This window comes from Mesoplodon bidens, assembly GCF_964165515.1.
Source record: "Mesoplodon bidens genome assembly, contig: HAP1_SCAFFOLD_35, whole genome shotgun sequence".
In the NCBI taxonomy this organism is placed as follows: domain Eukaryota; kingdom Metazoa; phylum Chordata; class Mammalia; order Artiodactyla; family Ziphiidae; genus Mesoplodon; species Mesoplodon bidens.
The window spans coordinates 1,025,494-1,169,672 of NW_027672525.1; positions in this window are offsets into that span (position 1 = coordinate 1,025,494).

Here is a 144,179-nt window from a genome sequence, read left to right on the forward strand (position 1 = left end):
TCACAATACTCCATGCCCTTTTCATCACAATGCTCCACGACCTTTCTCATCCCAATTCTCAATACACTTGTCATCACAATGCTCCCTGACACTTGTCGTCAGAATGTTCCTTGAACCCTGTCACGAAAAGGCTCCATGCCTTTTTCTTCACAATGTCCCATGCCGTTTTCATCACAATGTTCCATGCTTTTGTCATCAAAATACTCCACAAGCTTGTCATCAGAGTGCTCCATGACCCTTGTCATCACAATTCTCCATGCACTTGTCAGCACAATGCTCCCTGACCCTTGTCATCACAGTGTCCAAAGCCATTGTCATCACTACGCTCCATTACCTTTGTCATCAGAATCCTCCATGACACTTGGCATCACAATGCTGCATGCCATTGTCATCACAGTGGGCCATTACATATGTCATCACAATGCTCCCTGACACCAGTCTTCACAATACTGCATGACCTGGTTATCACAATGCTCCATGTCCTTGTCATCACAATGCGCCATTCCAACTGTCATCGCAATAATCCATGAAACATATTAGACCAATGCTCCATGCCCTTTTCATCACAATGTGCCATTCCAACTGTCATCGCAATAATCCATGAAACTAATTAAACCAATGCTCCATGCCCTTGTCAACACAATGCTCCATGACCTTGTTATCACAGTGCTCCATGACCCCTGTCATCACAATGCTCCATGACTCCAGTCATAACAATGCTTCATGAACTTTGTCATCACAATGGTCCATGCCCTCGTCATCAACAGTCTCTGTGACCATTTTGACAACAATGCTCCATGAACTTTTCATCACAATGCTCTTGACCCTTGTCATCACAATGCTACATGCGCTTGTCAACACAGTGCTCCATGACACATGTCATCACAATGCACCATGCGCTTGTCATCACAGTGCTCCACAATCTTGTCTTCACAATGCTCCATAAATCTTGTTATCACAATGCTCCCTGCCCTTCTCATCAAAATGCTCTCTCACTACTGATATCACAATGTTACATCACTATTCGTCACAATACTCCCTCACCCCTGTCATCAAAATATTCCATGACTCCTGTCATCACAATGGTACATGCACTTATCATCACAATGTTCTATGACCCCTGACATCCAAATGTTCCATAATCCCGTCATCAAAATGCTCCATGACCCTTTTCATCAAAATGCTCCATGACCCCTGACATCACAATGTTCCATAACCACTGTCATCAAAATATTCCATGACCCTTTTCTTCAAATTGCTCCATGACCCTGTCATCACAATGCTCCCTGCCCTTCTCATCACAATGCACAACGCCCTTGTCTTCAAAATGCTCCATGACCTTTTTCATCACAAAGATCCATGACACTTGTCATCACAATGCTCCATGTCCATGTCATCACAGTGCTCAATGAACGCTCTCATCACATTGCTCCATGCCCTTGTCATCACAAAGCTCCATAACACATGTCATCAGAATGCTCCATGGGATTCTCATCAAAATGATCCATGCCCTTGCCATCACAATGCTCCATTACACCTGTCATAACAATGCTCCATGACCCCTGCCATCAAGATGTTCCTTGGCCTTGTCATCACAAGGATCCGTGACCCTTCTCATCACAATGCTCCAAGACCCCTGTAATCACAATGCTCCATGCCCATTTTCATATCAATGATCCATGAACCCTGTCATCACAATGCACCATGCCCATCATCATAAAGCTTCATGCTATTGTCATCACAATGATATCAAAATGCTCCATGAACTCTGCCATAAAAATGCTGCATACCCTTGTGATCACAATATTCCATAACACTTGTCATCACAATGCCCCTTGAAACTCGTCATCACAATTATCCATGGTCTTCTCATCACAATGCTCCATGACCTTTGTCATCACAATGCTCAATACCCTTGTCATCAAAATGTTCCCTCACACTTGTTGTCTGTATGCTCCTTGAACCCTGTCATGAGAAGGCTCCATGCCTTTCTCATCACAATGATCCATGCCCTTTTCATCACAATGCTCCAAGACCACTCTAATCACAATTCTCCATGCCCTTGTTATCACAAAGCTCAATGACGCATGTCATTAGAATGCTCCATCCCTTCTCCTCACAATGCTCCATGACCCCTGACATCACTATGTTCCATGGACTTGTCATCACAAGGCTCCATGACCCTTCTCATCAGAATGCTCCATGCCCTTGTCAGAACAGTGCTCCAAGACCCCTGTAATCACAGTGCTCCATGCCCTTTTTCATTCCAAGGATCCATGAACACTCTCATCAAATTGCACCATGCCCATCATCATAATGCTTCATGCTATTGTCATCGCAATGAAATCAAGATGCTCCATGACCTCTCTCATAACAATGCTCCAAACCCGTGTGATCCCAATATTCTATAAACCTTGTCCTCACAATGCCCATGACACTCGTCATCACAATTATCCATGGTCTTCTCATCACAATGCTCCATGACCTTTGTCATCACAATGCTCAATACACTTGTCATCAAAATGCTCCCTGACACTTGCTGTCTGTATGCTCCTTGAACCCTGTCATGACAAGGCTCCATACCATTTTCATCACAATGATCCATTCCCTTTTTATCACAATGCTCCAAGACCCGTGTAATCACACTGCTCCATGCCCTTGTTATCACAGAGCTCCATGACGCATGTCATCAGAATGCTCCATGGACTTCTCATCACAATGATCCATGCCGTTGCCATCACAATGCTCCATTACCCCTGTCATTACTATGCTCCTTGACCCCTGCCATCACGATGTTCCATGGACTTGTCATAACAAGGCTCCATGACCCTTCTCATCACACTGCTCCAAGACCCCTGTAATCACAGTGCTCCATGCCCCTTTTCATCAGTATGCTCCATGAGACTTGTCATTACAAGGCTCCATGATTTTCTCATCACAATGCTCCAGGACCTTGTCATCACAATGCTTCATGCCCTTGTCATGAAAATTCTCAATGGCCATTCTCATCATAATGCTGCAAACCGTAGTCATCACAATGCTCCATTATATTTGTCATCACAACCCTCCATTACATTTGGCATCTCAATGCTCCCTGCCAATGTCATCGCAATGGACCATGACATATGTCATCACAGTGCTCCCTGAAAGCTGTCTTCACATTACTCCATGACCTTCTCTTCACAATGCTCCTTGCCCTTGTCATCACAATGCACCATGCCCACTGTCATCACAATAATCTATGAAACTGGTCAGACCAATGTTTCATGCCCCTGTCATCACAATGCTCGATGCCCTAGTCATCACAATGCTCCATGACCCCTGTCATCACAATGCTCCGTGACTCCATTCATCACAATGCTACATAATTTTGCCATCACAATGGTCCATGCCCGCGTCATCACAAGGCTCTGTGACATTTGGAACCACAATGCTCCATGAACTTTTCATCACAATGCTCCATGACCATTGTCATCACAATGCTCCATGCCTTTGGCAGAAAAATATTCCATGTCCCTTTTCATCACAATGTGCCACGCACTTTTCCTCACAACCGTCCACAAACATTTCTTTTCAATGCTCCATAAACCTTCTAATCACAATGCTCCATGCATTTCTCATCAAAATGCTCTCTCACAAGAGATATCACATTGTTACATCACCAGTCGTCACAATACTCCCTGACACTTGTCGTCAGAATGCTTCTTGAACACTGTCATGAAAACGCTCCATGCCTTTTTCATCACAATGTCCCATGCTGTTTTCATTACAATGCTCCATGCCTTTGTTATCAAAATACTCCACAAGCTTGTCATCAGAAAGCTCCATGACCCGTTTCATCACAATTCTCCATGCACTTGTCAGCACAATGCTCCCTGACCCTTGTCTTTACAGTGCCCCAAGCCATTGTCATCACTATGCTCCATTACCTTTGTCATCAGAATCATCCATGACACTTGGCATCACAATGTTCCATGCCATTGTCATCACAATGGGCCATTACATATGTCATCACAATGCTCCCTGACACCTGTCTTCACAATACTGCATGACATGGTTTTCACAATGCTCCATGCCCTTGTCATCACAGTGCGCCATTCCAACTGTCATCGCAATAATCCATGAAACTTATTAGACCATTGCTCCATGCCCTTTTCATGACAATGTGCCATTCCAAATGTCATCGAAATAATCCATGAAACTGATTAAACCAATGCTCCATGCCCTTGTCAACACAATGCTCCATGCCCTTGTTATCACAGTGCTCCATGACCCCTGTCATCACATTGCTCTGTGACTCCAGTCATCACAGTGCTTCATGAACTTTGTCATCACAATGGTCCATGCTCTCGTCATCAAGAGTCTCTGTGACCTTATTGACAACAATGCTCCATGAACTTTTAATCACAATGCTCTTTTACCCTTGTCATCACAATGCTCTATGCCTTTCTCAGCAAAATGCTCCATGACCATTGTCATCACAATGCTCCATGTGCTTGTCAACGCAGTGCCCCATGACACATGTCATCACAATGCACCATGCGCTTGCATCACATTGCTCCACAATCTTGTCTTCACAATGCTCCATAAACCTTGTCATCACAATGCTCCATGCACTTCTCATCAAAATGCTCTCTCACTACTGATAACACAATGTTACATCTCTATTCGTCACAATACTCCCTCACCCCTGTCATCAGAATGTTCCATGACACCTGTCATCACAATGGTACATGCACTTATCATCACAATGTTCGATGACACCAGACATCACAATGTTCCATAACCCATTATCAAAATGCTCCATAACCCGTTTCATCAAAATGCTCCATGACCCCTGACATCACAATGTTCTATAACACCTGTCATTAAAATGTTCCATGACCCTTTTCATCAAATTGCTCCATAGACCTGTCATCAAAATGATCCCTGCCCTTCTCATCACAATGCACAACGCCCTTGTCATCAAAATGCTCCATTACTTTTGTCATCACAAAACTCCATGACCCTTGGCATCACAATGCTCCATGTCATTGTCATCACGATGCTCCATGAAAGCTCTCATCACATTATTCCATGCCCTTGTCATCACAAAGCTCCATGGCACATGTCATCAGAATGCTCCATGGCCTTGTCTTCACAAGGCTCCATGACCCTTCTCATCACAATGCTCCAAGACCCCTGTAATCACAATGCTCCATGCCCCTTTTCATCTCAATGATCCATGAACCCTGTCATCACAATGCTACATGCCCTTATCATCACAATGTTCCATGACCCCTGACATCACAATGTTCCATAACCCCTGTCATCAAAATGCTCCATGACCCTTTTCATCCCAAAGCTCCATGACCCCTGACATCACAATGTTCTATAACCCCTGTCATCAAAATGTTCCATTATACTTTTCATCAAATTGCTGCATGACACTGTCATCAAAATGCTCCCTGCCTTTCTCATCACAGTGCACCACGCCCTTGTCATAAAAATGTTCCATGACCTTTGTCATCCCAAATCTCCATGATACTTGGCATCACAATGCTCCATGTCATTGCGATCACAATTCTCCATGAACCCTCTCATCACATTTCTCCATGCATTTGTCATCACAAAGCTCCATGACACTTGTCATCACAATGCTCGATGCCCTTCTCATCACAATGCTCCATGCCCTTGCCATCACAATGCTCCATTACCCCTGTCATGACAATGTTCCATGACCCCTGCCATCACGATGTTCCATGGCCTTGTCATCACAAGGCTCCATGACCCTTCTCATCACAATGCTCCATTACCTCTGTCATAACAATGCTCCATGACCCCTGCCATCACAATGTTTCACGGCCTTGTCATCACAAGACTCCATGACCCTTGCCATTACAATGATCCAAGACCCTGGTAATCACAATGCTCCATGCCCTTGGCATCACAAAGCTCCATGACGCATGTCATCAGAATGTTCCATGGACTTTTTATCACAATGCTCCATGCCCTTGTCATCACAATGCTCCAAGACGCCTGTAATTACAATGCTCCATGCCCCTTTTCATCTCAATGCTCCATGAACCCTGTCATCACAATGCACCATGCCCATCATCTTAATGCTTCATGCTATTGTCATCACAATGAAATCAATATGCTCCATGACCTCAGTCATCATAATGCTCCAAACCATTGTGATCATAATGTTCCATAACACTTATCATCACATCACCCCCTGACGCTCATCATCATAAAAATCCATGGTCTTCTCATCACAATGCTCCATGAAATTTGTCATCACAATGCTCAATACACTTGTCATCACAATGCTCCCTGACACTTGTTATCTGTATGCTCCATGAACCCTGTCATGAAAAGGCTCCATGCATTTTCATGACTATGATACATGCCCTTTTCATCACAATGCTCCAAGACCCCTTTAATCAAAATGCTCCATGCTCTTGTCATCACAAAGCTCCATGACGCATGTCAGCAGAGTGCTCCATGGCATTTTCCTCACAGTGCTCCAAGCCCTTGTTATCACAGTGCTCCAACAGCCCTGTAATCACAATGCTCCATGCCCCATTTCATCAGAAATCTCCATGAGACTTGTCATCACAAATCTCCATGTTCTTCTCATCACAATGCTCCAGGACCTTGTCATCACTATGCTCCATTCCCTTGTCATCACAATGCTCCATGACCCCTGCCTTCACAATACTCCATGAACATTTTCAGCCCAATGTTCCATGACCTTCTCATCACATTGCTCAATGACCAATATCATCACAATACTCCATGACCACTGTCATGACAAAACTCCATGACACCTGACAACACAATGATCCGAGACTCTTGTCATCACAATACTCCATTCCCTAGTCATCACAATGCTCCTTGACCCCTCTCATCACAATACTCCTTGAATATTTTCAGCCCAATGCTCCATGACGCTTGTCATCACAATGATCCATGCCCTTGTCATCTCAATGATCCATGACCCCTGTATTCATAATGCTCCGTGACGCTTGTCATCACAGTGCTCCAAGACCCCTGTAATCACAATGCTCCATGCCCTTGTCATCACAAAGCTCAATGACACATGTCATGAGAATGCTCCTTGGCCTTCTCTTCACAATGCTCCATGCCCTTGTCATCACAATGTTCCAAGAGCCCTGTAATCACAATGCTCCATGCCCCTTTTCATCTGTATGCTCCATGAGACTTGTCATCACAAGGCTCCATGGTTTTGCCATCACAGTTCTCCAGGACCTTGTCATCCCAATGCTTCACGACCTTGTCATGAAAATTCTCAATGGCCCTTGTCATCATAATGCTCCAAGCTCAAGTCATCACAAAGCTTCTTGACACATGTCATCAGAATGTTCCATGGAATTCTTATCAAAATGCTACATGCCCTTGTCATCAATATGCATCATGCCCATCATAATAATCCTTCCGGCTATTGTCAGTACAATGAAATCAAAATTCTCCATGACCTCTGTCATCACAGTGCTCCATGACCCCTGTCATCACAAAACTCAATGAACATTTTCAGCCCTATGCTCCATGACATTTGTCATTACAATGATCCATGCCCTTGTCATCCCAATGCTCCATGACACCTGTATTCACAATGCTCTGTGACGCTTGTCATCACAGTGCTCCATGACACCTGTCATCGCAATGCTCCATGCCTTTGTCAGCAAAATACTATATGATCTTGTCATTGCAATGCTCTATGCGCTTGTCATCACAATACTCCATTACCATTGTCATCACAATCCTACTTGAACCTTGGGATCACATTGCATCATGCCCTTGTCATCACAATGCTCCATGCTCCTTGAAATCAAAATGATCCATGACCTCTGTCATCGCAATGCTCTAAACCCTTGTGATCACAATGTTCCATAACACTTCTCATCACAACGCTCCATGATGCCTGTCATCACAATACTCCATGCTCTTTTCATCACAATGCTCCATGACCTTTGTCATCACAATTCTCAATACACTTGTCATCAAAATGCTCCCTGACAATTGTCGTCAGAATTCTCCTTGAAACCTGTCACGAAAAGGCCCCATGCCTTTTTCATCACAATGCCCCATGCCATTTTCATCACAATGCTCCATGCCATTGTTATCAAAATACTCCACAAGCTTGTCATCAGAAAGCTCCATGACACTTGTCATCACAATTCTCCATGCACTTGTCAGCACAATGCTCCCTGACCCTTGTCATCACAATGCTCCAAGCCATTGTCATCACAATGCTCCATTATATTTGTCATCATAATCCTCCATTACATTTGGCATCACAATGCTCCCTGCCATTGTCATCGCAATGGATCATGACATATGTCATCACAATGCTCCCTGACACCTGTCTTCACAATACTCCATAACCTTCTCATCACAACGCTCCATGCCCTTGTCATCAAAATGCACCATGTCCACTGTCATCACAATAATCTATGAAACTTGTCAGACCAATGCTCCATGCCCCTCTCATCACAGTGCTCCAAGCCCTTGTCATCACAATGCTACATGACGCCTGTCATCACAATGCTCCCTGACTCCAGTCATCACAATTCTTCATAACATTTGTCATCACAATGGTCCATGCCCGCATCATCACAAGGCTCTGTGACCTTTGTAACCACAATGTTCCATGAAATTTTCATCACAATGCCCCGTGACCTTGTCAGCACAATTCTCCATGCCTTTCTCAGGAAAATGCCTCATGACCCTTTCATTACAATGCTCTATGTGCTTATCATCACAATACTCCATTACCATTGTCATCACAACCCTCCATGAACATTGGGATCACATTGCTTCATGCCCTTGTCATCACAGGGCTCCATGCTCCTTGAAATCAAAATGATCCATGACCTCTGTCATCACAACGCTCCAAACCCTTGTCATCACAGTTTTCCATAACACATTTCATCACAAAACTCCATGATGCCTCTCATCAAAATACTCCATGCCCTTTTAATCACAATGCTCCATGAACTTTCTCATCACAACTCACTATACACATGGCATCACAATGCTCCCTGACACTTGTCAGAATGCTCCTTGAACCCTGTCACGAAATGGCTCCATGCCTTTTTCTTCACAATGCCCCATGCCGTTTTCATCACAATGCTCCATGCCCCTTTTCATCAGTATGCTCCATGAGACTTGTCATCACAAGGCTCCATGGTTTTCTCATCACAATGCTCCAGGACATTGTCATCACAATGCTTCACGACCTTGTCATGCAAATTCTCAAAGGCCCTTGTCATCATAATGCTCCAAGCCCTAGTCATCACAATGCTCCTTTATATTTGTCATCACAATCCTCCTTTACATTTGGCATCACAATGCTCCCTGCCATTGTCATCGCAATGGACAATGACATATATCATCACAATGCTCCATGACACCTGTCTTCACAATACTCCATGACCTTCTCATCACAATGCTCCATGTGCTTGTCACCACAAAGCACCATGTCCACTGTCATCACAATAATCTATGAAAATTGTAAGACCAATGTTCCATGCTCCTGTCATCACAATGATCCATGCCCTTCTCATCACAATGCTCCATGACCCCTGTCATCACAATGCTCCGTGACTCCAGTCATCACAATGATTCATAACGTTTGTCATCAAAATGGTCCATACCCGTGTCATCGCAAGGCTCTGTGACCTTTGTAACCACAATGCTCCATGAAATTTTCATCAGAATGCTCCGTGACCCTTGTCATCACAATGCTCCATGTCTTTGTCAGAACAATGCTCCATGACACTTGTCATCACAATGTGCCAAACTATTTTCATCACAACGTTCCACAACCTTGTCATTGCAATGCTCCATAAACCCTGTAATCACAATGCTCCATGCACTTCTCATCAAAATTATCTCTCACCAGAGATATCACAGTGTTCCATCACTAGTCATCAGAATACTCCCTCACCCTTGTAAACACAATGTGCCATGACTCCTGTCATCACAGTGCTACATCCCTTTATCATCACAATGTTCCATGACCATTGACATCACAATATTCCATAACCCCTGTCATCAAAATGCTCCATGACCATATTCATCCCAAAGCTCCATGACCCCTGACATCACAATGTTCTATAACCACAGTCATCAAAATATTCCATTACACTTTTCATCAAATTGCTGCATGACCCAGTCATCAAAATGTTCCCTGCCCTACTCATCACAATGCACCACAACCTAGTCATCAAAATGCTCCATGACCTTTGTCATCACAAAGCTCCATGACACTTTGCATCACAGTGCTCCATGTCATTGTCATCACAATGCTCCATGAACCCTCTCATCACATTGCTCCATGCCCTTGTCATTACAATGCTCCATGAACTTTGTCATCACAATGCTCAATACACTTGTCATCACAATGCTCCCTGACACTTGTCGTCAGTATGCTCCTTGAACCCTGTCATGACAAGGCTCCACGCCTTTTTCATCAAAATGATCCATGCCGTTTGCAGGATATGGCTCCAAGACGCCTGTAATCAAAATGCTCCATGCCGTTTTCAACACAAAGCTCCATGACTCATGTCATCAGAATGCTCCATGGTCTTCTCATCACAATGCTCCATGCCCTTGTCATTACAATGCTCCAAGACCCCAGTAATCACAATGGTCCATGCACATTTTCATCAGAATTCTCCATGATACTGGTCATCACAAGTCTTCATGGTCTTCTCATCACAATACTCCAGGACATTGTCATCAAAATGCTCCATTTCCTTGTCATCACAATGCTCCATGATCCCTGTCATCACAATATTCCATGAACATTATCAGCCCAGTCTTCCATGACCTTCTCATCAAAATGCTCCATGACCAATATCATCACAATGCTCCATGACCACTGTCATCAAAACACTCCATGACACCTGACAACACAATGATCCATGACTTGTCAACACAATTCTCCATTCCCTAGTCATCACAATGCTCCATGACACCTGTCATCACAATGATCCTTGCCTTTGTCAGCAAAATGCTAAATGACATTTTCATTACAATGCTCTACGTGCTTGTCATAACAACACTGCATTTCCATTGTCATCACAATCCTCCATGAATCTTTGGATCACATTGCTTCATGCACTTGTCATCACAATGCTCCCTGCCCTTCTCATCACAATGCACAACGCCCTTGTCATCAAAATGCTCCATGACTTTGTCATCACAAAGATCCATGATCCTTGACATCACAATGCTCCATGTCATTGTCATCACAATGCTCCATAAATGCTCTCATCACATTGCTCCATGCCCTTGTCATCAAAAAGCTCCATGACGCATATCATCAGAAAGTTCCATGGCCTTCTCATCACAATGCTCCTTGCCCTTGCCATCACAATGTTCCATTACCACTGTCATCACAATGCTCCATGACCCCTGACATCACGATGTTCCATGGCCTTTTCATCACAAGGCTCCATGACCCTTCTCATCACAATGCTCCAAGACCTCTAAAATCACAATACTCCATGCCCCTTTTCATCTCAATAAACTATGAACACTCTCATCACAATATACCATACCCATCATCATAATGCTTCATGCTATTGTCATCACAATGACATAAATATGTTCCATGACCTCTGTCATAACCATGATCCAAACCCTTGTGATCACAATATTCCATAACTCTTGTCATCACAATGTCCCATGACGCCCGTCATCACAATTATCCATGGTCTTCTCATCACAATGCTCTATGACACATGTCATCACAATGCGCCATGCGCTTGTCTTCACAGCGCTCCACAAACTTGTTATCACAATGCTCCATTAACATTGTCATCACAAAGCTCCATGCACTTCTCATCAAAATGCTCTCTCAACACTGATATCATAATACTACATCACTATTCATCACAATACTCCCTCACCCCTGTCATCACAATGTTCCATGACTCCTGTCATCACAATGCTATATGCAATTATTATCACAATGTTCGATTACCCCTGACATCACAATGTTCCATAACCCCTGTCATCAAAATGTTCCATGACCCTTTGCATCAAATAGCTCTATGACCCTGTCATCACAATGCTCCCTGCCCTTCTCATCAGAATGCACAATGCCCTTGATATCAAAATGCTCCATGACCTTTTCAACACAAAGATCCATGACACTTGGCATCACAATGCTCCATGTCTTTGTCATCACAATGCTCCATGAAAGCTCTCATCACATTGCTCCATGCCTGTGTCATCACAAAGCTCCATGACGCATGTCATCAGAATGTTCCATCCCTTCTCCTCACAATGCTCCATGACCCCTGACATCACGATGTTCCATGGACTTGTCATCACAAGGCTCCATGACCCTTCTCATCACAATGCTCCATGTCCTTGTCAGAACAATGCTCCAAGACCCCTGTAATCACAGTGCTCCAAGCCCTTTTTCATCTCAAGGATCCATGAACCCTCTCATCAAATTGCACCATGCCCATCATCATAATGCTTCATGCTATTGTCATCACAATGAAATCAAAATGCTCCATGACCTCTGTCATAACAATGCTCCAAACCCATGTGATCCCAATATTCTATAAAACTTGTCCTCACAATGCCCATGACGCTCGTCATCACAATTATCCATGGTCTTCTCATCACAATGCTCCATGACCTTTGTCATCACAATGCTCAATACACTTGTCATCAAAATGCTCCCTGACACTTGTTGTCTGTATGCTCCTTGAACCCAGTCTTGACAAGGCTCCATACAGTTTTCATCACAATGATCCATTCCCTTTTCATCACAATGCTCCAAGAACCCTGTAATCACACTGCTCCATGCCCTTGTCATCACAAAGCTCCATGACGCATGTCATCAGAATGCTCTATGGCCTTCTCATCACAATGATCCATGCCCTTGCCATCACAATGCTCAATTACCCCTGTCATTACAATGCCCCTTGACCCCTGCCATCACGATGTTCCATGGACTTCTCAAAACAAGGCTCCATGACCCTTCTCATCACAATGCTCCAAGACCCCTGTAATCACAGTGTTCCATGCCCCTTTTCATCAATATGCTCCATGAGACTTGTCATTACAAGGCTCCATGATTTTCTCATCACAATGCTCCAGGACCTTGTCATCACATCGCTTCATGCCCTTGTCATAAAAATTCTCAAGGGCCATTCTCATCATAATGCTGCAAGCCCTAGTCATCAAAATTCCCCATTATATTTGTCATCACAATCCTCCATTACATTTGGCATCAAAGTGCTCCCTTCCAATGTCATCGCAATGGACCATGACATATGTCATCACAGTGCTCCCTGACAGCTGTCTTCACAATACTCCATGACCTTCTCATCACAAAGCTCCATGACCTTCTCATCACAAAGCTCCATGCCCTTGTCATCACAATGCACCATGCCCACTGTCATCACAATAATCTATGAAACTGGTCAGACCAATGTTTCATGCCTCTGTCATCACAATGCTCCATGCCCTACTCATCACAATGCTACATGACCCCAGTCATCACAATGCTCCATTACTCCAGTCATCACAATGCTACAGAATGTTTGCCATCACAATGGTCCTTCCCGCGTCATCACAAGGCTCTGTGACATTTGGAACCACAATGCTCCATGAACTTTTCATCACAATGCTCCATGACCTTTGTCTTCACAATGCTCCATGCCTTTGGCAGAAAAATATTCCATGTCCCTTGTCATCACAATGTGCCACGCGCTTTTCCTCACAATGGTCCACAAACATTTCTTTGCAATGCTCCATAAACCTTGTAATCACAATGCTCCATGCATTTCTCATCAAAATGCTCTCTCACAAGAGATATCACAGTGTTACATAACTAGTCGTCACAATACTCCCTCACCCCAGTAATCACAATATTCCATGACCCCTGTCATCACAATGCTACATCCCCTTATAATCACAATGTTCCATGACCCCTGACATCACAATGTTCCATAACCCCTGGCATCAAAATGCTCCATGATCCTTTTCATCCCAAAGCTCAATGACCCCTGACATCACAATGTTCTATAACCCCTGTCTTCAAAATGTTCCATTACACTTTTCATAAAATTCCTGCATAACCTTGTCACCAAAATACTCCCTGCCCTTCTCATCACAATGCACCACACCCTTGTCATCAAAAGGCTCCATGACCTTTGTCATCAAAAAGCTCGATCACCGTTGCATCACAATGCTCCATGTCATTGTCATCACAAAGCTCCATGTACTTGTCATTACAAACCTCATTGACTCATGTATCACAGTGTTCCGTGCCCTTGTCATCACAATGCTCCATGCCCACTCTCATCACAATAATCCATGAAACATTTCAGACCAATGCTCCATGTCCTTCTTATCAAAATGCTCCATTACCCCTGTCATAACAATGCTCCATGACTCCTGCCATCACAATGTTCCACGGCCTTGTCATTCACAAGGGTCCATGACACTTGTCATCTCAGTGCTCCAAGACCCCTGTAATCAAAATTCTCCATGCCCTTGTCATCACAAAGATCCATGACGCATGCCATCAGAATGTTCGATGCCCTTGTCATCACAACGCTCCTTGCCCTTCTCATCACAATGCTCCAAGACCCTTGTAATCACAAGGCTCCATGCCACTTTTCATCTCAATGCTCCATGAAGTCTGTCAACACAATGTACCATGCCCATCATCATAATGCTTCAGGCTATTGTCATCAAAATGAAATCAAAATGCTCGATGACCTCTGTCATCACAATGCTCCAAACTCTTTTGATCACAATGTTCCATAACACTTATCGTCACAACACCCCATGACGCTCATCATCACAATTATCCATGGTTTTCTCATCACTATGCTCCATAACCCTTGTCATCACAATGCTCTATACACTTGTCATCACAATGCTCCTTGACACTTGTCGTCAGTATGCTCCTTGAACCCTATCATGACAAGGTTCCATGCCCTTTTCATCACAATTCTCAAAGAACCCTGTAATCGCAGTGCTCCATGCATTTGTCATCACAAAGTTCCATGACGCATGTCATCAGAATACTCCATGGCCTCCTCACAATGCTCCATGCCCTTGTCATAACAATGTTCCAAGACTCCTGTAATCACAATTCTCCATGCCCCTTTTCATCAAAATGCTCCATGAGACTTGTCATCACAAGTCTCCATGGTCTTCTATTCACAATGCTACATTTCCTTGTCATCAAAATGTTCCATGACCCCTGGAATCACAAAACTCCATGAATATTTTCAGCCCAATGCTCAATGACCTTCACATCACAATGCTCCATGACCAGTATCATCACAATGCTCCATAACCACTGTCATCACAACACTCCATGACCGCTGACAACCCTGTGATACGGGACTCTTGTCATCACAATGCTCAATTCCCTACTCATCACAATGCTCCATGATCCCTGTCATCATTATACTCAATGAACATTTTCAGCCCAATGCTCCATGACGCTTATCATCACAATGATCCATGCCCTTGTCATCCCAATGCTCAATGACCCCTTTATTCACAATGTTCAGTGACGCATGTCACCAAAGTGCTCCATGACACCTGTCATCACAATGCTCCATGCCTTTGTTCAGCAAAATGCTACATGACCTTGTCATTACAATGCTCTATGCGCTTGTCATCACAAAACTGCATTACCATTGTCATCACAATCCTCCATGAATCTTGGGATCACATTGCTTCATGCCCTTGTCATCACAATGCTCCATGCTCCTTGAAATCAAAATGATCCATGACTCTGTCATCACAATGCTCCAAAACCTTGTGATCACAATGTTCCATAACACTTGTCATCACAATGCTCCCTGACTCTTGTCGTCAGAATGCTCCTTGAACCCTGTCACTAAAAGGCTCCATGCATTTTTCATCACAAAGCCCATGCCATTTTCATCACAATGCTCCATGCCATTGTCATCAGAATACTCCAAAATTTTGTCATCAAAATGCTCCATGACCCGTGTCAGCACAATTCTCCATGCACTTGCCAGCACAATGCTCCTTGACCCTTGTCATCACAATGCTACAAACCATTGTCATCAAAAAGTTTCACTACCTTTGTCATCAGAATCCTCCATGACACTTGGCATCACAATGCTCCATGCCATTGTCATCACAATGGGCCATTACATATGTCATCACAATGCTCCCTGACACCTGTCTTCACAATACAGCATGACATGGTCTTCACAATGCTCCATGACCTTGTCATCACAATGCGCCATTCCAACTGTCATTGCAATAATCCATGAAACATATTAGACCAATGATCCATGACCTTTTCATCACAATGGTCCATGGCCTTCTTATCAAAATGCTACGTGACTCCAGTCATCACAATGCTTCATGACCTTTGTCATCAAAATGGTCCATGCCCTCGTCATCAACAGTCTCTGTGACCTTTTTAACCTCTATGCTCCATGAAATTTTCATCACAATGTTCTTTGACACTTGTCATCACAATACTCTATGCCTTTCTCAGCACAATGCTCCATGACCGTTGTCATCACAATGCTCCATGCACTTGTCAGCACAGTGCTCCATGACACGTCATCACAATGCACCATGCGCTTGTCATCACAGTGCTCCACAATCTTGTCATCACAATGCTCAATGCACATCTCATCAATATGTTCTCTCACCACTGATATCACAATGTTACATCACTATTCATCACAATACTCCCTAACCCCTCTCATCACAATGTTCAATGACTCCTGTCATCACAATGCTACATGCACTTATCATCACAATATTCGATGACCTATGACATCACAATGTTCCATAACCCCTGTCATCACAATGCTCCATGACCCTTTTCATCAAAATGCTCCATGTCCCCAGACATCACAATGCTCCATAGCCCTTGTCATTACAGTGCTCCATGGTGCTCGTCATCTCAATTATCCATGTTTTTCTCATCACAATGCTCCACGGTCTTGCCATCACAATGCTCCATGCCCTGATCATCATAATGCTCCATGTCCCTTTTCATCACATTTATCCATGTCCTTGTCATCACAAAGCTCCATGACAGTTCTCATCACAATGTTACGTTTTTGTCATCACAATTCTCCATGCACATGTCTTCGCAATGCCCCATGACCCCTGTCATAGCAAGCTCCATGCCTCTATCATCACAATGCTTCACGATATTATCATCAAAATTCTGAATGGCCGTTGTCATCAAAATGCTCCATGACCCTTGTCATCACAATGCTCCAAGCCCTTGTCATCACAATGCCCAATTACCTTTGTCATCACAATCCTCCAAATCACTTGGCATTACAATGCTCCATGCCATTGTCATCACAATGGAACATGAAATATGTCATCACAATGCTCCCTGACACCTGTCTTCACAATAATCCATGACATTGTCATCACAATGTGCCATGTCCAATGTCAACACTGTTATCCATGAAACTTGTCAAACCAATGCTCCATGCCCCTGTCATCACAATGCTCCATGCCCTTGTCATCACAATGCTCCATTACCCCAGTTCTCACAATGCTCCGTGACTCCAGTCATCACAAGGCATCATGACCTGTGTCAATACAATGATCCATGCCCTCATCATCACAAGGTTCTGTGAACTTTGTCACCAAAATGCTCCATGAACTTTTCATCACAATGCTCCGTGACAATTATTATCACAATGCTCCGTCCCTTTGTCAACTCAATGCTCCATGACCCTTGTAATCACAATGTTCCATGCGCTTGTCAGCGCAGTGCTCCATGACCCATGTCATCACAATATTCCATAAACCTTGTCATCACAATGCTCCTTGCACGTCTTATCAAAATGCTCTCTCACCACTGATATCAAAATGTTCCCTCACTAGTCATCACAATACACCCACTCCCCTGTCATCACATTGGTCCATAACCCCTGTCATGATAATGTTCCATGACCCCTGACATCACAGTGTTCCATAACCCCTGTCATCAAAATGTTCCATGTCCCTTTTCATCAAATTGCTCCATGACCCTGTCATCACAATGCTCCCTGCCCTTCTCATCACAATTCACAACGCCCTTGTCATCAAAATGCTCAATGATTTTGTCATCACAAAGATCCATGACCCTTGGCATCACAATGCTCCATGTCATTGTCATCACAATGCGCCATGATCGCTCTCATCATATTGATCCATGCCCTTGTCGTCACAAAGCTCCATGACGCATGTCAACAGAATGCTCCATGGCCTTCTCACCACAGTGCTCCATGCCCTTGCCATCACAATGCTCCATTACACCTGTCATCACAATGCTCCAAGACCACTGTAATCAAAATGCTCCATGCCCCTTTTCATCTCAATGCTCCATGAATCCTGTCATCACAATGCATCATGCCCACCATCATAATGCTTCATGCTATTGTCATCACAATGAAATCATGATGCTCCATGACCTCTCTCATCACAATGCTCGAAATCCTTGTGATCTAAATGTTCCATAATACTTATCATCACAACGCCCCATGACGCTCGTCATCACAATTATCCATGGTCTTCTCTTCACAATGCTCCATGACATTTGTCACCACAATGCTCAATACCCTTGTCATCACAATGCTCCCTGACACTTGTCATCAGTATGCTCCTTGAACCCTGTGATGACAAGGCTCCATGGTCTTCTCATCCCAATGCTCCATGCCCTTGTTATCACAATGCTCCGTGACACCAGTCATCACAATGCTTCATGACCTATGTCATCACAATGGTCCATGACCTCGTTATCAACAATCTCTGTGACCTATTAATCCTCAGTGCTCCATGAAATTTTCATCACAATGCTCTTTGACCCTTGTCATCAGAATATTCTATGCCTTTCTGAGAACAATGCTCCATGACCGTTGTCATCAGAATGCTCAATGCGCTTGTCATCACAGTGCTCCACAATCTTATCATCACAATGCTCCATTAATCTTGTCATCACAATGCTCCATGCACTTCTCATCAATATGCTCTCTCACCACTGATATCACACTGTTACATCACTATTCATCACAATGCACGCCCACCCCTGTCATCACAATGTTCCATGACTCCTGTCATCACAATGCTACATGCACTTATCATCACAATGTTCAATGACTTATGACATCACAATGTTCCATAAGCCCTGTCATCTAAATGCTCCATGACCCTTTTCATTAAAATGTTCCATGTCCCCTGACGTCACAATGCTCCATACCCCTTGTCATTACACTGCTCCATGACGCTCTTCATCACAATTATCCATGGCCTTCTCATCACAGTGTTCAACGGTCTTGCCATCACAATGCTCCATGCCTTGGTCACCATATTTCTCCAAGTTCTTGGCATCACTATGTTCCATGACACTTCTCATAACAGTGTTACATGCTTTGTCAGCACAATACTCCACAAACTTGTCATCAGAATGCTCCATGACCCTTCTCATCACAATTCTCCATGCCCCTGTCATCACAAACCTCCATGCCCTTGTCATCACAATGCTCCATGAACCCTGTCATCACAATACTCCATGAACATTTTCAGCCCAATGCTCCATGACTTTCTCATCACAATGCTCCATGACCAATATCATCACAATGCTCTATGACCACTCTCATCACAACACTCCATGACACCTGACAAAACAATGATCCGGGACTCTTGTCACCACAATGCCCCATTACCTAGTCATCACAATGCTCCAGGACCCCTGTCATCACAATACTCCAAGAATATATTCAGCCCTAACTCCATGACACTTGTCATCAAAATGATCCATGCCCTAGTCATCCCAGTGCTCCATGACCACTGTATTCACAATGCTCTGTGACACTTTTCATCACAGTGCTCCATGACACCTGTCATCACAATGGTCCATGCCTTTGTCAGCAAAATGCTACATGACCTTGTCATTACAATGCTCTATGCGCTTGTCATCACAATACTCCATGAACCTTGGGATCACATTGCTTCATGCCCTTGTCATCACAATGTTCCATGCTCCTTGAAATCAAAATGATCCATGACCTCTGTCATCGCAATGCTCCAAACACTTGTGATCACAATGTTCCATAACACTTGTCATCACTACGCTCCATGATGCCTGTCATCACAATACTCCATGCCCTTTTCATCACAATGTTCCAAGACCTTTGTCATCACAATTCTCAATACACATGTCATCACAATGCTCCCTGACTCTTGTCGTCAGAATGATCCTGGAAACCTGTCAAGAAAAGGCTCCATGCTTTTTTCATCACAATGCCCCATGCCATTTTCCTCACAATAATCCATGTCATTGTCATCAAAATACTCCACAAGCTTGTCATCCAAATGCTCCATGACCCATGTCATCACAATTCACCATGCACTGGCCCGCACAATGCTCCCTGACCCTTGTCATCACAATGCTCCAAGCCATTGTCATCACAATGCTCCATTACCTTTGTCATCAGAATCCTCCATGACACTTGGCATCACAATGCTCCATACCATTGTCATCACTGTGGGCCATTACATATGTCATCACATTGCTACCTGACACCAGTCTTCTCAATAATGCATGACCTGGTCTTCACAATGCTCCATGCCCTTGTCATCACAATGTGCCATTCCAACTGTCATTGCAATAATCCATGAAACTTATTAGACCAATGTTCCATGCCCTTGTTATCACAATGCTCCGTGACTCCAGTCATCAGAATGCTTCATGACCTTTGTCATCACAATGGTCCATGCCTTCGTCATCAACAGTATCTGTGACCTTTTTAACCTCAATGCTCCATGACCTTCTCATCACAATGCTCCATGACCCCTGTCATTACAATGCTCCCTGACCCTGTCATCACAAAAATCCATGTCCATTGTCATCACAATATTCCATGAACATTTTCATCCCAATGCTCCATGACCCTTGTCATCACAATGCTCCGTGAGTCCTGTCATCACAATGCTTCATGACCTTTGTCATCACAATGGTCCATGCCCTCGTCATCAACAGTCTCTGGGACCTTTTTAACCTCAAAGCTCCATGAGATTTTCATCACAATGCTCTTTGACCCTTGTCATCACAATACTCTCTGCCTTTCTCAGCACAATGCTCCATGACCGTTGTCACCACAATGCTCCATGCACTTGTCAGCACAGTGGTCCACAATCTTGTCATCACAATGCTCCATTAACATTGTCATCACAATGCTCCATGCACTTCTCATCAATATGCTCTCTCACCACTGATAGCACAATGTTACATCACTATTCATTACAATACTCCCTCTCCCCTGTAATCATAAGGTTCCATGACTGCTTTCATCACCATGCTACATGCACTTTTCATCAGAATGTTCGATGACCTATGACATTACAATGTTCCATAACCCCTGTCATCAAAACGCTCCATGACCCTTTTCATCAAAATGTTCCATGTCCCCTGACATCACAATGCTCCATAGCCCTGGTCATTACAGTGCTCCATGATGCTCGTCATCACAATTATCCATGGTCTTCTCATCACAATGCTCTACGGTCTTGCCATCACAATGCTCCATGCCCTGGTCATCACAATGCTCCATGTCCTTTGTCATCACGATTCTCCACGTCCTTATCACAATGCTCCATGAGAGTTGTCATCACAATGTTACATGTTTTTGTCATCACAATTCTCCATGCACATATCATCGCAATGCCCCATGACTCCTGTCATAGCAAGCTCCATGCCCCTGTCATCACAATGCTTCACGACCTTTTCATCAAAATTCTCAATGGCCGTTGTCATCAAAATGCTCCATGACCCTTGTCATCAAAATGTTCCAAGCCCTTGTCATCACAATGCTCCATTACCTTTGTCATCACAATCCTCAAAAACACTTGGCATCACAATGCTCCATACCATAGTCATCACAATGGAACATGAAATATGTCATCACAATGCTCCCTGACACCTGTCTTCACAATACTCCATGACCTTGTCATCACAATGTGCCATGCCCACTGTCAACAAAATTATCCATGAAACTTGTCAGACCAATGCTCCATGCCCCTGTCATCACAATGCTCCATGCCCTGGTCATCACAATGCTCCATGTCCCTTGTCATCACAGATCTCCACGTCCTTGTCATCACAATGCTCCATGACAGTTCTCATCACAATGTTACATGTTTTTGTCATCACAATTCTCCATGCACATGTCATCGCAATGCCCCATGACACCTGTCATAGCAAGCTCCATGCCTCTCTCATCACAATGCTTCACGACATTTTCATCAAAATTCTCAATGGCCGTTGTCATCAAAATGCTCCATGACCCTTGTCATCACAATGCTCCAAGCCCTTGTCCTCACAATGCTCCATTACATTTGTCATCACAATCCTTAAAAACACTTGGCATCACAATGCTCCATACCATTGTCATCACAATGGAATATGAAATATGTCATCACAATGCTCCCTGACACCTGTCTTCACAATAATCCATGACCTTGTCATCACAATGTGCCATGCCCACTGTCAAGACAATTATCCATGAAACTTGTCAGAACAATGCTCCATGCCCCTGTAATCACAATGTTCCATGCCATTGTTATCACAATGCTCCATGACCCCAGTTCTCACAATGCTCTGTGACGCCAGTCATCACAAGGCTTCATGACCTGTGTCATCACAATGATCCATGCCCTCATCATCACAAGGCTCTGTGAACTTTGTCACCACAATGTTCCATGAACATTTCATCACAATGCTCCGTGACACTTATTATCACAATGCTCCGTCCCTTTGTCAACTCAATGCTCCATGAGCCTTGTCATCACAATGTTCCATGCGCTTGTCAGCGCAGTTCTCCATGACCCATGTCATCACAATGCTCCATAAAAGTTGTCATCACAATGCTCCTTGCATGTCTTATCAAAATGCTCTCTCACCACTGATATCAAAATGTTCCCTCAATAGTCATCACAATACATCCACACCCCTGTCATCACAATGGTCCATTACCCCTGTCATGAAAATGTTCGATGACCCCTGACATCACAATGTTCCATAACACCTGTGATCAAAATGTTCCATAACCCTTTTCATCAAATTGCTCCATGACCCTGTCATCACAATTCTCCCTGTCCTTCTCATCACAATGCACAACACCCTTGTCATCAAAATGCTCCATGACTTAGTCATCACAAAGATCCTTGACCCTTGACATCACAATGCTCCATGTCATTGTCATCACAATGCTCCATGATCGCTCTGATCACATTGCTTCATGCCCTTGTCGTCACAAAGCTCCATGATGCATGTCATCAGAATGTTCCATGGCCTTCTCATCACAGTGTTCCATGCCCTTGCCATCACAATGCTCCATTACACCTGCCATCACAATGCTCCAAGTCCCCTGTAATCACAATGCTCCATGCCCCTTTTCATCTCAATTCTCCATGAACCCTGTCATCACAATGCACCATGACCACCATCATAATGCTTCATGCTATTGTCATCACAATGAAATCATAATGTTCCATGACCTCTCTCATCACAATGCTCCAAATCCTTGTGATAAAAATGTTCCATAAGACTTATCATCACAACGCCCCATGACGCTCGTCATCACAATTATCCATGGTCTTCTCATCACAATGCTCCATGACTTTTGACACCACAGTGCTCAAAACCATTGTCATCACAATGCTCCCTGACACTTGTCGTCAGTATGCTTCTTGAACCCTGTGATGACAAGGCTCCATGGACTTCTCATCCCAATGCTCCATGCCCTTGTCATCACAGTGCTCCAAGAAACATGTAATCACAAGGCTCCATGCCCCTTTTCCTCAGAATGTTCCATGAGACATATCATCACAAGGCTCCATGGTCTTCTCATCACAATGCTCCATACGTTTGTCAGCAAAATGTTACATGACCTTGTCATTACAATGCTCTATGCACTTGTCATCACAATACTCCATTACCATTGTCATCACAATCCTCCATGACCCTTGGGATCACATTGTTTCATGAGCTTGTCATCACAATGCTCCATGCTCCTTGAAATCAAAATGATCCATGACCTCTGTCATCACAAATCTCCAAACACTTGTGATCACCATGTTCCATAACACTTGTCATCACAACGCTTCATGATGCCTGTCATCACAATACTCCATGCCCTTTTCCTCACAATGCTCCATGACTTTTGTCATCACAATTCTCAATCCACTTGTCATCACAATGATTCCTGACTCTTCTCATCAGAATGCTCCTTGAACCCTGTCAGGAAAAGGCTACATGCCTTTTCATCACAATGCCCCATGTCATTTTCATCACAATGCTCCATGCCATTGTCATCACAATGGACTATTACATATGTCATCACAATGCTCCCTGACACCAGTCTTCCCAATACTGCATGACCTGGTCTTCACAGTGTTCCAACCCTTGTTATCACAATGCTCTATGACCCATGTCATCACAATGCTCCGTGAGTCCTGTCATCACAATGCTTCAGGATCTTTGTCATCACAATGGTCCATGCCCTCGTCACCAACCGTCTCCTTGACCTTTTTAACCTCAATGCTCCATGAAATTTTCATCACAATGCTCTTTGACCATTGTCATCACAATACTCTATGCCTTTCTCAGCACAATGCTCCATGACCGTTGTCATCACAAAGTTCCATGCACTTATCAGCACAATGCTCCTTGACACATGTCATCAGAATGCACCATGTGCTTGTCATCACAGTGCTCCACAATCTGGTCATCACAATGTTCCATTAACCTTGTCATCACAATGCTCCATGCACTTCTCATCAATATGCTCTCTCACCACTGATATCACAATGTTACATCACTATTCATCACAATACTCCCTCACCCCTGTCATCACAATGTTCCATGACTCCTGTCCTCACAATGCTGCATGCACTTATCATCACAATGTTCAATTCACTATGACATCACAATGTTCCATAAGCCCTGTCATCAAAATGCTCCATGACCCTTTTCATCAAAATGCTCCATGTCACCTGACATCACAATGCTCCATACCCTTTGTGATTACAGTGCTCCATGACGTTCTTCATCACAATTTTCCATTGTCTTCTCATCACAATGCTCCACGGTCTTGCCATCACAATGCTACATGCCCTGGTAATCACAGTTCTCCAAGTTCTTGGCATCCCTATGTTCCACGACACTTCTCATCACAGTGTTGCATGCGTTGTCAGCACAATACTCCACAAAATTGTTATCAGAATGCTCCATGACCCTTGTCATCACAATTATCCATGCCCCTGTCATCACAAACCTCCATTCCCTTGTCATCACAATGCTCCATGACCCCTGTCATCACAATACTCCATGAACATTTTCAGCCCAATGCTCCATGACTTTCTCATCACAATGCTCCATGACCAATATCATCACAATGCTCCATGACCACTGTCATCACAACACTCCATGACACCAGACAACACAATGATCCGGGACTCTTGTCATCACAATGCCCCATTACCTAGTCATCACAATGCTCCATGACCCCTGTCATCACAATACTCCATGAATATATTCAGCCGAAACTCCATGACCACTGTCATCAAAATGATCCGTGCCCTAGTCATCCCAATGCTCCATTACATCTGTATTCACAATGCTCTGTGACACTTGTCATCACAGTGCTCCATTACACCTGTCATAACAATGCTCCATGAACCCTGCCATCCCAATGTTACAGTGTCTTGTCATCACAAGGCTCCATGACACTTGTCATCACTATGCTCCAAGACCACTGTAATCACATTGCTCGCTGCCTTTGTCATCACAAAGCTCCATGACACATGTCATCAGAATGCTCCATGGCCTTCTCATCACAATGCCCCATGCCCTTGTCATCACAATGCTCCAAGACCCCTGTAATCACAATGCTCCATGCACCTTTTCATCACAATTCTCCATGAGACTGGTCATCACAAGTCTCCATGGTCTTCGCATCACAATGCTCCAGGACATTGTTATCAAAATGCTCCATTTCCTTGTCATCACAATGCTCCATGATCCCTGTCATCACAATACTCCATGAACATTTTCAGCCCAGTCTTCCATGACCTTCTCATCAAAATGCTCCATGACCAATATCATCACAATGCTCCATGACCACTGTCATCAAAACACTCCATGACACCTGACAACACAATGATCCAGGACTCTTGTCATCACAATGCTCCATTCCCTAGTCATCACAATGCTCCATGACACCTGCCATCAAAATGATCCATGCCTTTGTCAGCAAAATGCTAAATGACATTTTCATTACAATGCTCTATGTGCTTGTCATCAAAACACTGCATTTCCATTGTCATCACAATCCTCCATGAATCTTTGGATCACATTGCTTCATGCACTTGTCATCACAATGCTCCCTGCCCTTCTCATCACAATGCACAACGCCCTTGTCATCACAATGCTCCATAAACGCTCTCATCATATTGATCCATGCCCTTGTCATCAAAAAGCTCCATGACGCATATCATCAGAAAGTTCCATGGCCGTCTCATCACAATGCTCCTTGCCCTTGCCATCACAATGTTCCATTACACCTGTCATCACATTGCTCCATGACCCCTGACATCACGATGTTCCATGGCCTTTTCATCACAAGGCTCCATGACCCTTCTCATCACAATGCTCCAAGACCTCTAAAATCACAATACTCCATGCCCCTTTTCATCTCAATAATCCATGAACCCTCTCATCACAATGTACCATACCCATCATCATAATGATTCATGCTATTGTCATCACAATGACATCAAAATGCTCCATGACCTCTGTCATAACCATGATCCAAACCCTTGTGATCACAATAATCCATAACACTTGTCATCACAATGCCCCATGAAGCCCGTCATCACAATTATCCATGGTCTTCTCATCACAATGCTCCATGACACATGTCATCACAATGCGCCATGCACTTGTTTTCACAGCGCTCCACAAACTTGTCATCACAGTGTTCCATAAACCCTGTCATCACAAAGCTCCATGCACTTCTCATCAAAATGCTCTCTCACCACTGATATCAGAATGTTTCATCATTATTCATCACAATACTCCCTCACCCCTGTCATCACAATGTTCCATGACTCCTGTCATCACAATGCTACATGCAATTATTATCACAATGTTCGATGACCCCTGATATCACAATGTTCCATAACCCCTGTCATCAAAATGCTCCATGACCAATTTCATCTAATTGATCCATGACCCCTGACATCACAATGTTCCATAAACCCGTCATCAAAATGTTCCCCAACACTTTGCATCAAATTGATCCATGACCCTGTCATCAAAATGCTCCCTGCCCTTATCATCTGAATGAACAACACCCTTGTCATCAAAATGCTCCATGTCCTTTTCAACACAAAGATCCATGACCCTTGTTATCACAGTGATCCATGTCTTTGTCACCACAATGCTCCATGAAAGCTCTCATCACATTGCTCCATGCCCGTGTCATCACAAAGCTCCATGACCCATGTCATCAGAATGCTCCATCCCTTCTCCTCAAAATGCTCCATAACCCCTGCCATCACGATGTTCCATGGACTTGTCATCACAAGGCTCCATGACCCTTCTCATCACAATGCTCCATGACTTTTGTCATCACAATGCTCAATACCCTTGTCATCAAAGTGCTCCTTGACAATTGTCGTCAGTATGCTCCTTGAAACCTGTCAGGACAAGGCTCCATGCGTTTTTCATCCCAATGATCCTTGCCGTTTGCATGACAATGCTCCAATACCCCTGTAATCAAAATGCTCCATGCCATTGTTATCACAAAGCTCCATGACTCATGTCATCAGAATGCTCCATGGCCTTCTCATCACAATGTTCCATGCCCTTGTCATCACAATGCTCCAAGACCCCTGTAATCACAGTGCTACATGACTCTTTTCATCCCAGGATCCATGAACCCTCTCATCAAATTGCACAATGCCCATCATCATAATGCTTCATTCGATTGTCATCACAATGAAATCAAAATGCTCCATGTCCTCTGTCATAACAATGCTCCAAACCCATGTGATACCAATATACCATAAAACTTGTCCTCACAATGCCCATGACGCTCGTCATCACAATTATCCATGGTCCTCTCATCACAATGCTCCATGACCTTTGTCATCACAATGCTCAATACACTTGGCATCAAAATGCTCCCTGACACTTTTTGTCTCTACGCTCCTTGAAACCTGCCATGACAAGGCTCCATACCGTTTTTATCAAAATGATCCATTCCCTTTTCATCACAATGCTCCAAGACCCCTGTAATCACACTGCTCCATGCCCTTGTCATCACAAAACTACATGACGCATGTCATTAGAATGCTCCATGTCCTTCTCATCACAATGATCCATGCCCTTGCCATCACAATGCTCCATTACCCCTGTCATTACAATGCTCCTTGACCCCTGCCATCATGATGTTCCATGGCCTTGTCATAACAAGGCTCCATGACCCTTCTCATCACAATGCTCCAAGACCCCTGTAATCACAGTGCTCCATGCCCCTTTTCTTCAGTATGCTCCATGAGATTTGTCATTACAAGGCTCCATGATTTTCTCATCACAATGCTCCAGGACCTTGTCATCACAATGCTTCATGCCCTTGTCATGAAAATTCTCATTGGCCCTTGTCATCATAATGCTCCAAGCCCTAGTCATCACAATGCTCCATTATATTTGTCATCACAATCCTCCATTACATTTGGAATCACAGTGCTCCCTGACATTGTCATCGCAATGGACCATGACATATGTCATCACAGTGCTCCCTGACAGCTGGCTTCACAATAATCCATGCCCTTGTCATCACAATGCTCCATGCCCTTGTCATCACAATGCACCATGCCGACTGTCATCACAATAATCTATGAAACTTGTCAGACCAATGTTTCATGCCCCTGTCATCACAATGCTCCATGCCCTAGTCATCACAATGCTCCATGACCCCTGTCATCACAATGCTCCGTGACTCCAGTCATCACAATGCTGCATAACGTTTGCCATCACAATGGTCCATGCCCACGTCATCACAAGGCTCTGTGACATTTGGAACCCCAATGTTCCATGAACTTTTCATCACAATGCTCCATGAGATTTGTCATCACAAAGCTCCATGGTTTTCTCATCACAATGCTCCAGGATTCTGACATCACAGTGCTTCACGACCTTGTCATGAAAATTCTCAATGGCCCTTGTCATCATAATGCTCCAAGCCCTAGTCATCACAATGCTCCATTATATTTGTCATCACAATCCTCCATTACATTTGGCATCACCGTGCTCCCTGCCATTGTCATCGCAATGGACCATGACATATGTCATCACAATGCTCCCTGACACCTGTCTTCACAATACACCATGACCTTCTCATCACAAGGATCCATGCCCTTGGCATCACAATGCACCATGTCCACTGTCATCACAATAATCTATGAAACTAGTCAGACCAATGCTCCATGCCCCTGACCTCACAATGCTCCATGCCCTTGTCATCACAATGCTCCGTGACTCCAGGCATCAAATTGCTTCATAACATTTGTCATCACAATGGTCCATGCCCGCGTCATCACAAGGCTCTGTGACCTTTGTAACCACAATGCTCCATGAAATTTCCATCACAATGCTCTGTGACACTTGTCATCACAATACTCCATGCCTTTTTCAGAAAATTGCTCCATGACCATTGTCATCACAATGTGCCACGCGTTTTCATTACAACTGTCCACAAATTTCTCATGGCAATGCTCCATAAACCTTTTAATCACAATGCTCCATACCCTTCTCATCACTATGCTCAATTACCCCTGTCATAACAATGCTCCATGGACCCTGCCATCACAATGTTCCACGGTCTTGTCATCACAAGGCTCCATGACACTTGTCATCTCTATGCTCCAAGACCACTGTAATCACATTGCTCGCTGCCCTTGTCATCAGAAAGCTCCATGACACATGTCTTCAGAATGTTCCATGGCTTTCTCATCAAACTGCTCCATGACCCTTTTCATCCCAGAACTCCATGACCCCTGACATCACAATGATCAATAACCCCTGTCAGCAAAATGTTCCATTACACTTTTCATCAAATTCCTGCATGACGCTGTCATCAATATACTCCCTGCCATTCTCATCACAATGCACCACACCCTTGTCATCAAAATGCTCCATAAATTTGTCATCACAAACCTCCATGACCCTTGTCATCACAATGCTCCATGTCATTGTCATCACAAGGCTCCATGAAACATCTCACCACATTGCTCCATGCACATGTCATCACAAAGCTCCATGACACTTGCCATCACAATGCTCGATGCCCTTGTCATTATAATCCTCCTTGACTCATGTATCACAGTGTTTGGAGCACTTGTTATGACAGTGCTCCATGCCCGCTCTCATCACAATAATCCATGAAATATTTCAGACCAATGCTCCATGTCCTTCTCATCACAATGCTCCAGTACCACTGTCATAACAATGCTCCATGACCCCTGCCATCACAATGTTCTGCGGCCTTGTCATTCACAAGGCTCCATGACACTTCTCATCACAATGCTCCAAGATCCCTGTAATCAAAATGCTCCATGCCCTTGTCATCACAAAGCTCCATGACACATGTGATCAGAATGTTCCATATCCTTGTCATCACAATGCTCCGTGCCCTTGGCCTCACAATGCTCCAAGACCCTTGCGATTACAATGCTCCATGCTCCTTTTCATCTCAATGCTCCATGAAACCTGTCATCACAATGCACCATGCCCATCATCATAATGCTTCAGGCTATTGTCATCACAATGAAATCAAAATGCTCCATGACCTCTGTCATCACAATGCAACAAAACCTTTTGATCACAGTGTTCCATAAAACTTATCATCACAACACCCCATGACACTCATCATCACAATTATCCATGGTCTTATCATCACTATGCTCCATAACCTTTGTCATCAGAATGCTCAATACACTTGTCAATACAATTCTCCCTGACACTTTTCGTCAGTATGCTCCTTAAAACCTGTCATGACAAGGCTCCATGCCTTTTTCATCACAATGATGCATTCCCATTTCATCACAATGCTCCAAGTCCTCTGTAATCACAATGCTCCATGCACTTGTCATCACAATGCTCCATGACGCATGTCATCAGAATGCTCCATGGCCTTCTTTTCACAATGCTCCATGCCCTTGTCATAACAATGCTCCAAGACACCTGTAATCACAATGCTACATGCCCCTTTTCATCAGAATGCTCCATGAGACTTGTCATCACAAGTCTCCATGGTCTTCTAATCACAATGCTACATTTCCTTTTCATCACAATGTTCCATGACCCCTGTAATCACAATACTCCATGAATATTTTCAGCCCAATGCTCCATGACCTACTCATGACAATGCTCCATGATAAACAGGATCACAATGGTCCATGACCACTGTCATCACAACATTCCATGACCCCTGACAACACAGTGATCCGGGATTCTTGTCATCACAATGCTCCATTCCCTATTCATCACAAAGCTCCATGACCACTGTCATCACAATACTCCATGAATATTTTCAGCCCATTGCTCCATGACACTTGTCATCACAATGCTCCCTGACTATTCTCGTCAGAATGCTCTTTGAACCCTGGCACAAAAAGGCTCCATGCATTTTTCATCACAATGTCCCATGCCGTTTTCATCAAAATACTCCATGCCATTGTCATCAAAATACTCAAAAAGCTTGTCATCAAAATGCTCCATGACCCGTGTCATCACAATTCTCAATGCACTTGCCAGCACAATGCTCCCTGACCCTTGTCATCACAATGCTCCAAGCCATTGTCATCACAATGCTCCATTACCTTTGTCATCAGAATCCTCCATGACACTTAGCATCACAGTGCTCATGCCATTGTCATCACAATGGGCCATTACGTATGTCATCACAATTCTCCCTGACACCTGTCTTCACAATACTGCATGACCTGGTCTTCACAATGCTCCATGCCCTTGTCATCACAATGCGCCATTCCAACTGTCATTGAAATAATCCATGAAACTTATTAGACCAATACTTCATGCCCTTGTCATCACAATGCTCCATGACCCTGTTATCACAATGCTCCACGACCCGTGTCATCACAATGTTCATTGACACCAGTAATCACAATGCATCATGACCTTTGTCAAAACAATGGTACATGCCCTCGTCATCAACAGTCTCTGTGACTTTTTTAACCTAAGTGCTCCATGAAGTTTTCATCACAAAGCTCTTTGACCCTTGTCATCACAATACTCTATGCCTTTCTCAGCACAATGCTCCATGACCGTTGTCATCACAATGCTCCATGCGCTTGTCAGCACAATGCTCCATGACACATTTCATCACAAAGCACCATGCGTTGTCATGACAGTGCTCCACAATCTTTTCATCACAATGCTCCATTAACTTTGTCATCGCAATGCTCCATGCACTTCTCATCAATATGCTCTCTCACCACTGATATCACAATGTTACATCACTGTTCATCACAGTACTCCTTCATCCCTGTCATCACAATGTTCCATGACTCCTGTCATCACAATGCTACACGGATTATCATCACAATTTTCGATGACTTATGACATCACAATGTTCCATAACCCCTGTCATCAAAATTCTCCATGACACATTTCATCAAAAGACTCCATGTCCCCTGACATCACAATGCTCCATACCCCTTGTCGTTACAGTGCTCCATGATGCTCGTCATCACAATTATCCATGGTCTTCTCATCACAATGCTCCACAGTCTTGCCATCGCAATGTTCCTTGCCCTGGTCATCACAATGCTCCATGTTCCCTGTCATCACAATTCTCCACGTTCTTGGCATCACTATGTTCCATGACACTACTCATCACACTCTTAAATGCTTTGTCAGCACAATACTCCACAAGCTTGTCATCAGAATGCTACATGACCCTTGTCTTCACAATTATCCAGGAACCCTGTCATCAAAGTTCTCCATGACACCTGTCATCACAATGCTCCATGTCCCTTGTTATCACAGTTCTCCACGTGCCTTTAATCATAATGCTCCATGACACTTCTCATCACAATGTTACATGCTTTTGTCATCACAATTCTCCATGCACATGTCATCGCAATGCCCCATGACCCCTGTCATAGCAAGCTCAATGTCTTTGTCATCACAATGCTTCACGAACTTTTCATCAAAATTCTCATTGGCCGTTGTCATCACAATGCTCCAAGCCCTTGTCATCAAAATGCTCCATGACCCTTGTCATCACAATGATCCAAGCCCTTGTCATCACAATGCTCCATTACTTTGTCATCACAATCCTCTAAAACACTTGGCATCACAATGCTCCATGCCAGTGTCATCACAATGGGCCATTACATATGTTATCACAATGCTCCCTGACACCAGTCTTCACAATACTGCATGTCCTTTTCATCACAATGCTCCATGACCTTTGGCATCACAATTCTCAATACAGTTGTCATCACAATGTTCCCTGACACTTGTCGTCAGAATGCTCCTTGAACCCTGTCACAAAAAGGCTCCTTGCCTTTTTCATCACAATGTCCCACGACGTTTTCATCACAATGCTCCATGCCATTGTCATCAAAATACTCCACAAGTTAGTCATCAGAATGCTCCATGACCTTTGTCATCAGAATTCTCCATGCGCTTGGCAGCACAGTGCTCCAAGCCATTGTCATCAAAATGCTCCATTACCTTGTCATCAGAATCCTCCATGAAACTTGGCATCACAATGCTCCATGCCATTGTCATCACAATGGGCCATTACATATGTCATCACAATTCTCCCTGACACCAGTCTTCACAATACTGCGTGACCTGGTCTTCACAATGCTCCATGCACTTGTCATCAAAATGCACCATTCCAACTGTCATTGCAATAATCCATGAAACTTATTAGACCAATGCTCCTTGCACTTGTCATCACAATGTTCCATGCCCTTGTTATCCCAGTGCTCCATGACCCATGTCATCACAATTCTCCGTGACTCCAGTCATCTCAATGCTTCATGACCTTTTTCATCACAATGGTCATTGCCCTCATCATCAACATTTTCTGTGACCTTTTAACCTCAAAGCTCCATGAAATTTTCATCACAATGCTCTTTGACACTTGTCATCACAATACTCTATGCCTTTCTCAGCACAATGCTCCATGACCGTTGTCATCACAATGCTCCATGCGCTTGTCAGCACAATGCTCCATGACCTTTGTCATCACAATTCTCAATACACTTGTCATCACAATGCTCCCTAACTCTTGTCGTGAGAATGCTCCTAGAACACTGTCACGAAAAGGCTCCATGCCGTTTTCATCACAATGCCCCATGTCATTTTCATCACAATAATCCATGCAATTGTCATCAAAATACTCCACAAGCTTGTCATCCAAAAGCTCCATGAACCTTGTCATCACAATTCTCCATGCACTTGCCAGCACAATGCTCCCTGACCCATGTAATCACAATGCTCCAAGTCATTGTCATCACAATGCTCCATTACCTTTGTCATCAGAATCCTCCATGACACTTGGCATCACAATGCTCCATGCCATTGTCATCACAATGGGCCATTACATATGGCATCACAATGCTCCCTGACACCAGTCTTCACAATACTGCATGACCAGGTCTTCACAATGCTCCATGCCTTTGTCATCATAATGCGCCATTCCAACTGTCACTGGAATAATCCATGAAACTTATAGACCAATGTTCCATGCCCTTGTTATCACAATGCTCCGTGACTCCAGTCATCACTATGCTTCATGACCTTTGTCATCACAATGGACCATGCCCTCGTCATCAACAGTCTCCGTGACCTTTTTAACCTCAATGATCCATGAAATTTTCATCACACTGCTCATTGACCCTTGTCATCACAATACTCTATGTCTTTCTCAGCACAATGCTCCATGACCGTTGTCATCACAATGCTCCATGCTCTTGTCAGCACAATGCTCCATGACACATGTCATCACAATGCACCATGTGCTTGTCATCACAGTGCTCCACAATCTTGTCATCACAATGCTCCATTAACATTGTCATCACAATGCTCCATGCACTTCTCATCAATATGCTGTCTCACCACTGTTATCACAATGTTACATCACTATTCATCACAATACTCCCTCACCCCTGTCATCACAATATTCCATGACTCCTGTCATCACAATGCTACATGCACTTATCATCACAATGTTCGATGACCTATGACATCACAAAGTTCCATCAACACTGTCATCAAAATGCTCCATTACCTTTTTCATCAAAATGCTCCATGTCCCCTGACATCACAATGCTCCATAGCCCTTGTCATTACAGTGCTCCATGACGCTCGTCATCATAATTATACATGGTCATCTCATTACAATGCTCCACGGTCTTGCCATCACAATGCTCCATGTCCCTTGTCATCACAATTCTCCACATCCTTGTCATCACAATGCTCCATGACACTTCTCATCACAATGTTACATGCTTTTGTCATCACAATTCTCCATGCACATGTCATCGCAATGCCCCATGACCCCTGTCATAGCAAGATCCATGCCTTTGTCATCACAATGCTTCACGACATTTTCATCAAAATTCTCAATGGCAGTTGTTATCACAATGCTCCATTACCCTTGTCATCACAATGCTCCAAGCACTTGCCCTCACAATGCTCCATTACCTTTGTCATCACAATCCTCCAAAACACTTGACATCACAATGCTCCATGCCATTGTCATCACAATGGAACATGAAATACGTCATCACAATGCTCCCTGACACCTGTCTTCACAATACTGCATGACCTTGTCATCACAAAGTGCCATGCCCGCTGTCAACACAATTATCCATGAAACTTGTCAGACCAGTGCTCCTTGCCCCTGTCATCACAATGCTCCATGCCCTTGTCATCACAATGCTCCATGACGTCAGTTCTCACAATGCTTCGTGACTCCAGTCATCACAAGGATTCATGACCTGTGTCATCACAATGATCCATGTCCTCATCATCACAAGGCTCTGTGAAATTTGTCACCAAAATGCTCCATGATCTTTTCATCACAATGCTCCGTGACACTTGTTATCACAATGCTCCGTCCCTTTGTCAACTCAATGCTCCATGACCCTTGTCATCACAATGTTCCATGCCCTTGTCAGCGCAGTGCTCCATGACCCATGTCATCACAATGCTCCATAAAACTTGTCATCACAATGCTCCTTGCACGTCTTATCAAAGTGCTCTCTCACCACTGATATCAAAATTTTCCCTCACTAGTCATCATAGTACACCCCGTCCCCTGTCATCACAATGGTCCATAAGCCTTGTCATGAAAATGTTCCATGACCCCTGACATCACAATGTTCCATAACCCCTGTCATCATAATGTTCCATGTCCCTTTTCATCAAATTGCTCCATGAATCTGTTATCACAATGCTCCTTGTCCTTCACATCACAATGCACAACGCCCTTGTAATCAAAATGCTCCATGACTTTGTGATCACAAAGATCCATGATCCTTGGCATGACAAGGCTCCATGTCATTGTCAACACAATGCTCCATGATCGCTCTCATCACATTGCTCCATTCCCTTGTCATCCCAAAGCTCCATGACCCATGTCATCAGAATGCTCCATGACCTTCTCTTCACAGTGCTCCATGCCCTTGCCATCACAATGCTCCATTACACCTATCACCGCAATGCTCCAAAACAACTGCAATCATAATGCTCCATGCCCCTTTTCATCTCAATGCTCCATGAACCCTGTCATCACAATGCACCATGCCCACCATCATAATGCTTCATGCTATTGTCATCACAATGAAATCATAATGCTCCATGACCTCTATCATCACAATGCTCCAAATCCTTGTGATCAAAATATTCCATAACACTTATCATCACAATGCCCCATTACGCTCCTCATCACAATTATCCATGGTCTTCTCATCGCAATGCTCCATGACATCTGTCACCACATTGCTCAATAACCTTGTCATCACAATGCTCCCTTACACTTGTCATCAGTATGCTCCTTGAACCCTGGGATGACAAGGCTCCATGGCCTTCTCATCCCAATGCCCCTTGCCCTTGTCATCACAGTGCTCCACGACCCCTGTAATCACAATGCTCCATGCCTTTGTCAGCAAAATGCTACATGACCTTTTCATAACAATGCTCTATGCACTTGCCATCACAATACTCCATTACCATTGTCATCACAATCCTCCATGAACATTGGGATCACACTGTTTCATGCCCTTGTCATCACAATGCTCCATGCTCCTTGAAATCAAAATGATCGATGACCTCTGTCATCACAATGCTCCAAACCCTTTTTATCACAATGTACCATAACACTTGTCATCACAACGCTCCTTGATGCCTGTCAACACAATACTTCATGCCCTTTTCAACACAATGCTCCATGACCTTTGTCATTACAATTCTCAATACACTTGTCATCACAATGCTCCCTGACACTTGTCAACACAATGTACCATGTCTTTGGCAGAACAATGCTCCATGACCATTGTCATCACAAAGTGCCACGCACATTTCATCACAACGGTCCACAAACTTGTCATTGAAATGCTCCATAAACCTTTTAATCACAATGCTCCATGCACGTCTCATCAAAATGCTCTCTCACCAGTGATATCACAATGTTCCATCACTAGTCATCACAATACACCCTCACCCCTGTAATCAAAATGTTCCATGATCGTGTCATCACAATGCTACATCCCCTTATTATCACAATGTTCCATGACACCTGACATCACAATGTTCCATAACACCTGTCATCAAAATGCTCCATGACCCTTTTTATCCCAATGATCCAGGATTCCTGATATCACAATGTTCTATAACCCCTGCCATCAAAATGTTCCATTACACTTTTTATCAAATTGCTACATGACCCGGTCATCAAAAGGCTCCCTGCCCTTCTCATCACAATGCACCATGCCCTTGTCATCAAAATGCTCCATGACTTGTCATCACAAAGCTCCATGACCCTTGGCATCACAAGGCTCCAAGTCATTGTCATCACAATGCTCTATGAACCGTCTCATCACATTGCTCCATGCTCTTGTCATCACAAAGCTCCATGACACTTGTCATCACAATGCTCGATGCCCTTCTCGTCACAATGTTCCATGCCCTTGTCATTACGATCCTGCATGACCCATGTATCACAGTGTACCCTGCCCTTGTCATCACAATGCTCCATGCCCACTCTCATCATAATAATTCATGAAACATTTCAGACCAATGTTCCATGCCCTTCTCATCATAATGCTCCATTACGCCTGTCATAACAATGCGCCATGACCCCTGCCATCACAATGTTCCACTGCCTAGTCATCACAAGGTTCCAAGACACTTGTCATAAGAAAGTTCCGTGGACTTCTCATCAAAATGCTCCATGCCCTTGCATCACAATGCTCCAAGACCCTTGTAATCACAATGACCCATGCCCCTTTTAATCTCAATGCTCCATGAACCCTGTCATCACAGTGCACCATGCCCATCATCATAATGCTTCAGGCTATTGTCATCACAATGAAATCAATATTCTCCATGACCTCTGTAATCATAATGCTCCAAACCCTTGTTATCACAATGTTCCATGACACTTATCATCACAACACCCCATGACGCTCATCATCACAATTATCCATGGTCTTCTCATCACAATGCTCCATGATCTTTGTCATCACAATGCTCAATACACTTGTTATCACAATGCTCCCTGACACTTGTCATCAGTATGCTCCTTGAACCCTGTTACGACAAGGCTCCATGCCTTTGTCAAAACAATGATCCATGCCCTTTTCATCACAATGCTCCATGATCCCTGTAATCACAATGCTCCATGCCCTTGTCATCACAAAGCTCCATGACACACGTCATCAGTATGCTCCATGGCCTTCTCATCAAAATGCTCCATGCCCTAGTCATCAGAAAGATCCAAGACCCCTGTAATCACAATGCTCCATGCCCCTTTTCATCAGAATGCTCCAGGAGACTTGTCATCACAAGTCTCCATGGTCTTCACATCACAATGCTCCAGGACCTTGTCATCACCATGCTCCATTCCCTTGTCATCCCAATGTTCCATGATCCCTGTCATCACAATAATCCATGAACATTTTCAGCCCATTGCTCCACGACCTACTCATCACAATGCTCCATGGCCAATATCATCACAAGGCTCCACGTCCCCTGTCATCACAACACTCCATGAACATTTTCAGCCCAGTGCTCCAGGAAACTTGTCATCACAATGATCCATGCCCTTGTCATCCCAATGCTCCATGACCCCTGCATTCACAATGCTCCGTGACGCTTGTTATAATAGTGCTCCATCACACATGTCCTCACAATGCTCTATGCCTTTGTCAGCAAAATGCTACATGACCTTTTCATTACAATGCTCTATGCGCTTGTCATCACAATACGCCATTTCCATTGTCATCACAATCTTCCGTGAGCCTTGGGATCACATTGTTTCATGCCCTTGTCATCACAATGCTCCATGCTCCTTGAAATCAAAATGAGCCATGACCTCTATCATCACAATGCTCCAAACCCTTGTAACCACAATGTCCCATAACACTTGTCATCACAACGCTCCATGACGCATGTCATCACAATACTCCATGCCCTTTTCATCACAATGCTCCATGACCTTGTAATCACAAGGTTCCAAACCCCTGTAATCCCAATGGTCCATGCCCCTTTTCATCAGTATGCTCCATGAGACTTGTCATCACAAGGCTCCATAGTTTTCTCATCACAATGCTCCAGGACCTTGTCATCACAATGCTCAATACACTTGTCATCAAAATGCTCCCTGACACTTGTTGTCTGTATGCTCCTTGAATCCTGTCATGACAAGGCTCCATGCCATTTTCATCAAGGTGATCCATGCCCTTTTCATCACAATGCTCCAAGACCACTGTAATCACAATGTTCCATGCCCTTGTCATCACAAAGCTCAATGACGCATGTCATTAGAATGCTCCTTGGCCTTCTCCTCACAGTGCTCCATGCCCTTGTCCTCACAATGTTCCACGACCCCTGTAATCACAATGCTCTATGCCCCTTTTCATCAGTATGCTCCATGAGACTTGTCATCACAAGGCTCCATGGTTTTCTCATCACAATGTTCCATGACCTTGTCATCACAATGCTTCATGACCTTGTCATGAAAATTCTCAGTGGCCCTTGTCATCATAATTCTCCAAGCCCTAGTCATCACAATGCTCCATTATATTTGTCATCACAATCCTCCATTACATTTGGCATCACAATGCTCCATGCCATTGTCATCGCAATGGACCATGACATATGTCATCACAGTGTACCCTGACACCTGTCTTCACAATACTCCATGACCTTCTCATCACCATGCTCCGTGCCTTTGTCAACACAATGCACCATGCCCACTCTCATCACAATAATCTGTGAAACTTGTCAGACCAATGCTCCATGCCCCTGACATCACAATGCCCCATGCCCTTGTCATCACAAAGCTCCATGACACATCTCATCAGAATATTCCATGGACTTCTCATCAAAATGCTCAATGACCTTGTCCTAACAATGCTCCAGGACCCCTGTAATCACAATGCAACATGTCCCTTTTCATCTCAGTGCTCCATGAACCCTGTCATCACAATGCATCATGCCCATCATCAACATGGTTCCGGCTATTGTCAGTACGATGAAATCTAAATTCTCCATAACCTCTGTCATAACAATGCTCCATGTCCCCTGTCTTCACAATGCTCCGTGACTCCAGTCATCACAATGGTTCATGACCTTTGTCATCACAATGGTACAGGCCCTCGTCATCAACAGTCTCTGTAACCTTTTTAACCACAATGCTCCATGAACTTTAAATCATAATGCTCTTTGACCCATGTCATCACAATGCTCTATGCCTTTCTCAGCACAATGCTCCATGACCCTTGTCATCACAATTCTCCATGCGCTTGTCAGCACAATGCTCCATGACACATGTCATCTCAATGCACCATGTACTTGTCATCACAGTGCTCCACAATCTTGTCATCACAATGCTGCATAAACCTTGTCATCACAATTCTTCATGCCATTGTTATCACAATGGGTCATTACATATGTCATCACAGTGCTCCCTGACACCTGTCTTCACAATATGGCATGGACTGGTGATCACAATGCTCCATGCCCTTGTCATCACAATGCTCCATGACGCTTGTCATCAGAATGCTCCATGGCCTTTTCTTCAAAATGCTCCAAGTCCTTGTCATAACAATGATCCAAGACACCTGTAATCACAATGCTCCATGCCCCATTTCATCAGAATGCTCCATGAGACTTGTCATCACAAGTATCCATGGTCTTCTAATCACAATGCTACATTTCCTTGTCATCACAATGTTTCATGACCCTTGTCATCACAATACTCCATGAATACTTTCAGCCCAATGCTCCATGACCTTCTCATCACAATGCTCCATGAACAGTATCATCACAATGGTCCAGGAACACTGTCATCACAACACTCCATGACCCCTGACAACACAGTGATCCGGGATTCTTGTCATCACAATACTCCATTCCCTAGTCATCACAATGCTCCATGACCCCGACCATCAAAATACTCCATGAACATTTTCAGCCCAATGCTCCATGACACTTGCCATCACAATCCACCTGACTCTTGTCATCAGAATGCTCTTTGAACCCGGTCAAAAAAGGCTCCATGCATTTTTCATCACAATGCCCCATGCCGTTTTCATCACAATGCTCCATGCCATTGTCATCGAAATACTCCACAAGCTTGTCAACAAAATGCTCCATGACCCGTGTCATCACAATTCTCCATGCACTTGCCAGCACAATGCTCCCTGACACTTGTCATCAGAATGCTCCAAGCCATTGTCATCACAATGCTCCATTACCTTTGTCATCAGAATCCTCCATGACACATGGCATCACAATGCTCCATGCCATTGTCATCACAGTGGGCCATTACATATGTCATCACAATGCTCCCTGACACAGGTCTTCACAATACTGCATGACCTGGTTTTCACAATGCTCCATGCCCTTGTCATCACAATGCGCCATTCCAACTGTCATCGCAATAATCCATGAAACTTATTAGATCATTGCTCCATGCCCTTTTCATCACAATGTGCCATTCCAACTGTCATTGCAATAATCCATGAAACTAATTAAACCAATGCTCCATGCCCTTGTCAACACAATGCTCCATGCCCTTGTTATCACAGTGCTCCATGACCCCTGTCATCACATTGCTCTGTGACTCCAGTCATCACAGTGCTTCATGAAATTTGTCATCACAATGGTCCATGCCCTCGTCATCAAGTGTCTCTGTGACCTTATTGTCAACAATGCTCCATGAACTTTTAATCAAAATGCTCTTTTACCCTTGTCATCACAAAGCTCTATGCCTTTCTCAGCAAAATGCTCCATGACCCTTGTCATCACAATGCTCCATGTGCTTGTCAACACAGTGCTCCATGACACATGTCATCACAGTGCACCATGCGCTTGCATCACAGTGCTCCACAATCTTGTCTTCACAATGCTCCATAAACCTTGTCATCACAATGCTCCATGCACTTCTCATCAAAATGCTCTCTCACTACTGATAACACAATGTTACATCACTATTCGTCACAATACTCCCTCACCCCTGTCATCAGAATGTTCCATGACTCCTGTCTTCACAATGGTACATGCACTTATCATCACAATGTTCGATGACACCTGACATCACAATGTTCCATAACCCATCATCAAAATGATCCATGACCCGTTTCATCAAAATGCTCCATGACCCCTGACATCACAATGTTCTATAACACCTGTCATTAAAATGTTCCATGACCCTTTTCATCAAATTGCTCCATAGACCTGTCATCAAAATGATCCCTGCCCTTCTCATCACAATGCACAACGCCCTTGTCATCAAAATGCTCCATTACTTTTGTCATCACAAAGCTCCATGACCCTTGGCATCACAATGCTCCATGTCATTGTCATCACAATGCTCCATGAAAGCTCTCATCACATTACTCCATGCCCTTGTCATCACAAAGCTCCATGACACATGTCATCAGAATGCTCCATGGTCTTGTCTTCACAAGGCTCCATGACCCTTCTCATAACAATGCTCCAAGACCCCTGTAATCACAATGCTCCATGCCCCTTTTCATCTCAATGATCCATGAACACTGTCATCACAATGCTACATGCCCTTATCATCACAATGTTCCATGACCCTTGATATCACAATGTTCCATAACCCCTGTCATCAAAATGCTCCATGACCCTTTTCATCCCAAAACTCCATGACCCCTGAGATCACAATGTTCTATAACCCCTCTCATCAAAATGTTCCATTATACTTTTCATCAAATTGCTGAATGACCCTGTCATCAAAATGCTCCCTACCTTTCTCATCACAATGCACCACGCCCTTGTCATAAAAATGTTCCATGACCTTTGTCATCACAAAGCTCCATGATACTTGGCATCACAATGCTCCATGTCATTGCCATCACAATTCTCCATGAACCCTCTCATCACATTTCTCCATGCATTTGTCATCACAAAGCTCCATGACACTTGTCATCACAATGCTCGATGCCCTTCTCATCACAATGCTCCATGCCCTTGCCATCACAATGCTCCATTACCCCTGTCATGACAATGCTCCATGACCCCTGCCATCACGATGTTCCATGGCCTTGTCATCACAAGGCTCCATGACCCTTCTCATCACAATGCTCCATTACCTCTGTCATAACAATGCTCCATGACCCCTGCCATCACAATGTTTCACGGCCTTGTCATCACAAGACTCCATGACCCTTGCCATTACAATGATCCAAGACCCTGGTAATCACAATGCTCCATGCCCTTGGCATCACAATGCTCCAAGAGGCCTGTAATTACAATGCTCCATGCCCCTTTTCATCTCAATGGTCCATGAACCCTGTCATCACAATGCACCATGCCCATCATCTTAATGCTTCATGCTATTGTCATCACAATGAAATCAATATGCTCCATGACCTCAGTCATCATAATGCTCCAAACCATTGTGATCACAATGTTCCATAACACTTATCATCACATCACCACCTGACGCTCATCATCAAAAAATCCATGGTCTTCTCATCACAATGCTCCATGAAATTTGTCATCACAATGCTCAATACACTTGTCATCACAATGCTCCCTGACACTTGTTGTCTGTATGCTCCTTGAACCCTGTCATGAAAAGGCTCCATGCATTTTCATCACTATGATACATGCCCTTTTCATCACAATGCTCCAAGACCCCTTTAATCAAAATGCTCCATGCCCTTGTCATCACAAAGCTCCATGACGCATGTCAGCAGAGTGCTCCATGGCATTTTCCTCACAATGCTCCAAGCCCTTGTTATCACAATGCTCCAACAGCCCTGTAATCACAATGCTCCATGCCCCATTTCATCAGAAATCTCCATGAGACTTGTCATCACAAATCTCCATGTTCTTCTCATCACAATGCTCCAGGACCTTGTCATCACTATGCTCCATTCCCTTGTCATCACAATGCTCCATGACCCCTGCCTTCACAATACTCCATGAACATTTTCAGCCCAATGCTCCATGACCTTCTCATCACATTGCTCAATGACCAATATCATCACAATACTCCATGACCACTGTCATCACAAAACTCCATGACACCTGACAACACAATGATCCGAGACTCTTGTCATCACAATGCTCCATTCCCTAGTCATCACAATGCTCCTTGACCCCTCTCATCACAATACTCCTTGAACATTTTCAGCCCAGTGCTCCATGACACTTGCCATCACAATGATCCATGCCCTTGTCATCTCAATGATCCATGAACCCTGTATTCACAATGCTCCGTGACGCTTGTCATCACAGTGCTCAAAGACCCATGTAATCACAATGCTCCATGCCCTTGTCATCACAAAGCTCAATGACACAAGTCATGAGAATGCTCCTTGGCCTTCTCTTCACAATGGTCCATGCCCTTGTCATCACAATATTCCAAGACCCCTGTAATCACAATGCTCCATGCCCCTTTTCATCTGTATGCTCCATGAGCCTTGTCATCACAAGGCTCCATGGCTTTGTCATCACAATGCTCCAGGACCTTGTCATCCCAATGCTTCACGACCTTGTCATGAAAATTCTCAATGGCCCTTGTCATCATAATGCTCCTTGCCCAAGTCATCACAAAGCTTCTTGACATATGTCATCAGAATGTTCCATGGAATTCTTATCAAAATGCTCCATGCCCTTGTCATCACAATGCTCCAAGTACCCTGTAATCACAATGCTCCATGCCCTTTTTCATCTCAATGCTCCATGGACCATGTCATCACAATGCATCATGCCCATCATAATAATCCTTCCGGCTATTGTCAGCACAATGAAATCAAAATTCTCCATGACCTCTGTCATCACAGTGATCCATGATCCCTGTCATCACAAAACTCAATGAACATTTTCAGCCCAATGCTCCATGACATTTGTCATTACAATGATCCATGCCCTTGTCATCCCAATGCTCCATGACACCTGTATTCACAATGCTCTGTGACGCTTGTCATCACAGTGCTCCATGAAACCTGTCATCGCAATGCTCCATGCCTTTGTCAGCAAAATACTATATGATCTTGTCATTGCAATGCTCTATCCGCTTGTCATCACAATACTCCATTACCATTGTCATCACAATCCTCCGTGAACCTTGGGATCACATTGCTTCATGCCCTTGTCATCACAATGCTCCATGCTCCTTGAAATAAAAATGATCCATGACCTCTGTCATCGCAATGCTCTAAACCCTTGTGATCCCAATGTTCCATAACACTTGTCATCACAACGCTCCATGATGCCTGTCATCACAATACTCCATGCGCTTTTCATCACAATGCTCCATGACCTTTGTCATCACAATTCTCAATACACTTGTCATCAAAATGCTCCCTGACAATTGTCGTCAGAATGCTCCTTGAACCCTGTCACGAAAAGGCTACATGGATTTTTCATCACAATGTCCCATGCCGTTTTCATCACAATGCTCCATCTCATTGTTTTCAAAATACTCCACAAGCTTGTCATCAGAAAGCTCCATGATCGTTGTCATCACAATTCTCCATGCACTTGTCAGCACAATGCTCCCTGACCCTTGTCATCACAATGCTCCAAGCCATTGTCATCACAATGCTCCATTTTATTTGTCATCACAATCCTCCAATACATTTGGCATCACAATGCTCCCTGCCATTGTCATCGCAATGGATCATGACATGTCATCACAATGCTCCCTGACACCTGTCTTCACAATACTCCATGACCTTCTCATCACAACGTTCCATGCCCTTGTCATCACAATTCACCATGTCCACTGTCATCACAATAATCTATGAAACTTGTCAGACCAATGCTCCATGCCCCTCTCATCACAGTGCTCCAAGCCCTTGTCATCACAATGCTACATGACGCCTGTCATCACAATGCTCCCTGACTCCAGTCATCACAATTCTTCATAACATTTGTCATCACAATGGTCCATGCCCGCATCATCACAAGGCTCTGTGACCTTTGTAACCACAATGCTCCATGAAATTTTCATCACAATGCCCCGTGACACTTGTCATCACAATGCTCCATGCCTTTGTCAGCATAATGCCTCATGACCCTTTCATTACAATGCTCTATGTGCTTGTTATCACAATACTCCATTACCATTGTCATCACAACCCTCCATGAACCTTGGGATCACATTGCTTCATGCCCTTGTCATCACAATGCTCCATGCTCCTTGAAATCAAAATGATCCATGACCTCTGTCATCACAACGCTCCAAACCCTTGTGATCACAATGTTCCATAACACATGTCATCACAAAGCTCCATGATGCCTGTCATCAAAATACTCCATGCCCTTTTAATCACAATGCTCCTTGAACTTTCTTATCACAACTCACTATACACATGGCATCACAATGCTCCCTGACACTTGTCAGAATGCTCCTTGAACCCTGTCACGAAATGGCTCCATGCATTTTTCATCACAATGCCCCATGCCGTTTTCATCACAATGCTCCATGCCCCTTTTCATCAGTATGCTCCATGATACTTGTCATCGCAAGCTCCATGGTTTTCTCATCACAATGCTCCAGGACATTGTCATCACAATGCTTCACGACCTTGTCATGAAAATTCTCAAAGGCCCTTGTCATCATAATGCTCCAAGCCCTAGTCATCACAATGCTCCTTTATATTTGTCATCACAATCCTCCATTATATTTGGCATCACAATGCTCCCTGCCATTGTCATCGCAATGGACCATGACATATATCATCACAATGCTCCATGACACCTGTCTTCACAATACTCCATGACCTTCTCATCACAATGCTCCATGTGCTTGTCACCACAATGCACCATGTCCACTGTCATCACAATAATCTATGAAACTTGTAAGACCAATATTCCATGCTCCTGTCATCACAATGATCCATGCCCTTCTCATCAAAATGCTCCATGACCCCTGTCATCACAATGCTCCGTGACCCCAGTCAACACAATGATTCATAACGTTTGTCATCAAAATTGTCCATACCAGCCTCATCGCAAGGCTCTGTGACCTTTTAAACCACAATGCTCCATGAAATTTTCATCAGAATGCTCCGTGACCCTTGTCATCACAATGCTCCATGTCTTTGTCAGAACAATGCTCCATGACACTTGTCATCACAATGTGCCAAACAATTTTCATCGCAACGTTCCACAACCTTGTCATTGCAATGCTCCATAAACCCTGTAATCACAATGCTAGATGCACTTCTCATCAAAATTATCTCTCACCAGAGATATCACAGTGTTCCATCACTAGTCATCAGAATACTCCCTCACCCTTGTAAACACAATGTGCCATGACTCCTGTCATCACAGTGCTACATCCCTTTATCATCACAATGTTCCATGACCCTTGACATCACAATATTCCATAACCCCTGTCATCAAAATGCTCCATGACCATATTCATCCCAAAGCTCCATGACCCCTGACATCCCAATGTTCTATAACCACAGTCATCAAAATATTCCATTACACTTTTCATCAAATTGCTGCATGACCCTGTCATCAAAATGCTCCCTGCCCTACTCATCACAATGCACCACCACCTAGTCATCAAAATGCTCCATGACCTTTGTCATCACAAAGCTCCATGACACTTTGCATCACAGTGCTCCATGTCATTGTCATCACAATGCTCCATGAACCCTCTCATCACATTGCTCCATGCCCTTGTCATCACAATGCTCCATGAACTTTGTCATCACAATGCTCAATACACTTGTCATCACAATGCTCCCTGACACTTGTCGTCAGTATGCTCCTTGAACCCTGTCATGACAAGGCTCCATGCATTTTTCATCACAATGATCCATGCCGTTTGCAGGATAAGGCTCCAAGACGCCTGTAATCAAAATGCTCCATGCCCTTCTCAACACAAAGCTCCATGACTCATGTCATCAGAAAGCTCCATGGCCTTCTCATCACAATGCTCCATGCCCTTGTCATCACAATGCCCCAAGACCCCTGTAATCACAATGGTCCATGCACCTTTTCATCAGAATTCTCCATGAGACTGGTCATCACAAGTCTCCATGGTCTTCTCATCACAATGCTCCAGGACATTGTCATCAAAATGTTCCATTTCCTTCTCATCACAATGCTCCATTATCCCTGTCATCACAATACTCCATGAACATTTTCAGCACAGTCTTCCATGACCTTCTCATCAAAATGCTCCATGACCAATATCATCACAATGCTCCATGACCACTGTCATCAAAACACTCCATGACACCTGACAACACAATGATCCAGGACTCTTTTCATCACAATGCTGCATTCCCTAGTCATCACAATGCTCCATGACACCTGTCATCACTATGATCCATGCCTTTGTCAGCAAAATGCTAAATGACATTTTCATTACAATGCTCTATGTGCTTGTCATCACAACAATGCATTTCCATTGTCATCACAATCCTCCATGAATCTTTGGATCACATTGCTTCATGCACTTGTCATCACAATGCTCCCTGCCCTTCTCATCACAATGCACAACGCCCTTGTCATCAAAATGCTCCATGACTTTGTCATCACAAAGTTCCATGACCCTTGACATCACAATGCTCCATGTCATTGTCATCACAATGCCCCATAAACGCTCTCATCACATTGCTCCATGCCCTTGTCATCAAAAAGCTCCATGACGCATATCATCAGAAAGTTCCATGGCCGTCTCATCACAATGCTCCTTGCCCTTGCCATCACAATGTTCCATTACCACTGTCATCACAATGCCCCATGACCCCTGACATCACGATGTTCCATGGCCTTTTCATCACAAGGCTCCATGACCCTTCTCATCACAATGCTCCAAGACCTCTAAAATCACAATACACCATGCCCCTTTTCATCTCAATAATCTATGAACACTCTCATCACAATGTACCATACCCATCATCATAATGCTTCATGCTATTGTCATCACAATGACATAAATATGTTCCATGACCTCTTTCATAACCATGATCCAAACCGTTGTGATCACAACATTCCATAACACTTGTCATCACAATGTCCCATGACGCCCGTCATCACAATTATCCATGGTCTTCTCATCACAATGCTCCATGTCACATGTCATCACAATGCACCATGCGCTTGTCTTCACAGCGCTCCACAAACTTGTCATCACAATGTTCCATAAACATTGTCATCACAAAGCTCCATGCACTTCTCATCAAAATGCTCTCTCAACACTGATATCACAATATTACATCACTATTCATCACAATACTCCCTCACCCCTGTCATCACAATGTTCCATGACTCCTGTCATCACAATGCTACATTCAATTATTATCACAATGTTCGATGACCCCTGACATCACAATGTTCCATAACCACTGTCATCAAAATGCACCATGATCATTTTCATCAAATTGATACATGACCCCTGACATCACAATGTTCCATAACCCCTGTCATCAAAATGTTCCATGACCCTTTGCATCAAATTGCTCCATGACCCTGTCATCACAATGCTCCCTGCCCTTCTCATCAGAATGCACAACGCCCTTGATATCAAAATGCTCCATGACCTTTTCAACACAAAGATCCATGACCCTTGGCATCACAGTGCTCCATGACCCCTGTCATCACAATGCTCCGTGACTCCAGTCATCACAATGCTTCATAACGTTTGTCATCACAATGGTCCATGCCTGCGTCATCACAAGTCTCTGTGACCTTTGTAACCACAATGCTCCATGAACTTTTCATCACAATTCTCTGGGACACTTGTCATCACAATGCACCATGTCTTTGTCATAACAATGCTCCATGACCATTGTTATCACAAAGTGCCACGCACATTTCATCACAACGGTCCACAACCTTGTCATTGAAATGCTCCATAAACCGTGTAATCTCAATGCTCCAAGCACTTCTCATCAAAATACTCTCTCACAAGCGATGTCACAATGTTCCATAACTAGTCATCACAATACTCCCTCACCACTGTAATCACAATGTTCAATGACCCTGTCATCACAATGCTACATGACCTTTGTCATAACAATGGTCCATGCCCTCGACAGTCTCTGTGACCTTTTTAATCACAATGCTCCATGAACTTTTCATCACAATGCTCTTTGACACTTGTCATCACAATGATCTATGCCATTCTCAGCACAGTGCTCCATGCCCTTGTCATCACAATGCTCCATGAACCCTGTCATCACAATGTTCCGTGACTCCAGTCGTCAAAATGCTTCATAACATTTGTCATCACAATGGTCCATGCCCGCATCATCACAAGGCTCTGTTACCTTTGTTACCACAATGCTCCATGAACTTTTCATCACAATGCTCCGTGACCCTTGTCATCACAATGTGCCATGCGCTTCTCATCACAGTGTTCCACAATGTTGTCATCACAAGGCTCCATAAAACTTGTCTTCACAATGCTCCATGCACTTCTCACCAAAATGCTCTCCCACCACTGATATCACAATGTTACATCACTATTCATCACAATACACCCTCAACCCTGTCATCACAATGTTCCATGACTCCTGTCATCACCATGCTACATGCACTTATCATCACAATGTTCGATGACCCCTGACATCACAATGTTCCATAACACCTGTCATCAAAATGCTCCATGACCCTTTTCATCAAAATGCTCCATGACCACTGACATCACAGTGCTCCATGACCCCTGCCATCACAATGCTCCATGCTCCTTGAAATCAAAAAGATCCATGACCTCTGTCATCACAATGCTCCAAATCCTTGTGATCACAATTTTACATAACACTTGTCATCACAATGCTCCATGACGCCTGTCATCACAATACTGCATGCCCTTGTCGTCACAATGCTCCATCATCTTTTTCATCACAATTCTCAATACACTTGTCATCACAATGCTCCCTGACACTTGTCGTCAGAATGCTCCTTGAACCCTTTCATGAAAAGGCTCCATGCCTTTTTCATCACAGTGCTCAATGCCCTTTTCATCACAATGCTCCTTGCCATTGTCATCACTATACTCCACACACTTGTCATCAGAATGCTCCATGACCCTTGTCATCACAATTCTCCATGACCCCTGTCATCACAGTGCTCCATACCACTTGTCATTACAGTGCTCCATGACGCTCGTCATCACAATTATCCATGGTCTTCTCATCACAATGCTCCACGGTCTTGCCATCACAATGCTCCATGTCCTGGTCATCACAATGCTCCATGTTCCCTGTCATCAAAATTCTCCACGTTCTTGGCATCACTGTGCTCCATGACACTTCGTATCACAGGGTTACATGCTTTGTCATCACAGTACTCCACAAGCTTGTCATCAGAATGCTCCATGACCTTTGTCATCACAAATATCCATGACCACTGTCATCACAATGCTCCATGACACCTGTCATCACAATGCTCCATGCCCTTTGTCATTACAGTGCTCCATGATTCTCGTCACCACAATTATCCATGGTCTTCTCATCTCAGTGCTCCACGGTCTTGGCATCACAATGCTCCATGCCCTGGTAATCACAATTTTCATGTCCCTTGTCATCACAATTCTCCACGTCCTTGTCATCACAATGCTCCATGACAGTTCTCATCATAATGTTACATGCTCTTGTCATCACAATTCTCCACATCCTTGTCATCACAATGCTCCAGGACAGTTCTCATCACAATGTTACATGCTCTTGTCATCAAAATTCTCCATGCAATTGTCATTGCAGTGCCCCATGACCCCTGTCATAGCAAGCTACATGCCTTTGTCATCACAATGCTTCACGACATTTTCATCAAAATTCTCAATGGACATTTTCATCACAATGATCCATGCCCTTGTCATCACAATGCTCCTTGACCCTTGTCATCACAGTGCTCCAAGTCCTTGTCATCACAATGCTCCATTACCTTTGTCATCACAATCCTCCATAACATTTGTCATCTCAATGCTCCATGCCATTGTCTTCACAGTGGACCATGAAATATGTCATCATAATGCTCCATGACACATGTCTTCCCAATAATCTATGACCTTGTCATCACAATGCTCCATGCCCTTGTCATCACCATGCTCCATTACCCCTGTCATAACAATGCTCCATGACCCCTGCCATCACGATGTTCCTTGGCCTTGTCATCACAAGTCTCCATGACCCTTCTCATCACAATGCTCCAAGACACCTGTAATCACAATGCTCCATGCCCTTGTCATCACAAAGCTCCATGAAATATGTCATCAGAATGCTCCTTGGCCTTCTCATTCACCATGCTCCATGCCCTTGTCATCACAAAGCTCCATGATGCATGTCATCCGAATGCTCCATGCCCTTTTTCATCTCAATGCTCCATGAACCCTGTCATCACAATGCACCATGCCCATCATCATAATGCTTCATGCTATTGTCATCAGAGTGAAATCAAAATGCTCCATGACCTCTGTCATCACAATGCTCCAAATCCTTGTGATCACAATATTCCATAACACTTAGCATCACAACGCCCCATGAGGCTCATCATCACAATTATCCATGGTCTTCTCATCACAATGCTCCATGAACTTTTTCATCATAATGCTCAATACCCTTGTCATCACAATGCTCCCTGACACTTTTCATCTGTATACTCCTTGAACCCTGTCATGACAAGGCTCCATGCCTTTTTCATCACAATGTTCCATGCCATTTTCCTCACAGTGCTTCAAGGCCCCTGTAATCACAATGCTCCATGCCCTTGTCATCACAAATCTCCATGATGCATGTCATCAGAACGCTCGATGGTCTTCTCATCCCAATGCTCCTTGCCCTTTTCATCACAATGCTCCAAGTCCCCTGTAATCACAAAGCTCCATGTCCCTTTTCATCAGAATGCTCCATGAGACTTGTCATCACAAGGCTCCATGGTCTTCTCATCACAATGCTCCAGTAGCTTGTCATCACAATGCTCCATGACCCCTGTCATCACAATACTCCATGAACATTTTCAGCCCAATGTTCCTTGACCTTCTCATCACAATGCTCCATGACCCCTGTCATCACAATGCTCATGACCACTGTCATCACAACGCTCCATGAACCCTGACAACACAATGATCTGGGACCTTTGTCATCAAAATGCTCCATGCCCTTGTCATCCCAATTCTCCATGACCCCTGTAATGACAATGCTCCGTGATGCTTGTCATCACAGTGCTCCATGAAACTTGTCATCACAATGCTCCATGCCTTTGTCAGCAATATGCTACATAATCTTATCATCACAATGCTCCATTCGCTTGTCATCACAATCCTCCATGACCCTTGGGATAACATTTCTTCATGCCCTTCTCATCTCTCTCTTGCCTTTCTGGTTTTTACAGATTTTCGGATGTCCCTTTTGACCGGTGGGAAGTGACAATTCTTTGTAGTGTGGATTTGCATTGTTTGCTTGCTTGATTGGCCAGAAAGGTCGTATGTGTTTTCTCCTGAATACATTCAGGAGAAAAGGCATACGCCATTTTTGGCCAAGTGCATCATTGTCGAAGTTGTGATGCTTTTCCTGGCTTTAAAGGTGATTCCAATTTACCTCTTGAAATATGTTTTGTGCAATTCTGCCTCATTTTCAAGTCCGCTTCGTTGCCTTCCCTCAACAGATTTTTGGAAGAGAGTAGTCCTTTAAAACTCTCAGGGTTATGAATTGCTGTGCCCCTGAGCACCAATTTTCAAATCCCATTATTGGGAGCTGACCGCAAATACACAATTTTGCTTCAGGACCTGTACTTCTTCCAGGGGTGGCTATACTGTTCCCTGCGGGTGGCTGAGGCTTTGGTAATTCTTCTTCCTGACGGGAATTTAGAGTGGCATGTGTCCGTCCAAATGCCTACATCTACTCTCTGATTGGTTCTCCCTCTTCCCTTTCATCCTCTGCACAATTAGCAAACTGTGTGAACCAGGAGGTTATAGGAGCTGATTCTCCTAAGTTGGGAGATTGATAGTAAGGCAGTTGGAATGCCAAACTGGAGCACAAGGAGAGGAAAAATTTGGAGACTTTTAGAAAACTTTCGCCATCACAGGGTGTCCATTCTCTAGGTTTCTCATACATGCTATAACTGTAGTGATATTCCCTTCTACTTGGAGATTTGGGACCCATGTTATGGTGGCATGCATTACTACTTTAAAGGGTCTGCATTTTCTCTCCCAATCTCACCAGTCCTCTCAGTCCCAAGTGTCCAGCCTTATGTCTCATCCAGCTGTCTTTGCAGATAGGGTCATTCCAGGTTTCATCAGAACCCCTGAAGGAATTGTGTAAGAATTTCGCTGTTTTTTTGTTTTGTTTTTGAAATTCATTTTTATAATGGGTTTGAGCTGATTTTCACTGACATGTTTATGACAGTCTAGTCATACTTGATTCCCATACAGAGACATATCAATACATAGGTTTTTAAGATTCTTACTAGTCAGATATATTCCTCTGCGGGGAATAGGCGTTTTGAGTCCCGTTCACTGAGGTAGGTGTAGATCTTGTCTCTTCTGTATTTGGTTTATGGAATGGTACCTGTTCTAATATCAAACTCTCGTTTTATGCATCACCCCACCTCTGCTTTCCCCTTAAGGAGGCATAAGAGTGTTTTCTAAATGTGAGTCTCTGTTTTCTTTCTTAATTCATTTCATGTGCTGTGATGTTGACATTCCCTTTGTAAGTGATATCTTATGATAAGATTCTTTTATCTGTGTGACTAATTTCACTTAGAATCATCATACCTAAATCCACTCATTATGCTGCTACTGGCCTTATATACATTGGTTTCACGTCTGAGTGATATTCTGCTGTACAAAATTACCACAAGTTCTTTAGGCATTTCTCTTTTTCCTGGGATATTTTAGGTGTACCGAAGTTGAGTTTCTTGTATGCAGAGCAGCCCTAAACTATGGGGTGCCTGTGTCTTGTTGATATTTAGTCTTCCCAAGTTATATGCCCATGAGTTGAAAACCCCTTTGCTCGGGGGCCTTGTATTTTTGATGTTTTAGGAAACAGCATACACTTCTTCAGAGTGGCTCTTGGATATTTATACCCCACCCATCAGTGTGACTAGGCTCCCTGTTCTCCATGGCCTCTCCTGCATTTCTGGTTTGTACACATTTTTTGGATGGCCTTTGTGAGCAGTGGAAATTGAGACTTCTTTGTTGTACAGATTTGCATTTCCCGCTTGCTTGGTTGGCCAAAAACTCTGTATGTGTTTTATTTTCCTGAAGATATTCACGAAAAAACACATACACCCTTTTGCCCAACTGCATCATTTTAGAAATTCTGCTGCTTTTCATATGCTTTAAATGTGAGTACAATCTACCTTTTGAAATCTGTTTCCTGCAATTCTGCCTCTCATTCAGATCCTCTTCGTTGCCTTACCTGAATATATTTTTGGACGTTGGTTATCATTTATATCTTTGCAGGTCTTTGAATTGTCTGCTCCTGAGCTCCATTTTGAAACTCGCTTTTTGTGAGCTGGCCGCCAAACCATTGGATTGCTTCCGGTCCTATTCTGGTTCTGAGGAGGCAGGCTGTGCCTTTGTTTAATTCTTCTTCCTAATGGGAAATTCGAGTGACATGTGCCTGTCAAAACCCCTACAGCTAATCTCTCATTGGTTCCCCATCTTCCCATTTATCCTCTGCACAAATTGCAAACTGTGTGACACAGGAGGTTAAAGGTGCTGATTCTCCATGTGGGGAGATTGTTAGTAATGTGGCTGGAATGACGAACCCCAGCACCAGGAGATCAAAAATGAGGTGCATTTTAGACACCTTTCCTGAGCACACGGTGTACATTCATCTCGGTTTCCCAGGCATATTTTCGTTGTCAGAATATTCCCTTGAACCTGCAGATTTGGGACCCATGGAATGGGTACCAGGCAGTATTTAAAAGGTCTGCATTTCCTCACCCAGCCTCTCTAACATCTCTTAGCGTGCATAGCTTCCAGCCTTATATATCATCCTGCTGTGGGTCTACATGTGTTCAATCCATGTGACATCATAGCCCTTCAACAAAAGTTGTAAGAATTTTTGTCTGTCTCACTGTTTTTATAAATATTTTTTAAATTTATTTTTATATTGGTTACAGCTGATTTTCAAAGCTCTGTTTTTTGCTGCTGTACATCCACTTGATTCATGTACTGTGAGACAACAATAATTTTTTTTTTTTCAGATGCTTACCAGTCATATGTATTATTTTCCAGTTACTTGAGTGAGCTGAGTTCAGTTCTTTGAGGTACTGTGTAGGCCTTGTCAGTTATTCAATTTGATACTTGGAATGGTAACTTTGCTAATTTCAACCTCCTGGATAATACCTCACCATTCCCCACCTTTCCCATTTAGCAGCCTTATGTCTATTTTCTACATATTTGACTATGTTTCTGTGTTGTAGTTTATTTCATGTGTAGCCATTTTTGATTCCACCTTTAAGTGACATCTTATGATATGTGTCTTTTTCTTTCTGACATATGTCACTTAGAATGATTGTATGTAACTCCTCCAGAGTTGTTCCAACTGGCCTTATTTCATTGATTCCTGGATGAGTAATATTCCACTCTACATAAGTACCCCATCTCTTTAATCCATTTTATCCTTCCAGGGACATTTAGGTTATATCCAAGTGGAGGCCCTTTTTAACAGAGAGGTGGTAAACGTTGGCGTGCCTGTTTTCTGTTGAATTTTGTTTTTCCCAAGGTATACGCCCTTGAGTGCAAGTGCCCTATGCTCTGTAGCTCATTTTTTAGATGTTTTAGCAAACACAATACACTTCTCCAGAGTGGCCGTTGGCAAATTACATTTCCACTATCAGCCTCACAGGGTTCCGTTTTCTCCTCGCCCTGTCCTGCATTTCTGGTGTTTACACTTTATGTGGATGGCCCTTCTGACAGATGTGAAGTGATACATTTTGTAGTATTGATTTCCAGTGCCCACCTGTTTGGTTGGATCAAAAGTGTGTATGGCCTTTACTTGAATATATTCAGAAAAAATGCATACGCCCTTTTGGGCCAACTGCATCATTGGCGATGTTCAGCCCCTATTCTTGTGCTTTAATGGGGAGTCCTTTCTACCTCTTCAAATATGTTTCCTGCCACTCTCCCTTGCTTACAAGTCTTTTTCTGTGTCTTACCTCAAGACATTTTTCGACGATAGATAATTTCAACGCTGCAGTTTTATGAATTTTAGTGACCCTGAGTTCCATTTTTCAACTTGTGTTTTTGGAACCTGGACACAAAACAGCGAGATTTCCTCTAGCCCTATTCTGCTTCCGTGGGCAATTCTAGCCTTTGATGAATTTGTCTTCCGGATTGGAAATTAGAGTGGCATGTGCCTGTCTGATCACCTAAGACTTGTCTCTAAATTTTTCTCATCCTTCCGCTTCATCCTCTAGACAAATTCCAAACAGTGTGCAACAGGATGTTGACGGTGCTGATATCCCCAAGTGAGGAGATTGTTAGGAAAGATGCTGGAGGGGTGAACCCGAGCACCAGGCAATGAGGAGATGAGGTGCCTTTTCCAAACTCTTTCCGATCAAACGGTGTACCATCCTCTAGGTGTGGCAGGCATGTTTTAGCTGTAGGAAGGGTCCCGTGCATGTAAGGAGAACACCAGGGATTTTTCCAAATCAGTGCTTCCCCGAACAGCAAACTGGGGAATTTTTAAGCTACGGCTACACATATGTCCATTAGGAGCCTTGGGAAATAGGCAGAGCCCAAACTTTAGATGATTGAAATCTTCAGGGTCATAAGCACTCACCATCAGCCTTGCTTAGGTTACATTTTATCTGTCATTGATAGATGATGTCAATAAAAATATCTATTCTTTTTCAGATTATTTCCCCTTATAGGTTATTGCAAAATATTCAGTGTAGTTCCCTGTGCTATACAGTAGTTCCTTGTTGATGATCTATTTTATACATAGCAGTATGTATGTGTTAATCCCAAACTGTTAATTTATCCCTTCTCCTACCTTTCCCCTTTGGTAATAATAAATTATAAGATTTTATACTTCTCAGAAATGGGGGAACTGAAAGAGAGGTATCATTTTCAATGGAAAAAACATTCAAAACACGATTGAAGCTTCAGCCAAGAGTATTCGATGTACATCCATGGAAATAAATCACTTCATTTTTCTAATGTTGACCTGACAAATAAGACAGACGTGTTCACTGAACTTGCTTACAGTAAAGTGATGGAAATATCAAATGTAAGTCTTAAAAACATCTTATTTTACCCAAGCATTATACACTGCTCTATGTTAACTATAGTTTGGCTCTCACACCTGTTCATTGAAGTTACAATGTTCTCAATTTCTGTTACTGATCCTCCAGAGTGGACCCCAACAGGAGTCCCCGTGCCCAGTGTCATTGGAGCCAACAGATCAAAACTGAGTTTGGTTCAGAAGCAAAGGAAACATTATTTTGAAAACAGAATGGAGAGTTGAGAGTGTGCACTCCACCACGGGCTGTGGGCTGGGCTGCTATGTAGGGATCAAGGCAGCGTCAGTGGAAGGGAGGGCATGGGGCTCTCGAGGGCTGGGTTGGCTGCAGCTCAGGCTCTATGTCACGGAGTCAGCATGGGACCCCGCTAGCTGAGGTGTTGACCCAGCCATTCTGCACTAGGAAATCGGATCTGAAATGCCGGGTGTGGGACCTCTGCATGCGGAGCCCTAGGAGCACGTGAAATTAGACAAAGCACAATGGAAAAACAGCTTAGACTTTATTTTATTGCCCAGATTCTCTTTATATCTCCCAGGAATTTTTAATGAACGTTGCCGGAGATGAACACCTCCTCTGCTTTTTGTTCTGTTCCTCATTTTTGGGGTGTTGAGGGTGCAGACCCCTCTTTTGTAACTGCTTCATGCTGTGGTGTGAGCCCTGATACATTGGGGGGAGGGTCAAAACGTTTCCCCACCAGCCTCCAGGTGAGGTTGATTGTCCCAAGGCCTCCTGCCTCACTTCTCGTCTGCCTGAGCACCAGCACTGGAAGTGTTATAGATACTAATGACCTTTAAGGTCCAGGAAGGAGATGCACAGAGATGCTGCAGTGGCAGGTTTCACCCCACCCCACATTTGTTCGGCAATCTTAGGCTGACGGTTTTTGTCAGCCTAGATGCTCTGACCAGTAGTCTGTGCTTTCTTTAATTAGGTCCCTGAATTAATGTACAAAGAGCACCATGTGTCAGAGCCCTGCCCACACAACTCCCAGGCAGTCCATGGTCAGTGGTGGTCCAGGACCATGACGTCCACTGAGACAACGGCCTTTAGAAGTAGCCAGCAGTCCACCCGGTCATATTGGCTACAATCACCAGGGTGTCTGTAGGGTTTTCTATGGTGAAAGCATGATAAACTTTTCCCCCTCCAAGCTTATTAGCTCCCCTCTGGGTGCAGTAAGTCCTACAAGCAGTAGTCTGCTATTTCGGGGCACAGTCTTGTTGTTTTCTGAGAGAAACTCCACGTCAAGTGATGGTCACACAAGTCATCTTGGGTGCCCGTTGCCCCCGTTTGTCTCTCTGGAGGTTGGAGTTGGAGGGCCTCCTCACTCGAGGTCAGTGTGTCCACAGAGCGACCCCTGCAACTTCAGGGCATGAAGGGTGGTTAGGATCACCACGTGGGGTCCTTTTCCCTTAAGAGGGAGCTGGCCTTGCGGGCTGCTGATTTCCAGCGTTTTAGATACCCCAGTATCCTGGCCTGATGAGTCGGTGGGCAAAGACCTTGGTGACCATAGTTTATCATACCTGAAGGGCATTCTTGTGTTGCTCCATTTCAAGTGGTCCCAGTTTTTGCACTAAGTCTCCAAGGTTGATTAACCTTTGACCGGGTATGTAAAGTTCAAAGGTTTAGCTAAATTTGGGAGTTCCTGGGCAAGGGTCTTAATTGACTGCTCTTTCCATTCTTGAGAGGCTGCTTCTGGATTCTATTCAAAAGGATCCTCATCTTTTCGTGTCAGTGTTTCATGTAGAGGCCCAGGTATTAGACTGTAGTTAGGGATCCAGATGCAGAAAACCTTGTCCTCCCCAGGAACCCCTAAGCTGTCTTCTAGTTTAAGAAGAGGTAAGGCTGCAAATGGCTTCTTCCCTATCCTGTGATGCATTTCTCCGAATATCTGTGAGAATGAAGCCCAGGCATGTCACCTTAGCCTGGGATATTTGAGCCTTTATCTTGGACACCTTCTATCCTTTATTGGCTAGGTAGTTCAGAGGTGTCTTTAGTAGGCCTGGTGATCAGAATGTCCTCTGCATATTGAAGGAGGGTTCCCTTTCACAGAGGTAGAACTTTTAGGTCTTTAGAGGACATTTCCCCAATGATGGTGTGGGGATTTTTGAACCATTGGTGCAGGACGGCCCAGCATTATTGATTTGGTTACATGTTGTGTCCTGCCTCTCACAAGCCAAAAATTCTTGTGACTCTGAGATGAATGGAATACAGAAGAAGGCATCATTGAAGGTTAATACAGAATGCCATGGCCTGGTGGATGGTACAATGACCAGCAGTGTGTAGGAAATAGGAGCTACTGGATGTATATCCTCGGTGGCTTCACTGACTGTCCTGATATTCTTTACCAGGTCTCCAGCAGCTCATGGGGCTCTCGTGGTCAGGCCAATCCCAGGATATGGAGCTCACCTGGGCTGCACCCCCACCCCACAGCCCACGGGGCTCTCGTTGTCAAGTCCCTCCCAGGGTATGGAGCTCACCTGTGCAGCTACCCAGCAGCCCATGGGGCTCTCATAGTCAGGCCCTTCCCAGGATTCAGAGCTCCCCTGGGCAAGTACCCGAGCAGGGCTGGACACACTGGAACTGTGCACATAGCCCACCTTGCAGAGAACCCCCAGCTCACCTGTCACTCACAGCTGACACAGAACACCTCAGAGCAGGACTTGAACTAACAAACAGCAGCTATGACAGGTCTGTGACCCTGACTATCACTCTGTGCAGCCTCTCTCTGCCTGGTCTTCCAGACACTTTCACTGCAGCCACGGCACCAGGCCTCTGTCTCCACCCACCATCACTCCTCTTCCTGACTCCTGGGTTCCTCTCATTAGGATAGGGTCTTCTTGAAGTTGTTTTCCACTCATGGACCAGATGAAATGATGAGAAAACAAGCCGCAGTTGCAGCCCCTTGTCTATCCTGACTCTCAAGAACCCACACCTGTTCCTTGGGCCTGGCCCGTTTAGCAAGGTTCATTTTCTGCAACTGTGAGCCCCTGAGGGGTGAGGATTGGCTGATTTGGGCAGCCTGACACTGCCTGCCAGCCCTCCCCAGGTGTGCCTGGGTTGAGGTCAATATAAACACCTCTCCAGTCAGCAAGAGCCCCTGTAGCAGTGCCTGATGCCATATTCTCTGCGCTGTCAGCAGTGTCGGGGCTGGGGTGGTGGGAGGGAGTGAGGGGCTGTGGCTTTGAGTGTGGCCCAGTGTGAGTGGGGCTCTGCTGGACTTTCTGCAGGTTTTGCCAGGCTGCCACCTTTTAAAGAAGAGGATGTGTCACCCATACCTGCCGCTGGAATTTCTCCCCAGGCAGAGGTGAGGAAGTAAAAAAGCAGTGTGGGCCGTGGCAGGAGGGGTATCTCAGGCAGGGAAATGGAAAGCTTCCAGAAGAGCATCTGGGGCCAGGATCTTCCTGGCTGGCCTGCAGGCACCAAGTCAGCCTGCGTGCTGTCGCTGGTGTGGCTCCACAGCCCTTCCTCTAGGCTTGCAAGTGCTTGTACATATTCATGTGTTTTACCTTGAAAGGGTGGGAAGAGTTCAGCTGCTGCAGGACTGGGGATCAGCTCACATTTACTCACAGACGCCTCGACACAGTCCCCCAGCTTTGCAATGAGGATGCTCCTTGTTGGGGGGGAGTGCTGCTCACTGCATGGGAGATGATTTCCCACCTCTGACCAAATTAAGAATTTTTTACCACTTGAGCAAGTGCCCTGATAAGATTTTCCTCTGTATAACTGGTGGGTTCTGTTTTTTTTTTTTTTTTTTTTTCTTTTTTTTTTCTTTTTGGTTCAAGGTAGATTTTATTTCTTCTTTTTTTTTTAATTTGGAGATATAAACATGGAAATAATGCATTAATATAAAGAAGTCTATGTGAAGGGAAAAACTTTTTTGGTTTATTTTATTAAATTTTATTTATTTATTTTTAATTTTTTTTCAATTTATTTATTTCTTTTATACAGCCGGTTCTTATTGGATATCTATTTTATACATATAAGTGTGCACATATGAATCCCAGTCTCCCAATTCATCCCACCACCAACCTCACATGGCATTACCACCTTGGTGTCCATATGTTTGTTCTCTACATCTGTGTCTCTATCTCTGCCCTGCAAACTGGTTCATCTGTACCATTTTTCTAGGTTCCACATATATGCATTAACATACAATATTTGTTTTTTATCTTTCTGACTTACTTCACTCTGTATGAGAGTCTCTAGATCCATCAAGGATTCTACAGATGACCCAATTTCATTCCTATGTGTGGCTGAGTAATATTCCATTGTATATATGTACGACATCTTTATCCATTCATTTGTCTGTGGGCACTTAGGTTGATTTCATTACCTGGCTCTTGTAAATAGTGCTGCAATGAACATTGTGGTGAATGTGTCTTTTTGATTTATGGTTTTCTCTGGGTATATGCTCAGTAGTGGGATTGCTGGATTATATGGCAATTCTATTTTTAGTTTTTTAAGGAACCTTCATACTGTTCTCCATAGAGACTATATCGATTTACATTCCCAACAATAGTGGAAGAAGGTTCCTTTTCTCCACACCCTCTCCAGCATTTGTTGTTTGTAGATTTTCTGATGATGCCCATTCTAACAGGTGTGACGTGATACCACATTGTAGTTTCCATTTCCATTTCTCTAATAATTAGTGATGTTGAGCAGATTTTCATGTGCGTACTGGCCATCTCTATGTCTTCTTGGAAGAAATGTCTATTTAGATCTTCTTCCATTTTTGTATTGGGTTGTTTGTTTCATTAATATTGAGCTGCATGAGCTGTTTATATATATATTGGAGATTAATCATTTGTCCATTGATTCATTTGGAAATATTTTCTGCCATTCTGAGGGTTGTCTTTTTGTCTTGTTTGTAGTTTCCTTTGCTTTGAAAAAAGCTTTTACATTTCATTAGGTCCCATCTGTTTAGTTTTCTTTTTTATTTCATTACTATAGGACGTGGATCAAAAAAGATCTTGCTGTAATTTACATCAGAGTATCCTTCGTAAGTTTTCCTCTCAGAGTTTTATACTGTCCCATCTTACATTATGGTCTCTAATCCATTTTGAATATATTTTTATGTATGGTGTTGGTGAGTGTTCTAATTTCATTCTTTTACATGTAGCTCTCCGTATTTCCCAGCACCAATGATTGAAGAGACGGTCTTATCTCCATTGTATAGTCTTGCCTCCTTTGTCATAGATTAGTTGACCATAGGTTTGTAGGTTTATCCCTGGACATTCTTTTTTTTTCCTTTTACACGTTTATTGGAGTATAATTGTTTTACAATGGAGTGTTAGTTTCTGCTGTACAACAAAGTGAATCAGCTATACATATACAAATATCACCAGATCCCCTCCCTCTTGCATCTCCCTCCCACACTCCATATCCCACCCCTTTATGTGGTCACAAAGCACCGAGCTGATCTCCCTGTTCTATGTGGCTGCTTCCCAGTAGCTATCGGTGTTACATTTGGTAATGTATTTATGTCCGTGCCACTCTGTCACTTCGTCTCAGCTTACCCATCCCCCGTCCAGTGTCCTCAAGTCCTTTCTCTACGTATGTGTCCTTAATCCTGTCCTGCCACTACGTTCTCAAAATTTATTTTTTTCTTCATTAGATTCCGTATATCTCTGTTAACATACAGTATTTGTTTTTCCTTTTCTGACTTACTTCACTGTGTAGGACAGATTCTAAGTCCATCCACCTCAGTACAAATAACTCAGTTTTGCTTCTTTTTATGGCTGAGTAATATCCCATTGTATATATGTGCCAGATCTTCTTTATCCATTCATCTGTCGATGGACACTTAGGTTGCTTCCATATCCTGGCTATTGTAAATAGAGGTGCAATGAACATTTTTGTACATAACTCTTTTAGAATTATGGTTTTCGCAAGGCAAATATCCAGTAGTTGGATTTTTGTGTCGTATGGTACTTCTATTGTTAGTTATTTAAAAGAACCTCTGTACTGTTCTCCCTAGTGCCCATATCAATTTACATTCCCAACCACAGTGCAAGTGTGTTCCCTTTTCTCCAATAAAGGCCTCTCCAGCATTTATTGTTTTGTAGATTATTTTGATGATTGCCACTCTGACTGCTGTGTGGTGATACCTCACGGTAGTTTTGATTTGCATTTCTCTAATGATTAGTGATGTTCAGCATCCTTTCATGTGTTTCTTGGTAATCTGTATATCTTCCTTGGAGAAATGTCTATTTAGGTCTTCTGCCCGTTTTTGGATTGGGTTGTTTGTTTTTGTGATATTGAGCTACATGAGGTGCTTGTAAAATTTGGAGATTAATCCTTTGTCAATTGCTTTATTTGAAAATATTTTCTCCCTTTCTGTGGGTTGTTTTTGCATCTTGATTATGTTTTCTTGTACTGTGTAAAAGCTTTTAAGTTTCATTAGGTCCCATTTGTTGATTTCTGTTTTTATTTCCATTTCTCTAGGAGGTGGGTCAAAAAGGATCTTGCTGTGATTTATGTCATAGAGTGTTCTGCCTATGGTTTCCTCTAAGTGTTTTATAGTGTCTGGTCTTATATTTAGATCTCTAATCCATTTAGAGTTTATTTTTGTGTATGGTGTTATGGAGTGTTCTAATTTCATTCTTTTATGTGTAGGGTTCCAGTTTTCCCAGCACCAATTACTGAAGAGACTGTCTTTTCTCCATTGTATATCCTTAGCTCCTTTGTCATAGATGAGATAGCCATAGGTATGTAGGTTTAACTCTGGGCTTTCTGTCCTGTTCCATTGATCTGTGTTTATGCCAATCTACATACAGTTGATTCCATTATGGAGACATATAAATACATAGGTTTCAAGATTATTACCAGTCAGATATATTCATCTTCGGTGAATAGGGTGTTTGGTGTCCAGTTCATTCAGAAAGGGGTAGATCTTTTCTATTACATATTTGGTATATGGAATGGGATCTGTGCTAATTTCAAACTCTGCTTTTACACATCACCACACGTCACCTTTCCCCTTAAGGAGGCATAAGTGTGTTTTCTAAATGTGTAACTCTGTTCTCTTTTGAAATTCAGTTCATGTGTAGCCATGTTTACATTCCCTCTATAAGTGATATATTACAATAAGTTTATTTTTCTTTGTGGCTCATTTCACTTAGCATCATCGTACCTAAAGCCACTCATTATGCTGTTATTGGCCTTATGACATTGATTTTATGGGAGTGACATTCCATTGTATATAAGTACCACAACATCTATATCCATTTTTTTTTCCTCTCCTGGGATATTTAAAGTGTACCGAAGTTGAGGTTCTTGTAAACAGAGCAGCCCGAAACTTTGGGCTGGCTGTGTGTTGTGGATTTTTAGTTTTCCCAAAATACACGCCCATGAGTGGAAGTGTGCTATGCTTTGTAGCTCTTTTTTAGAAAACAACATACAGTTCTCCAGAGAGGCTGTTGGCAGTTTACATCCTGTCAATCGGTGTAACCAGGTTCCCTTTTCTCCATGGCCTGTCCTGCATTTGTGGTTTTTACACTATTTGTGGATGGCCCTTTTGAATGGATGTAAGGGACACGTCTATGTAGTGTGGATTTTCAATGCCTGATGGCTTGCTTGGCCAAAAAGGGCGTATGCATTTTTTCCCAAATATATTCAAGAAAATACACATACTCCCTTTTCGGCCAAGGGCAACATTGTTGAAGTTCTGTCGCTTTTCATGTGCTTTAAAAATGACTCCAATGTACCTCTTGAAATCTGTTTCCTTCAATTCTGCCTTGCATTCAAATCCTCTTCACTGCCTTACCTCAATATATTTCTGGATGATAGTTGTCCTTTATAACTCTGAAAGTTTGTGAATTGCTGTGCCCCTGATTTCCATTTTGCAACTCGCCTATTTGTGAGCTGTCTTAAATACCGCAGGATGGCTTTAGGCCATAGTCTGGTTCTGGGGCTTCAGGCTGAGCCTTTGGTTAATTCTTCTTCCTGATGGGAAACTTGGGTGATATGTGCCCATCCAAACACCTACAGCTAATCTCTCATTTTTTTCCCGTCTTCCTGTTCATCCTCTGCACAATTTGCAAACTGTGCATAACAGGAGGTTAAAGGCGCTGACACTCCAAGTTGGGAGATTTTTAGTAATGCTGATGGAATGGCGAAGCCGAGCACGATGAAAGGAAAAATGATGTACCTTTTAGAAAACTTTCCCAATTACACAGTGTACCATCCACTGGGTTTCCCATGCATGTTTTAACTGTAGGAAGATTCCCTTAAACCAGGAGATTTGGGACCACTAGAATGGGTAGCACACGGTATTGCTCTAAGTGGTGTTCTTTTGCTCACACAACCTCAGGAAACTTGGCAGCCCCTAGTGTCCAGTCATATGTCTCATCCAGCTGTGGGTGAAAAGGTGGTCAATCCAGGTTGGATCACAGGCCCTGAACGTAATTTTTAAGATTTCTCTCTGTTTCGCTGTTTTTGCATTTTGCTTTTGAAACTTATTTTTATAAGGTTGTTTAGCTGAATTTCAGTGCTGTGTTCATGCCATTATACACACATATGATTCCTTTATGGAGACATGAGAATACATGTGTTTTAAAATACTTAGAGTCAGATATATTCCTCTGCAATGAATAGGGGGTGTTGAGTCCAGTTTATTGTGCCGGGAGTAGGTGTTGTCTATTGCATACTTGGTTAATGTAACAGTATCTGTGCTAATTTAAAACTGCGGTTTTATGCATCACCCCACCTCGCCTTTCCCCTTAAGCAGGCAGAAGTTTGTTTTCTAAATGTGTGACTCTGTTGTGTTTGTAATTCAATTCATGTGTAGCGATGTGTATATTCACCATATGAGTGATATCTTATGATAATATGTGTTACTCTGTTATCTTTCCTAACTCAGTTCATGTGTAGCCATGGTTTCAGGACCTTCATAAGTGATATCTTATGATAAGTTTCTTTTTCTGTGTGACTTATTTCACTTAGAATCATCGTACCTGAATCCACTCATTTTTCTGTTACTGGCCTTATGACATTGATTTCATGGTTTAGGGATATTCAATCGTACATAAGTACCACAATTTTTTGAACCATTTTTATATTTGCTGGGACATTTAAGGTGTACCCAAGTTGAGGTTCTTGTAAGCAGTTCAGCCCTAAATTTTGGGGTGGCTCTGACTTACTGATTTTCAGTTTTCCAAAGGTATATTCCCTAGACTGGAACTGCCCTTGGCTCTGTAGCTCTGTGGTATAATTTCTAGGGAACACAATGCACTCCTCCAGAGAGGCAGTTGGCAATTTACATCCTGCCCATTAGCCTAACAAGGCTCCCTGTTCTCCAGGGCCTGTCTTGCCTTTCTGGTTTTTACATATTTTTCGGATGTCCCTTTTGACAAGTGGGATGTGGTCGTTCTTGTAGTGCAGATTTGCATTACCCGCTTGCTTGCTTGACCAAAAAGGGCATATGCATTTTTTCTTGAATATATTCAGGAGAAGACGCCTATGCCCTTTGGGCCAAGTGCATCATTGTTGAAGTAGTGCCCCTCTTCCTGTGCTTTAAAGGCAATTCCAATGTACCTCTTGTAATCTGTTTCCTGCTATTCTGCTTTGCTTTCACGTCCGCATCATTGCCTTCCCTCAACAGATTTTTGGACGATAGTTGTCCGTTATAAATCTGGCAGTTTGGGAATTGCTGTGACCCTGAGATCCGTTTTTCAACTCGCTTCTTTGTGAGCTGACCGCAAATCCACAATTTTGGTTCAGGACTTATACTCGTTCCTGGCAGGAAGATGAGACTTTGGTTAATTCTTCTTCATGCCGGGAAATAAGAGTGACATGTGCCCGTCCAAATGCCTTACAGCTACTCTCTCATTGGTTCTCCCATTTCCCTTTCGTCCTCTGCCAAATTGACAACATATGCGAACCAGGATGTTAAAGGGGCTGTCTCTCCAAGTTGGGAGATTGATAGTATATAAGTGGGAAAGTCAAACCGGGACACCAGGAGAGGGACTATTCATTGAGTTTTAGAAACCTTTCGTATTCACAGTGTGTCCATTAGCTAGGACACCCGTAAATGTTATAACTGTAGCAATATTCCCTTCAAAGTGGACAGTTGGGACCCACGGAATGGGTGCCATGCATTATTGCTTTAAAGGGTCTGCATTTGCTCACCAAAACAAACCCATCCTCTCAGTCCATTGTGTCCAGCCTTATTCCACATCCAGCTGTCATTGTAGAGAGGGTCATTCCAGGTTTCATCAGAGACCGTAAAGGAATGTTAAAGAATTTCCGTATTTTTTGGTTTGTTTGAAATCCCTTTTACAGTGGGTTTGAGCTGATTCTCGCTGCCATGTTTATGCCAGTCTAGACACACTTGATTTCCTTACGGAGACATATCAGTACATAGGTTTTAAGATTCTTACTAGTCAGATATATTCCTCTGCGGGAAGTATTGGGATTTGAGTCCCTTTCACTAAGGAAGGTGTAGGTCTTGTCTATTCCGTAGTTGGTTTTTGGAACGGTAACTGTACTTATATCATTCTCTGGTTTTATGCATCACCCCACCTCTCCTTCCCCCTTAAGCAGACATAAGAGTGTTTCGTAAATGTGAGACTCTGTTCCCTTTCATAACTTAGATCAAGTGTAGCCATGTTTACAGCATCTTCATAAGTGTTATGTTATGATAAGTTTCTTTTTATCTGTGACTTATTTCACTTAGAATCATTGTAACTGAACCCACTCATTTTGCTGCTACTGTCTTATGATATTGATTTTATGGCTGAGGGATATTCCATCGTACGGAAGTACCACAATTTTTTGAACCATTTTTATATTTCCTGGGATATTTCTGGTGTACCCAAGTTGAGGTTCTTGTAAGCAGTGCAGCCCTAAATTTTGGGTTGGCTCTGTGTTATTGATTTCCAGTTTTCCCAGGGTATATTCCCTAGACTGGAAGCGCCCTTGGCTCTGTAGGTCTGTTTTTTACTTGTTTTAGGGAACACAATGCACTCCTCCAGAGAGGCAGTTGACAATTTACATCCCGCCCAACAGCATAACAAGGCTCCCTGTTCTCCAGGGCCTGTCTTGCCTTTCTAGTTTTTACACATTTTGTGGATGTCCGTTTTGACCAGTGGGAAGTGATACTTCTTTGTAGTGAAGATTTGCATTGCCCGCTTGCTTGCATGGCCAAAATGTGTGTATGCGTTTTCTCCTGAATATATTCAGGAGAAAACACATACGCCCGTTTTGGCCAAGCGCATCATTGTCGAATTTGTGCCCCGCTTCCTGGGCTTTAAATGCGATTCCAATGTACCTCTTGAAATATGTTTCCTGCTATTCTGCCTCGCTTTCAAGTCCGCCTCATTACCTTCCCTCAACAGATTTTTGGACGATAGTTGTCCTTTATTACTCTGCCAGTTTGTGAATAGCTCTGCCCCTGAGCTCCATTTTTCAAGTCGTTTTTTGAGCTGAATGCAAGTCCAAAATTTTGGTTCAGGACCCAATCTGGTTCCTGGTGGGTGGCTGAGACTTTGGTTAATTTTTCTTCCTGCCAGGATATTAGAGTGAAATGTGCCCGTTCAAATGCCTAACAGCTACTCTCTCATTGGTTCTCCCTCTTCCTTTCCATCCTCTGCCAAATTGGCAACCTGTGCGAACCAGGAGAATAAAGCGGCTGTCTCTCCAAGTTGGGAGATTGATAGTAAAGCAGTTGGAATGTGAAACTGGAGCACCACGAGAGGGACTATTCTTTGAGTTTTAGAAACCTTTTGTATTCACAGTGTGTCCATTCTCTAGGTTTCCCGTACATGTTATAGCTTTAGTAATATTCCCTTCAACCTGGAGTGTTGGGACCCATGACATGGGGGCCATGTTTTATTGCTTTAAAGTGACTGAATTTGTTCACCCAATCTCAACAATCCTCTCAGTCTCAGGGTCCAGCCTTATGCCACATCCAGCTGTCATTGTAGATAGGGTCATTCCAGGTTCCATCAGAGACCCTGAAGGAATTGTAAAGAATTTACCTGTTTTTTTTTTTGTTTTGTTTTTGAAATTCCTGTTTATAGTGGGTTTGAGCTGATTCTCGCTGCCATGTTTTTGCCAGTCTAGACACACTTGGTTCCCTTACGCAGACATTTCAATACATAGGTTTTAAGGTTCTTAGTAGTCAGATATATTCCTCTGCGGGAAATATGGGGTTTAGAGTCCCTTTCACTGCGGAAGGTGTAGGTCTTGTCTATTCCATAGATGGTTTTTGGAACGGAACCTGTGCTTATATCAAACTCTAATTTTATGTGTCACCCCATGTCTCCTTCCCCCTTAAGCAGGCATAAGAGTGTTTTCTAAATGTGAGACGCTGTTCTCTTTCCTAACTCAGTTCAAGTGTAGTCATGTTTACAGGATCTCCATAAGTGCTATCTTATGATAAGTTTCTTTTTCTGTGTGACTTATTTCACTTAGAATCATAGTACCTGAATCCACTCACTTTGCTGCTACTGGTCTTATGACATTGATTTCAAAGCTGAGGGATATTCCATCGTACGTAAGTACCACAATTTTTTGGTCCATTTTTATATTTCCTGGAATATCTAAGGTGTACCCAAGTTGAGTTTCTTGAAGCAGTGAAGCCCTAAATTTGTGGGTGGCTCTGTCTTATTGATTTTCAGTTTTCCCAAGGTATATTCCCTAGAAGAGAAGTGCCCTTGGCTCTGTAGCTCTGATGTTTACTTGTTTTAGGGAACACAATGCACTCCTCCAGTGAGGCAGTTGGCAATTTACATCCCACCCATCAGCATAACAAGGCTTCCTGTTCTCCAGGTCCTGTCTTGCATTTCTGGTTTTTACATATTTTGTGGATGTCCCTTTTGACCGGTGGGAAGTGATACTTCATAGTAGTGCAGCTTTGCATTGCCCGCTTGCTTGCTAGGCCAAAAAGGACGTATGCGTTTTCTCCTGAATATATTCAGGAGAAAACGCATACGCCCTTTTTGGCCAAGTGCATCACTGGTGAAGTTGTGCCCCTCTTCCTGTGCTTTACAGGCAAATCCAACTCACATCTTGAAATGTGTTTCCTACTGTTCTGCCTCGCTTTCAAGTCGGCCTCGTTGCCTTCCGTCAACAGATTTTTGGAAAATAGTTGTCCTGTATTACTCTGCCACTTTGTGAATTGCTGTGCCCCTGAGCTCCATTATTCAACTCGTTTTTTGTGAGCTGAACGCAAGTCCAAAAATTTGGTTCAGGACCTATCCTGGTTCCCGTTACGTTGCTGAGACTTTGGTTAATTTTTCTTCCTGCTGGGAAATTAGAGTGACATGTTCCCGTCCAAATGCCTAACAGCTACTCTCTCATTGGTTCTCCCTGTTCGCTTCCATCCTCTGCCAAACTTGCAAGCTGTGCGAACCAGTAGGTTAAAGGAGCTGTCTCTCGAAGTTGGGAGATTGATAGTAAAGCAGATGGAATGTCAAACTGGAACACCACGAGAGGGACTATTCGTTGAGTTTTAGAAACCTTTCGTATTCACAGTGTGTCCATTCTCTAGGTTTCCCGTACATGGTATAGATGTAGTAATATTCCCTTCAACCTGGAGTGTTGGGACCCATGGAATGGGGGCCATGCATTATTGCTTTAAAGCGACTGCATTTGCTCACCCAATCTTACCAATCCTCTCAGTCACAAGTGTCCATCCTTATGCCACACCAAGCTGTCATTGTAGACAGGGTCATTCCTGGTTCCATCAGAGACCCAGAAGGAAATGAAAAGAATTTCCCTGTTTTTGGTTTTGTTTCTGAAATTCCTGTTTATAGTTGGTTTGAGCGGATTCTCGCTGTCATGTTTATGCCAGTCTAGACACACTTGATTCACTTACGCAGACATATCAATACATAGGTTTTAAGATTGTTACTAGTCAGATATATTCCCCTGTGGGAAATATGGGGTTTTGAGTCCCTTTAACTGAGGAAGGTGTGGGTCTTCTCTATTCCATAGTTGGTTTTTGGCACGGTACCTGTTCTTATATCAAACCCTGGTTTTATTCATCACCCCACCTCTCCTTCCCACTTAAGCAATATAAGAATGTTTTCTAAATGTGAGACTCTGTTCTCTTTCCTAACTCTGTTCATGTGTAGCCATGTTTACAGCATCTTCATAAGTGATATCTTATGATAAGTTTCTTTTTCTGTGTGAATTCTATCATTTAGAATCATCGTACCTGAACCCACTCATTTTGCTGCTACTGGTCTTATGACATTGATTTCATGGCTGAGGGATATTCCATCGTACATAATTACCACAATTTTTGAACCTTTTTTATATTTCCCGGGATATTTAAGGTGTACCCAAGTTCAGGTTCTTGTAAGCAGTGCCGCCCTACATTTGGGAGTGGCTCTGTCTTATTGATTTTTAGTTTTCTCAAGGTATATTCCCTAGACTGGAAGTTCCCTTGGCTCTGTAACTCTGTTGATTACTTGTTTTAGGGAACACAATGAACACTTCCAGTGAGGAACTTGGCAATTTACATCCCGCCCATCAACATAAAAAGGCTCCCTGTTCTCCAGGGCCTGTCTTGCCTTTCTGGTTTTTACACATTTTGTGGATATCTCTTTTGACCGGTGGGAAGTGATACTTCTTTGCATTGCAGATTTGCATTGCCCGCTTGTTTGCTTAGTCAAAAAGGGTGTATGCATTTTCTGCTGAATATATTCAGGAGAAAACGCATATGCCCTTTTTGGTTCAGGACCTATACTGGTTTCCGCTGGGTGGCTGAGACTTCGGTTAATTCTTCTTTCTGCTGGGAAATTAGAGTGACAGGTGCCCATCCAAATGCCTAACAGCTACTCTCTCATTGGTTCTCCCTCTTCCCTTCCATCCTCTGCCAAATTGGCAACCTGTGCGAACGAGGAGGTTAAAGGGGCTGTCTCTCCAAGTTGGGAGATTGATAGTAAAGCAGTTGGAATGTCAAACTGGAGCACCACGAGAGTGACTGTTCGTTGAGTTTTAGAAAACTTTCATATTCACATTGTGTCCATTCTCTAGGTTTCCTGTACATATTATAGCTGTAGAAATATGCCATTCAACCTGGAGAGTTGGGACCCATGGAATGGGGGCCATGCATTATTGATTTAAAGCGACTGCATTTGCTCACCCAATCTCACCAATCCTCTCAGTCCCAAGTGTCTAGCTTTATGCCACATTCAGCTGTCATTGTAGACAGGGTCATTCCAGGTTTTATCAGAGAACCTGAAAGAATTGAAAGGATTTGCCTGTTTTTTTGTTTTGTTTTGAAATTCCCGTTTATAGTGTGTTTGAGCTGATTCTTGCTGCCATGTTTATGCCAGTCTAGACACACTTGATTCCCTTACAGAGACATATCAATACATAGGTTTTAAGATTTTTACTAGTCAGATATATTCCTCTGCGGGAAATATGGGGTTCTGAGTCCCTTTCACTGAGGAACGTGTAGGTCTTGTCTATTCCATAGTTGGTTTTTGGAGCGGTACATGTGCTTATATCAAACTCTGGTTTTATGCATCACCACACCTCTCCTTACCCCTGAAGCAGGCATAAGAGTGTTTTCTAAGTGTGAGACCATGTTCTCTTTCCTATCTCAGTTCATGTGTAGCCATGTTTACAGGATTTTCATAAGTGATATCTTATGATAAGTTTATTTTTCTGTGTGACTTATTTCACTTAGAATCATCATAACTGAAATCACCCATTTTCCTGCTACTGGTCTTATGACATTGATTTCATGGCTGAAGGATATTCCATCGTACATAAGTACCACTATATTTGAACTATTTTTATATTTCCTGGGATATTGAAGGTGTACCCTAGTTGAGGTTCTTGTAAGCATTGGAGCCCTAAATTTCGGGGTGGCTCTGTCTTATTGATTTTCAGTTTCCAAAGGTGTATTCCCTAGACTTGAAGTGCCCATGGCTCTGTAGCTCTGTTGTTTACTTCTCATAGGGAACACAATGCACCACTCCAGGGAGGCAGTTCGCAATTTACATCCCGCCCATCAGCATAACAAGGCTCCTGTTCTCCAGGGCCTGTCTTGCTTTTCTGGTTTTTACATATTTTGTGGATGTCCCTTTTGACCGGTGTGAAGTGATACTTCTTTGTAGTGCAGATTTGCATTGCCCGCTTGCTTGCTTGGCCAAAAAGGGCGTATGCGTTTTCTCCTGAATATATACAGGAGAAAACGCATACGCCCTTTTTGGCCAAGTGTATCATTGTGGAAGATGAGCCCCTCTTCCTGTGCTTTACAGGCAGTTCCTACGTACCTCCTGAAATCTGATTCCTGCTATTCTGCCTCGCTTTCAAGTCATCCTCGTTGCCTTCCCTCAGCAGATTTTTGGACGATAGTTGCCCTTTATTACTCTGCCAGTTTGTGAACTGCTGTGCCCCTGAGCTCCATTTTTCAACTCGTTTTTTTGTGAGCTGAACGCAAGTCCAAAATTTTGGTTCAGGACCTATACTGGTTCCCGGTGGTTGGCTGAGACTTTGTTTAATTCTTCTTCCTGCCGGGAAATTAGAGTGACATGTGTCCGTGCAAATGCCTAACAGCTACTCTCTCGTTGGTTCTCCCTCTTCCCTTCCATCCTCTGCCAAATTGGCAACTTGTGCGAACCGGGAATTTAAAGGGGGTGTCTCTCCAAGTTGGGAGATTGATAGTAAAGCAGTTGGAAAGTCAAACAGGAACACCAGGAGACGGATTATTCGTTGAGATTTAGAAACCTTTCGTATTCACTGAGTGTCAATTCTCTAAGTTTCCCGTACATGTTATAGCTGTAGTAATATTCCCTTCAACCTTGAGAGTTGGGACCCATATAATGAGTGCCATGCATTATTGCTTTAAAGGGTCTGCATTTGCTCATCCAATCTCACCAATCCTCTCAGTCACTAGTGTCCAGCCTTATGCCACGTCCATCTGTCATTGTAGATAGGGTCATTCCAGGTTTCCTAAGAGACCCTGAAATAATTGTAAAGGATTTCCCTGTTTTTTTGTTTTGTTTTTGACATTTCTTTTTATAGTGGGTTTGAGCTGATTCTCGCTGCCATGTTTATGCCAGTCTAGACACACTTGATTCCCTTACGAGGACATATCAATACATAGGTTTTATGATTCTTACTAGTCAGATATATTCCTCTGCGGGAAATATGGGGTTTTGAGTCCCTTTCACTGAGGAAGGTGAAGGTCTTGTCTATTGCATGGTTGGTTTTTGGCACGGTACCTGTGCTTATATCAAACTCTGGTTTTATGCATCACCCCACCTCTCCTTCCCCCTTGAGCAGGCATAAGAGTGTTTTCTAAATGTGAGACTCTGTTCTCTTTCCTAACTCAGTTCATGTGTAGCCATGTTTACAGGATCTTCATAAGTGATATCTTATGATAAGTTTCTTTTTCTGTGTGACTTATTTCATTAAGAATCAACGTACCTGAATCCAATCACTTTGATGTTACTGGTCTTATGACATTGATTTCATCGCTGAACATATTCCATCGTACGTAAGTACCACTATATTTGAACTATTTTTATATTTCCTGGGATATTGAAGGGGTACCCTAGTTGAGGTTCTTGTAAGCAGTGGAGCCCTAAATTTGGGGGTGGCTCTGTCTTATTGATTTTCAGTTTTCCAAAGGTATATTCCCTAGACTTGAAGTGCCCATGGCTCTGTTGCTCTGTTATTTACTTGTTTTAGGGAACACAATGCACCACTCCAGGGAGGCATTTGGCAATTTACATCCCGCCCATCAGCATAACAAGGCTCTTCTTCTCCAGGGCCTGTCTTGCCTTTATGGTTTTTACATATTTTTTGGATGTCCATTTTGACCTGTGGGAAGTGATACTTCTTTGTAGTGCAGATTTGCATTGCCCGCTTGCTTGCTTGGCCAAAAAGGGCATTTGCGTTTTCTCGTGAATATATTCAGGAGAAAATGCATACGCCCTTTTTGCCCAAGTGCATCATTGTCGAAGTTGTGCCCCTCTTCCTGTGTTTTACAGGCAATTCCTCCGTACCTCTTGAAATCTGATTCCTGCTATTCTGCCTCGCTTTCAAGTCGGCCTTGTTGTCTTCCCTCAGCAGATTTTTGGACGATAGGTGTCCTTTATTATTCGGCCAGTTTGTGAATTGCTGTGCCCCTGAGCTCCATTTTTCAACTCCTTTTTTGTGAGCTGAACGCAAGTCCAAAATTTTGGTTCAGGATCTATACTGGTTCCCGGTGGGTGGCTGAGACTTTGTTTAATTCTTCTTCCTGCCTGGAAATTAGAGTGACATGTGCCCGTCCAAATGCCTAAAAGCTACTCTCTCATTGGTTCTCCCTCTTCCCTTCCAACATCTTCCTAATTCGCAACCTGTGCGAACCAGGAGCTTAAAGAGGGTGTCTCTGCAAGTTGGGAGATTGATAGTAAAGCAGTTGGAAAGTCAAACAGGAACACCAGGAGACTGACTATTCGCTGAGTTTTAGAAACCTTTCGTATTCACAGTGTGTCAATTCTCCAGGTTTCCCGTACATGTTATAGCTGTAGTAATATCCCTTCAACCTGGAGAGTTGTGACCCATATAATGGGTGCCATGCATTATTGCTTTAAAGGGTCTTTATTTGCTCACCAAATCTCACCAATCCTCTCATTCCCAAGTGTCCAGCCTTATGCCACATCCAGCTGTCACTGTAGATAGGGTCATTCGAGGTTTCCTAAGAGACCCTGAAATAATTGTAAAGGATTTCCCGTTTTTTTTTTTGTTTTGTTTTTGACATTTCTTTTTATAGTGGGTTTGAGCTGATTCTCGCTGCCATGTTTATGCCAGTCTAGACACACTTGATTCCCATACGGAGACATATAAATACATAGGTTTTATGATTCTTACTAGTCAGATATATTCTTCTGTGTGAAATATTGGGTTTTTATCCCTTTCACTGAGGAATGTGTAGGTCTTGTCTATTCCAAAGTTTGTTTTTGGAACGGTACCTGTGCTTATATCAAACTCTGGTTTTATGCATCACCCCACCTCTCCTTCCCCCTTGAGCAGGCATAAGTGTGTTTTCTAAATGTGAGACACTGTTCTCTTTCCTAACTCAGTTCATGTGTAGCCATGTTTACAGGATCTTCATAAGTGATATCTTATGATAAGTTTCTTTTTCTGTGTGACTTATTTCATTTAGAATAATCGTACCTGAATCCACTCACTTTGCTGTTACTGGTCTTATGACATTGATTTCATGGCTGAAGGATATTCCATCGTACGTAAGTACCACTCTATTTGAACTATTTTTATATTGCCTGGTATATTGAAGGTGTACCCTAGTTGAGGTTCTTGTAAGCAGTGGAGCCCTAAATTTGGGGGTGGCTCTGTCTTCTTGATTTTCAGTTTTCCAAAGGTATATTCCCTAGACTTCAAGTGCCCATAGCTCTGTAGCTCTGCTGTTTACTTGTTTTAGGGAACACAATGCACCACTCCAGGGAGGCATTTGGCAATTTACATCCCTCCCATCAGCATAACAAGGCTCCTCTTCTCCAGGGCCTGTCTTGCCTTTCTGGTTTTTACATATTTTCTGGATGTCCCTTTTGACCGGTGGGAAGTGATACTACTTTGTAGTGCAGATTTGCATTGCCCGCTTGCTTGCTTGGCCAAAAAGGGCATATGCATTTTCTCGTGAATATATTTTGGAGAAAACGCTTATGCCGTTTCTGTCCAAGTGCATCATTGGCGAGGTTGTGCCCCTCTTGCTGTGCTTTACAGTCGATTCCTCCGTACCTCTTGAAATCTGATTCCTGCTATTCTGCCTCGCTTTCAAGTCTGCCTCGGTGCCTTCCCTCAGCAGATTTTGGACGAGAGTTGACCTTTATTACTCTGCCAGTTTGTGAACTGCTGTGCCCCTGAGCTCCATTTTTCAACTCGTTTTTTGTGAGCTGAACGCAAGTCCAAAATTTTGGTTCAGGACCTATACTGGTTCCCGGTGGGTGGCTGAGACTTTGTTTAATTCTTCTTCCTGCCTGGAAATTAGAGTGACATGTGCCCGTCCAAATGCCTAAAAGCTACTCTCTCATTGGTTCTCCCTCTTCCCTTCCAACCTCTGACAAATTGGCAACATGTGCGAATCAGGAGTTTAAAGGGGGTGTCTCCCCAAGTTGCGAGATTGATAGTAAAGCAGTTGGAAAGTCAAACAGGAACACCAAGAGAGTGACTATTCGCTGAGTTTTAGAAACCTTTCGTATTCACAGTGTGTCAATTCTCCAGGTTTCCCGTACATGTTATAGCTGTAGTAATATCCCTTCAACCTGGAGAGTTTTGACCCATATAATGGGTGCCATGCATTATTGCTTTAAAGGGTCTTTATTTGCTCACCAAATCTCACCAATCCTCTCATTCCCAAGTGTCCAGCCTTATGCCACATCCAGCTGTCACTGTAGATAGGGTCATTCCAGGTTTCCTAAGAGAACCTGAAATATTTGTAAAGGATTTCCCTGTTTTTTTGATTCGTTTTTGACATTTCTTTTTATAGTGGGTTTGAGCTGCTTCTCGCTGCCATGTTTATGCAAGTCTAGACACACTTGATTCCCTTACAGAGACATATCAATACATAGGTTTTATGATTCTTACTAGTCAGATATATTCCTCTGTGGGAAATATGGTGTTTTGATCCCTTTCACTGAGGAAGGTGTGGGTCTTGTGTATTCCAAAGTTTGTTTTTGGAACGGTACCTGTGCTTATATCAAACTCTGGTTTTATGCATCACCCCACCTCTCCTTCCCCCTTGAGCAGGCATAAGTGTGTTTTCTAAATGTGAGACTCTGTTCTCTTTCCTAACTCAGTTCATGTGTAGCCATGTTTACAGGATCTTCATAAGTGATATCTTATGATAAGTTTCTTTTTCTGTGTGACTTATTTCATTTAGAATCATCGTACCTGAATCCACTCACTTTGCTGTTACTGGTCTTATGACATTGATTTCATGGCTGAAGGATATTCCATCATACGTAAGTACCACTCTATTTGAACTATTTTTATATTTCCTGGGATATTTAAGGTGTACCCTAGTTGAGGTTCTTGTAAGCAGTGGAGCCCTAAATTTGGGGGTGGCTCTGTCTTATTGATTTTCAGTTTTCCAAAGGTATATTCCCTAGACTTCAAGTGCCCATAGCTCTGTAGCTCTGCTGTTTACTTGTTTTAGGGAACACAATGCACCACTCCAGGGAGGCATTTGGCAATTTACATCCCTCCCATCAGCATAACAAGGCTCCTCTTCTCCAGGGCCTGTCTTGCCTTTCTGGTTTTTACATATTTTCTGGATGTCCCTTTTGACCTGTGGGAAGTGATACTACTTTGTAGTGCAGATTTGCATTGCCCGCTTGCTTGCTTGGCCAAAAAGGGCATATGCATTTTCTCGTGAATATATTCTGGAGAAAACGCTTACGCCGTTTCTGGCCAAGTGCATCATTGGTGAGGTTGTGCCCCTCTTCCTGTGCTTTACAGTCGATTCCTCCGTACCTCTTGAAATCCGATTCCTGCTATTCTGCCTCGCTTTCAAGTCGGCCTCGTTGCCTTCCCTCAGCAGATTTTTGGACGAGAGTTGACCTTTATTACTCTGCCTGTTTGTGAACTGCTGTGCCCCTGAGCTCCATTTTTCAACTCATTTTTTGTGAGCTGAACGCAAGTCCAAAATTTTGGTTCAGGACCTATACTGGTTCCCGGTGGGTGGCTGAGACTTTGTTTAATTCTTCTTCCTGCCTGGAAATTAGAGTGACATGTGCCCGTCCAAATGCCTAACAGCTACGCTCTCACTGGTTCTCCCTCTTCCCTTCCATCCTCTGCCAAGTTGGCAACCTGGGCGAACCAGGTGTTTGAAGGGGCTGTCTCTCCAAGTTGGGAGATTGATAGTAAAGCAGTTGGAATGTCAAAGTGGAGCACCACGAGTGGGAACATTCGTTGAGTTTTAGAAACCTTTCGTATTCACAGTGTGTCCATTCTCTAGGTTTCCCGTACATGTTATAGCTGTAGTAATATTCCCTTCAACCTGGAGAGTTTGGACCCATGGAATGGGGGCCATGCATTATTGCTTTAAAGCAACTGCTTTTGCTCACCCCATCTCAACAATCCTCTCAGACCCAAGTGTCCAGCCTTTTGCCACATCCAGCTGTCATTGTAGATACGGTCATTCCAGTTTCCATCAGAGACCCTGAAGGATTTGTAAAGAATTTCCCTGTTTTTTTGTTTTGTTTTTGAAATTCCTGTTTATAGTGGGTTTGAGCTGATTCTTGCTGCCATGTTTATGCCAGTCTGGACACACTTGATTCCCTTATGGTGATATATCAATACATAGGTTTTAAGATGCTTACTAGTCATATATATTCCTCTGTGGGAAATATGGGGTTTCAGTCCCTTTCACTGAGGAAGGTGTAGGTTTTGTCTATTCCATAGTTGGTTTTTGGAACGGTACCTGTGCTTATTTCAAACTGTGGATTTATGCATCACCCCACCTCTCCTTCCCCCTTCAGCAGGCATAAGAGTGTTTTCTAAATGTGAGACTCTGTTCTCTTTCCTAACTCAGTTCATGTGTAGCCATGTTTACTGGATCTTCATAAGTGATATCTTATGATAAGTTTCTTTTTCTGTGTGACTTACTTCGATTAGAATCATCGTGCCTGAATCCACTCACTTTGCTGCTACTGGTCTTATGACATTGATTTCATGGCTGAGGGATATTCCATCGTACGTAAGTACCACAATATTTGAACCATTTTTATATTTCCTGGGATATTTAAGGTGTACCCAAGTTGAGGTTCTGGTAAGCAGTGCAGCCCTAAATTTGGGGGTGGCTCTGTCTTATTGATTTTCAGTTTTCCCAAGGTATATTCCCTAGACTGGAAGTGCCCTTGGCTCTGTACCTCTGTTGTTTACTTGTATTAGGGAATGCAATGCACTCCTCCAGTGAGGCAGGTGGCAATTTACATCCCGCCCCTCAGCATAACAAGGCTCCCTGTTCTCCACGGCCTGTTTTGCCTTTCTGGTTTTTTCACATTTTGTGGATGTCCCTTTTGACCAGTGGGAAGGGATACTACTTTGTAGTGCAGATTTGCATTGCCCGCTTGCTTGCTGGGCCAAAAAGGTCGTATGCGTTTTCTCCTTAATATATTCAGGAGAAAACGCATACGCCCTTTTTGGCCAAGTACATCATTGTCGAATTTGTGCCCCTATTCCTGTGATTTATAGGCGAATCCAACGCACCTCTTGAAATGTGGTTCCTGCTATTCTGCCTCTCTTTCATGTCGGCCTCGTTGACTTCCCTCAACAGATTTTTGGACGATAGATGTCCTGTATTACTCTGCCAGTGTGTGAATTGCTGTGCCCCTGAGCTCCATTTATCAACTCGTTTTTTGTGAGCTGAACGCAAGTCTAAAAATTTGGTTCCGGACCTATACTGGTTCCCGGTGGGTGGCTGAGACATTGGTTAATTTTTCTTCCTGCCGGGAAATTAGAGAGACATGTGCCCGTCCAAATGCCTAACAGCTAATCTCTCATTGGTTCTCCCTCTTCGCTTCCATCCTCTGCCAAATTGGCAACGTGTGCGAACCAGGAGGTAAAAGGGGCTGTCTCTCGAAGTTGGGAGATTGATAGTAAAGCAGTTGGAATGTCAAACTGGAGCACCAGGAGAGGGAGTATTCGTTGAGTTTTAGAAACCTTTCATATGCACACTGTGTCCATTCTCTAGGTTTCCCATACATGTTATAGCTGTAGTAATATTCCCTTCAACCTGGAGAGTTGGGACCCATGGAATGGGGACCATGCATTATTGATTTAAAGCGACTGCATTTGCTCACCCAATCTCACAAATCCTCTCACTCCCAAGTGTCCAGCCTTATGCCACCTCCTGGTGTCATTGTAGATATTGTCATTCCAGGTTTCATCAGAGACCCTGAAGGATTTGTAAAGAATTTCACTGTTCTTTTGTTTTGTATTTGAAATGCCTTTTTATAGTGGGTTTGAGCTGATTCTCGCTGCCATGCTTATGCCACTCTAGACACACATGTTTCCCTTACGGAGACATATCAATACATAGGTTTTAAGATTCTTACTAGTCAGATATATTCCTCTGCGGGAAATATGGTGTTTTGAGTCCCTTTCACTGAGCAAGGCGTAGGTCTTGTCTATTCCATAGTTGGTTTCTGGAACGGTACCTGTGCTAATTTCAAACTGTGGATATATGCATCACCCCACCTCTCCTTCCCCCTTAAGCAGGCATAAGAGTGTTTTCTAAATGTGAGACTCTGTTCTCTTTCCTAACTCAGTTCATGTGCAGCCATGTTTACAGGATCTTCATAAGTGATATCTTATGATATGTCTCTTTTTCTGTATCACTTATTTCACTTAGAATCATCGTACCTGAATCCACTCACTTTGCTGCTACTAGTTTTATGACATTGATTTCATGGCTGAGGGGTATTCCATCGTATGAAAGTACCACAATTTTTTGAACCATTTTTATATTTCCTGGGATATTTAAGGGGTACCCAAGTTGAGGTTCTTGTAAGCAGTGCATCCCTAAATTTGGGGGTGGCTCTGTCTTATTGATTTTCTGTTTCCCCATGGTATATTCCCTAGACTGGACGTGCCCTTGGCTCTGTAGCTCTGATGTTTACTTGTTTTAGGGAACACAATGCACACCTCCAGTGAGGCAGTTGGCAGTTTACATCCCTCCCTTCAGCATAACAAGGCTCCCTGTTCTCCAGGGCCTGTCTTGCATTTCTGGTATTTACATATTTTGTGGATGTCCCTTTTGACTGGTGGGATGTGATACTTCTTTGTAGTGCAGATTTGAATTGCCCGCTTGCTTGCTTGGCCAAAAAGGGCGAATGTGTTTTATCCTGAATATATTCATAAGAAAATGAATATGCCATTTTTGGCCAAGTGCATCATTGTCGAAGTTGTGCCCCTCTTCCTGTGCTTTACAGGTGATTCCAATGTACCTCTTGAAATCTGTTTCCTGCTATTCTGCCTCGCTTTGAAGTCCTCCTCTTTGCCTTTCTTCAACAGATTTTTGGACGATAGTTGTCCTTTATTACTCTGTCAGTTTGTGAATTGCTGTGCCCCTGAGCTCCATACTTCAACTCGTTTTTAGTGAGCTGAACGCAAGTCCAAAATTTTGGTTTAGGACGTATACTGGTTCCCGGTGGGTGGCTTAGATTTTGGTTAATTCTTCTTCCTGCCGGGAAATTAGAATGACATGTGCCCTTCCAAATGCCTAACAGCTACTCTCTCATTGGTTCTCCCTCATCCCTTCCATACGCTGCCAAATTGACAACCTGTGCGAACCAGGAGGTTAAAGGGGCTGTCTCACCAAGTTGGGAGATTGATAGTAAAGCAGTTGGAATGTCAAACCGGAGCACCACGAGTGGGACTATTCGTTGAGTCTTAGAAACCTTTCGTATTCCCAGTGTGTCCATTCTCTAGGTTTCCCGTACATATTATAGCTGTAGTAATATTCCTTTCAACCTGGAGAGTTGGGACCCATGGAATGGGGGCCATGCATTATTGCTTTAAAGCGACTGCATTTGCTCACCCAATCTCACCAATCCTATCAGTCCCAAGTGTCCAGCCTTATGCCACATCCAGCTGTCATTGTAGATAGGGTCATTCCAGTTTCCATCAGAGTACCTGAAGGAATTGTAAAGAATTTCCCTGTTTTTTTGTTTTGTTTGTGAAATTCCTGTTTATAGTGGGTTTGAGCTGATTCTCGCTGCCATGTTTATGCCAGTCTAGACACACTTGATTCCCTTACGGAGATATATCAATACATAGGTTTTAAGAATCTTACTAGTCAGATATATTCCTCTGTGGGAAATATGGGGTTTGGGGTCCCTTTCACTGAGGAAGGTGTACGTCTTGTCTATTCCATAGTTGGTTTTTGAATGGTACCTGTGCTTATATCAAACTCCGGTTTTATGCATCACCCCACCTCTCCTTCCCCCTTAAGCAGGCATAAGAGAGTTTTCTAAATGTGAGACTCTCTTCTCTTTCCTAACTCAGTTCATGTGTAGCCATGTTTACAGGATCTTGATAAGTGATATCTTATGATAAGTTTCTTTTTCTGCGTGACTTCTTTCACTTGGAATCATCGTACCTGAATGCACTCACTTTGCTTCTACGGGTCTTAGGACTTTGATTTCATGGCTGAGGGATATGCCATCGTATGTAAGTACCACAATTTTTGATCCATTTTTATATTTCCTGGGATATTTAAGGTGTACCCAAGTTGAGGTTCTTGTAAGCAGTGCAGCCCTGAATTTGGGGGTGGCTCTGTCTTATTGATTTTCAGTTTTCCAAAGGTATATTTCCTAGATTCGTAGTGCCCTTGGCTCTTTAGCTCTGTTGATTACTTGTTTTAGGGAACACAATGCACACCACCAGTGAGGCAGTTCGCAATTTACATCTCGCCCATCAGCATAACAAGGCTCCCTGTTCTCCAGGGCCTGTCTTGTATTTCTGGTTTTTACACATTTTGTGGATGTCCCTTTAGACCAGTGGGAAGTGATACTTCTTTATAGTGCAGATTTGCATTGCCCACTTGCTTGCTTGTCCAAAAAGGGCGTATGCGTTTTCTCCGGAATATATTCCGGAGAAAACGCATACGCCCTTTTTGGCCAAGTGCATCATTGTCGAAGTTGTGCCCCTCTTCCTGTGCTTTACAGGCGAATCCAACGCACCTCTTGAAATGTGTTTCCTGCTATTCTGCCTCTCTTTCATGTCGGCCTCGATGACTTCCCTCAACAGATTTTTGGACGATAGATGTCCTGTATTACTCTGCCAGTGTGTGAATTGCTGTGCCCCTGAGCTCCATTTATCAACTCGTTTTTTGTGAGCCGAACGCAAGTGTAAAAATTTGGTTCTGGACCTATACTGGTTCCCGGTGTTTGGCTGAGACTTTGGTTAATTCTTCTTCCTGCCGGGAAATTAGAGAGACATGTGCCCGTCCAAATGCCTAACAGCAAATCTCTCATTGGTTCTACCTCTTCGCTTCCATCCTCTGCCAAATTGGCAACCTGTGCGAACCTGGAGGTTAAAGGGGCTGTCTCTCCAAGTTTGGAAATTGATAGTAAAGCAGTTGGAATGTCACACTGGAGCACCACGAGAGGGAGTATTCGTTGAGTTTTAGAAACCTTTCGTATGCACACTGTGTCCATTCCCTAGGTTTCCCATACATGTTATAGCTGTAGTAATATTCCCTTCAACCTGGAAAGTTGGGACTCATAGAATGGGGGCCATGCATTATTGCTTTAAAGCGACTGCATTTGCCCACCAAATCTCACCAATCCTCTCAGTCCCAAGTGTCCAGCCTTATGCCACATCCAGCTGTCATTATAGACAGGGTCATTCCAGGTTCCATTAGAGACCCTGAAGGAATTGTAAAGGATTTCCCTGTTTTTTTTGTTTTCTTTTTGAAATTCCTGTTTATAGTGTGTTTGAGCTGATTCTTGCTGCCATGTTTATGCCAGTCTAGACACACTTGATTCCCTTACAGAGACATATCAATACATAGGTTTTAAGATTTTTACTAGTCAGATATATTCCTCTGCGGGAAATATGGGGTTCTGAGTCCCTTTCACTGAGGAACGTGTAGGTCTTGTCTATTCCATAGTTGGTTTTTGGAGCGGTACATGTGCTTATATCAAACTCTGGTTTTATGCATCACCACACCTCTCCTTACCCCTGAAGCAGGCATAAGAGTGTTTTCTAAGTGTGAGACCATGTTCTCTTTCCTATCTCAGTTCATGTGTAGCCATGTTTACAGGATTTTCATAAGTGATATCTTATGATAAGTTTATTTTTCTGTGTGACTTATTTCACTTAGAATCATCATAACTGAAATCACCCATTTTCCTGCTACTGGTCTTATGACATTGATTTCATGGCTGAAGGATATTCCATCGTACATAAGTACCACTATATTTGAACTATTTTTATATTTCCTGGGATATTGAAGGTGTACCCTAGTTGAGGTTCTTGTAAGCATTGGAGCCCTAAATTTCGGGGTGGCTCTGTCTTATTGATTTTCAGTTTCCAAAGGTGTATTCCCTAGACTTGAAGTGCCCATGGCTCTGTAGCTCTGTTGTTTACTTCTCATAGGGAACACAATGCACCACTCCAGGGAGGCAGTTCGCAATTTACATCCCGCCCATCAGCATAACAAGGCTCCTGTTCTCCAGGGCCTGTCTTGCTTTTCTGGTTTTTACATATTTTGTGGATGTCCCCTTTGACCGGTGTGAAGTGATACTTCTTTGTAGTGCAGATTTGCATTGCCCGCTTGCTTGCTTGGCCAAAAAGGGCGTATGCGTTTTCTCCTGAATATATACAGGAGAAAACGCATACGCCCTTTTTGGCCAAGTGTATCATTGTGGAAGATGAGCCCCTCTTCCTGTGCTTTACAGGCAGTTCCTACGTACCTCCTGAAATCTGATTCCTGCTATTCTGCCTCGCTTTCAAGTCATCCTCGTTGCCTTCCCTCAGCAGATTTTTGGACGATAGTTGCCCTTTATTACTCTGCCAGTTTGTGAACTGCTGTGCCCCTGAGCTCCATTTTTCAACTCGTTTTTTTGTGAGCTGAACGCAAGTCCAAAATTTTGGTTCAGGACCTATACTGGTTCCCGGTGGTTGGCTGAGACTTTGTTTAATTCTTCTTCCTGCCGGGAAATTAGAGTGACATGTGTCCGTGCAAATGCCTAACAGCTACTCTCTCGTTGGTTCTCCCTCTTCCCTTCCATCCTCTGCCAAATTGGCAACTTGTGCGAACCGGGAGTTTAAAGGGGGTGTCTCTCCAAGTTGGGAGATTGATAGTAAAGCAGTTGGAAAGTCAAACAGGAACACCAGGAGACGGATTATTCGTTGAGATTTAGAAACCTTTCGTATTCACTGAGTGTCAATTCTCTAAGTTTCCCGTACATGTTATAGCTGTAGTAATATTCCCTTCAACCTTGAGAGTTGGGACCCATATAATGAGTGCCATGCATTATTGCTTTAAAGGGTCTGCATTTGCTCACCCAATCTCACCAATCTTCTCAGTCACTAGTGTCCAGCCTTATGCCACATCCATCTGTCATTGTAGATAGGGTCATTCCAGGTTTCCTAAGAGACCCTGAAATAATTGTAAAGGATTTCCCTGTTTTTTTGTTTTGTTTTTGACATTTCTTTTTATAGTGGGTTTGAGCTGATTCTCGCTGCCATGTTTATGCCAGTCTAGACACACTTGATTCCCTTACGAGGACATATCAATACATAGGTTTTATGATTCTTACTAGTCAGATATATTCCTCTGCGGGAAATATGGGGTTTTGAGTCCCTTTCACTGAGGAAGGTGAAGGTCTTGTCTATTGCATGGTTGGTTTTTGGCACGGTACCTGTGCTTATATCAAACTCTGGTTTTATGCATCACCCCACCTCTCCTTCCCCCTTGAGCAGGCATAAGAGTGTTTTCTAAATGTGAGACTCTGTTCTCTTTCCTAACTCAGTTCATGTGTAGCCATGTTTACAGGATCTTCATAAGTGATATCTTATGATAAGTTTCTTTTTCTGTGTGACTTATTTCATTAAGAATCAACGTACCTGAATCCAATCACTTTGATGTTACTGGTCTTATGACATTGATTTCATCGCTGAACATATTCCATCGTACGTAAGTACCACTATATTTGAACTATTTTTATATTTCCTGGGATATTGAAGGGGTACCCTAGTTGAGGTTCTTGTAAGCAGTGGAGCCCTAAATTTGGGGGTGGCTCTGTCTTATTGATTTTCAGTTTTCCAAAGGTATATTCCCTAGACTTGAAGTGCCCATGGCTCTGTTGCTCTGTTATTTACTTGTTTTAGGGAACACAATGCACCACTCCAGGGAGGCATTTGGCAATTTACATCCCGCCCATCAGCATAACAAGGCTCTTCTTCTCCAGGGCCTGTCTTGCCTTTATGGTTTTTACATATTTTTTGGATGTCCATTTTGACCTGTGGGAAGTGATACTTCTTTGTAGTGCAGATTTGCATTGCCCGCTTGCTTGCTTGGCCAAAAAGGGCATTTGCGTTTTCTCGTGAATATATTCAGGAGAAAATGCATACGCCCTTTTTGCCCAAGTGCATCATTGTCGAAGTTGTGCCCCTCTTCCTGTGTTTTACAGGCAATTCCTCCGTACCTCTTGAAATCTGATTCCTGCTATTCTGCCTCGCTTTCAAGTCGGCCTTGTTGTCTTCCCTCAGCAGATTTTTGGACGATAGGTGTCCTTTATTATTCGGCCAGTTTGTGAATTGCTGTGCCCCTGAGCTCCATTTTTCAACTCCTTTTTTGTGAGCTGAACGCAAGTCCAAAATTTTGGTTCAGGATCTATACTGGTTCCCGGTGGGTGGCTGAGACTTTGTTTAATTCTTCTTCCTGCCTGGAAATTAGAGTGACATGTGCCCGTCCAAATGCCTAAAAGCTACTCTCTCATTGGTTCTCCCTCTTTCCTTCCAACATCTTCCTAATTCGCAACCTGTGCGAACCAGGAGCTTAAAGAGAGTGTCTCTGCAAGTTGGGAGATTGATAGTAAAGCAGTTGGAAAGTCAAACAGGAACACCAGGAGACTGACTATTCGCTGAGTTTTAGAAACCTTTCGTATTCACAGTGTGTCAATTCTCCAGGTTTCCCGTACATGTTATAGCTGTAGTAATATCCCTTCAACCTGGAGAGTTGTGACCCATATAATGGGTGCCATGCATTATTGCTTTAAAGGGTCTTTATTTGCTCACCAAATCTCACCAATCCTCTCATTCCCAAGTGTCCAGCCTTATGCCACATCCAGCTGTCACTGTAGATAGGGTCATTCGAGGTTTCCTAAGAGACCCTGAAATAATTGTAAAGGATTTCCCGTTTTTTTTTTTGTTTTGTTTTTTACATTTCTTTTTATAGTGGGTTTGAGCTGATTCTCGCTGCCATGTTTATGCCAGTCTAGACACACATGATTCCCATACGGAGACATATAAATACATAGGTTTTATGATTCTTACTAGTCAGATATATTCTTCTGTGTGAAATATTGGGTTTTTATCCCTTTCACTGAGGAATGTGTAGGTCTTGTCTATTCCAAAGTTTGTTTTTGGAACGGTACCTGTGCTTATATCAAACTCTGGTTTTATGCATCACCCCACGTCTCCTTCCCCCTTGAGCAGGCATAAGTGTGTTTTCTAAATGTGAGACACTGTTCTCTTTCCTAACTCAGTTCATGTGTAGCCATGTTTACAGGATCTTCATAAGTGATATCTTATGATAAGTTTCTTTTTCTGTGTGACTTATTTCATTTAGAATCATCGTACCTGAATCCACTCACTTTGCTGTTACTGGTCTTATGACATTGATTTCATGGCTGAAGGATATTCCATCGTACGTAAGTACCACTCTATTTGAACTATTTTTATATTGCCTGGTATATTGAAGGTGTACCCTAGTTGAGGTTCTTGTAAGCAGTGGAGCCCTAAATTTGGGGGTGGCTCTGTCTTCTTGATTTTCAGTTTTCCAAAGGTATATTCCCTAGACTTCAAGTGCCCATAGCTCTGTAGCTCTGCTGTTTACTTGTTTTAGGGAACACAATGCACCACTCCAGGGAGGCATTTGGCAATTTACATCCCTCCCATCAGCATAACAAGGCTCCTCTTCTCCAGGGCCTGTCTTGCCTTTCTGGTTTTTACATATTTTCTGGATGTCCCTTTTGACCTGTGGGAAGTGATACTACTTTGTAGTGCAGATTTGCATTGCCCGCTTGCTTGCTTGGCCAAAAAGGGCATATGCATTTTCTCGTGAATATATTTTGGAGAAAACGCTTATGCCGTTTCTGTCCAAGTGCATCATTGGCGAGGTTGTGCCCCTCTTGCTGTGCTTTACAGTCGATTCCTCCGTACCTCTTGAAATCTGATTCCTGCTATTCTGCCTCGCTTTCAAGTCGGCCTCGGTGCCTTCCCTCAGCAGATTTTGGACGAGAGTTGACCTTTATTACTCTGCCAGTTTGTGAACTGCTGTGCCCCTGAGCTCCATTTTTCAACTCGTTTTTTGTGAGCTGAACGCAAGTCCAAAATTTTGGTTCAGGACCTATACTGGTTCCCGGTGGGTGGCTGAGACTTTGTTTAATTCTTCTTCCTGCCTGGAAATTAGAGTGACATGTGCCCGTCCAAATGCCTAAAAGCTACTCTCTCATTGGTTCTCCCTCTTCCCTTCCAACCTCTGACAAATTGGCAACATGTGCGAATCAGGAGTTTAAAGGGGGTGTCTCCCCAAGTTGTGACATTGATAGTAAAGCAGTTGGAAAGTCAAACAGGAACACCAAGAGAGTGACTATTCGCTGAGTTTTAGAAACCTTTCGTATTCACAGTGTGTCAATTCTCCAGGTTTCCCGTACATGTTATAGCTGTAGTAATATCCCTTCAACCTGGAGAGTTTTGACCCATATAATGGGTGCCATGCATTATTGCTTTAAAGGGTCTTTATTTGCTCACCAAATCTCACCAATCCTCTCATTCCCAAGTGTCCAGCCTTATGCCACATCCAGCTGTCACTGTAGATAGGGTCATTCCAGGTTTCCTAAGAGAACCTGAAATATTTGTAAAGGATTTCCCTGTTTTTTTGATTCGTTTTTGACATTTCTTTTTATAGTGGGTTTGAGCTGCTTCTCGCTGCCATGTTTATGCAAGTCTAGACACACTTGATTCCCTTACAGAGACATATCAATACATAGGTTTTATGATTCTTACTAGTCAGATATATTCCTCTGTGGGAAATATGGTGTTTTGATCCCTTTCACTGAGGAAGGTGTGGGTCTTGTGTATTCCAAAGTTTGTTTTTGGAACGGTACCTGTGCTTATATCAAACTCTGGTTTTATGCATCACCCCACCTCTCCTTCCCCCTTGAGCAGGCATAAGTGTGTTTTCTAAATGTGAGACTCTGTTCTCTTTCCTAACTCAGTTCATGTGTAGCCATGTTTACAGGATCTTCATAAGTGATATCTTATGATAAGTTTCTTTTTCTGTGTGACTTATTTCATTTAGAATCATCGTACCTGAATCCACTCACTTTGCTGTTACTGGTCTTATGACATTGATTTCATGGCTGAAGGATATTCCATCATACGTAAGTACCACTCTATTTGAACTATTTTTATATTTCCTGGGATATTTAAGGTGTACCCTAGTTGAGGTTCTTGTAAGCAGTGGAGCCCTAAATTTGGGGGTGGCTCTGTCTTATTGATTTTCAGTTTTCCAAAGGTATATTCCCTAGACTTCAAGTGCCCATAGCTCTGTAGCTCTGCTGTTTACTTGTTTTAGGGAACACAATGCACCACTCCAGGGAGGCATTTGGCAATTTACATCCCTCCCATCAGCATAACAAGGCTCCTCTTCTCCAGGGCCTGTCTTGCCTTTCTGGTTTTTACATATTTTCTGGATGTCCCTTTTGACCTGTGGGAAGTGATACTACTTTGTAGTGCAGATTTGCATTGCCCGCTTGCTTGCTTGGCCAAAAAGGGCATATGCATTTTCTCGTGAATATATTCTGGAGAAAACGCTTACGCCGTTTCTGGCCAAGTGCATCATTGGTGAGGTTGTGCCCCTCTTCCTGTGCTTTACAGTCGATTCCTCCGTACCTCTTGAAATCCGATTCCTGCTATTCTGCCTCGCTTTCAAGTCGGCCTCGTTGCCTTCCCTCAGCAGATTTTTGGACGAGAGTTGACCTTTATTACTCTGCCTGTTTGTGAACTGCTGTGCCCCTGAGCTCCATTTTTCAACTCATTTTTTGTGAGCTGAACGCAAGTCCAAAATTTTGGTTCAGGACCTATACTGGTTCCCGGTGGGTGGCTGAGACTTTGTTTAATTCTTCTTCCTGCCTGGAAATTAGAGTGACATGTGCCCGTCCAAATGCCTAACAGCTACGCTCTCACTGGTTCTCCCTCTTCCCTTCCATCCTCTGCCAAGTTGGCAACCTGGGCGAACCAGGTGTTTGAAGGGGCTGTCTCTCCAAGTTGGGAGATTGATAGTAAAGCAGTTGGAATGTCAAAGTGGAGCACCACGAGTGGGAACATTCGTTGAGTTTTAGAAACCTTTCGTATTCACAGTGTGTCCATTCTCTAGGTTTCCCGTACATGTTATAGCTGTAGTAATATTCCCTTCAACCTGGAGAGTTTGGACCCATGGAATGGGGGCCATGCATTATTGCTTTAAAGCAACTGCTTTTGCTCACCCCATCTCAACAATCCTCTCAGACCCAAGTGTCCAGCCTTTTGCCACATCCAGCTGTCATTGTAGATACGGTCATTCCAGTTTCCATCAGAGACCCTGAAGGATTTGTAAAGAATTTCCCTGTTTTTTTGTTTTGTTTTTGAAATTCCTGTTTATAGTGGGTTTGAGCTGATTCTTGCTGCCATGTTTATGCCAGTCTGGACACACTTGATTCCCTTATGGTGATATATCAATACATAGGTTTTAAGATGCTTACTAGTCATATATATTCCTCTGTGGGAAATATGGGGTTTCAGTCCCTTTCACTGAGGAAGGTGTAGGTTTTGTCTATTCCATAGTTGGTTTTTGGAACGGTACCTGTGCTTATTTCAAACTGTGGATTTATGCATCACCCCACCTCTCCTTCCCCCTTCAGCAGGCATAAGAGTGTTTTCTAAATGTGAGACTCTGTTCTCTTTCCTAACTCAGTTCATGTGTAGCCATGTTTACTGGATCTTCATAAGTGATATCTTATGATAAGTTTCTTTTTCTGTGTGACTTACTTCGATTAGAATCATCGTACCTGAATCCACTCACTTTGCTGCTACTGGTCTTATGACATTGATTTCATGGCTGAGGGATATTCCATCGTACGTAAGTACCACAATATTTGAACCATTTTTATATTTCCTGGGATATTTAAGGTGTACCCAAGTTGAGGTTCTGGTAAGCAGTGCAGCCCTAAATTTGGGGGTGGCTCTGTCTTATTGATTTTCAGTTTTCCCAAGGTATATTCCCTAGACTGGAAGTGCCCTTGGCTCTGTACCTCTGTTGTTTACTTGTTTTAGGGAATGCAATGCACTCCTCCAGTGAGGCAGGTGGCAATTTACATCCCGCCCCTCAGCATAACAAGGCTCCCTGTTCTCCACGGCCTGTTTTGCCTTTCTGGTTTTTTCACATTTTGTGGATGTCCCTTTTGACCAGTGGGAAGGGATACTACTTTGTAGTGCAGATTTGCATTGCCCGCTTGCTTGCTGGGCCAAAAAGGTCGTATGCGTTTTCTCCTTAATATATTCAGGAGAAAACGCATACGCCCTTTTTGGCCAAGTACATCATTGTCGAATTTGTGCCCCTATTCCTGTGATTTATAGGCGAATCCAACGCACCTCTTGAAATGTGGTTCCTGCTATTCTGCCTCTCTTTCATGTCGGCCTCGTTGACTTCCCTCAACAGATTTTTGGACGATAGATGTCCTGTATTACTCTGCCAGTGTGTGAATTGCTGTGCCCCTGAGCTCCATTTATCAACTCGTTTTTTGTGAGCTGAACGCAAGTCTAAAAATTTGGTTCCGGACCTATACTGGTTCCCGGTGGGTGGCTGAGACATTGGTTAATTTTTCTTCCTGCCGGGAAATTAGAGAGACATGTGCCCGTCCAAATGCCTAACAGCTAATCTCTCATTGGTTCTCCCTCTTCGCTTCCATCCTCTGCCAAATTGGCAACGTGTGCGAACCAGGAGGTAAAAGGGGCTGTCTCTCGAAGTTGGGAGATTGATAGTAAAGCAGTTGGAATGTCAAACTGGAGCACCAGGAGAGGGAGTATTCGTTGAGTTTTAGAAACCTTTCATATGCACACTGTGTCCATTCTCTAGGTTTCCCATACATGTTATAGCTGTAGTAATATTCCCTTCAACCTGGAGAGTTGGGACCCATGGAATGGGGACCATGCATTATTGATTTAAAGCGACTGCATTTGCTCACCCAATCTCACAAATCCTCTCACTCCCAAGTGTCCAGCCTTATGCCACCTCCTGGTGTCATTGTAGATATTGTCATTCCAGGTTTCATCAGAGACCCTGAAGGATTTGTAAAGAATTTCACTGTTCTTTTGTTTTGTATTTGAAATGCCTTTTTATAGTGGGTTTGAGCTGATTCTCGCTGCCATGCTTATGCCACTCTAGACACACATGTTTCCCTTACGGAGACATATCAATACATAGGTTTTAAGATTCTTACTAGTCAGATATATTCCTCTGCGGGAAATATGGTGTTTTGAGTCCCTTTCACTGAGCAAGGCGTAGGTCTTGTCTATTCCATAGTTGGTTTCTGGAACGGTACCTGTGCTAATTTCAAACTGTGGATATATGCATCACCCCACCTCTCCTTCCCCCTTAAGCAGGCATAAGAGTGTTTTCTAAATGTGAGACTCTGTTCTCTTTCCTAACTCAGTTCATGTGCAGCCATGTTTACAGGATCTTCATAAGTGATATCTTATGATATGTCTCTTTTTCTGTATCACTTATTTCACTTAGAATCATCGTACCTGAATCCACTCACTTTGCTGCTACTAGTTTTATGACATTGATTTCATGGCTGAGGGGTATTCCATCGTATGAAAGTACCACAATTTTTTGAACCATTTTTATATTTCCTGGGATATTTAAGGGGTACCCAAGTTGAGGTTCTTGTAAGCAGTGCATCCCTAAATTTGGGGGTGGCTCTGTCTTATTGATTTTCTGTTTCCCCATGGTATATTCCCTAGACTGGACGTGCCCTTGGCTCTGTAGCTCTGATGTTTACTTGTTTTAGGGAACACAATGCACACCTCCAGTGAGGCAGTTGGCAGTTTACATCCCTCCCATCAGCATAACAAGGCTCCCTGTTCTCCAGGGCCTGTCTTGCATTTCTGGTATTTACATATTTTGTGGATGTCCCTTTTGACTGGTGGGATGTGATACTTCTTTGTAGTGCAGATTTGAATTGCCCGCTTGCTTGCTTGGCCAAAAAGGGCGAATGTGTTTTATCCTGAATATATTCATGAGAAAATGAATATGCCATTTTTGGCCAAGTGCATCATTGTCGAAGTTGTGCCCCTCTTCCTGTGCTTTACAGGTGATTCCAATGTACCTCTTGAAATCTGTTTCCTGCTATTCTGCCTCGCTTTGAAGTCCTCCTCTTTGCCTTTCTTCAACAGATTTTTGGACGATAGTTGTCCTTTATTACTCTGTCAGTTTGTGAATTGCTGTGCCCCTGAGCTCCATACTTCAACTCGTTTTTAGTGAGCTGAACGCAAGTCCAAAATTTTGGTTTAGGACGTATACTGGTTCCCGGTGGGTGGCTTAGACTTTGGTTAATTCTTCTTCCTGCCGGGAAATTAGAATGACATGTGCCCTTCCAAATGCCTAACAGCTACTCTCTCATTGGTTCTCCCTCATCCCTTCCATACGCTGCCAAATTGACCACCTGTGCGAACCAGGAGGTTAAAGGGGCTGTCTCACCAAGTTGGGAGATTGATAGTAAAGCAGTTGGAATGTCAAACCGGAGCACCACGAGTGGGACTATTCGTTGAGTCTTAGAAACCTTTCGTATTCCCAGTGTGTCCATTCTCTAGGTTTCCCGTACATATTATAGCTGTAGTAATATTCCTTTCAACCTGGAGAGTTGGGACCCATGGAATGGGGGCCATGCATTATTGCTTTAAAGCGACTGCATTTGCTCACCCAATCTCACCAATCCTATCAGTCCCAAGTGTCCAGCCTTATGCCACATCCAGCTGTCATTGTAGATAGGGTCATTCCAGTTTCCATCAGAGTACCTGAAGGAATTGTAAAGAATTTCCCTGTTTTTTTGTTTTGTTTGTGAAATTCCTGTTTATAGTGGGTTTGAGCTGATTCTCGCTGCCATGTTTATGCCAGTCTAGACACACTTGATTCCCTTACGGAGATATATCAATACATAGGTTTTAAGAATCTTACTAGTCAGATATATTCCTCTGTGGGAAATATGGGGTTTGGGGTCCCTTTCACTGAGGAAGGTGTACGTCTTGTCTATTCCATAGTTGGTTTTTGAATGGTACCTGTGCTTATATCAAACTCCGGTTTTATGCATCACCCCACCTCTCCTTCCCCCTTAAGCAGGCATAAGAGAGTTTTCTAAATGTGAGACTCTCTTCTCTTTCCTAACTCAGTTCATGTGTAGCCATGTTTACAGGATCTTGATAAGTGATATCTTATGATAAGTTTCTTTTTCTGCGTGACTTCTTTCACTTGGAATCATCGTACCTGAATGCACTCACTTTGCTTCTACGGGTCTTAGGACTTTGATTTCATGGCTGAGGGATATGCCATCGTATGTAAGTACCACAATTTTTGATCCATTTTTATATTTCCTGGGATATTTAAGGTGTACCCAAGTTGAGGTTCTTGTAAGCAGTGCAGCCCTGAATTTGGGGGTGGCTCTGTCTTATTGATTTTCAGTTTTCCAAAGGTATATTTCCTAGATTCGTAGTGCCCTTGGCTCTTTAGCTCTGTTGATTACTTGTTTTAGGGAACACAATGCACACCACCAGTGAGGCAGTTCGCAATTTACATCTCGCCCATCAGCATAACAAGGCTCCCTGTTCTCCAGGGCCTGTCTTGTATTTCTGGTTTTTACACATTTTGTGGATGTCCCTTTAGACCAGTGGGAAGTGATACTTCTTTATAGTGCAGATTTGCATTGCCCACTTGCTTGCTTGTCCAAAAAGGGCGTATGCGTTTTCTCCGGAATATATTCCGGAGAAAACGCATACGCCCTTTTTGGCCAAGTGCATCATTGTCGAAGTTGTGCCCCTCTTCCTGTGCTTTACAGGCGAATCCAACGCACCTCTTGAAATGTGTTTCCTGCTATTCTGCCTCTCTTTCATGTCGGCCTCGATGACTTCCCTCAACAGATTTTTGGACGATAGATGTCCTGTATTACTCTGCCAGTGTGTGAATTGCTGTGCCCCTGAGCTCCATTTATCAACTCGTTTTTTGTGAGCCGAACGCAAGTGTAAAAATTTGGTTCTGGACCTATACTGGTTCCCGGTGTTTGGCTGAGACTTTGGTTAATTCTTCTTCCTGCCGGGAAATTAGAGAGACATGTGCACGTCCAAATGCCTAACAGCAAATCTCTCATTGGTTCTACCTCTTCGCTTCCATCCTCTGCCAAATTGGCAACCTGTGCGAACCTGGAGGTTAAAGGGGCTGTCTCTCCAAGTTTGGAAATTGATAGTAAAGCAGTTGGAATGTCACACTGGAGCACCACGAGAGGGAGTATTCGTTGAGTTTTAGAAACCTTTCGTATGCACACTGTGTCCATTCCCTAGGTTTCCCATACATGTTATAGCTGTAGTAATATTCCCTTCAACCTGGAAAGTTGGGACTCATAGAATGGGGGCCATGCATTATTGCTTTAAAGCGACTGCATTTGCCCACCAAATCTCACCAATCCTCTCAGTCCCAAGTGTCCAGCCTTATGCCACATCCAGCTGTCATTATAGACAGGGTCATTCCAGGTTCCATTAGAGACCCTGAAGGAATTGTAAAGGATTTCCCTGTTTTTTTTGTTTTCTTTTTGAAATTCCTGTTTATAGTGTGTTTGAGCTGATTCTCGCTGCCATGTTTATGCCAGTCTAGACACACTTGATTCCCTTACGGAGATATATCAATACATAGGTTTTAAGATTCTTACTAGTCAGATATATTCCACTGCAGGAAATATGGGGTTTTCAGTCCCATTCAGTGAGGAAGGTGTAGGTCTTTTCTGTTCCATAGTTGGTTTTTGGAACGGTACCTGTGCTTATATCAAACTCTGGTTTTATGCATCTCCCCACCTCTCCTTCCCCTTTAAGCAGGCATAAGAGTGTTTTCTAAATGTGAGACTCTGTTCTCTTCCTAACTCAGTTCATGTGTAGCCATGTTTACAGGTTCTTCCTAAGTGATATCTTATGATAAGTTTATTTTTCTGTGTGACTTATTTCACTTAGAATCATCGTACCTGATTCCACTCACTTTGCTGCTACTGGTCTTATGACATTGATTTCATGGCTGAGGGATATTCCATCGTACGTAAGTACCACAATTTTTGAACCATTTTTATATTTCCTGGGATATTTAAGGTGTACCCAAGTTGAGGTTCTTGTAAGCAGTGCAACCCTTAATTTGGGGGTGGCTCTGTCTTATTGATTTTCTGTTTCCCCATGGTATATTCCCTAGACTGGAAGTGCCCTTGGCTCTGTAGCTCTGATGTTTACTTGTTTTAGGGAACACAATGCACACCTCCAGTGAGGCAGTTGGCAGTTTACATCCCTCCCATCAGCATAACAAGGCTCCCAGTTCTCCAGGGCCTGTCTTGCATTTCTGGTATTTACATATTTTGTGGATGTCCCTTTTGACTGGTGGGATGTGATACTTCTTTGAAGTGCAGATTTGAATTGCCCGCTTGCTTGCTTGGCCAAAAAGGGCGAATGTGTTTTATCCTGAATATATTCATGAGAAAATGAATACGCACTTTTTGGCCAAGTGCATCATTGTCGAAGTTGTGCCCCTCTTCCTGTGCTTTACAGGTGATTCCAATGTACCTCTTGAAATCTGTTTCCTGCTATTCTGCCTCGCATTGAAGTCCTCCTCGTTGCCTTTCTTCAACAGATTTTTGGACGATAGTTGTCCTTTATTACTCTGTCAGTTTGTGAATTGCTGTGCCCCTGAGCTCCATACTTCAACTCGTTTTTAGTGAGCTGAACGCAAGTCCAAAATTTTGGTTTAGGACATATACTGGTTCCCGGTGGGTGGCTTAGACTTTGGTTAATTCTTCTTCCTGCCGGGAAATTAGAGTGACATATGCCCTTCCAAATGCCTAACAGCTACTCTCTCATTGGTTCTCCCTCATCCCTTCCATACGCTGCCAAATTGACAACCTGTGCGAACCAGGAGGTTAAAGGGGCTGTCTCACCAAGTTGGGAGATTGATAGTAAAGCAGTTGGAATGTCATACCGGAGCACCACGAGTGGGACTATTCGTTGAGTCTTAGAAACCTTTTGTATTCACAGTGTGTCCATTCTCTAGGATTCCCGTACATATTATAGCTGTAGTAATATTCCTTTCAACCTGGAGAGTTGGGACACATGGAATGGGGGCCATGCATTATTGCTTTAAAGCGACTGCATTTGCTCACCCAATCTCACCAATCCTATCAGTCCCAAGTGTCCAGCCTTATGCCACATCCAGCTGTCATTGTAGATAGGGTCATTCCAATTTCCATCAGAGTACCTGAAGGAATTGTAAAGAATTTCCCTGTTTTTTTGTTTTGTTTGTGAAAATCCTGTTTATAGTGCGTTTGAGCTGATTCTCGCTGCCATGTTTATGCCAGTCTAGACACACTTGATTCCCTTACGGAGATATATCAATACATAGGTTTTAAGAATCTTACTAGTCAGATATATTCCTCTGTGGGAAATATGGGGTTTGGGGTCCCTTTCACTGAGGAAGGTGTACGTCTTGTCTATTCCATAGTTGGTTTTGAATGGTACCTGTGCTTATATCAAACTCTGGTTTTATGCATCACCCCACCTCTCCTTCCCCCTTAAGCAGGCATAAGAGAGTTTTGTAAATGTGAGACTCTGTTCTCTTTCCTAACTCAGTTCATGTGTAGCCATGTTTACAGGATCTTGATAAGTGATATCTTATGATAAGTTTCTTTTTCTGTGTAACTTCTTTCACTTGGAATCATCGTAACTGAATCCACTCACTTTGCTTCTACAGGTCTTAGGACTTTGATTTCATGGCTGAGGGATATGCCATCGTGTGTAAGTACCACAATTTTTGATCCATTTTTATATTTCCTGGGATATTTAAGGTGTACCCAAGTTGAGGTTCTTGTAAGCAGTGCAGCCCTGAATTTGGGGGTGGCTCTGTCTTATTGATTTTCAGTTTTCCAAAGGTATATTTCCTAGATTCGTAGTGCCCTTGGCTCTTTAGCTCTGTTGATTACTTGTTTTAGGGAACACAATGCACACCACCAGTGAGGCCGTTCGCAATTTAAATCTCGCCCATCAGCATAACAAGGCTCCCTGTTCTCCAGGGCCTGTCTTGTATTTCTGGTTTTTACACATTTTGTGGATGTCCCTTTAGACCAGTGGGAAGTGATACTTCTTTATAGTGCAGATTTGCATTGCCCACTTGCTTGCTTGTCCAAAAAGGGCGTATGCGTTTTCTCCGGAATATATTCAGGAGAAAACGCATACGCCCTTTTTGGCCAAGTGCATCATTGTCGAAGTTGTGCCCCTCTTCCTGTGCTTTACAGGCGAATCCAACGCACCTCTTGAAATGTGTTTCCTACTATTCTGCCTCTCTTTCATGTCGGCCTCGTTGACTTCCCTCAACAGATTTTTGGACGATAGATGTCCTGTATTACTCTGCCAGTGAGTGAATTGCTGTGCCCCTGAGCTCCATTTATCAACTCGTTTTTTGTGAGCCGAACGCAAGTCTAAAAATTTGGTTCCGGACCTATACTGTTTCCCGGTGGGTGGCTGAGACTTTGGTTAATTCTTCTTCCTGCCGGGAAATTAGAGAGACATGTGCCCGTCCAAATGCCTAACAGCTAATCTCTCATTGGTTCTCCCTCTTCACTTCCATCCTCTGCCAAATTGGCAACCTGTGCGAACCTGGAGGTTAAAGGGGCTGTCTCTCCAATTTGGGAGATTGATAGTAAAGCAGTTGGAATGTCACACTGGAGCACCACGAGAGGGAGTATTCGTTGAGTTTTAGAAACCTTTCGTATGCACACTGTGTCCATTCCCTAGGTTTCCCATACATGTTATAGCTGTAGTAATATTCCCTTCAACCTGGAAAGTTGGGACTCATGGAATGGGGGCCATGCATTATTGCTTTAAAGCGACTGCATTTGCCCACCAAATCTCACCAATCCTCTCAGTCCCAAGTGTCCAGCCTTATGCCACATCCAGCTGTCATTATAGACAGGGTCATTCCAGGTTCCATTAGAGACCCTGAAGGAATTGTAAAGGATTTCCCTGTTTTTTTTGTTTTGTTTTTGAAATTCCTGTTTATAGTGTGTTTGAGCTGATTCTCGCTGCCATGTTTAGGCCAGTCTAGACACACTTGATTCCCTTACGGAGATATATCAATACATAGGTTTTAAGATTCTTACTAGTCAGATATATTCTTCTGCAGGAAATATGGGGTTTTGAGTCCCATTCAGTGAGGAAGGTGTAGGTCTTTTCTATTCCATAGTTGGTTTTTGGAACGGTACCTGTGCTTATATCAAACTCTGGTTTTATGCATCTCCCCACCTCTCCTTCCCCTTTAAGCAGGCATAAGAGTGTTTTCTAAATGTGAGACTCTGTTCTCTTCCTAACTCAGTTCATGTGTAGCCATGTTTACAGGATCTTCCTAAGTGATATCTTATGATAAGTTTCTTTTTCTGTGTGACTTATTTCACTTAGAATCATCGTACCTGATTCCACTCACTTTGCTGCTACTGGTCTTATGACATTGATTTCATGGCTGAGGGATATTCCATCGTACGTAAGTACCACAATTTTTGAACCATTTTTATATTTCCTGGGATATTTAAGGTGTACCCAAGTTGAGGTTCTTGTAAGCAGTGCAGCCCTTAATTTGGGGGTGGCTCTGTCTTATTGATTTTCAGTTTCCCCAAGGTATATTCCCTAGACTGGAAGTGCCCTTGGCTCTGTAGCTCTGATGTTTACTTGTTTTAGGGAACACAATACACATCTACAGTGAGGCAGTTGGCAATTTACATCCCACCCATTAGCATAACAAGGCTCCCTGTTCTCCAGGGCCTGTCTTGCATTTCTGGTATTTACACATTTTGTGGATGTCCCTCTTTACCGGTGGGATGTGATACTTCTTTTTAGTGCAGATTTGCATTGCCCGCTTGCTTGCTTTGCCAAAAAGGGCAAATGCGTTTTATCCTGAATATATTCAGGAGAAAATGAATACGCCCTTTTTGGCCAAGTGCATCATTGTCGAAGTTGTGCCCCTCATGCTGTGCTTTACAGGCGAATCCAACGCACCTCTTGAAATGTGTTTCCTGCTATTCTGCCTCGCTTTCAAGTTGGCCTCGTTGACTACCCTCAACAGATTTTTGGACTATAGTTGTTCTGTATTACTCTACCAGTTTGTGAATTGCTCTGCCCCTGAGCTCCATGATTCAACTCGTTTTTTGTGAGCTGAACGCAAGTCCAAAAATTTGATTCAGGACCTATACTGGTTCCCGGTGGGTGGCTGAGACTTTGGTTAATTCTTCTTCCTGCCGGGAAATTAGAGAGACATGTGCCCTTCCAAATGCCTAACCGCGACTCTCTCATTGGTTCTCCCTCATCCCTTCCATACGCTGCCAAATTGGCAACCTGTGCGAAGCAGGAAGTTATAGGGGCTGTCTCACCAAGTTGGGAGATTGATAGTAAAGCAGTTGGAATGTCATACCGGAGCACCACGAGTGGGACTATTCTTTCAGTTTTAGAAACCTTTCGTATTCACAGTGTGTCCATTCTCTAGGATTCCCATACATGTTATAGATGTAGTAATATTCTTTTCATCCTGGAGAGTTGGGACCCATGGAATGGGGGCCATGCATTATTGCTTTAAAGCGACTGCATTTGCTCACCCAATCTCACCAATCCACTCAGTCCCAAGTGTGCAGCCTTATGCCACATCCAGCTGTCATTGTAGATAGGGTCATTTCAGGTTCCATCAGAGAACCTGAAGGAATTGTAAAGAATTTCCCTGGTTTTTTTTTGTTTTGTTTTTGAAATTCCTGTTTATACTGAGTTTGAGCTGATTCTCGCTGCCATGTTTATGCCAGTCTAGACACACTTGATTCCCTTACGGAGATATATCAATACATAGGTTTTAAGATTCTTACTAGTCAGATATATTCCTGTGCGGGAAATATGGGGTTTTCAGTCCCTTTCACTGAGGAAGGTGTAGGTCTTGTCTATTGCATAGTTGGTTTTTGGAACTGTACCTGTGTTTATATCAAACTCTGGTTTTATGCATCACCCCACCTCTCTTTCCCCCTTAAGCAGGCATAAGAGAGTTTTGTAAATGTGAGACTCTTTTCTCTTTCCTAACTCAGTTCATGTGTAGCCAGGTTTACAGGATCTTCATAAGTGATATCTTATGATAAGTTTCTTTTTTGTGGCTTATTTCACTTAGAATCATCGTACCTGAATTCACTCACTTGGCTGCTACTGTTCTTATGACATTCATTTCATGGCTAAAGGATATTCCATCGTACGTAAGTACCAAAATTTTTGAACCATTTTTATATTTCCTTGGATATTTAAGGTGTACCCAAGTTGAGTTTCTTGTAAGCAGTGCAGCCCTAAATTTGGGGGTGGCTCTGTCTTATTGATTTTCAGATTTCCCAAGGTATATTCCCTAGACTGAAAGTGCCCTTGGCTCTGTAGCTCTGTTGTTTACTTGTTTTAGGGAACGCAATGCACTCGTCCAGTGAGGCAGTTGGCAATTTATATCCCGACCATCAGCATAACAAGGCTCCCTGTTCTCCAGGGCCTGTCTTGCCTTTCTGGTTTTTACACATTTTTTGGATGTCCCTTTTGACCTGTGGGAAGTGATACTTCTTTGTAGTGCAGATTTGCACTGTATGATTGCTTGCTTGGTCAAAAAGGGCGTATGCGTTTTCTCCTGAATATATTCAGGAGAAAATGCATACACCCTTTTTGGCCAAGTGCATCATTTTCGAAGTTGTGCAGATCTTCCTGTGCTTTACAGGTGATTCCAACGCACCTCCTGAAATGTGTTTCCTGCTATTCTGCTTCGCTTCCAAATCGGCCTCGTTGCATACCCTCAACAGGTTTTTGGACGATAGTTGTCCTGTATTACTCTGCCAGTTTTTGAATTGCTCAGCCCCTGACCTCATTTTTTAACTCGTTTTTTTGTGAGCTGAACGCAAGTCCAAAAATTTGGTTCAGGACCTATACTGGTTCCCGGTGGGTGGCTGAGACTTTGGTTAATTCTTCTTCCTGCTGGGAAAGTAGAGAGACATGTGCCCGTCCAAATGCCTAACAGCTACTCTCTCACTGGTTCTCCCTCTTCCCTTCCATCCTCTGCCAAGTTGGCAACCTGGGCGAACCAGGAGTTTGAAGCTGCTGTCTCTCCAAGTTGGGAGATTGATAGTAAGGCAGTTGGAATGTCAAAGTGGAGCACCACGAGTGGGACCATTCGTTGAGTTTTAGAAACCTTTCGTATTCACAGTGTGTCAATTCTCTAGGTTTCCCGTACATGTGATAGCTGTAGTAATATTCCCTTCAACCTGGAGAGTTGGGACCCATGGAATGGGGGCCATGCATTATTGCTTTAAAGCGACTGCATTTGTTCACCCAATCTCACCAATCCTCTCACTCCCAAGTGTCCAGCCTTATGCCACATCCAGGTGTCATTGTAGATAGTGTCATTCCAGGTTTCATCAGAGACCCTGAAGGATTTGTAAAGAATTTCACTGTTCTTTTGTTTTGTATTTGAAATGCCTTTTTATAGTGGGTTTGAGCTGATTCTCGCTGCCATGCTTATGCCAGTCTAGACACACATGTTTCCCTTACGGAGACATATCAATACATAGGTTTTAAGATTCTTACTAGTCAGATATATTCCTCTGCGGGAAATATGGTGTTTTGAGTCCCTTTCACTGAGCAAGGCGTAGTTCTTGTCTATTCCATAGTTGGTTTTTGGAACGGTACCTGTGCTTATTTCAAACTGTGGATTTATGCATCACCCCACCTCTCCTTCCCCCTTAAGCAGGCATAAGAGTGTTTTCTAAATGTGAGACTCTGTTCTCTTTCCTAACTCAGTTCATGTGCAGCCATGTTTACAGGATCTTCATAAGTGATATCTTATGATATGTCTCTTTTTCTGTATCACTTATTTCACTTAGAATCATCGTACCTGAATCCACTCACTTTGCTGCTACTGGTCTTATGACATTGATTTCATGGCTGAGGGGTATTCCATCGTATTTAAGTACCACAATTTTTTGAACCATTTTTATATTTCCTGGGATATTTAAGGTGTACCCAAGTTGAGGTTCTTGTAAGCAGTGCATCCCTAAATTTGGGGGTGGCTCTGTCTTATTCATTTTCTGTTTCCCCATGGTATATTCCCTAGACTGGACGTGCCCTTGGCTCGGTAGCTCTGATGTTTACTTGTTTTAGGGAACACAATGCACACCTCCAGTGAGGCAGTTGGCAGTTTACATCCCTCCCATCAGCATAACAAGGCTCCCAGTTCTCCAGGGCCTGTCTTGCATTTCTGGTATTTACATATTTTGTGGATGTCCCTTTTGACTGGTGGGATGTGATACTTCTTTGTAGTGCAGATTTGAATTGCCCACTTGCTTGCTTGGCCAAAAAGGGCGAATGTGTTTTATCCTGAATATATTCATGAGAAAATGAATACGCCCTTTTTGGCCAAGTGCATCATTGTCGAAGTTGTGCCCCTCTTCCTGTGCTTTACAGGTGATTCCAATGTACCTCTTGAAATCTGTTTCCTGCTATTCTGCCTCGCTTTGAAGTCCTCCTCGTTGCCTTTCTTCAACAGATTTTTGGACGATAGTTGTCCTTTATTACTCTGTCAGTTTGTGAATTGCTGTGCCCCTGAGCTCCATACTTCAACTCGTGTTTAGTGAGCTGAACGCAAGTCCAAAATTTTGGTTTAGGACGTATACTGGTTCCCGTTGGGTGGCTTAGACTTTGGTTAATTCTTCTTACTGCCGGGAAATTAGAAGGACATGTGCCCTTCCAAATGCCTAACAGCTACTCTCTCATTGGTTCTCCCACATCCCTTCCATACGCTGCCAAATTGACAACCTGTGCGAACAAGGAGGTTAAAGGGGCTGTCTCACCAAGTTGGGAGATTGATAGTAAAGCAGTTGGAATGTCAAACCGGAGCACCACGAGTGGGACTATTCGTTGAGTCTTAGAAACCTTTCGTATTCCCAGTGTGTCCATTCTCTAGGTTTCCCATACATATTATAGCTGTAGTAATATTCCTTTCAACCTGGAGAGTTGGGACCCATGGAATGGGGGCCATGCATTATTGCTTTAAAGCGACTGTATTTGCTCACCCAATCTCACCAATCCTATCAGTCCCAAGTGTCCAGCCTTATGCCACATCCAGCTGTCATTGTAGATAGGGTCATTCCAGTTTCCATCAGAGTACCTGAAGGAATTGTAAAGTATTTCCCTGTTTTTTTGTTTTGTTTGTGAAATTCCTGTTTATAGTGGGTTTCAGCTGATTCTCGCTGCCATGTTTATGCCAGTCTAGACACACTTGATTCCCTTACGGAGATATATCAATACATAGGTTTTAAGAATCTTACTAGTCAGATATATTCCTCTGTGGGAAATATGGGGTTTGGGGTCCCTTTCACTGAGGAAGGTGTACGTCTTGTCTATTCCATATTTGGTTTTTGAATGGTACCTGTGCTTATATTAAACTCCGGTTTTATGCATCACCCCACCTCTCCTTCCCCCTTAAGCAGGCATAAGAGAGTTTTCTAAATGTGAGACTCTCTTCTCTTTCCTAACTCAGTTCATGTGTAGCCATGTTTACAGGATCTTGATAAGTGATATCTTATGATAAGTTTCTTTTTCTGCGTGACTTCTTTCACTTGGAATCATCGTACCTGAATCCACTCACTTTGCTTCTACGGGTCTTAGGACTTTGATTTCATGGCTGAGGGATATGCCATCGTATGTAAGTACCACAATTTTTGATCCATTTTTATATTTCCTGGGATATTTAAGGTGTACCCAAGTTGAGGTTCTTGTAAGCAGTGCAGCCCTGAATTTGGGGGTGGCTCTGTCTTATTGATTTTCAGTTTTCCAAAGGTATATTTCCTAGATTCGTAGTGCCCTTGGCTCTTTAGCTCTGTTGATTACTTGTTTTAGGGAACACAATGCACACCACCAGTGAGGCCGTTCGCAATTTACATCTCGCCCATCAGCATAACAAGGCTCCCTGTTCTCCAGGGACTGTCTTGTATTTCTGGTTTTTACACATTTTGTGGATGTCCCTTTAGACCAGTGGGAAGTGATACTTCTTTATAGTGCAGATTTGCATTGCCCACTTGCTTGCTTGTCCAAAAAGGGCGTATGCGTTTTCTCCGGAATATATTCAGGAGAAAACGCATACGCCCTTTTTGGCCAAGTGCATCATTGTCGAAGTTGTGCCCCTCTTCCTGTGCTTTACAGGCGAATCCAACGCACCTCTTGAAATGTGTTTCCTGCTATTCTGCCTCTCTTTCATGTCGGCCTCGTTGACTTCCCTCAACAGATTTTTGGACGATAGATGTCCTGTATTACTCTGCCAGTGTGTGAATTGCTGTGCCCCTGAGCTCCATTTATCAACTCGTTTTTTTGTGAGCTGAACGCAAGTCTAAAAATTTGGTTCCGGACCTATACTGGTTCCCGGTGGGTGGCTGAGACTTTGGTTAATACTTCTTCCTGCCGGGAAATTAGAGAGACATGTGCCCGTCCAAATGCCTAACAGCTAATCTCTCATTGGTTCTCCCTCTTCGCTTCCATCCTCTGCCAAATTGGCAACCTGTGCGAACCAGGAGGTTAAAGGGGCTGTCTCTCCAATTTGGGAGATTGATAGTAAAGCAGTTGGAATGTCACACTGGAGCACCACGAGAGGGAGTATTCGTTGAGTTTTAGAAACCTTTCCTATGCACACTGTGTCCATTCCCTAGGTATCCCATGCATGTTATAGCTGTAGTAATATTCCCTTCAACCTGGAAAGTTGGGACTCATAGAATGGGGGCCATGCATTATTGCTTTAAAGTGACTGCATTTGCCCACCAAATCTCACCAATCCTCTCAGTCCCAAGTGTCCAGCCTTATGCCACATCCAGCTGTCATTATAGACAGGGTCATTCCAGGTTCCATTAGAGACCCTGAAGGAATTGTAAAGGATTTCCCTGGTTTTTTTTGTTTTCTTTTTGAAATTCCTGTTTATAGTGTGTTTGAGCTGATTCTCGCTGCCATGTTTATGACAGTCTAGACACACTTGATTCCCTTACGGAGATATATCAATACATAGGTTTTAAGATTCTTACTAGTCAGATATATTCCTCTGCAGGAAATATGGGGTTTTGAGTCCCATTCAGTGAGGAAGGTGTAGGTCTTTTCTATTCCATAGTTGGTTTTTGGAACGGTACCTGTGCTTATATCAAACTCTGGTTTTATGCATTTCCCCACCTCTCCTTCCCCTTTAAGCAGGCATAAGAGTGTTTTCTAAATGTGAGACTCTGTTCTCTTCCTAACTCAGTTCATGTGTAGCCATGTTTACAGGATCTTCCTTAGTGATATCTTATGATAAGTTTCTTTTTGTGTGTGACTTATTTCACTTAGAATCATCGTACCTGATTCCACTCACTTTGCTGCTACTGGTCTTATGACATTGATTTCATGGCTGAGGGATATTCCATCGTACGTAAGTACCACAATTTTTGAACCATTTTTATATTTCCTGGGATATTTAAGGTGTACCCAAGTTGAGGTTCTTGTAAGCAGTGCAGCCCTTAATTTGGGGGTGGCTCTGTCTTATTGATTTTCTGTTTCCCCATGGTATATTCCCTAGACTGGAAGTGCCCTTGGCTCTGTAGCTCTGATGTTTACTTCTTTTAGGGAACACAATGCACACCTCCAGTGAGGCAGTTGGCAGTTTACATCCCTCCCATCAGCATAACAAGGCTCCCAGTTCTCCAGGGCCTGTCTTGCATTTCTGGTATTTACATATTTTGTGGATGTCCCTTTTGACTGGTGGGATGTGATACTTCTTTGAAGTACAGATTTGAATTGCCCGCTTGCTTGCTTGGCCAAAAAGGGCGAATGTGTTTTATCCTGAATATATTCATGAGAAAATGAATACGCCCTTTTTGGCCAAGTGCATCATTGTCGAAGTTGTGCCCCTCTTCCTGTGCTTTACAAGTGATTCCAATGTACCTCTTGAAATCTGTTTCCTGCTATTCTGCCTCGCATTGAAGTCCTCCTCGTTGCCTTTCTTCAACAGATTTTTGGACGATAGTTGTCCTTTATTACTCTGTCAGTTTGTGAATTGCTGTGCCCCTGAGCTCCATACTTCAACTCGTTTTTAGTGAGCTGAACGCAAGTCCAAAATTTTGGTTTAGGACATATACTGGTTCCCGGTGGGTGGCTTAGACATTGGTTAATTATTCTTCATGCCGGGAAATTAGAGTGACATGTGCCCTTCCAAATGCCTAACAGCTACTCTTTCATTGGTTCTCCCTCATCCCTTCCATACGCTGCCAAATTGACCACCTGTGCGAACCAGGAGGTTAAAGGGGCTGTCTCACCAAGTTGGGAGATTGATAGTAAAGCAGTTGGAATGTCAAACCGGAGCACCACGAGTGGGACTATTCGTTGAGTCTTAGAAACCTTTTGTATTCCCAGTGTGTCCATTCTCTAGGTTTCCCGTACATATTATAGCTGTAGTAATATTCCTTTCAACCTGGAGAGTTGGGACCCATGGAATGGGTGCCATGCATTATTGCTTTAAAGCGACTGCATTTGCTCACCCAATCTCACCAATCCTATCAGTCCCAAGTGTCCAGCCTTATGCCACATCCAGCTGTCATTGTAGATAGGGTCATTCCAGTTTCCATCAGAGTACCTGAAGGAATTGTAAAGAATTTCCCTGTTTTTTTGTTTTGTTTGTGAAATTCCTGTTTATAGTGTGTTTGAGCTGATTCTCGCTGCCATGTTTATGCCAGTCTAGACACACTTGATTCCCTTACGGAGATATATCAATACATAGGTTTTAAGAATCTTACTAGTCAGATATATTCTTCTGTGGGAAATATGGGGTTTGGGGTCCCTTTCACTGAGGAAGGTGTACGTCTTGTCTATTCCATAGTTGGTTTTTTAATGGTACCTGTGCTTATATCAAACTCTGGTTTTATGCATCACCCCACCTCTCCTTCCCCCTTAAGCAGGCATAAGAGAGTTTTCTAAATGTGAGACTCTGTTCTCTTTCCTAACTCAGTTCATGTGTAGCCATGTTTACAGGGTCTTGATAAGTGATATCTTATGATAAGTTTCTTTTTCTGTGTGACTTCTTTCACTTGGAATCATCGTAACTGAATCCACTCACTTTGCTTCTACGGGTCTTAGGTCTTTGATTTCATGGCTGAGGGATATGCCATCGTATGTAAGTACCACAATTTTTGATCCATTTTTATATTTCCTGGGATATTTAAGGTGTACCCAAGTTGAGGTTCTTGTAAGCAGTGCAGCCCTGAATTTGGGGGTGGCTCTGTCTTATTGATTTTCAGTTTTCCAAAGGTATATTTCCTAGATTCGTAGTGCCCTTGCCTCTTTAGCTCTGTTGATTACTTGTTTTAGGGAACACAATGCACACCACCAGTGAGGCCGTTCGCAATTTACATCTCGCCCATCAGCATAACAAGGCTCCCTGTTCTCCAGGGACTGTCTTGTATTTCTGGTTTTTACACATTTTGTGGATGTCCCTTTAGACCAGTGGGAAGTGATACTTCTTTATAGTGCAGATTTGCATTGCCCACTTGCTTGCTTGTCCAAAAAGGGCGTATGCGTTTTCTCCGGAATATATTCAGGAGAAAACGCATACGCCCTTTTTGGCCAAGTGCATCATTGTCGAAGTTGTGCCCCTCTTCCTGTGCTTTACAGGCGAATCCAACGCACCTCTTGAAATGTGTTTCCTGCTATTCTGCCTCTCTTTCATGTCGGCCTCGTTGACTTCCCTCAACAGATTTTTGGACGATAGATGTCCTGTATTACTCTGCCAGTGTGTGAATTGCTGTGCCCCTGAGCTCCATTTATCAACTCGTTTTTTTGTGAGCTGAACGCAAGTCTAAAAATTTGGTTCCGGACCTATACTGGTTCCCGGTGGGTGGCTGAGACTTTGGTTAATACTTCTTCCTGCCGGGAAATTAGAGAGACATGTGCCCGTCCAAATGCCTAACAGCTAATCTCTCATTGGTTCTCCCTCTTCGCTTCCATCCTCTGCCAAATTGGCAACCTGTGCGAACCAGGAGGTTAAAGGGGCTGTCTCTCCAATTTGGGAGATTGATAGTAAAGCAGTTGGAATGTCACACTGGAGCACCACGAGAGGGAGTATTCGTTGAGTTTTAGAAACCTTTCCTATGCACACTGTGTCCATTCCCTAGGTATCCCATACATGTTATAGCTGTAGTAATATTCCCTTCAACCTGGAAAGTTGGGACTCATAGAATGGGGGCCATGCATTATTGCTTTAAAGTGACTGCATTTGCCCACCAAATCTCACCAATCCTCTCAGTCCCAAGTGTCCAGCCTTATGCCACATCCAGCTGTCATTATAGACAGGGTCATTCCAGGTTCCATTAGAGACCCTGAAGGAATTGTAAAGGATTTCCCTGGTTTTTTTTGTTTTCTTTTTGAAATTCCTGTTTATAGTGTGTTTGAGCTGATTCTCGCTGCCATGTTTATGACAGTCTAGACACACTTGATTCCCTTACGGAGATATATCAATACATAGGTTTTAAGATTCTTACTAGTCAGATATATTCCTCTGCAGGAAATATGGGGTTTTGAGTCCCATTCAGTGAGGAAGGTGTAGGTCTTTTCTATTCCATAGTTGGTTTTTGGAACGGTACCTGTGCTTATATCAAACTCTGGTTTTATGCATTTCCCCACCTCTCCTTCCCCTTTAAGCAGGCATAAGAGTGTTTTCTAAATGTGAGACTCTGTTCTCTTCCTAACTCAGTTCATGTGTAGCCATGTTTACAGGATCTTCCTTAGTGATATCTTATGATAAGTTTCTTTTTGTGTGTGACTTCTTTCACTTGGAATCATCGTACCTGATTCCACTCACTTTGCTGCTACTGGTCTTATGACATTGATTTCATGGCTGAGGGATATTCCATCGTACGTAAGTACCACAATTTTTGAACCATTTTTATATTTCCTGGGATATTTAAGGTGTACCCAAGTTGAGGTTCTTGTAAGCAGTGCAGCCCTTAATTTGGGGGTGGCTCTGTCTTATTGATTTTCTGTTTCCCCATGGTATATTCCCTAGACTGGAAGTGCCCTTGGCTCTGTAGCTCTGATGTTTACTTCTTTTAGGGAACACAATGCACACCTCCAGTGAGGCAGTTGGCAGTTTACATCCCTCCCATCAGCATAACAAGGCTCCCAGTTCTCCAGGGCCTGTCTTGCATTTCTGGTATTTACATATTTTGTGGATGTCCCTTTTGACTGGTGGGATGTGATACTTCTTTGAAGTACAGATTTGAATTGCCCGCTTGCTTGCTTGGCCAAAAAGGGCGAATGTGTTTTATCCTGAATATATTCATGAGAAAATGAATACGCCCTTTTTGGCCAAGTGCATCATTGTCGAAGTTGTGCCCCTCTTCCTGTGCTTTACAGGTGATTCCAATGTACCTCTTGAAATCTGTTTCCTGCTATTCTGCCTCGCATTGAAGTCCTCCTCGTTGCCTTTCTTCAACAGATTTTTGGACGATAGTTGTCCTTTATTACTCTGTCAGTTTGTGAATTGCTGTGCCCCTGAGCTCCATACTTCAACTCGTTTTTAGTGAGCTGAACGCAAGTCCAAAATTTTGGTTTAGGACATATACTGGTTCCCGGTGGGTGGCTTAGACTTTGGTTAATTCTTCTTCCTGCCGGGAAATTAGAGTGACATGTGCCCTTCCAAATGCCTAACAGCTACTCTTTCATTGGTTCTCCCTCATCCCTTCCATACGCTGCCAAATTGACCACCTGTGCGAACCAGGAGGTTAAAGGGGCTGTCTCACCAAGTTGGGAGATTGATAGTAAAGCAGTTGGAATGTCAAACCGGAGCACCACGAGTGGGACTATTCGTTGAGTCTTAGAAACCTTTTGTATTCCCAGTGTGTCCATTCTCTAGGTTTCCCGTACATATTATAGCTGTAGTAATATTCCTTTCAACCTGGAGAGTTGGGACCCATGGAATGGGTGCCATGCATTATTGCTTTAAAGCGACTGCATTTGCTCACCCAATCTCACCAATCCTATCAGTCCCAAGTGTCCAGCCTTATGCCACATCCAGCTGTCATTATAGACAGGGTCATTCCAGGTTCCATTAGAGACCCTGAAGGAATTGTAAAGGATTTCCCTGGTTTTTTTTGTTTTCTTTTTGAAATTCCTGTTTATAGTGTGTTTGAGCTGATTCTCGCTGCCATGTTTATGACAGTCTAGACACACTTGATTCCCTTACGGAGATATATCAATACATAGGTTTTAAGATTCTTACTAGTCAGATATATTCCTCTGCAGGAAATATGGGGTTTTGAGTCCCATTCAGTGAGGAAGGTGTAGGTCTTTTCTATTCCATAGTTGGTTTTTGGAACGGTACCTGTGCTTATATCAAACTCTGGTTTTATGCATTTCCCCACCTCTCCTTCCCCTTTAAGCAGGCATAAGAGTGTTTTCTAAATGTGAGACTCTGTTCTCTTCCTAACTCAGTTCATGTGTAGCCATGTTTACAGGATCTTCCTTAGTGATATCTTATGATAAGTTTCTTTTTGTGTGTGACTTATTTCACTTAGAATCATCGTACCTGATTCCACTCACTTTGCTGCTACTGGTCTTATGACATTGATTTCATGGCTGAGGGATATTCCATCGTACGTAAGTACCACAATTTTTGAACCATTTTTATATTTCCTGGGATATTTAAGGTGTACCCAAGTTGAGGTTCTTGTAAGCAGTGCAGCCCTTAATTTGGGGGTGGCTCTGTCTTATTGATTTTCTGTTTCCCCATGGTATATTCCCTAGACTGGAAGTGCCCTTGGCTCTGTAGCTCTGATGTTTACTTCTTTTAGGGAACACAATGCACACCTCCAGTGAGGCAGTTGGCAGTTTACATCCCTCCCATCAGCATAACAAGGCTCCCAGTTCTCCAGGGCCTGTCTTGCATTTCTGGTATTTACATATTTTGTGGATGTCCCTTTTGACTGGTGGGATGTGATACTTCTTTGAAGTACAGATTTGAATTGCCCGCTTGCTTGCTTGGCCAAAAAGGGCGAATGTGTTTTATCCTGAATATATTCATGAGAAAATGAATACGCCCTTTTTGGCCAAGTGCATCATTGTCGAAGTTGTGCCCCTCTTCCTGTGCTTTACAGGTGATTCCAATGTACCTCTTGAAATCTGTTTCCTGCTATTCTGCCTCGCATTGAAGTCCTCCTCGTTGCCTTTCTTCAACAGATTTTTGGACGATAGTTGTCCTTTATTACTCTGTCAGTTTGTGAATTGCTGTGCCCCTGAGCTCCATACTTCAACTCGTTTTTAGTGAGCTGAACGCAAGTCCAAAATTTTGGTTTAGGACATATACTGGTTCCCGGTGGGTGGCTTAGACTTTGGTTAATTCTTCTTCCTGCCGGGAAATTAGAGTGACATGTGCCCTTCCAAATGCCTAACAGCTACTCTTTCATTGGTTCTCCCTCATCCCTTCCATACGCTGCCAAATTGACCACCTGTGCGAACCAGGAGGTTAAAGGGGCTGTCTCACCAAGTTGGGAGATTGATAGTAAAGCAGTTGGAATGTCAAACCGGAGCACCACGAGTGGGACTATTCGTTGAGTCTTAGAAACCTTTTGTATTCCCAGTGTGTCCATTCTCTAGGTTTCCCGTACATATTATAGCTGTAGTAATATTCCTTTCAACCTGGAGAGTTGGGACCCATGGAATGGGTGCCATGCATTATTGCTTTAAAGCGACTGCATTTGCTCACCCAATCTCACCAATCCTATCAGTCCCAAGTGTCCAGCCTTATGCCACATCCAGCTGTCATTGTAGATAGGGTCATTCCAGTTTCCATCAGAGTACCTGAAGGAATTGTAAAGAATTTCCCTGTTTTTTTGTTTTGTTTGTGAAATTCCTGTTTATAGTGTGTTTGAGCTGATTCTCGCTGCCATGTTTATGCCAGTCTAGACACACTTGATTCCCTTACGGAGATATATCAATACATAGGTTTTAAGAATCTTACTAGTCAGATATATTCTTCTGTGGGAAATATGGGGTTTGGGGTCCCTTTCACTGAGGAAGGTGTACGTCTTGTCTATTCCATAGTTGGTTTTTTAATGGTACCTGTGCTTATATCAAACTCTGGTTTTATGCATCACCCCACCTCTCCTTCCCCCTTAAGCAGGCATAAGAGAGTTTTCTAAATGTGAGACTCTGTTCTCTTTCCTAACTCAGTTCATGTGTAGCCATGTTTACAGGGTCTTGATAAGTGATATCTTATGATAAGTTTCTTTTTCTGTGTGACTTCTTTCACTTGGAATCATCGTAACTGAATCCACTCACTTTGCTTCTACGGGTCTTAGGTCTTTGATTTCATGGCTGAGGGATATGCCATCGTATGTAAGTACCACAATTTTTGATCCATTTTTATATTTCCTGGGATATTTAAGGTGTACCCAAGTTGAGGTTCTTGTAAGCAGTGCAGCCCTGAATTTGGGGGTGGCTCTGTCTTATTGATTTTCAGTTTTCCAAAGGTATATTTCCTAGATTCGTAGTGCCCTTGCCTCTTTAGCTCTGTTGATTACTTGTTTTAGGGAACACAATGCACACCACCAGTGAGGCCGTTCGCAATTTACATCTCGCCCATCAGCATAACAAGGCTCCCTGTTCTCCAGGGACTGTCTTGTATTTCTGGTTTTTACACATTTTGTGGATGTCCCTTTAGACCAGTGGGAAGTGATACTTCTTTATAGTGCAGATTTGCATTGCCCACTTGCTTGCTTGTCCAAAAAGGGCGTATGCGTTTTCTCCGGAATATATTCAGGAGAAAACGCATACGCCCTTTTTGGCCAAGTGCATCATTGTCGAAGTTGTGCCCCTCTTCCTGTGCTTTACAGGCGAATCCAACGCACCTCTTGAAATGTGTTTCCTGCTATTCTGCCTCTCTTTCATGTCGGCCTCGTTGACTTCCCTCAACAGATTTTTGGACGATAGATGTCCTGTATTACTCTGCCAGTGTGTGAATTGCTGTGCCCCTGAGCTCCATTTATCAACTCGTTTTTTTGTGAGCTGAACGCAAGTCTAAAAATTTGGTTCCGGACCTATACTGGTTCCCGGTGGGTGGCTGAGACTTTGGTTAATACTTCTTCCTGCCGGGAAATTAGAGAGACATGTGCCCGTCCAAATGCCTAACAGCTAATCTCTCATTGGTTCTCCCTCTTCGCTTCCATCCTCTGCCAAATTGGCAACCTGTGCGAACCAGGAGGTTAAAGGGGCTGTCTCTCCAATTTGGGAGATTGATAGTAAAGCAGTTGGAATGTCACACTGGAGCACCACGAGAGGGAGTATTCGTTGAGTTTTAGAAACCTTTCCTATGCACACTGTGTCCATTCCCTAGGTATCCCATACATGTTATAGCTGTAGTAATATTCCCTTCAACCTGGAAAGTTGGGACTCATAGAATGGGGGCCATGCATTATTGCTTTAAAGTGACTGCATTTGCCCACCAAATCTCACCAATCCTCTCAGTCCCAAGTGTCCAGCCTTATGCCACATCCAGCTGTCATTATAGACAGGGTCATTCCAGGTTCCATTAGAGACCCTGAAGGAATTGTAAAGGATTTCCCTGGTTTTTTTTGTTTTCTTTTTGAAATTCCTGTTTATAGTGTGTTTGAGCTGATTCTCGCTGCCATGTTTATGACAGTCTAGACACACTTGATTCCCTTACGGAGATATATCAATACATAGGTTTTAAGATTCTTACTAGTCAGATATATTCCTCTGCAGGAAATATGGGGTTTTGAGTCCCATTCAGTGAGGAAGGTGTAGGTCTTTTCTATTCCATAGTTGGTTTTTGGAACGGTACCTGTGCTTATATCAAACTCTGGTTTTATGCATTTCCCCACCTCTCCTTCCCCTTTAAGCAGGCATAAGAGTGTTTTCTAAATGTGAGACTCTGTTCTCTTCCTAACTCAGTTCATGTGTAGCCATGTTTACAGGATCTTCCTTAGTGATATCTTATGATAAGTTTCTTTTTGTGTGTGACTTCTTTCACTTGGAATCATCGTACCTGATTCCACTCACTTTGCTGCTACTGGTCTTATGACATTGATTTCATGGCTGAGGGATATTCCATCGTACGTAAGTACCACAATTTTTGAACCATTTTTATATTTCCTGGGATATTTAAGGTGTACCCAAGTTGAGGTTCTTGTAAGCAGTGCAGCCCTTAATTTGGGGGTGGCTCTGTCTTATTGATTTTCTGTTTCCCCATGGTATATTCCCTAGACTGGAAGTGCCCTTGGCTCTGTAGCTCTGATGTTTACTTCTTTTAGGGAACACAATGCACACCTCCAGTGAGGCAGTTGGCAGTTTACATCCCTCCCATCAGCATAACAAGGCTCCCAGTTCTCCAGGGCCTGTCTTGCATTTCTGGTATTTACATATTTTGTGGATGTCCCTTTTGACTGGTGGGATGTGATACTTCTTTGAAGTACAGATTTGAATTGCCCGCTTGCTTGCTTGGCCAAAAAGGGCGAATGTGTTTTATCCTGAATATATTCATGAGAAAATGAATACGCCCTTTTTGGCCAAGTGCATCATTGTCGAAGTTGTGCCCCTCTTCCTGTGCTTTACAGGTGATTCCAATGTACCTCTTGAAATCTGTTTCCTGCTATTCTGCCTCGCATTGAAGTCCTCCTCGTTGCCTTTCTTCAACAGATTTTTGGACGATAGTTGTCCTTTATTACTCTGTCAGTTTGTGAATTGCTGTGCCCCTGAGCTCCATACTTCAACTCGTTTTTAGTGAGCTGAACGCAAGTCCAAAATTTTGGTTTAGGACATATACTGGTTCCCGGTGGGTGGCTTAGACTTTGGTTAATTCTTCTTCCTGCCGGGAAATTAGAGTGACATGTGCCCTTCCAAATGCCTAACAGCTACTCTTTCATTGGTTCTCCCTCATCCCTTCCATACGCTGCCAAATTGACCACCTGTGCGAACCAGGAGGTTAAAGGGGCTGTCTCACCAAGTTGGGAGATTGATAGTAAAGCAGTTGGAATGTCAAACCGGAGCACCACGAGTGGGACTATTCGTTGAGTCTTAGAAACCTTTTGTATTCCCAGTGTGTCCATTCTCTAGGTTTCCCGTACATATTATAGCTGTAGTAATATTCCTTTCAACCTGGAGAGTTGGGACCCATGGAATGGGTGCCATGCATTATTGCTTTAAAGCGACTGCATTTGCTCACCCAATCTCACCAATCCTATCAGTCCCAAGTGTCCAGCCTTATGCCACATCCAGCTGTCATTGTAGATAGGGTCATTCCAGTTTCCATCAGAGTACCTGAAGGAATTGTAAAGAATTTCCCTGTTTTTTTGTTTTGTTTGTGAAATTCCTGTTTATAGTGTGTTTGAGCTGATTCTCGCTGCCATGTTTATGCCAGTCTAGACACACTTGATTCCCTTACGGAGATATATCAATACATAGGTTTTAAGAATCTTACTAGTCAGATATATTCTTCTGTGGGAAATATGGGGTTTGGGGTCCCTTTCACTGAGGAAGGTGTACGTCTTGTCTATTCCATAGTTGGTTTTTTAATGGTACCTGTGCTTATATCAAACTCTGGTTTTATGCATCACCCCACCTCTCCTTCCCCCTTAAGCAGGCATAAGAGAGTTTTCTAAATGTGAGACTCTGTTCTCTTTCCTAACTCAGTTCATGTGTAGCCATGTTTACAGGGTCTTGATAAGTGATATCTTATGATAAGTTTCTTTTTCTGTGTGACTTCTTTCACTTGGAATCATCGTAACTGAATCCACTCACTTTGCTTCTACGGGTCTTAGGTCTTTGATTTCATGGCTGAGGGATATGCCATCGTATGTAAGTACCACAATTTTTGATCCATTTTTATATTTCCTGGGATATTTAAGGTGTACCCAAGTTGAGGTTCTTGTAAGCAGTGCAGCCCTGAATTTGGGGGTGGCTCTGTCTTATTGATTTTCAGTTTTCCAAAGGTATATTTCCTAGATTCGTAGTGCCCTTGGCTCTTTAGCTCTGTTGATTACTTGTTTTAGGGAACACAATGCACACCACCAGTGAGGCCGTTCGCAATTTACATCTCGCCCATCAGCATAACAAGGCTCCCTGTTCTCCAGGGACTGTCTTGTATTTCTGGTTTTTACACATTTTGTGGATGTCCCTTTAGACCAGTGGGAAGTGATACTTCTTTATAGTGCAGATTTGCATTGCCCACTTGCTTGCTTGTCCAAAAAGGGCGTATGCGTTTTCTCCGGAATATATTCAGGAGAAAACGCATACGCCCTTTTTGGCCAAGTGCATCATTGTCGAAGTTGTGCCCCTCTTCCTGTGCTTTACAGGCGAATCCAACGCACCTCTTGAAATGTGTTTCCTGCTATTCTGCCTCTCTTTCATGTCGGCCTCGTTGACTTCCCTCAACAGATTTTTGGACGATAGATGTCCTGTATTACTCTGCCAGTGTGTGAATTGCTGTGCCCCTGAGCTCCATTTATCAACTCGTTTTTTTGTGAGCTGAACGCAAGTCTAAAAATTTGGTTCCGGACCTATACTGGTTCCCGGTGGGTGGCTGAGACTTTGGTTAATACTTCTTCCTGCCGGGAAATTAGAGAGACATGTGCCCGTCCAAATGCCTAACAGCTAATCTCTCATTGGTTCTCCCTCTTCGCTTCCATCCTCTGCCAAATTGGCAACCTGTGCGAACCAGGAGGTTAAAGGGGCTGTCTCTCCAATTTGGGAGATTGATAGTAAAGCAGTTGGAATGTCACACTGGAGCACCACGAGAGGGAGTATTCGTTGAGTTTTAGAAACCTTTCCTATGCACACTGTGTCCATTCCCTAGGTATCCCATACATGTTATAGCTGTAGTAATATTCCCTTCAACCTGGAAAGTTGGGACTCATAGAATGGGGGCCATGCATTATTGCTTTAAAGTGACTGCATTTGCCCACCAAATCTCACCAATCCTCTCAGTCCCAAGTGTCCAGCCTTATGCCACATCCAGCTGTCATTATAGACAGGGTCATTCCAGGTTCCATTAGAGACCCTGAAGGAATTGTAAAGGATTTCCCTGGTTTTTTTTGTTTTCTTTTTGAAATTCCTGTTTATAGTGTGTTTGAGCTGATTCTCGCTGCCATGTTTATGACAGTCTAGACACACTTGATTCCCTTACGGAGATATATCAATACATAGGTTTTAAGATTCTTACTAGTCAGATATATTCCTCTGCAGGAAATATGGGGTTTTGAGTCCCATTCAGTGAGGAAGGTGTAGGTCTTTTCTATTCCATAGTTGGTTTTTGGAACGGTACCTGTGCTTATATCAAACTCTGGTTTTATGCATTTCCCCACCTCTCCTTCCCCTTTAAGCAGGCATAAGAGTGTTTTCTAAATGTGAGACTCTGTTCTCTTCCTAACTCAGTTCATGTGTAGCCATGTTTACAGGATCTTCCTTAGTGATATCTTATGATAAGTTTCTTTTTGTGTGTGACTTCTTTCACTTGGAATCATCGTACCTGATTCCACTCACTTTGCTGCTACTGGTCTTATGACATTGATTTCATGGCTGAGGGATATTCCATCGTACGTAAGTACCACAATTTTTGAACCATTTTTATATTTCCTGGGATATTTAAGGTGTACCCAAGTTGAGGTTCTTGTAAGCAGTGCAGCCCTTAATTTGGGGGTGGCTCTGTCTTATTGATTTTCTGTTTCCCCATGGTATATTCCCTAGACTGGAAGTGCCCTTGGCTCTGTAGCTCTGATGTTTACTTCTTTTAGGGAACACAATGCACACCTCCAGTGAGGCAGTTGGCAGTTTACATCCCTCCCATCAGCATAACAAGGCTCCCAGTTCTCCAGGGCCTGTCTTGCATTTCTGGTATTTACATATTTTGTGGATGTCCCTTTTGACTGGTGGGATGTGATACTTCTTTGAAGTACAGATTTGAATTGCCCGCTTGCTTGCTTGGCCAAAAAGGGCGAATGTGTTTTATCCTGAATATATTCATGAGAAAATGAATACGCCCTTTTTGGCCAAGTGCATCATTGTCGAAGTTGTGCCCCTCTTCCTGTGCTTTACAGGTGATTCCAATGTACCTCTTGAAATCTGTTTCCTGCTATTCTGCCTCGCATTGAAGTCCTCCTCGTTGCCTTTCTTCAACAGATTTTTGGACGATAGTTGTCCTTTATTACTCTGTCAGTTTGTGAATTGCTGTGCCCCTGAGCTCCATACTTCAACTCGTTTTTAGTGAGCTGAACGCAAGTCCAAAATTTTGGTTTAGGACATATACTGGTTCCCGGTGGGTGGCTTAGACTTTGGTTAATTCTTCTTCCTGCCGGGAAATTAGAGTGACATGTGCCCTTCCAAATGCCTAACAGCTACTCTTTCATTGGTTCTCCCTCATCCCTTCCATACGCTGCCAAATTGACCACCTGTGCGAACCAGGAGGTTAAAGGGGCTGTCTCACCAAGTTGGGAGATTGATAGTAAAGCAGTTGGAATGTCAAACCGGAGCACCACGAGTGGGACTATTCGTTGAGTCTTAGAAACCTTTTGTATTCCCAGTGTGTCCATTCTCTAGGTTTCCCGTACATATTATAGCTGTAGTAATATTCCTTTCAACCTGGAGAGTTGGGACCCATGGAATGGGTGCCATGCATTATTGCTTTAAAGCGACTGCATTTGCTCACCCAATCTCACCAATCCTATCAGTCCCAAGTGTCCAGCCTTATGCCACATCCAGCTGTCATTGTAGATAGGGTCATTCCAGTTTCCATCAGAGTACCTGAAGGAATTGTAAAGAATTTCCCTGTTTTTTTGTTTTGTTTGTGAAATTCCTGTTTATAGTGTGTTTGAGCTGATTCTCGCTGCCATGTTTATGCCAGTCTAGACACACTTGATTCCCTTACGGAGATATATCAATACATAGGTTTTAAGAATCTTACTAGTCAGATATATTCTTCTGTGGGAAATATGGGGTTTGGGGTCCCTTTCACTGAGGAAGGTGTACGTCTTGTCTATTCCATAGTTGGTTTTTTAATGGTACCTGTGCTTATATCAAACTCTGGTTTTATGCATCACCCCACCTCTCCTTCCCCCTTAAGCAGGCATAAGAGAGTTTTCTAAATGTGAGACTCTGTTCTCTTTCCTAACTCAGTTCATGTGTAGCCATGTTTACACGGTCTTGATAAGTGATATCTTATGATAAGTTTCTTTTTCTGTGTGACTTCTTTCACTTGGAATCATCGTAACTGAATCCACTCACTTTGCTTCTACGGGTCTTAGGTCTTTGATTTCATGGCTGAGGGATATGCCATCGTATGTAAGTACCACAATTTTTGATCCATTTTTATATTTCCTGGGATATTTAATGTGTACCCAAGTTGAGGTTCTTGTAAGCAGTGCAGCCCTGAATTTGGGGGTGGCTCTGTCTTATTGATTTTCAGTTTTCCAAAGGTATATTTCCTAGATTCGTAGTGCCCTTGCCTCTTTAGCTCTGTTGATTACTTGTTTTAGGGAACACAATGCACACCACCAGTGAGGCAGTTCGCAATTTACATCTCGCCCATCAGCATAACAAGGCTCCCTGTTCTCCAGGGCCTGTCTTGTATTTCTGGTTTTTACACATTTTGTGGATGTCCCTTTAGACCAGTGGGAAGTGATACTTCTTTATAGTGCAGATTTGCATTGCCCACTTGCTTGCTTGTCCAAAAAGGGCGTATGCGTTTTCTCCGGAATATATTCAGGAGAAAACTCATACGCCCTTTTTGGCCAAGTGCATCATTGTCGAAGTTGTGCCCCTCTTCCTGTGCTTTACAGGCGAATCCAACGCACCTCTTGAAATGTGTTTCCTGCTATTCTGCCTCTCTTTCATGTCGGCCTCGTTGACTTCCCTCAACAGATTTTTGGACGATAGATGTCCTGTATTACTCTGCCAGTGTGTGAATTGCTGTGCCCCTGAGCTCCATTTATCAACTCGTTTTTTGTGAGCCGAACGCAAGTCTAAAAATTTGGTTCCGGACCTATACTGTTTCCCGGTGGGTGGCTGAGACTTTGGTTAATTCTTCTTCCTGCCGGGAAATTAGAGAGACATGTGCCCGTCCAAATGCCTAACAGCTAATCTCTCATTGGTTCTCCCTCTTCACTTCCATCCTCTCCCAAATTGGCAACCTGTGCGAACCAGGAGGTTAAAGGGGCTGTCTCTCCAAGTTGGGAGATTGATAGTAAAGCAGTTGGAATGTCACACTGGAGCACCACGAGAGGGACTATTCGTTGAGTTTTAGAAACCTTTCGTATGCACACTGTGTCCATTCCCTAGGTTTCTCATACATGTTATAGCTGTAGTAATATTCCCTTCAACCTGGAAAGTTGGGACTCATGGAATGGGGGCCATGCATTATTGCTTTAAAGCGACTGCATTTGCCCACCAAATCTCACCAATCCTCTCAGTCCCAAGTGTCCAGCCTTATGCCACATCCAGCTGTCATTATAGACAGGGTCATTCCAGGTTCCATTAGAGACCCTGAAGGAATTGTAAAGGATTTCCCTGTTTTTTTTTGTTTTGTTTTTGAAATTCCTGTTTATAGTGTGTTTGAGCTGATTCTCGCTGCCATGTTTATGCCAGTCTAGACACACTTGATTCCCTTACGGAGATATATCAATACATAGGTTTTAAGATTCTTACTAGTCAGATATATTCCTCTGCAGGAAATATGGGGTTTTGAGTCCCATTCAGTGAGGAAGGTGTAGGTCTTTTCTATTCCATAGTTGTTTTTTGGAACGGTACCTGTGCTTATATCAAACTCTGGTTTTTTGCATCTCCCCACCTCTCCTTCCCCTTTAAGCAGGCATAAGAGTGTTTTCTAAATGTGAGACTCTGTTTTCTTCTTAACTCAGTTCATGTGTAGCCATGTTTACAGGATCTTCCTAAGTGATATCTTATGATAAGTTTCTTTTGCTGTGTGACTTATTTCACTTAGAATCATCGTACCTGATTCCACTCACTTTGCTGCTACTGGTCTTATGACATTGATTTCATGGCTGAGGGATATTCCATCGTACGTAAGTACCACAATTTTTGAACCATTTTTATATTTCCTGGGATATTTAAGGTGTACCCAAGTTGAGGTTCTTGTAAGCAGTGCAGCCCTTAATTTGGGGGTGGCTCGGTCTTATTGATTTTCAGTTTCCCCAAGGTATATTCCCTAGACTGGAAGTGCCCTTGGCTCTGTAGCTCTGATGTTTACTTGTTTTAGGGAACACAATGCACATCTACAGTGAGGCAGTTGGCAATTTACATCCCACCCATTAGCATAACAAGGCTCCCTGTTCTCCAGGGCCTGTCTTGCATTTCTGGTATTTACACATTTTGTGGATGTCCCTCTTTACCGGTGGGATGTGATACTTCTTTCTAGTGCAGATTTGCATTGCCCGCTTGCTTGCTTTGCCAAAAAGGGCAAATGCGTTTTATCCTGAATATATTCAGGAGAAAATGAATACGCCCTTTTTGGCCAAGTGCATCATTGTCGAAGTTGTGCCCCTCATGCTGTGCTTTACAGGCGAATCCAACACACCTCTTGAAATGTGTTTCCTGCTATTCTGCCTCGCTTTCAAGTTGGCCTCGTTGACTACCCTCAACAGACTTTTGGACTATAGTTGTTCTGTATTACTCTACCAGTTTGTGAATTGCTCTGCCCCTGAGCTCCATGATTCAACTCGTTTTTTGTTAGCTGAACGCAAGTCCAAAAATTTGATTCAGGACCTATACTGGTTCCCGGTGGGTGGCTGAGACTTTGGTTAATTCTTCTTCCTGCCGGGAAATTAGAGAGACATGTGCCCTTCCAAATGCCTAACCACGACTCTCTCATTGGTTCTCCCTCATCCCTTCCATACGCTGCCAAATTGGCAACCTGTGCGAACCAGGAGGTTAAAGGGGCTGTCTCACCAAGTTGGGATATTGATAGTAAAGCAGTTGGAATGTCAAACCGGAGCACCACGAGTGGGACTATTCTTTCAGTTTTAGAAACCTTTCGTATTCACAGTGTGTCCATTCTCTAGGATTCCCGTACATGTTATAGCTGTAGTAATATTCTTTTCATCCTGGAGAGTTGGGACCCATGGAATGGGGGCCATGCATTATTGCTTTAAAGCGACTGCATTTGCTCACCCAATCTCACCAATCCTCTCAGTCCCAAGTGTGCAGCCTTATGCCACATCCAGCTGTCATTGTAGATAGGGTCATTTCAGGTTCCATCAGAGAACCTGAAGGAATTGTAAAAATTTCCCTGGTTTTTTTGTGTTTTGTTTTTGAAATTCCTGTTTATACTGAGTTTGAGCTGATTCTCGCTGCCATGTTTATGCCAGTCTAGACACACTTGATTCCCTTACGGAGATATATCAATACATAGGTTTTAAGATTCTTACTAGTCAGATATATTCCTGTGCGGGAAATATGGGGTTTTCAGTCCCTTTCACTGAGGAAGGTGTAGGTCTTGTCTATTGCATAGATGGTTTTTGGAACTGTACCTGTGTTTATATCAAACTCTGGTTTTATGCATCACCCCACCTCTCCTTTCCCCTTAAGCAGGCATAAGAGAGTTTTGTAAATGTGAGACTCTTTTTTCTTTCCTAACTCAGTTCATGTGTAGCCATGTTTACAGGATCTTCCTAAGTGATATCTTATGATAAGTTTCTTTTTCTGTGTGACTTATTTCACTTAGAATCATCGTACCTGATTCCACTCACTTTGCTGCTACTGGTCTTATGACATTGATTTCATGGCTGAGGGATATTCCATCGTATGTAAGTACCACAATTTTTGAACCATTTTTATATTTCCTGGTATATTTAAGGTGTACCCAAGTTGAGGTTCTTGTAAGCAGTGCAGCCCTTAATTTGGGGGTGGCTCTGTCTTATTGATTTTCTGTTTCCCCATGGTATATTCCCTAGACTGGAAGTCCCCTTGGCTCTGTAGCTCTGATGTTTACTTGTTTTAGGGAACACAATGCACACCTCCAGTGAGGCAGTTGGCAGTTTACATCCCTCCCATCAGCATAACAAGGCTCCCAGTTCTTCAGGGCCTGTCTTGCATTTCTGGTATTTACATATTTTGTGGATGTCCCTTTTGACTGGTGGGATGTGATACTTCTTTGAAGTGCAGATTTGAATTGCCCGCTTGCTTGCTTGGCCAGAAAGGGTGAATGTGTTTTATCCTGAATATATTCATGAGAAAATGAATACGCCCTTTTTGGCCAAGTGCATCATTGTCGAAATTGTGCCCCTCTTCCTGTGCTTTACAGGTGATTCCAATGTACCTCTTGAAATCTGTTTCCTGCTATTCTGCCTCGCATTGAAGTCCTCCTCGTTGCCTTTCTTCAACAGATTTTTGGACGATAGTTCTCCTTTATTACTCTGTCAGTTTGTGAATTGCTGTGCCCCTGAGCTCCATACTTCAACTCGTTTTTAGTGAGCTGAACGCAAGTCAAAAATTTTGGTTTAGGACATATACTGGTTCCCGGTGGGTGGCTTAGCCTTTGGTTAATTCTTCTTCCTGCCGGGAAATTAGAGTGACATGTGCCCTTCCAAAGGCCTAACAGATACTCTCTCATTGGTTCTCCCTCATCCCTTCCATACGCTGCCAAATTGACAACCTGTGCGAACCAGGAGGTTAAAGGGGCTGTCTCACCAAGTTGGGAGATTGATAGTAAAGCAGTTGGAATGTCAAACCGGAGCACCACGAGTGGGACTATTCGTTGAGTCTTAGAAACCTTTTGTATTCCCAGTGTGTCCATTCTCTAGGTTTCCCGTACATATTATAGCTATAGTAATATTCCTTTCAACCTGGAGAGTTGGGACCCATGGAATGGGTGCCATGCATTATTGCTTTAAAGCGACTGCATTTGCTCACCCAATCTCACCAATCCTATCAGTCCCAAGTGCCCAGCCTTATGCCACATCCAGCTGTCATTGTAGATAGGGTCATTCCAGTTTCCATCAGAGTACCTGAAGGAATTGTAAAGAATTTCCCTGTTTTTTTGTTTTGTTTGTGAAATTCCTGTTTATAGTGGGTTTGAGCTGATTCTCCCTGCCATGTTTATGCCAGTCTAGACACACTTGATTCCCTTACGGAGATATATCAATACATAGGTTTTAAGAATCTTACTAGTCAGATATATTCCTCTGTGGGAAATATGGGGTTTGGGGTCCCTTTCACTGAGGAAGGTGTACGTCTTGTCTATTCCATAGTTGGTTTTTGAATGGTACCTGTGCTTATATCAAACTCTGGTTTTATGTATCACCCCACCTCTCCTTCCCCCTTAAGCAGGCATAAGAGAGTTTTCTAAATGTGAGACTCTGTTCTCTTTCCTAACTCAGTTCATGTGTAGCCATGTTTACAGGATCTTGATAAGTGATATCTTATGATAAGTTTCTTTTTCTGTGTGACTACTTTCACTTGGAATCATCGTAACTGAATCCACTCACTTTGCTTCTATGGGTCTTAGGACTTTGATTTCATGGCTGAGGGATATGCCATCGTATGTAAGTACCACAATTTTTGATCCATTTTTATATTTCCTGGGATATTTAAGGTGTACCCAAGTTGAGGTTCTTGTAAGCAGTGCAGCCCTGAATTTGGGGGTGGCTTTGTCTTATTGATTTTCAGTTTTCCAAAGGTATATTTCCTAGATTCGTAGTGCCCTTGGCTCTTTAGCTCTGTTGATTACTTGTTTTAGGGAACACAATGCACACCACCAGTGAGGCAGTTCGCAATTTACATCTCGCCCATCAGCATAACAAGGCTCCCTGTTCTCCAGGGCCTGTCTTGTATTTCTGGTTTTTACACATTTTGTGGATGTCCCTTTAGACCAGTGGGAAGGGATACTTCTTTATAGTGCAGATTTGCATTGCCCACTTGCTTGCTTGTCCAAAAAGGGCGTATGCGTTTTCTCCGGAATATATTCAGGAGAAAACGCATACGCCCTTTTTGGCCAAGTGCATCATTGTCGAAGTTGTGCCCCTCTTCCTGTGCTTTACAGGCGAATCCAACGCACCTCTTGAAATGTGTTTCCTGCTATTCTGCCTCTCTTTCATGTCGGCCTCGTTGACTTCCCTCAACAGATTTTTGGACGATAGATGTCCTGTATTACTCTGCCAGTGTGTGAATTGCTGTGTCCCTGAGCTCCATTTATCAACTCGTTTTTTGTGAGCCGAACGCAAGTCTAAAAATTTGGTTCCGGACCTATACTGTTTCCCGGTGGGTGGCTGAGACTTTGGTTAATTCTTCTTCCTGCCGGGAAATTAGAGAGACATGTGCCCGTCCAAATGCCTAACAGCTAATCTCTCATTGGTTCTCCCTCTTCGCTTCCATCCTCTGCCAAATTGGCAACCTGTGCGAACCAGGAGGTTAAAGGGGCTGTCTCTCCAAGTTGGGAGATTGATAGTAAAGCAGTTGGAATGTCACACTGGAGCACCACGAGAGGGAGTATTCGTTGAGTTTTAGAAACCTTTCGTATGCACACTGTGTCCATTCCCTAGGTTTCCCATACATGTTATAGCTGTAGTAATATTCCCTTCAACCTGGAAAGTTGGGACTCATGGAATGGGGGCCATGCATTATTGCTTTAAAGCGACTGCATTTGCCCACCAAATCTCACCAATCCTCTCAGTCCCAAGTGTCCAGCCTTATGCCACATCCAGCTGTCATTATAGACAGGGTCATTCCAGGTTCCATTAGAGACCCTGAAGGAATTGTAAAGTATTTCCCTGTTTTTTTTGTTTTGTTTTTGAAATTCCTGTTTATAGTGTGTTTGAGCTGATTCTCGCTGCCATGTTTATGCCAGTCTAGACACACTTGATTCCCTTACGGAGATATATCAATACATAGGTTTTAAGATTCTTACTAGTCAGATATATTCCTCTGCAGGAAATATGGGGTTTTGAGTCCCATTCAGTGAGGAAGGTGTAGGTCTTTTCTATTACATAGTTTGTTTTTGGAACGGTACCTGTGCTTATATCAAACTCTGGTTTTTTGCATCTCCCCACCTCTCCTTCCCCTTTAAGCAGGCATAAGAGTGTTTTCTAAATGTGAGACTCTGTTCTCTTCCTAACTCAGTTCATGTGTAGCCATGTTTACAGGATCTTCCTAAGTGATATCTTATGATAAGTTTCTTTTGCTGTGTGACTTATTTCACTTAGAATCATCGTACCTGATTCCACTCACTTTGCTGCTACTGGTCTTATGACATTGATTTCATGGCTGAGGGATATTCCATCGTACGTAAGTACCACAATTTTTGAACCATTTTTATATTTCCTGGGATATTTAAGGTGTACCCAAGTTGTGGTTCTTGTAAGCAGTGCAGCCCTTAATTTGGGGGTGGCTCTGTCTTATTGATTTTCAGTTTCCCCAAGGTATATTCCCTAGACTGGAAGTGCCCTTGGCTCTGTAGCTCTGATGTTTACTTGTTTTAGGGAACACAATGCACATCTACAGTGAGGCAGTTGGCAATTTACATCCCACCCATTAGCATAACAAGGCTCCCTGTTCTCCAGGGCCTGTCTTGCATTTCTGGTATTTACACATTTTTTGGATGTCCCTCTTTACCGGTGGGATGTGATAATTCTTTCTAGTGCAGATTTGCATTGCCCGCTTGCTTGCTTTGCCAAAAAGGGCAAATGCGTTTTATCCTGAATATATTCAGGAGAAAATGAATACGCCCTTTTTGGCCAAGTGCATCATTGTCGAAGTTGTGCCCCTCATGCTGTGCTTTACAGGCGAATCCAACGCACCTCTTGAAATGTGTTTCCTGCTATTCTGCCTCGCTTTCAAGTTGGCCTCGTTGACTACCCTCAACAGATTTTTGGACTATAGTTGTTCTGTATTACTCTACCAGTTTGTGAATTGCTCTGCCCCTGAGCTCCATGATTCAACTCGTTTTTTGTGAGCTGAACGCAAGTCCAAAAATTTGATTCAGGACCTATACTGGTTCCCGGTGGGTGGCTGAGACTTTGGTTAATTCTTCTTCCTGCCGGGAAATTAGAGAGACATGTGCCCTTCCAAATGCCTAACCGCAACTCTCTCATTGGTTCTCCCTCATCCCTTCCATACGCTGCCAAATTGGCAACCTGTGCGAACCAGGAGGTTAAAGGGGCTGTCTCACCAAGTTGGGATATTGATAGTAAAGCAGTTGGAATGTCAAACCGGAGCACCACGAGTGGGACTATTCTTTCAGTTTTAGAAACCTTTCGTATTCACAGTGTGTCCATTCTCTAGGATTCCCGTACATGTTATAGCTGTAGTAATATTCTTTTCATCCTGGAGAGTTGGGACCCATGGAATGGGGGCCATGCATTATTGCTTTAAAGCGACTGCATTGGCTCACCCAATCTCACTAATCCTCTCAGTCCCAAGTGTGCAGCCTTATGCCACATCCAGCTGTCATTGTAGATAGGGTCATTTCAGGTTCCATCAGAGAACCTGAAGGAATTGTAAAGAATTTCCCTGTTTTTTTTTTTGTTTTGTTTTTGAAATTCCTGTTTATACTGAGTTTGAGCTGATTCTCGCTGCCATGTTTATGCCAGTCTAGACACACTTGATTCCCTTACGGAGATATATCAATACATACGTTTTAAGATTCTTACTAGTCAGATATATTCCTGTGCGGGAAATATGGGGTTTTCAGTCCCTTTCACTGAGGAAGGTGTAGGTCTTGTCTATTGCATAGTTGGTTTTTGGAAGTGTACCTGTGTTTATATCAAACTCTGGTTTTATGCATCACCCCACCTCTCTTTCCCCCTTAAGCAGGCATAAGAGAGTTTTGTAAATGTGAGACTCTTTTCTCTTTCCTAACTCAGTTCATGTGTAGCCAGGTTTACAGGATCTTCATAAGTGATATCTTATGATAAGTTTCTTTTTTTGTGGCTTATTTCACTTAGAATCATCGTACCTGAATTCACTCACTTTGCTGCTACTGTTCTTATGACATTCATTTCATGGCTAAAGGATATTCCATCGTACGTAAGTACCACAATTTTTGAACCATTTTTATATTTCCTGGGATATTTAAGGTGTACCCAAGTTGAGTTTCTTGTAAGCAGTGCAGCCCTCAATTTGGGGGTGGCTCTGTCTTATAGATTTTCAGTTTTTCCAAGGTATATTCCCTAGACCGGAAGTGCCCTTGGCTCTGTAGCTCTGTTGTTTACTTGTTTTAGGGAACGCAATGCACTCGTCTAGTGAGGCAGTTGGCAATTTATATCCCGACCATCAGCATAACAAGGCTCCCTGTTCTCCAGGGCCTGTCTTGCCTTTCTGGTTTTTACACATTTTTTGGATGTCCCTTTTGACCTGTGGGAAGTGATACTTCTTTGTAGTGCAGATTTGCATTGTATGATTGCTTGCTTGGTCAAAAAGGGCGTATGCGTTTTCTCCTGAATATATTCAGGAGAAAATGCATACGCCCTTTTTGGCCAAGTGCATCATTGTCGAAGTTGTGCAGATCTTCATGTGCTTTACAGGTGATTCCAACGCACCTCCTGAAATGTGTTTCCTGCTATTCTGCTTCGCTTCCAAATTGGCCTCGTTGCATACCCTCAACAGATTTTTGGACGATAGTTGTCCTTTATTACTCTGCCAGTTTTTGAATTGCTCAGCCCCTGACCTCATTTTTTAACTCGTTTTTTGTGAGCTGAACGCAAGTCCAAAAATTTGGTTCAGGACCTATACTGGTTCCCGGTGGGTGGCTGAGACTTTGGTTAATTCTTCTTCCTGCTGGGAAAGTAGAGAGACATGTGCCCGTCCAAATGCCTAACAGCTACTCTCTCACTGGTTCTCCCTCTTCCCTTCCATCCTCTGCCAAGTTGGCAACCTGAGCGAACCAGGAGTTTGAAGCTGCTGTCTCTCCAAGTTGGGAGATTGATAATAAAGCAGTTGGAATGTCACAGTGGAGCACCACGAGTGGGACCATTCGTGGAGTTTTAGAAACCTTTCGTATTCACAGTGTGTCCATTCTCTAGGTTTCCCGTACATGTGATAGCTGTAGTAATATTCCCTTCAACCTGGAGAGTTGGGACCCATGGAATGGGGGCCATGCATTATTGCTTTAAAGCGACTGCATTTGCTCACCCAATCTCACCAATCCTCTCAGACCCAAGTGTCCAGCCTTTTGCCACATCCAGCTGTCATTGTAGATACGGTCATTCCAGTTTCCATCAGAGTACCTGAAGGAATTGTAAAGAATTTCCCTGTTTTTTTGTTTTGTTTGTGAAATTCCTGTTTATAGTGGGTTTGAGGTGATTCTCGATGCCATGTTTATGCCAGTCTAGACACACTTGTTTCCCTTACGGAGATATATCAATACATAGGTTTTAAGATTCTTTCTAGTCAGATATATTCCTCTATGGGAAATATGGGGTTTGGGGTCCCTTTCACTGAGGAAGGTGTACGTCTTGTCTATTCCATAGTTGGTTTTTGAATGGTACCTGTGCTTATATCAAACTCTGGTTTTATGCATCACCCCACCTCTCCTACCCCCTTAAGCAGGCATAAGAGAGTTTTCTAAATGTGAGACTCTGTTCTCTTTCCTAACTCATTTCATGTGTAGCCATGTTTACAGGATCTTGATAAGTGATATCTTATGATAAGTTTCTTTTTCTGTGTGACTTCTTTCACTTGGAATCATCGTACCTGAATCCACTCACTTTGCTTCTACGGGTCTTAGGACTTTGATTTCATGGCTGAGGGATATTCCATCGTATGTAAGTACCACAATTTTTGATCCATTTTTATATTTCCTGGGATATTTAAGGTGTACCCAAGTTGAGGTTCTTGTAAGCAGTGCAGCCCTGAATATGGGGGTGGCTCTGTCTTATTGATTTTCTGTTTTCCAAAGGTATATTTCCTAGATTCGAAGTGCCCTTGGCTCTTTAGCTCTGTTGGTTACTTATTTTAGGGAACACAATGCACACCACCAGTGAGGCCGTTCGCAATTTACATCTCGCCCATCAGCATAACAAGGCTCCCTGTTCTCCAGGGCCTGTCTTGTATTTCTGATTTTTACACATTTTGAGGATGTCCCTTTTGACCGGTGGGAAGTGATACTTCTTTATAGTGCAGATTTGCATTGCCCACTTGCTTGCTTGTCCAAAAAGGGCGTATGCGTTTTCTCCGGAATATATTCAGGAGAAAACGCATACGCCCTTTTTGGCCAAGTGCATCATTGTCGAAGTTGTGCCCCTCTTCCTGTGCTTTACAGGCGAATCCAACACACGTCTTGAAATGTGTTTCCTGCTATTCTGCCTCTCTTTCATGTCGGCCTCGTTGACTTCCCTCAACAAATTTTTGGACGATAGATGTCCTGTATTACTCTGCCAGTGTGTGAATTGCTGTGCCCCTGAGCTCCATTTATCAACTCGTATTTGTGAGCTGAACGCAAGTCTAAATATTTGGTTCCGGACCTATACTGGTTCCCGGTGGGTGGCTGAGACTTTGGTTAATTCTTCTTCCTGCCGGGAAATTAGAGAGACATGTTACCGTCCAAATGCCTAACAGCTAATCTCTCATTGGTTCTCCCTCTTCGCTTCCATCCTCTGCCAAATTGGCAACCTGTGCGAACCAGGAGGTTAAAGGGGCTGTCTCTCCAAGTTGGGAGATTGATAGTAAAGCAGTTGGAATGTCACACTGGCGCACCACGAGAGGGAGTATTCGTTGAGTTTTAGAAACCTTTCGTATGCACACTGTGTCCATTCCCTAGGTTTCCCATACATGTTATAGCTGTAGTAATATTCCCTTCAACCTGGAAAGTTGGGACTCATGGAATGGGGGCCATGCATTATTGCTTTAAAGCGACTGCACTTGCCCACCAAATCTCACCAATCCTCTCAGTCCCAAGTGTCCAGCCTTATGCCACATCCAGCTGTCATTATAGACAGGGTCATTCCAGGTTCCATTAGAGACCCTGAAGGAATTGTAAAGGATTTCCCTGTGTTTTTGTTTTGTTTTTGAAATTCCAGTTTATAGTGTGTTTGAGCTGATTCTCGCTGCCATCTTTATGCCAGTCTAGACACACTTGATTCCCTTACGGAGATATATCAATACATAGGTTTTAAGATTCTTACTAGTCAGATATATTCCTCTGCAGGAAATATGGGGTTTTGAGTCCCATTCAGTGAGGAAGGTGTAGGTCTTTTCTATTCCATAGTTGGTTTTTGGAACGGTACCTGTGCTTATATCAAACTCTGGTTTTATGCATCTCCCCACCTCTCCTTCCCCTTTAAGAAGGCATAAGAGTGTTTTCTTTTTTTTTTTTTTTTTTTTTTTTTTTTTTCTTTTTGCGGTATGCGGGCCTCTCACTCTTGTGGCCTCTCCCGTTGCGGAGCACAGGCTCCGGACGCGCAGGCCCAGCGGCCATGGCTCACGGGCCCAGCCGCTCCGCGGCATATGGGATCCTCCCAGACCGGGGCACGAACCCGTATCCCCTGCATCGGCAGGCGGACTCTCAACCACTGCGCCACCAGGGAGGCCCATAAGAGTGTTTTCTAAATGTGAGACTCTGTTCTCTTCCTAACTCAGTTCATGTGTAGCCATGTTTAGAGGATCTTCCTAAGTGATATCTTATGATAAGTTTCTTTTTCTGTGTGACTTATTTCACTTAGAATCATCGTACCTGATTCCACTCACTTTGCTGCTACTGGTCTTATGACATTGATTTCATGGCTGAGGGATATTCCATCGTACGTAAGTACCACAATTTTTGAACCATTTTTATATTTCCTGGGATATTTAAGGTGTACCCAAGTTGAGGTTCTTGTAAGCAGTGCAGCCCTTAATTTGGGGGTGGCTCTGTCTTATTGATTTTCAGTTTCCCCAAGGTATATTCCCTAGACTGGAAGTGCCCTTGGCTCTGTAGCTCTGATGTTTACTTGTTTTAGGGAACACAATGCACATCTACTGTGAGGCAGTTGGCAATTTACATCCCACCCATTAGCATAACAAGGCTCCCTGTTCTCCAGGGCCTGTCTTGCATTTCTGGTATTTACACATTTTGTGGATGTCCCTTTTGACCGGTGGGATGTGATACTTCTTTGTAGTGCAGATTTGCATTTCCCGCTTGCTTGCTTTGCCAAAAAGTGCAAATGCGTTTTATCCTGAATATATTCAGAAGAAAATGAATACGCCCTTTTTGGCCAAGTGCATCATTGTCGAAGTTGTGCGCCTCATGCTGTGCTTTACAGGCGAATCCAACGCACCTCTTGAAATGTGTTTCCTGCTATTCTTCATCGCTTTCAAGTCGGCCTCGTTGACTACCCTCAACAGATTTTTGGACTATAGTTGTCCTGTATTACTCTACCAGTTTGTGAATTGCTGTGCCCCTGAGCTCCATGATTCAACTCGTTTTTTGTGAGCTGAACGCAAGTCCAAAAGTTTGGTTCAGGACCTATACTGGTTCCCGGTGGGTGGCTGAGACTTTGGTTAATTCTTCTTCCTGCCGGGAAACTAGAGAGACATGTGCCCTTCCAAATGCCTAACCGTGACTCTCTCATTGGTTCTCCCTCATCCCTTCCATACGCTGCCAAATTGGCAACCTGTGCGAACCAGGAGGTTAAAGGGGCTGTCTCACCAAGTTGGGAGATTGATAGTAAAGCAGTTGGAATGTCAAACCGGAACACCAGGAGTGGGACTATTCTTTGAGTTTTAGAAACCTTTCGTATTCACAGTGTGTCCATTCTCTACGTTTCCCGTACATGTTATAGCAGTAGTAATATTCTTTTCATCCTGGAGAGTTGGGACCCATGGAATGGGGGCCATGCATTATTGCTTTAAAGCGACTGCATTTGCTCACCCAATCTCACCAATCCTCTCAGTCCCAAGTGTGCAGCCTTATGCCACATCCAGCTGTCATTGTAGATAGGGTCATTTCAGTTTCCATCAGAGAACCTGAAGGAATTGTAAAGAATTTCCCTGGTTTTTATTGTTTTGTTTTTGAAATTCCTGTTTATACTGGGTTTGAGCTGATTCTCGATGCCATGTTTATGCCAGTCTAGACACACTTGATACCCTTACGGAGATATATCAATACATAGGTTTTAAGATTTTTACTAGTCAGATATATTCCTCTGTGGGAAATATGGGGTTTTAAGTCCCTTTCACTGAGGAAGGTGTAGGTCTTGTCTATTGCATAGTTGGTTTTTGAAACGGTACCTGTGCTTATATCAAACTCTGGTTTTATGCATCACCCCACCTCTCCTTCCCCCTTAAGCAGGCATAAGAGAGTTTTGTAAATGTGAGACTCTTTTCTCTTTCCTAACTCAGTTCATGTGTAGCCAGGTTTACAGGACCTTCATAAGTGATATCTTATGATAAGTTTCTTTTTTTGTGGCTTATATCACTTAGAATCATCGTACCTGAATTCACTCACTTTGCTGCTACTGTTCTTATGACATTCATTTCATGGCTAAAGGATATTCCATCGTACATAAGTACCACAATTTTTGAAGCATTTTTATATTTCCTTGGATATTTAAGTTGTACCCAAGTTGAGGTTCTTGCAAGCAGTGCAGCCCTAAATTTGGGGATGGCTCTGTCTTATTGATTTTCAGTTTTCCCAAGGTATATTCCCTAGACTGGAAGTGCCCTTGGCTCTGTAGCTCTGTTGTTTACTTGTTTTAGGGAACGCACTGAACTCGTCCAGTGAGGCAGTTGGCAATTTATATCCCGACCATCAGCATAACAAGGCTCACTGTTCTCCAGGGCCTGTCTTGCCTTTCTGGTTTTTACACATTTTGTGGATGTCCCTTTTGAGTGGTGGGAAGTGACACTTCTTTGTAGTGCAGATTTGCATTGTATGATTGCTTACTTGGCCAAAAAGGGCGTATGCGTTTTCTCCTGAATATAATCAGGAGAAAATGCATACGCCCTTTTTGGCCAAGTGCATTATTGTCGAAGTTGTGCAGATCTTCCTGTGCTTTACAGGTGATTCCAACACACCTACTGAAATGTGTTTCCTGCTATTCTGCTTCGCTTCCAAATCGGCCTCGTTGCATTCCCTCAACAGATTTTTGGACGATAGTTGTCCTGTATTACTCTGCCACTTTGTGAATTGCTGAGCCACTGAGCTCCATTTTTCAACTCGTTTTTTGTGAGCTGAACGCAAGTCCAAAAATTAGGTTCAGGACCTATACTGGTTCCCGGTGGGTGGCTGAGACTTTGGTTAATTCTTCTTCCTGCTGGGAAAGTAGAGAGACATGTGCCCGTCCAAATGCCTAACAGCTACTCTCTCACTGGTTCTCCCTCTTCCCTTCCATTCTCTGCCAATTTGGCAACCTGGGCAAACCAGGAGTTTGAAGGGCTGTCTCTCCAAGTTGGGAGATTGATAGTAAAGCAGTTGGAATGTCAAAGTGGAGCACCACGAGTGGGACCATTCGTTGAGTTTTAGAAACCTTTCGTATTCACAGTGTGTCCATTCTCTAGGTTTACTGTACATGTGATAGCTGTAGTAATATTCCCTTCAACATGGAGAGTTGGGACCCATGGAATAGGGGCCATGCATTATTGCTTTAAAGCGACTGCATTTTCTCACGCAATCTCACCAATCCTCTTAGACCCAAGTGTCCAGACTTTTGCCACATCCAGCTGTCATTGTAGATAGGGTCATTCCAGTTTCCATCAGAGACCCTGTTGGATTTGTAAAGAATTTCCCTGTTTTTTTGTTTTGTTTTTGAAATTCCTGTTTATAATGGGTTTGAGCTGATTCTTGCTGCCATGTTTATGCCAGTGTGGACACACTTGATTCCCTTATGGAGATATATCAATACATAGGTTTTAAGATACTTACTAGTCATATATATTCCTCTGTGGGAAATATGGGGTTTGAGTCCCTTTCACTGAGGAAGGTGTAGGTCTTGTCTATTCCATAGTTGGTTTTTGTAACGGTACCTGTGCTTATATCAAACTCTGGTTTTATGCATCACCCCACCTCTCCTTCCCCCTTAAGCAGGCATAAGAGTGTTTTCTAAATGTGAGACTCTGTTCTCTTTCCTAACTCAGTTCATGTGTAGCCATGTTTACGGGATCTTCATAAGTGATATCTTATGATAAGTTTGTTTTTCTGTGTGACTTATTTCGCTTAGAATCATCGTAACGGAATCCACTCACTTTGCTGCTACTGGTCTTATGACATTGATTTCATGGCTGAGGGATATTCCATCGTATGTAAGAACCACAATTTTTTGAACCATTTTTATATTTCCTGGGATATTTAATGTGTACCCATGTAGAGGTTCTTGTAAGCAGTGCAGCAATAAATTTGTTGGTGGCTCTGTGTTATTGATTTTCAGTTTTCCCAAGATATATTCCCTAGACTGGAAGTGCCCTTGGCTCTGTATCTCTGTTGTTTACTTGTTTTAGGGAACACAATGCACTCCTCCAGTGAGGCAGTTGGCAATTTACATCCCGACCCTCAGCATAACAAGGCTCGCTGTTCTCCAGGGCCTGTTTTGCCTTTTTTATTTTTACACATTTTGTGGATGTCCCTTTTGACCAGTGGGAAGTGATACTACAATGTAATGCAGATTTCCATTGCCCGCTTGCTTGCTGGGCCAAAACGGGTGTATGCGTTTTCTCCTGAATATATTCAGGAGAAAACGCATACGCACTTTTTGGCCAAGTGCATCATTGTGAAATTGTGCCCCGCTTCCTGTGCTTTACAGGCGAATCCAACGCACCTCTTGAAATGTGTTTCCTGCTATTCTGCCTCGCTTTCAAGTCGGCCTCGTTGACTTCCCTCAACAGATTTTTGGTCTATTGTTGTCCTGTATTACTCTGCCAGTTTGTGAATTGCTGTGCCCCTGAGCTCCATGATTCAACTCGTTTTTTGTGAGCTGAACGCAAGTCCAAAAATTTGGTTCAGGACCTATCCTGGTTCCCGGTGGGTGGCTGAGACTTTGGTTAATTCTTCTTCCTGCTGGGAAATTTGAGAGACATGTGCCCGTCCAAATGCCTAACAGCTACTCTCATACTGGTTCTCCCACTTCCCTTCCATCCTCTGCCAAGTTGGCAACCTGTGCGAACCAAGAGGTTAAAGGGGCTGTCTCTCCAAGTTGGGAAATTGATAGTAAAGCAGTTGGAATGTCAAACATGAGCACCACGAGAGGGAGTATTCGTTGAGTTTTAGAAATATTTCGTATTCTCAGTGTGTCCATTCTCTAGGTTTCCCGTACATGTTATAGCTGTAGTAATATTCCCTTCAACCTGGAGACTTGGGACCCATTGAATGGGGGCCATGCATTATTGCTTTAAAGCGACCGTATTTGCTCACCCTATCTCACCATTCCTCTCAGTCCCAAGTGTCCAGCCTTATGCCACATCCAGCTGTCATTGTAGATAGGGTCATTCCAGGTTCCATCAGAGACCCTGAAGGAATTGTAAAGAATTTCCCTGTTTTTTGTTTTGTTTTTTAAATTCATTTTATAGTGGGTTTGAGCTGATTCTCGCTCCCATGTTTATGCCACTCTAGACACACTTGATTCCCTTACGGAGATATATCATTACATATGTTATAAGATTCTTACTAGTCAGAAATATTCCTCTGCGGGATATATGGGGTTTTGAGTCCCTTTCACTGAGGAAGGCGTAGGTCTTGTCTATTCTATAGTTGGTTTTTCGAACGGTATCTGTGCTTATATCAAACTCTGGTTTTATGCATCACCCCACCTCTCCTTCCCCCTTAAGCAGGCATAAGAGTGTTTTCTAAATGTGAGACTCTGTTCTCTTCCTAACTCAGTTCATGTGTAGCTATGTTTAAAGAATCTTCATAAGAGATATCTTATGATAAGATTCTTTTTCTGTGTGACTTATTTCACTTAGAATCATCGTACGTGAATCCACTCACTTTGCTGCTACTGGTCTTATGACATTCATTTCATGGCTGAGGGATATTCCATCGTACGTAAGTACCACAATTTTTGAACCATTTTTATATTTCCTGGGATATTTAAGGTGTACCCAAGTTGAGGTTCTTGTAAGCAGTGCAGCCCTTAATTTGGGGGTGTCTCTGTCTTATTGATTTTCAGTTTCCCCAAGGTATATTCCCTAGACTGGAAGTGCACTTTGCTCTGTAGCTCTGATGTTTACTTGTTTTAGGGAACACAATGAACACCTCCAGTGAGGGAGTTGGCAATTTGCATCCCACCAATTAGCATAACAAGGCTCCCTGTTCTCCAGGGCCTGTCTTGCATTTCTGGTATTTACACATTTTGTGGATGTCCCTTTTGATCCGTGGGATGTGATACTTCTTTTTAGTGCAGATTTGCATTGCCCGCTTGCTTGCTTGGCCAAAAAGGGCAAATGCGTTTTATCCTGAATATATTCAGGAGAAAATGAATACACCCTTTTTGGCCAAGTGCATCATTGTCGATGTTGTGCCCCTCTTCCTGTGCTTTACATGTGATTCCAACATACCTGTTGAAATCTGTTTCCTGCTATTCTGCCTCGCTTTGAAGTGCTCCTCGTGCCTTTCGTCAACAGATTTTTGGACGATAGTTGTCCTTTATTACTCTGTCAGTTTGTGTACTGCTGTGCCCCTGAGCTCCATAGTTAAACTCGTTTTTAGTAAGCTAAACCCATGTCCAAAATTTTGGTTCAGGACCTACACTGTTTCCCGGTGTGTGGCTGAGACTTTGTTTAATTCTTCTTCCTGCCAGGAAATTAGAGTGACATGTGCTCTCCCGTTGCCTAACAGCTACTCTCTCATGGGTTCTCCCGCATCCCTTCCATACGCTGCCAAATTGGCAACCTGTGCGAACCAGGAGGGTAAAGGTGTTGTCTCTCCAAGTTGGGAGATTAATAGTAAAGCAGTTTGAATGTCAAACTGGAGCACCACGAGAGGGAATATTCGTTGAGTTTTAGAAACCTTTCGTATTCACAGTGTTTCCATTCTCTAGGTTTCCCGTACATATTATAGCTGTAGTAATATTCCCTTCAACCTGGAGACTTGGGACCCATTGAATGGGGGCCATGCATTATTGCTTTAAAGCGACCGTATTTGCTCACCCTATCTCACCAATCCTCTCAGTCACAAGTGTCCAGCCTTATGCCACATCCAGCTTTCATTGTAGATAGGGTCACTCCAGGTTTCATCAGAGACCCTGAAGGATTTGTAAAGGATTTCCCTGTTTTTTTGTTTTGTTTTTGAAATTCCTTTTTATTGTGGGTTTGGGCTGATTCTCGCTGTCATGTTTATGCCAGTCTAGACACACTTGATTCCCTTACGGGGATATATCATTACATAGGTTTTAAGATTCTTACTAGTCAGATATATTCCTCTGCGGGAAATATGGGGTTTTGAGTTCCTTTCACTGAGGAAGGCGTAGGTCTTGTCTATTCCATAGTTGGTTTTTGGAACGGTACCTGTGCTTATATCAAACTCTGGTTTTATGCATCACCCTACCTCTCCTTCCCCCTTAAGCAGGCATAAGAGTGTTTTCTGTATGTGAGACTCTGTTCTCTTTCCTAACTCAGGTCATGTGTAGCCATGTTTACAGAGTCTTCTGAAGTGATATCTTATGATAAGTTTCTTTTTCTGTGTGACTTATTTCACTTAGAATCATCGTACCTGAATCCACTCACTTTGCTTCTACGGGTCTTATGACTTTGATTTCATAGCTGAGGGATATTCCATCATACGTAAGTACCACAATTTTTGAACCATTTTTATATTTCCTGGGATATTTAAGGTGTACCCAAGTTGAGTTTCTTGTAAGCAGTGCAGCCCTAAATTTTGGGATGGCTCTGTCTTATTGATTTTCTGTTTCCCCAATGTATATTCCCTAGCCTGGAAGTGCCCTTGGCTCTGTAGCTCTGATGTTTACTTGTTTCAGGGAACACAATGCACACCTCCAGTGAGGCAGTTGGCAATTTACATCTCGCCCATCAGCATAACAAGGCTCCCTGTTCTCAAGGGCCTGTCTTGCATTTCAGGTTTTTACACATTTTGTGGATGTCCCTTTTGACTGGTGGGAAGTGATACTTCTTTATTGTGCAGACTTGCATTGCCCGCTTCCTTGCATGGCAAAAAAGGGCGTATGCGTTTTCTCCTGAATATATTCAGGAGAAAACGCATACGCCCTTTTTGGCCAAGTACATCATTGTCGAAGTTTTGCCCCTCTTCCTGTGCTTTACAGGCAAATCCAACGCACCTCTTGAAATGTGTTTCCTGCTATTGTGCCTCTCTTTCATGTCGGCCTCGTTGACTTCCCTCAACAGATTTTTGGACAATAGTTGTCCTGTATTACTCTGCCAGTTTGTGAATTGCTGTGCCCCTGAGCTCCATTTATAAACTCGTTTTTTGTGAGCTGCACACAAGTCCAAAAATTTAGTTCAGGACCCATACTGGTACGCGGTGGGTGGCTGAGACTTTGGTTAATTCTGCTTCCTGACGGTAAATTAAAGTCAGATGTGCCCGTCCAAATGCCTAACAACTACTCTCTCATTGGTTCTCCCTCTTCCCTTCCATCCTCTGCCATATTGGCAACCTGTACGAACCAGGAAGTTAAAGGGGCTGTCTCTCCAAGTTGGGATATTGATAATAAAGCAGTTGGAAAGTCAAACCAGAGCACCAGGAGAGGGACTACTCATTGAGATTTAGAAACCTTTCGTATTCACAGTGTGTCCATTCTCTAGGTTTCCCGTACACGTTATAGCTGTAGTAATATTCCCTTCAACCTGGAGAGTTGGGACCCATGAAATGCGTGTCATGCATTATTGCTTTAAAGGGTTTGCATTTGCTCACCCAATCTCACCAGTCCTCTCAGTTCCAAGTGTCCAGCCTTATGCCACATCCAGCTGTCATTGTAGATAAGGTCATTCCAGGTTTCGTCAGGGACACTGAAGTAATTTTAAAGAATTTCCCTGTTTTCTGTTTTGTTTTTGAAATTCCTTTTTATATTGGGTTTGGGCTGATTCTCGCTGCCATGTTTATTCCAGTCTAGACACACTTGTTTCATTTACGGAGACATATCAATACATAGGTTTTAAGATTCTTACTTGTCAGATATATTCCTCTGTGGGAAATATGGGGTTTTGAGTCCCTTTCACTGAGGAAGATGTTGGT